The sequence below is a fragment of the Megalops cyprinoides genome, chromosome 23 (assembly GCF_013368585.1).
Source record: "Megalops cyprinoides isolate fMegCyp1 chromosome 23, fMegCyp1.pri, whole genome shotgun sequence".
NCBI classification, from domain to species: Eukaryota; Metazoa; Chordata; class Actinopteri; order Elopiformes; family Megalopidae; genus Megalops; species Megalops cyprinoides.
In genome coordinates this window covers 22,078,171-22,220,316 of record NC_050605.1, presented here as the reverse complement: position 1 = coordinate 22,220,316, position 142,146 = coordinate 22,078,171, and the positions used below count along the sequence as shown (strand labels likewise).

General features: G+C 46.0%; 5 protein-coding genes and 1 long non-coding RNA gene across 9 annotated transcripts; 3 read left to right on the top strand and 3 right to left on the bottom strand.

Moving 5' to 3' along the window:
• Positions 1-573: 573 nt before the first annotated feature.
• Positions 574-8,690, top strand: LOC118770340 (5'-nucleotidase domain-containing protein 3-like). The gene is made up of 14 exons (XM_036517949.1): positions 574-986; positions 2,207-2,391; positions 3,068-3,142; positions 3,297-3,352; positions 3,907-3,997; positions 4,259-4,396; positions 4,744-4,804; positions 5,211-5,313; positions 5,576-5,677; positions 6,070-6,151; positions 6,463-6,549; positions 6,929-7,069; positions 7,403-7,467; positions 7,747-8,690. Exons 1-14 carry the CDS (start codon positions 683-685, stop codon positions 8,012-8,014), a joined length of 1,758 nt encoding a protein of 585 aa, XP_036373842.1. The 5' UTR covers positions 574-682; the 3' UTR covers positions 8,015-8,690.
• A 4,550-nt stretch (positions 8,691-13,240) lies between these two features.
• Positions 13,241-26,667, top strand: LOC118770119 (transportin-3-like). Its single transcript, XM_036517566.1, has 23 exons — positions 13,241-13,510; positions 14,977-15,177; positions 15,618-15,691; positions 16,222-16,378; positions 16,755-16,898; positions 17,163-17,338; positions 17,928-18,066; positions 18,267-18,413; positions 18,746-18,853; positions 19,701-19,792; positions 20,563-20,702; positions 21,200-21,391; positions 21,470-21,561; positions 21,657-21,724; positions 21,894-21,954; positions 22,311-22,451; positions 22,727-22,843; positions 23,408-23,502; positions 23,964-24,120; positions 24,427-24,594; positions 25,361-25,473; positions 26,031-26,121; positions 26,595-26,667. The coding sequence occupies exons 1-22, from the start codon at positions 13,391-13,393 to the stop codon at positions 26,089-26,091; spliced, it is 2,763 nt and encodes a 920-aa protein (XP_036373459.1). The 5' UTR covers positions 13,241-13,390; the 3' UTR covers positions 26,092-26,121; positions 26,595-26,667.
• A 486-nt stretch (positions 26,668-27,153) lies between these two features.
• On the bottom strand, positions 27,154-36,344 carry LOC118770117 (interferon regulatory factor 5-like). 4 transcript variants are annotated; one of them, XM_036517565.1, is made up of 9 exons: positions 36,072-36,344; positions 33,356-33,543; positions 31,941-32,127; positions 31,528-31,553; positions 31,304-31,331; positions 30,697-31,107; positions 29,956-30,345; positions 28,853-28,971; positions 27,154-28,337 (listed from the first exon to the last, which is right to left on the bottom strand). In XM_036517565.1, exons 2-9 carry the CDS (start codon positions 33,527-33,529, stop codon positions 28,140-28,142), a joined length of 1,533 nt encoding a protein of 510 aa, XP_036373458.1. In that variant the 5' UTR covers positions 33,530-33,543; positions 36,072-36,344; the 3' UTR covers positions 27,154-28,139. The 4 variants fall into 4 exon arrangements, with proteins under 4 accessions (XP_036373458.1, XP_036373455.1, XP_036373457.1 ...); XM_036517562.1 differs by having other exon boundaries at positions 27,155-28,337; positions 33,356-33,601; XM_036517564.1 differs by having other exon boundaries at positions 27,155-28,337; positions 33,356-33,594.
• A 6,904-nt stretch (positions 36,345-43,248) lies between these two features.
• Positions 43,249-51,442, bottom strand: LOC118770743 (cadherin-10-like). The gene is made up of 11 exons (XM_036518508.1): positions 51,365-51,442; positions 51,151-51,237; positions 50,753-50,863; positions 50,434-50,604; positions 49,560-49,650; positions 48,947-49,053; positions 48,333-48,533; positions 47,043-47,174; positions 46,553-46,631; positions 45,809-46,002; positions 43,249-44,094 (listed from the first exon to the last, which is right to left on the bottom strand). Exons 1-11 carry the CDS (start codon positions 51,440-51,442, stop codon positions 43,249-43,251), a joined length of 2,097 nt encoding a protein of 698 aa, XP_036374401.1.
• Positions 51,443-52,650: 1,208 nt separating this feature from the next.
• LOC118770712 lies at positions 52,651-53,784 on the bottom strand. Its single transcript, XR_005004565.1, has 3 exons — positions 53,724-53,784; positions 53,188-53,313; positions 52,651-52,722 (listed from the first exon to the last, which is right to left on the bottom strand). It is a non-coding gene; the product is annotated as an uncharacterized LOC118770712 (long non-coding RNA).
• Positions 53,785-64,363: 10,579 nt separating this feature from the next.
• LOC118770307 (kielin cysteine rich BMP regulator) lies at positions 64,364-141,240 on the top strand. The gene is made up of 52 exons (XM_036517904.1): positions 64,364-64,936; positions 72,522-73,078; positions 74,597-74,669; positions 79,447-79,685; positions 80,149-80,314; positions 93,568-93,644; positions 94,342-94,438; positions 94,923-95,005; positions 95,353-95,446; positions 95,690-95,763; positions 96,530-96,709; positions 98,242-98,335; positions 98,989-99,071; positions 99,630-99,723; positions 100,140-100,219; positions 100,578-100,663; positions 100,815-100,905; positions 102,139-102,238; positions 103,491-103,576; positions 104,059-104,152; positions 105,205-105,357; positions 105,439-105,545; positions 106,453-106,546; positions 112,684-112,857; positions 113,275-113,357; positions 113,961-114,054; positions 115,780-115,962; positions 116,436-116,606; positions 117,097-117,273; positions 117,805-117,887; positions 118,056-118,146; positions 118,566-118,648; positions 121,429-121,602; positions 122,404-122,583; positions 123,098-123,362; positions 124,291-124,373; positions 124,953-125,120; positions 125,565-125,658; positions 127,417-127,590; positions 129,757-129,839; positions 130,738-130,858; positions 131,951-132,033; positions 132,569-132,668; positions 133,389-133,483; positions 134,173-134,275; positions 134,610-134,752; positions 136,905-137,077; positions 137,977-138,088; positions 138,180-138,281; positions 138,708-138,872; positions 140,058-140,358; positions 140,999-141,240. The coding sequence occupies exons 1-52, from the start codon at positions 64,813-64,815 to the stop codon at positions 141,214-141,216; spliced, it is 7,002 nt and encodes a 2,333-aa protein (XP_036373797.1). The 5' UTR covers positions 64,364-64,812; the 3' UTR covers positions 141,217-141,240.
• The last annotated feature ends 906 nt before the right edge of the window (positions 141,241-142,146 follow it).

Here is a 142,146-nt window from a genome sequence, read left to right as displayed (position 1 = left end):
GGCCTAGAATTCTGCTCATTCAGAGTCCTTTGCGCACGTGTCAGCACAGCTCAATGCTGTCCAGTACTTACTGTCTCTTTGTATTGCATGAACATGGTCAGAAAAACAAACAAAACGTGCACTTGCATAATTACAGTTTAGCAAAGTTTTGTAGTATGAATGACAGCCACGGAAACCTTGCAGTTCACTATTAAAAGTAGCTTCGCAACGTGGGTATATTGAACCCACTTTTGCGCCATTGTTTGTTATTGTGATTCAAGTAATTATTTTTTAATTGTATCTTATTCCACAAATCCCGGTTAATGGTTGTTGCATATTTTTTAAGTGTGGCTAGTTAGTTTCATGTTTTGTTAACCTGCATTTTTCGCCACAAAACACAGATCAGTCAAATAGATTAATAGATACGAATAAAAAAGTTAAAAAAGTAAAAAGGATGAAAGTATGACTAGCAATTCTGAAAGAAATTCATTATGGAAAGTTGGCGCTAATACGGCAAATCGACAGCTTTTGACAGGCAGCGCTAAATCGAGGAAGTGACGTTTGCGATGCCGAGCCAAGTGGCCGAGTCCTGCCGACAGGCAGTATTTACGCAGGAGCGAGTCGGTGCAGGGCGCATGTGGTGCGTTGTCACGGTAAAACCTTGGAACCGGGGGGTAAGCGAAGTCCTAAATGACAGTAAGTCATGGCGCCCTTGTCTCTGTCAAGATTATTCAGAAGTAAAGGACATTTCCAGAGATTGATTGTCAGCTGCAACGCGTTGCACACTCACGGCGGGTCGTGGACTTGCTGCGACCGGACTCCGAGCACTCCCCAGCATGGACAGAGGTTCGGCGCGGTCAGTGGGATAGGTGGAACCGTGCAGGGTCTGGTAAACCACAGCGGTACCCTGATCGCTGCGGCACCGCTGTGTACCAGCGCAGACAGCGGCGTGGACAGGACAAGCTGGCTCTGGTCTATTTATAATGAAACTAAAAAGCAGACCGAAGGTAAGCCAGTGGTGTTTGAGATCATGCGTGGAATAAAACAATACCGCGAACAAGGTTTACTTACCAGCTACCAAGACCTAGTTATAACTAAGTTAGCTAGCTAATTTCTGCCCGAAACTACAGGAGTTCAAGCAATGCAGTGATGGTTAGCCCACTAACATGTTGTTAAAATGCAAGCTAACTGGTTAGCTGTGTCACTTGTTTCGTTTTATTGACAGCTCCAAAGACATGGTTCAGATAATACGCTTGTCATGAACTTACACTTATCAGAACTCATTTGCTGTGAACAAAAGCAAACTATGTTCTCTGCAAAACTGTTTTGCTGCTTTTTGACGGTGCAGATATGATTGACATGACCTTTTGCATTAGACTGACAGTCGTCTGCGGACAGCCGGCCGCTGTATGCTGTAACAGCACAGTCCTCAAATACAGCTGGTAAAACTACTGTCCTCCGGACTGTTTTAAAATGAAAAGGAATTATCTAAATTTAAAATGGTTTAAAAGATTCATAAATTCATTTCCAAGGGGTGTAAGTAACCCACATCAGCCCGTAGTTCGGTGTAACACTCGAACTCCTGGTTTACTCCTGGTTTATATCCTGGAGGCTTAGACGACGGTTTGGCACGAGAGATGCATTAAAACGCTGCCATTCATAACCATTACATCATCAGTGCTATACTCAGACTCCCGGGGAGAGCATAGGGATTAATATGCATTCCGGAAATGAAACACACTCACAGCACTTATTAATGTTCTCATTGCGCAAATAGGTAAGTAATTAAAGAAATCCCAAAAACATGTAAATCATCATGTTGTCTCTAGTTGGTTTAACTAAAAATCATGCACCCGTTTACTCGTTCTCAGATCCATGAATTCATGACATTCTTTAGACATGTAGGAGCAAACTCACAGCTTTCTGTATGAACAGGTGGTACCGTGCCACATGTTGGGACAGGTCATTTGCTAATCCTTACACATGGTGTAACACGGTTGTGGCTGTACACATGGTCATCAGGACTGAAACATGAGTTCTCAATGTTTCAATTACATTAAATGTACAGTGTGGTGCAGTGGCATGTTTTTGTATTCCTACACTAAGGTCATTATGGTTATGGAGAGAAGTTTTGCTCATAATCCACTGAATAGTCATAAGGCATTCTCAACTTCATCAAATGCCAAAAATGATTTAATAGAACTATGATAACCTTCCTTTTTTACAGAATTAATACCAGTTATATCAAGCAACTCTGTGAACCCTGACACTATCTTTGCCAACAATGAGATAAGCCTCCAGGACATCGAGATCTATGGCTTTGACTACGACTACACTCTGGCATTCTACTCCAGCCACTTACACACGCTGATATTCAACATCGCCCGGGACATTCTCGTTGAAGAACACAGGGTGAGCTCCTCCTCTTTGCTGTCTTTCCTCCGAATGAATGACATTCCTCTATCGTTACCGTAGTCCGAGTCATAAAGATTATCTGACGGAGGTAATGAAACTGAAATTATCACCACATGCTGGCATGTTTTTCTTACCCATGCTTTGGGTGTTACAGTTATCCATTGCAGAAACTGTTTCCTAACAGTAGAGAACTGTGTCAGAGCCAAAACCTGTATTTGTAAATGGTCTACTGAAAAACAACAAGCAGTTGTGAAGGTGAACTCTGCCTGAAGGGCAGCTGAAGTTCTTTACTCATCCTGTCTTTATTATCGATACTCAAAGTGTTCAAAAAATTTAAAATCCCGGTTGGTAGATGGAAAAGATGTGGTCTGAAATGAGGTGAGTTCAGTTCAGCAAATATGTATTAGCTGATTACATTCAGTAAACATACTACACAGTACAGCTCAGGAGAAGAATTGTAGTTACAGCAGCAATGGAGTTGCTGTTAGGCATAAGGAAGCTGGCTTTTGTAAATGTGGTGGGCTGTAATTAGTGACCTCAGACCCTGTTATCATTCTGAGCTTTTTCCAGAGACCAGGGGCTTCTGGGAACACATGCCCAAGGTGGGCAAGCAGTCTGTGTCCAACTTTAAGGTGACCTCCTCTAACGTGTGCTTTTTTTCTTTTTGTTGAAGTACCCTGAGGGGCTACGGGAGTATGAATACATCCCCGATTTTGTCATCAGGGGCCTGCACTATGACGTCCAGAAGGTAAGTGTGACGTTTATATCTCAAGTTCTGCAATATGTCCATTTCCCCCTGTTTCTGTTCATGAAGTCAGCTACACTCAGCAGTATGTCAATATATGGTCTGCTAAAAAGCCAGTATTTTATGTTTTTCTCTTTTCTTTAATGTGTTGTCACAGGCGTTACTGATGAAGATTGATGCCTTTCACTATATTCAGTTAGGAACAGTGTACAGGTATGTAGGTAAAAGTGTATATTGAATTTTTACTAGCACAATGGAGAGAAACTGCATTAGTACTTTTCACTTCATTAATTACGGAATACTGGAGTCAGAAGTATTAGAGCAGTGCTTAATGTGGGAACCACTACTTCAGCCAGGAAATGGAGAACATTACTGATGCCTCATTGCCATGGGAAAGAGTTTTTTCTGTGATCTCCTGAACAGTGTCATTCAGCCTTAATGGGAAATGATGGACAGTAAATGACATTAAACACTTTCTCCCCATGTCTGTTCAAAACAGACTTTTATACAGCTGGATATTTGCTGCAGTAGTTCATTTACATTTACATTTATTCATTTGGCAGACGCTTTTATCCAAAGCGACTTACATAGGTTACAGTTGTTTTACAATGTTATCCATTTATACAGCTGGATATTTACTGAGGCAACTGTGGGTTAAGTACCTTGCCCAAGGGTACCACAGCGGTACACCAATGGGGAATCGATCCGGCAACCTTCAGGTTATGAGCACTGCTCCTGGTCATGGCTGTGTGTCTGTGTCCTGTCAGGGGTCTTCACCCAGTGCCAGATAAGGAGGTCATCGCTATGTACGAAGGGTCCCACGTGCCCCTGGAGATCATGAGTGACTTCTACGGCAAGGTAAGGATGTTTCTGACATGATCACTCCACCCCTGACAGTCCACAGCAGGGGTGTGAGCGGAGCAGGGAGGAATGGGTTAGTGAGCTCATAAATCAACACCAGATGAGCAGATACACTCAACTACATGTATCCGCCATAATTACGGGCTTACGTGAGGGGAAAGACATGCCTTACAGTCCAGGTACAGTATATATCATGTGACTGAGCTACAGTGAATCCCCTGGTCATGTGACTGATCCACAGTAACCCCACCTCCGCAGAGCTCCCACGGTCACACCATGAAACAGTTCATGGACATCTTCTCCTTACCTGAGATGACTCTCCTCTCCTGCGTCAACGACTACTTCATGAAGCACAACATCGACTACGAGCCTGTCCACCTGTACAAGGACGTGAAGGTGAGGCCTGTCAGGTGGTGCTGCAGAGAGACCAGGTTTTCCCTGCGGAGAGTCTCTGCTCAGTTTCACAGTCAGATGCAGCTCTGTTTGCCTTCTCTCAGCCTGATGGTTGGATGACGCTTTGCTCACTTTGACTTTGAGAGCAGTGATTCTCTCCATTCCATCCTCTCCATTGTCAAAAAGAGCTGGGTTTGTTTGGTTTTTCTGCCGGCTCCACAGCCATGCTGTTGGTGTATCGGGCTTCAGAGAGCTGCCAAGCTGGGCAGGATAAATATCTGAGCTGCTATTTTCACATCCTGTTCCCTTTTGGATATGAAGGTAACTCTCTGCCTCTCTCCCGTCTGCAGGAGGCGATAGGCGATGTGCACGTGAAGGGAATTATGTATCGAGCTGTGGACGCCGATATCGGTAATGTTACTGAGCTCTCTGTCTCCATGGAGATGGGGCGGGGCGGGGTGGGGAAGTGGGGTCTGGGTGCAGCCCTGAAGTTGCATTTTGGGACTACAGTCAAGTGTAGCAGTTGGAGGGAAGGGTTCTATAGAGAAAGGTAATGCACTTGGAGACATCCGATTATTAGACTGCAGAATCCACGTCTGTAAATGATTTATATTCTACTCTCTCTTCACTACATTTATACATAGTATGATGGTGGTATATTTCTCTTACCTGCCACCACCCTCTCAGAAATGTGTGCATTCTCACGGTGTTGATACGTGGATCTGTGGTGGACCTATGAAACACACGGTTGGTTTTTGGCACAGAGGGGCACTACATAGCTCTGTGTGCCTATGGTTCTGTATGTTTCTCTCTGTAGAGAAGTATATCTGCTATGGTGAGCAGACACACGCTGTACTCAGGAAGCTGTCGGAGAATGGGAAGAAGATGTTCCTCATCACCAACAGCCCCTTTGACTTTGTGTGAGTGGAGCTGCTGTGTCTTTGTGCGTGTAACCACTGTGTTTGAGTGTGTGTAACTGCTGTGTGTGTGCGTGTGTATGTGAATGTGAGTTTGTATGTATCCATTGTCTTACGTTGTGGTTACATTGGTTATACTGGTTACCCTGTATTACGTGTTCCCATGTGAAATTTTGTCATGGCTGCACTCGTATTTACGCTTTCATTCAGCCTTGCCATGATGAAGACTCTGCTCATAATTTTAGTTTACTGCGTGTCTCTTCAGAGATCGGGGGATGAACTACATTGTTGGGAAAGACTGGAGGGACCTGTTTGATGTGGTCATCGTGCAGGCCGACAAGCCTGGCTTCTTCAACGACAGGAGAAAGTGAGTGTGGGCTGCAACAAAAATAGTTTCAGTTTAATTCAAGCCAGCCTTATGACAGTCCTTTTTAGTTATGCAATCCTTCAGTGAACATGTAACACCATTTTACACTGGAAAGGGAAAACTGGATTTATTACATTTGTTTGCATTTCTCTTTCACTTTTGTGGTTTGCTGTTGAACAAAGAGCTTTTAGGATGATTTCTTGGTTGGATTTAGTTATTGTGATTCCTGAAGGTGGACACTTTTACTGACTGTGGTTGATGTGTAACTTTGACCATCTGTCTGTGAGTTGGGGTCCAACATGTCTGTCCCAGGCAGCTGGCTTTCCCTGAATAACTCTGTGTGTTTGCATGTGTGTGTGTGTGTGTGTGTGTGTGTGTGTGTGTGTCTGCAGGCCCTTCAGACGGCTGACTGATAAAGGGGTATTGCTGTGGGACCGGATTCACCACCTGGAGAAGGGACAGATCTACAAGCAGGTACAAACACAGTCTGTGCAGAGGCAGTCTCTAGCCTCTGCACAAACATGAGAAAGCACAGACCCTTCAGCCTTCATAGAACCACTTAAAGTGTAATCTTGGAAAGCGTGCTGTTTAATATCCTTTTAATTCCCTAGTGAAGAGAATCCAGTGTCAGTCCTATCCCGAAATTCAACCATCCACGTCTTTTGCTCTCTGACAAAGAGCCTGGTCATGTCAGCTGTGTCACAACTCTGCCTGGTCACAACACTGTGTACACATAACAGACTCTCACACATTTTCATATTATCAGCGGTATCTTTCTGTTTTAGGGCAACTTGTATGAGTTCCTGCGTCTCACTGGCTGGAGGGGGTCTAAGGTGCTGTACTTCGGGGATCACATCTACAGCGACCTGGCTGTGAGTGCCAACATACTTTATTTATTTATTTATTTATTGTGCACAGTTTTTAAGAGCAATAAAAGTCCTGCATGTTCAGATCTGTGTCTGTGTTTGGTTTGAGTCCTGTTCACTCAGGTGTGTGTCTGTGTTGTAGTTTGAATTCTATACTCTCAGCTGTGGGTCTGTATTGTGGTTTGAGTCCTGTACACTCAGGTGTGTGTCTGTATTTCAGTTTGAATCCTGTACACTCAGGTGCTCAGGTATGTGTCTGTATTTCAGTTCAGGTGTGTGTCTGTATTTCAGTTTGAGTCCTGTACGCTCAGGTGTGTGTCTGTATTTCAGTTTGAGTCCTATACGCTCAGGTGCTCAGGTGTGTGTCTGGCCCTCTCTGATGCAGGACCTGACGCTGAAGCATGGCTGGAGGACGGGGGCCATCATTCCCGAGCTGAGGAAGGAAATAAAGATCATGAACGCGGAGGAGTACGTCCACACCATGACCTGGCTGCAGAGCCTCACCAGCCTGGTGGAGCATATGCAGGTCAGAGGGAGCAGGGCATCATGGGAAAATGAGACCAGACAGATTAGGGCAGAGGGGAGAGGTGGGATAGGACTGCAAAGGAGTGCTGGAGTGGAGGCAGAGATTTTAGGTCATGTATGATGTTTTTCTATTGTTTTATTTATTGCTTCATTATTTTTTACTTCAACACTGACATCAACATCAAACATTTTCAGGGGATAACAACATCCAGTACACTAGACATTGCAGGACACACCTGGTGTATTGTGTGTGTGTGTGAGTGCCAAGAGAGGCTGTGTCCCTAAAATCCAGATATCAGCAATGTTTTGTCGCTTTCTGTTCTCTTTTGGGCAGGTGCACAGAGACCCTGCCTCTCAGGCAGTTGTCCAGGAGTGGATCAGGGAAAGGGAGAGCTTGAGGTATTGCAGTGCATGCTGGGACAGTTTGTCTGTGTATATTCCCCCCTGGGGCACTGCTGTTGTACCCTTGGGCAAGAGACTTAACCCACAATTGCCTCAGTAAATATCCAGCTGTATAAATGGATAACATTGTAGCCTATTTATGTTGCTCTAGATAAGAACGCCTTCCTAAATGACAATAATGCAATGTAAAATCCATTTTTTTTTTTCCGCCATGAATCATGTACATATGAATGAATGAAACAGATAGACTCCCTCCCTCCCTCCTCTCCCCTCCAGGTCTCAGACGAAGGACATCTTCAACGCGCAGTTCGGCAGCCTCTTCCGCACCTACCACAACCCCACCTACTTCTCGCGCCGGCTCTCCCGATTCGCCGACATCTACATGGCGTCGCTCAGCTGCCTGCTACGCTACGACCTGCGGCACACCTTCTTCCCCCGCCGCACCCCGCTGCAGCACGAGGCCCCCTTCTGGCCGGAGCAGACCACTGCAGGCGCCATGAAGTTCCCCCTCCCTGCAGAGAGGGCGCAGGGTGTGTCTGAGTAGGGCTGCTCACGTGGACGTGCCCGGGACAGTGGTGTCAGTGTCCAGGTCCGTGGGGATCTCCGAACTTGCATGCGCTCATTGTATGAAGAGTGTAGGTTTTTTTTAATGCTGTTTTTCCCTTTTATGCAACCCTATTTTGGAATCGCCAGTTGAATATCAGGCTTGTGTCGCCACGACTACCTCTCCACTTGCAGAGCCAACAGACGTTTTTTGCACTGCAAGTCACACAGCATATTACAGTGCCCTGGGCGCTCATTGGAGGATAGGTGCTAATCTTCTGATGTCATCCGAGCAACTCGCCTGGCCCTTATGAATTGCAGAGTGTGGCAAGACCTACCTACCCCTATCCCAGTTAGTTCTGCCGCTGTGGTCTCCCGCTCATAGCACGCTGATGACATGGCTGGGTTGGAACCTCGGCTTTAGAGCTCAGCTTGCGCTCAAAGTGAGTGCATTAACCACTGAGCTGCTCAGGAGAGTGTAGGTTTACCAACGGTAAGGCCTTTCTGATTAGTTTGTGCCAGTTTGTCCAACCAGACACTTTACGTGGATGTCGCTTTCAAATGTTTTCTTTTTACTTCAGCCGGTTTTCTTGAAATATATTTCAAGAACCACATCATCTACTTAGTCTCTGAAACATTATCCTTATTGCTATAATTTAACTTGGTGTTATAATAATCACAGGCAAGTATTTAGTATAGTAATTTTTTTTGTCAATCAAGAAATCAGTGCTTCACCACACTTCTTTTTAAACATATGCAATATAAATACCTTCAAAAAATAATTGAAATGCATAATTGCTGTGGGAGTAAATTAGGAATTGGAAAACTGAACTCAGGACGTGTGTTTGGTAGCATGTGTTGAAAGTTCCATGAAGTACTCATACAAGACTTTGGGCGTGGCAGCATGTGACTCGTTTCCAAACAAATAACCATCTGTCTCCCTGAAGATCAGTTGCACGTTGATACCAATAATAGTATAATAGTTTTTAATCATGATACAGTCAAATGCAGTCAGGTGTTTTCAGCAGGTGCTTTCAGGGGTGCCCCTTGCTGTATTTTAGCAGCGTAGAGGTACCCAGTCCTCTCAGGGAGCCCTATGAGTGTTGTGGTCCTCCTTCTCAGGATTTGCTCACTGTGTCTGAGGATGGACCAATCAGCAGTGGTGTGAGAAAGGGGCAGGCAAATAAGTCAGAGTTTTTGAAAAGAACAAATTAAGAACTGGACTTTCTTTTCTGTGTTTTTGCCTTATGTCGGTCTTGGCTGAAACCGTGCGTGTTGTAGGTGATGCTGATAAAACACTGCCCCCTGCTGACAATGTAGCCCCTTTGCAGTTCACAGATTATCAGTTCTCCATTGCAGGCAGTCATAATCTCAATTTCTGTGCACCCCCCCAGAACTGTAACTCTGTGTTGTAATCATGAATCACAGCATTTGTGTATTTTAAGGTGGAACGTTATTATTGGGAGTAGTCGCATATGACCAGGCAACGAAGATATAACTAAATGCTCTGTTATCCTTCTCTTTGCATGGATATGGATGTTACAATTTTGAGATGCAAAGATAAATTACTCTATTTTTCTAGAGAACATGTTTATTGTTCTACCATAGATCTTATTTAATTATTGTAATTTAGCCTATATTTTGCTTTAGTCTCAAATAATACATATTTGCTACCAAGTATTCTGTTTTTGAACATACAGCATAAAATTGTATGGCCCAGTGTTTTATTCTTTGAAACAGACTTTATACTTAATGGGTTTTTTTTTGCAAATATGAAGGAATTGAACCAGAAAAATAGTTGTGCCTCATTATAAGACTGCCTTATTATACCACACCTATTGTAAAACCCAGAGAGTTAGTCTCCTGAAGATATTATGTGGAGTCGGGGTTTATTTCTGCTTAAATCTAAAAGGGAATAGCTAATGTCCTGGAACTGATTTCTCTGGAAGAGCCTGAGCCCAGACTGAGCTGTCGGTTGTCAGAGCTCTGTGTATCATGTTTGCGAAAGGGGATGTCACCCTGTGCATTGTTTACAGTTCTCTGGTTTACCTGTACTTTGTTTTACCTTTTGAATGTATGCCATAACTATTTAATAAACACTGACTGGCTCTTCGTGGTCACATTGGCTCTGTCGTTCACAGTTTGTGTGCATTTCGTCATATTTTGTCATATTAGTTCACCTGACCCTCTCAAACCCTCAGGGGTTTACATACAACAGCCATACATACATACTTACATACATACTGACAGCCAACTGCAAATGTGAACCTCAGTGAGCATCAAAATGAACTACACTGCCAAAACACAAGAACAGAACACCACAGACAGATACATATTACTAGAGCAGCATATTACAGTAACATGCACATAAACTTTAACATTGACTTCAATATGACTTGAATTTATTGGAATAAATAACCTTGGATGAAATTGTATGAAAATAATCCATTGTGTCACTTCCACACTATAACCTCGATCGTGTCTTTATTTATTATGACACAGCTGATGGCATGTGCATTTGTAGCCTGCTCGAAAAAATGTCCACGGTCACGAAGACTTCTGAGTTCCTCTTTCACAAGTCCACAGCACCGGAGCCTTAAACACGAAAGGACATTGGTGTAATCTGGAAACGAGATTACTTGGCTGATCTCTTAAAACCTCACAAACGCAAGGATGTTACAGAGGGATTAGGTACAAACTGCAGGTATTATCCTGTTAACGTCTGTGGTTTTTGGGGTCAGGGTTGCTAATCTCAAGATGGATAAAGGGTTAGACTCGATCTTCTCAGCCATCTTCAGCCTGCTTCTGCTGCCTTCACTCTCCTTCCCCATCAGCCCTTTCTTCACTCCTCCAACAACCCACCCTTCTCCTTTTCTCCCTCTCCATCTGCACTCTCTCTCCTTCCTTTTTATAGTCTCATTTTGATGACTTCCTTTTTTTGTTTCCGATATTTGATGTTGGGCACACTCCTGCTTATCCCCGACTGCTTATTTATTCTGGCAAAGCTTCACCAACTGAAAATTCAGGACGGCCATCTTCATCTATTACTGCAGGTATTTTGTGTTGCGTCTGCCAAACTGCAGATCTCTGCTGTTTAGTTTAGTGGAAAGTTGTGAATATTTAAGCATGTATTAATTCCTGAATTTACACAGAATATTGTTTAAACATGTACATATTCTAGTATATTGAAGGTTTAATAAATTATGTTATTTGTTTAAGTTGCACTTCAGGTAGTAAGCAGCTAATGCTCCAGTAGTTTTGCCATTTTCTTTATGACTTATAAAAGCTTATATTATTATATTGAAATATTGTGTAGTTTTTTCAGCATAGTTTCTGTTCAATTCATCCACATATATTGTACAGGTATTACAATTATGGCATACCAGAACACAATAATGCTTTTCCATAACACATTTGTTAAGAGCAAACAAACTTCTTCTGCCCACAGATCTCCTCAGACACGTGTCACAGACATTTATAATGCGGTAATGCCAAGTCCACTGCATTGCAAATAATTTGGATTCCATGAAAATCAAAAGTGGAACCTTCTCAGATGAAGTGGAAGCTTCAGATAAGTGTTATTCGTTTACTTTTTAAACATTTGACCATTTCCATGGCATTTCATTTTTTTAAACATGATTTTTCTTTACCATAAGGTATTGCAATTAGTTATGTTAGTTACAAATGATCTACTCTTATCATTTCACATTAACACCAACAAGGTATTTGTATCCCTAGCTTCTTTAGTCTGATCTGGTGAATAACCTACACTACAAAAGCTCGTATTAGAAAGGATTTAATATTTCATAACTTCTGGGTAGCACTCATCAGGGGTGCTGGTGCAGCATACTGAAGGACATATGCAGTAAAATTTGATTTTGTGAAATGCTTTCAAATTGTTTAGTCAGTTGTTTATGTACTCACTATGACATTGCGATAGTCACATGTAAACTTAAAACTCATGTCTAAAAATGCATTATTTCTTCTCAGATCACAGATGCACTTTTATGCGGAGGATGTTTTGCCCTGGCCCAGGGTTGTATTGTAACCAAGCTGTGTGTTCATAATGCATGGGTATGATACAATCTGGTCTAGGGGAAGCATTAGGTCACTCAAGACAAAGCAACACAACACGCTCCACACAGAAGACCATTGATGGGAGGATGATTTAGATGCAATAATATATGCATGTCCAAAATACATCTGCTTTCATTTGTTTTATTTATATCATGTCTCTCATTATCACTGAATAAAGTTACACAGTATGTCAAGTCAAGGTTGGCTCATCACTTCAATGATGTCACATTTAGAACGAAACTATCAACATTAAAGATCACTTATGGTAACTGGAAGCCTGCTTTCTTTGAAATGAACCTTACGCTCACTGAATTGTATTGCATTCATGTTGGAATCATGTTTTTTGCATTAGAAATGGAAACTTTCAATAAACTATGTGTAGTGTATATTTATTTTAAAAAGTAAGTACCAACATTATGTGATTTCTAATAAATGCTCTCTCACTTAGGTTTCAAGGAAAACTGCCTTTAGTGAAAGTAATTTTTTCTCTTTTTTGTCTTCATCTGGAACAAGTGATCCTTGGGTGTTGATTAATGAATTCATTAGAATATTTGAATTTTCAACAGTGGTGAGCTGAATTAAATTTCCCAGTAGTGGTTAAAATAACATGACTGTACAGAAACTGTGATTCACTGAACCAGTGATCTGGTAAACTGTAATAATCTACACCTGCTCGTTATTATTTTGCTTGTTAAGTAGAACTGAACTGCGTAAATATGCTAAGATTTCCAGGATATAGTGCTTTTCCGCCACCCAGTGGATGTTGGTTGAACATGCTGTCCTGACGGATATCAAGTTAAAAGTTGTCCCGTTGCATGGGATCGTTTTGCTTAAAACTCAGTCTAAAGAATCCTAATGTAGTGCATAATATATTTCCTTATATCCATTTGGAACTGCTTTAAAAATAAGTAAAAACATTTAAAATAATGTATTTTTTCAATTACTTCTACTATATATTTGGAATAATTTTATGTGTACACTGTGCACCACGATTCTCAAGTTATTGGATTGTAAGGTATTTTTTCGGTAAATCCATATGGAGAGGACAGACGAATTCAGCCAATTTATTTTACGTTCCCCAAAAGGAGACTGTCAGTAGCGTCAGCTAAGCTACTGCTAAGCTAAGTTCCTGTCTGCTGAAGGTCGGCGTTTAGCGGGCACGCGCACGGAGTCAACCTGAGTGTTTGAAATGGCGGCCCGGGAAAATAAAAGACCCAGCTGAATAGCGGTCCGAGATAGCAACCAAGCAATCCTTCACTTTTCCGGAAGATAATACACGTCCATTTAAAGCGTAACCGCCATGGAAGGAGGTAAACCGTCGCTTGCGCTGGTCCACCAGGCTGTGCAGGCGCTTTACCACGACCCCGACCCCGCCGGCAAAGAGCGAGCTTCCGCGTGGCTCGGGGAGCTGCAAAGATCGGTAAGCCAACAGGGTCTAAAAGGAAGATACTCCTTCCAATTCAGTTAGCTAGCTAGCTAGCTAGCATGCTACGTACACCCCGTGATTTAGCTAATGATTGCTAAGATGTTCATCTTGCTAGACTACTCCTAAAGCAGCACGATTTCACCGTAGAGGAAATGGGTCGAGGCTGCCAGTAAAAATGTTACCAGCTATCTGCCGAACATTGATTTTGTGGCATATTGCTGGCGATATCGCTACCGGTACCGTTTATATACACCGTGCAATGAAAACGCTAATTGGCTGGTGTGACTGACAAATCGAAAACAACAAAGGTGGGTCGGGGTATTGTAGTGGGTGGGGAAGAAATCCAGGAATAGCTAACAGGCTAACTACCTATCGCAGGGAACTTTACATTAATGAGCAATCACATAGTCAAATTAAATCTGTAGTCATTTCTGGAAGTATAACAAAATTTTATATCAGGATATCTTACTGTGTGAATGTGATGACCGGATTTACAAGCAATGTTACGAGTCAATCACAGAAACACGTGTTTCACATTCAAAAGTATGCCCTATTTCCATGCAGATATTCCCATGCAGGTTACTGGAGTATCCTTTTGTGCAGAGTTGCAGATTGTATTCCTGTAGATACCGTCCCCTCAGCAGTGATCTGTGGCAGTTTGGCCAGTCAGCAATTATGTGCCCTCAGCTGTGCAGCTAATTTGGGAAGGCTGATTATCCAGCGGAATGATTCTGTGGGGTCAGAGGTCAGAGGTCACGGTGTGGGAGTGAGGGAGGCATACAGGTGCTCAGGATTGGATCCTGTATGCCTCACTTTGCCTAACCTGTATGACTCATCTTTCATGCTGTGAGTCATTTCTCTGTGATTCCTGCGCGAGGCATGGTGTGATCACTGTGCCTCAGCTGCGCTGATGAACTCTAGTTCAACATATGTTTCGTACGCCTTCCCTTCTAGTGTTTGGTGGTCGAGTGATTTCAGACCAGCGAATAAACATTGTTTGCATTTTGGTTTTCCATTATGTTTGCTGTCTGTCTTCCTGTGTTGACCTCATAGACTCTACCATGCATAAAGAAACTGCTTTCTAAAAATAAATGATGTATACACACAACCCCAAAGAGATACTCTGGACAGGTTCTGGACATTGATGCCTTCACCTGACAACAATGTCTGTAGGTAAAAAACATTTACAACAGAATTTTTGAACTGCTTGAACTGTGCAGAGCGGCTTCAGCAGTGATGTCACTCCCTGAGACTTAAGTTAGCTAAGCTTTGTTGCTAATGGAGCTAGGAGCAAATTGCATTCAGCTCAACTGGTAACAACATGTGCCACTAGAATTTAGCTGTGTGATGTGAACAGGGGTTTGGGTCTCACTCGTGGTGCCAACCTCTTTCACGTTTGTTACGCTGGTGCTACCACGCTTCACTTCCTCACCCGGGTGATTTCCTCTCTCCTGCTGCAGCTGTACGCCTGGGAGATCGCAGACCAGCTCCTGCAGCTGAAGCAGGATGTGGAGTCCTGCTACTTCGCAGCCCAGACCATGAAGATGAAGATCCAGACCTCATTCCACGAGCTTCCGGCCGACACCCACACGGCCCTACGTGACTCGCTGCTGTCACATATAGAGAACCTGAAAGACCTCTCCCCCGTCATCGTCACCCAGGTAACACACCTGTCGCACTGACTAGTGACCTTGGTTTACTGAGGTACGAAAGCATGTCCTCACCACAGAGATATTTAAACCTGGTGCTCAGTTACCCACTTTAAGTATATGTATGCCGTCGTAGTGTCTCCCACTTTATATTTCATCTTAATAGGTCTCACATATTCGTGCTAAACTGGCTATGCCAGTGATAATTTTAAAAGTGTTATTGGTTCAGGGAAAATGAAGGCACATTGACCTGCTCTTGACAGCTCATCCTTATTTTGGGAGGTCCCCATAATTAATTTTAATCGGTTCCCCAATGCGTGGCTTTCTGCTTCAAGGCATGCAAAACTGGAATTTACAGATAAACTTTTATGGAATTAAGTGATCAGAATGCAGTTAGTCATTTATATGGGCTGAGTGGGTGTGGTCAGTGGTGTTCCCGCCCTCTCTTCCAGCTGGCCCTGGCAATAGCAGACCTCGCCCTGCAGATGGCGTCCTGGAAAGGCTGTGTTCACACTCTCATTGAAAAGTAAGTGCTTTTTTTATTTGTTTGTCCCCTCTGTTTCAGTCAGCTCTTACCGCCGCTACCTGGTTGATCTGTTAGTAATAAAAGAACAGACACTGATGTTTGTATCGGTTGGAGGGAAGCACTGAAAAAAATGGCCCTGAAATGTAATTTTGGTCATTAAAGCGTCATAGCTTCGGGTTCATTGCAGACCATGTTCAACGTTCCACTGTGTAGCGGTGAGATATTGTTGCGGAAACAGGAGCCTCAAGCCCACCATATTGTAGAATAAGTTTACTGAAGGTCGCCTTACAAATTGAAGTTGTGTATTTGAAACACTGGCACCATGAATAACTGTACAGAAGAGTCCCTAATTTTGTCATTGAAGGACCACAGCCAGACAGTAGGCTAAGCCAGACTGTGCAAATATTAAGTTGCTTAACAGTGCTTAAACTTAAACAGTGTTGGTTACAGGCAGCTGAAGCTGCAGATTTACACAGACTCCATGTTTCCCTCAGGATGTAAAGCTCAGTGGACCTTATTTTGCCCTGCAGGTACAGCAGTGAGGTCTCCTCCATGCTGGTCCTGGTGGAGATCCTGACCGTTCTGCCAGAGGAGGTGCACAGTCGCTCCCTACGGATTGGAGCCAATCGCCGTGCAGAGATCATCCAGGACCTAGCCTGTTACTCCAACATGGTGGTCTCTCTGCTGGTGAGGGGCACACACACACACACACACATACACACACACACAGACTCACAAAGACACAGACATAGACACACACACATACACACACACACACCCACACACACACACACACAATCACATCATCGGACAGATGTTGTAACTGCTTCCTCCTGAAAAATATATTTAAAAAATGAGTGACATTAATGTCACAACTGAGTCTGGAGAGTGACACAAATGACTGGGGCTGAATCTGCAGAGTGATATGAAGACCCCCCAGAAAGTGAAGCTGATGGGGAGAAGTCAGAAACCCTTGGAATTGAAAGTGAAATACCATGGACACTGGTATGGGTGTGGTTTGCGCATGGCACAGGTGTGGCTCTGACTGTCGTACCTCCTCCAGGTGTCCTGTGTGGAGAAGGTGGGTGGCAGTGAGGGGATGCTGATCAAAGTGGTCCGCTGTCTGGGCAGCTGGTTTAACCTGGGCGTTCTGGACAGCTCCTTACTGGCCGACAACCAGCTCCTCCTCATCCTATTCCAAGTGCTGGTAAGACTGTGCTGTTACACCTGTTCATTTTATTCACATGGTATTTTTGCACTGAATACAAGCATAGGGCATTAAATGATTTTTCTGTATCAAGAAAGCATTAATATACAGGAAAACGAGATGGTTTCAGTTGAAGATGTAAGTCTGTGAGTCTTGACTGTGTGTCTGTGATCCTCTCTGGCAGACGTGTGTCAGATGGGAATGGTAGTGAATGGAGGCAGCAGGTGAGGTGACACCTGACCCCTCTTGATTTCCGTGTCACAGCAGCGGGACGAGACCTCCACCAACCTGCATGAGGCGGCCACGGACTGCGTGTGCTCGGCGCTGTGTGTCGTAGAGAACGCGGACGCCAGCGTGCCGCTAGCCGCGCGGCTGTTCCAGGGTGTGCTGACGCTGGAGACGGCCTACCACATGGCTGTGGCACGCGAGGACCTGGACAAGTAAGGCCCGCAGTGCTGGGGTACCCGCCGGCACTGTTTCCGCTGGGCGAGACACACCGCCTCAGTGAGGCCCTTCCACACCGTGTGCCAGTGAGGTCTGTGAGAGACCACTGTCTCACCAGTTCCAGTTCATTTCCATTAAAACTGATTTATTGGCATGACAGGTTTGTTCTTGTATTGCCAAACATAAAACATAAAAAACATAAACACACAAAAAAGACATTGTACAAGTTCAACAAAAGAACAAAAGATTAGAATAAAATAACACGAATGAATGTGAATGTGTGTGTATGAGTGTGTATGGGGCATTGTGTGTGTGTGTGTGTGTGTGTGTACAAGTGTGTATGTATATGGGGCATTGTGTGTGTGTGGGTTAGTATACTGTCACATTCAATCCCGGTGTTTTTCTCTCTCTCGCTGTGATTGGAAACCTGTTAGTTTGTTTAATGTGGGAAATCAGTTCTCTTCTCTGTTGAGCTGAGTGGGTGATGGTTTGAGTAGGTGGTAGGAAATCTGTCCTTTGAATTTTATGGAAGTTAAATGCAAGTATAGGGGGCAAAGTGACCCTGATGGCGCCCCTCTCTGGCAGGGTGCTGAATTACTGCCGGATTTTCACCGAGCTGTGTGAGACGTTCCTGGACGCGATGGTGCGGAGCCCGGGGCAGGGCGTGGGAGACCTGCATACGCTGGAGCTGCTGCTCATCTGTGCAGGACACCCCCAGTATGAGGTCATAATGCCCTTCCTCTGCATCCAATCACAGAGCAGTATGAGGTCACACATGCCCTTCCTCTGCAGCCAATCACAGAGCAGCACACAGGGTGTCTCTGTCCCCGGCAGCCAATCGGAGCAGCATGCAGTGTGTTTTTACTGATCTGAGGTCAGGGTTGCGGTGCAGTCACGTTGTCCCTTGCTGGTTTCTGATCGTAGGTGGTGGACATCACCTTTAACTTCTGGTACCGGCTGGGGGAGCATCTGTACAACACCAACAATGCAGTTCTTAATGGCATCTTCAGACCCTACGTACAGAGACTGCTATATGCACTGGCCCGGCACTGCCAGCTCGACCCCGATCATGTGAGACCCTCCACATGTTCACATGCTAACTCTTCTGTTACCCGTGGAACGTCTGATTGACATGTCAGTCCAGATTTATTCAATTCACATTGCACTCCTTAGTTTTCTACTACTTGAACAACATTATATGTTTGATTAAATAACTTAAAGTACTTTGTAAAAAACTTAATGATATATTATTTCTTATTTGAAGTTTTTTGATCAAGGGCCATAATTCTTTCCATTGAAATGTTTGCATTAGTGCTAAGTCTTGAATAGAGCTGGGGGCATTAGTTGCTAAGACCTGCCATTGTTTGGTGTCACACATCTGGTTTCTTCTCCTCTGGGTAAAGGAAGGAATACCTGAAGACATGGATGATTTTGGAGAGTTTCGCATGAGAGTTTCAGATCTTGTGAAGGACATCATTTTCCTGGTGGGCTCCACGGAATGCTTCTCGCAGGTATTGTGAAGAATGATGTGAGGTCGCCAACTTTTCTGCAGGTGACATCCCATCAGAAAAGCTGAAGACTTCAGTTAAATTCTGAACTGAAGTACCACATGTATTCATTAGACTGTAGCCTGTGTTAGCCTGTTTATGATTCCAATGACTCGTAGCTGTTCTTTAAATGGGCCAAGTGGTGTCAGACTGAGGGAGTACAATTTGAGTGCAGTTTAAGTGAGAGGTTTTTAAATATTTACATGTGAGGTGATGTGGGTATAACTGCATGCAGACTGTGCTCTGCGTCCTGGTACCATTAAATCATCCATTCTAAAGCAGCCATTCTCAGTACCCTCAGAGCCAAATGTACAGATCAGAGAGAATGCTGTGTTTCTCTGTGGTAAGGACAGGATGAATGTTGTGTTTCTTTATACTGATGACAGGGTGAATGGTGTGTTTCTCTATACTGATGACAGTGTGAATGCTGTGTTTCTCTGTGGTAATGACAGGGTGAATGCTGTGTTTCTCTATCCTGATGACCGGGTGAATGGTGCGTTTCTCTGTGGTAATGACAGTGTGAATGCTGTGTTTCTCTATCCTGATGACCGGGTGAATGGTGTGTTTCTCTGTGGTAATGACAGGGTGAATGTTGTGTTTCTCTATACTGATGACAGTGTGAATGCTGTGTTTCTCTGTGGTAATGACAGGGTGAATGCTGTGTTTCTCTATCCTGATGACCGGGTGAATGGTGTGTTTCTCTGTGGTAATGACAGGGTGAATGCTGTGTTTCTCTATCCTGATGACCGGGTGAATGGTGTGTTTCTCTGTGGTAATGACAGGGTGAATGCTCTGGTTCTCTTCCTTGTAGCTGTACTCCACTCTGAAGGAGGGAAGCCCACCCTGGGAGGTGACTGAAGCAGTGCTCTTCATCATGGCCACCATCGCTAAGACTGTAGATCCGTGAGTAGAAACACACGGTTACCATCGCTAAGACTGTAGATCCGTGAGTAGAAACACACGGTTACCATCACTAAGACCAGAGATCGTGAGTAGAAACACATGGTTACCATCACTAAGACCAGAGATCGTGAGTAGAAACACATGGTTACCATCACTAAGACCAGAGATCGTGAGTAGAGACACATGGTTACCATCACTAAGACCAGAGATCGTGAGTAGAAACACATGGTTACCATAACTAAGACCATAGATCCGTGAGTAGAAACACATGGTTACCATCACTAAGACCAGAGATCGTGAGTAGAAACACATGGTTACCATAACTAAGACCAGAGATCCGTGAGTAGAGACACATGGTTACCATCACTAAGACCATAGATCCATGACCAGAGACACATGGTTACCATCACTAAGACCATAGATCCGTGACCAGAGACACATGGTTACCATCACTAAGACCAGAGATCCGTGAGTAGAGACGCATGGTTACATCGCTAAGGCCGTTGTTGTGTGCTTTCTGCACCAGAGCAGTTACCCTCAATAACCTTAGAGAATTAGCTCTCCTTTCCTGTAAACACTTTCCTGTAGATCACCATTTAGCAAATGAGTGCTAGCTTTATACAATATTAATTATTATTCTTTTGGCCCATCTCCATGCCCTTTTGGGTTTAGTAATTATGGCCTCTTGTTCTGGTTTCCTGAGTGCCCTTGTCTCTACTTCCCGTTGGTTGACGTGTGTGACGTGTAAATGTGTCCCTCCCCCTTTGCAGTGAGAGTAACCCCATGCTGCCGGAGGTGCTGGAGCAGCTGGTGCTGCTGCCTCAGACAGTGCACCCAGCTGTACGCTACACCAGCATGGAGCTGGTGGGGGAGATGAGCAAGGTGGTGAACCACCACCCACGCTGCCTGGGTGGGTGTCTGTCATGCACATGAATCCACCCGGGTGTCAGTGTGAAAGCTGTTATTTTATATAGAGGTGACCTGTGATTGATAGGAGAATAGGTTCTGATAATATCAGTTAAGGTTTGGTTTGTTTCCAGCAAGGACTTACGGAAAATATGAAAAAGCACTTGAGTGAATTATGAGTGATTGTAATCAGTTCCCATTTTTAATGAAGTGACTGTCTACCCCTCTCATTAGTGCACTGATAAGGAATCAGTAACCATTGATCACTGGTTGTTAAATGGTTAAATCTGTGTGTGTATCTGTCTGTCTTTGTGTGTATGCGCATGGGTGTTGTGTGTGTGTTGTGTGTGTGTGTGTGCATGGGTGTTGTGTGTGTGTGTGTGTGTGTGTGTACATGGGTGTTGTGTGTGTGTGTGTGTGTGTGTGTGCATGGGTGTTGTGTGTGTGTGTGCATGGGTGCTGTGTGTGTGTTGTGTGTGTGTCCATGCTTGTTTGTTCCAGACCCTGTGCTCAGGTACCTGATGGAAGGTTTAAAGGAGAAGGCTCTGGCCTCAGTGGCAGCAAAGGGCATCCACAACATCTGCTCCATGTGCCGAGATCACATGACCCAGCACTTTCAGACCCTCCTGGATATCGCCCGCGCCCTGGACACCTTCGCCCTGTCCCCCAATGCTGCTGTCGAGCTCCTCAAAGGTACGTCAATATTGTGGTCAATAGTGTGTGTGTGTGTGTGTGTGTGTGTATTAATTTTCCCCCCCGTGTTTTCTGCAGGTACTGTGTTAGTCCTGTCTCGTCTCCCGTCGGAGAAAGTAGCTGAGTGTTTGAGTGACCTCTGTGCCGTGCAGGTCACAGCACTTCAGAAGGTCAGTACTGATTGGACATTTCCATTTGGGTGAATATTTTTGTGCGTGTGTGTGTATTTCCTGTGTGTATGAGCCTTTCCTGTGTCTCTCTCCAGCTGCTGTCTCAGGAAGGTAAACCCGCTGACCCCACCGTTTGGCTGGACAGATTGGCAGCCATTTTTAGGTACGTCTCTGCACTTGTAAGGTTCTTGAGCAGTACGGGCTGTCTGGGGTACTGTGTTCATGCAGAGTGGTGTATTAAAGGATGCAGGCCTTGCTGGTGGAGTAGGGCAGGGCCGCCCTTCAGGGGAGTGGGAGTTGCCTTACTGTTTTCCGTTTACTCCGTTTCACAGGCACACAAACCCTGTTGTGGAGAACGGGCAGACGCATCCCTGTCAGAAGGTCATTCAGGAAGTAAGCTGGCCCGGTCCTCTACCTCTCTGTCTCGCACTGTGATAGACAGTATGGCGGTGTGAAAGTGTGGCAGGAAATGTGATAGACAGTGTATGTGTGATGGGCTCAGATGGGCAGTGTGTGTGTGACAGGCTCTGACAGGCAGTGTGTTGGTGTGTAGTGTAAGCGGACAGTGTGTCAGTGTGTAGTGTAAGTGGACAGTGTGTCAGTGTGTAGTGTAAGCGGACAGTGTGTCGGTGTGTAGTGTAAGCGGACAGTGTGTCAGTGTATAGTGTAAGCGGACAGTGTGTCAGTGTATAGTGTAAGCAGACAGTGTGTTGGTGTATAGTGTAAGCGGGTGTGTCTCCCCTCCGCAGGTCTGGCCTGTGCTGTCTCAGACGCTGCACAGACACCAGGCTGATAACAGGATTGTTGAGCGATGCTGCCGCTGCTTGCGATTCGCCGTGCGCTGTGTGGGCAAAGGCTCCGCCCCCCTGCTGCAGCCACTGGTCACACAGGTGTGTCTGCATATGTGTGTGTGTGTGTGTCTGCATATGTGTGAGTGTGTGTGTGTGTGTCTGCATATGTGTGTGTGTGTGTGTGTGTGTTGGTGGGGGAGCTGTTGTGTGGTTTACACTGTGTGGTTTGCTATGTGACATGTGCCTGGGTGTGGATGGTGAGTGGTGTGTGATATGTGTGTATCTCTGTGTGGTGTGATATGTGTATACCTGTGTGCAGACAGTGAGCACTGTGTGATGTGCAGTGTGTAAGGTGTGCTGCTTACCTGTGCTAGATGGTGAGTGTGTATCAGGTGCACCCCCACTCCTGCTTCCTGTACCTGGGCAGCATCCTGGTGGACGAGCACGGCTCAGAGGACAGCTGCCTGCAGGGGCTGCTGGACATGTTACAGGTAAGTAACGTTTCCACAACGTTCTCACAACGCTTGTGGCTAGTTGTAGGTGATGGAGGGAGATTGTGGGTAATTATGAGAATGGATGTGGATAGTTGAGGTGGTTTGGGATAATTCTGGCAAGAGTTGTGCGTAATTACAGGTGATTGCAGTGGTTGTGGGTGATTGCAGTGGTTGTGGGTGATTGTGGGTGATTGCAGTGGTTGTGGGTGATTGTGGGTGATTGCAGTGGTTGTGGGTGATTGTGGGTGATTGTGGGTGATTGCAGTGGTTGTGGGTGATTGTGGGTGATTGCAGTGGTTGTGGGTGATTGTGGGTGATTGCAGTGCTTGTGGGTGCTTGTGGGTGACTGCAGTGATTGTAGCTGGTTGTGGGTGATTGCAGTGGTTGTGGGTGATTGCAGTGATTGTGGGTGATTGTGGGTGCTTGTGGGTGACTGCAGTGATTGTGGCTGGTTGTGGGTGATTCTGGGTAGTGATGGTTATTGTGTTTGATTATGGTGAGGTGAGGTGATAGATGGCCGTGTTGCACTGATAGCTAGCTCGGGGTTCCCCCCTCCTGCAGGCCCTCTGTGTGCCCACCTTCCAGCTGCTGGAGCAGCCCAACGGCCTGCGGAATCACCCCGACACTGTGGACGACCTCTTCAGGCTGGCAACACGGTACCGCGGTTCGCTGTGTTGGGGGCGGGTCTTCACACATTGAGTTGGCAGAGGCCAAGAGTATGTTGTATGCTGTGTTCAGTGTTGCCTGTGCCCTGTACCTTAGGTCCTATGCCCTATAGCCTGTGCCCTATAGCCTGCACCCTACGCCGTACACCCTACACCCTATGTCATACTTTTTGCATCCTGCACACTACACCCTTTGCCCTAATCCTGTGCCCTACATTTCGCACCCTACACCCTTCGCTCTGGTCCCAGAACCCTGCTCCTTGCGAAGGATGGACTCCTTGCAGCTAATTGCCTATGGAGCACAAGTGTCCCATTTACACTGCACTTTGACGTGGGCATGGACATTATGACTCAGTTCTGATGTCACTGACCAGTCCCTCCAGCTCTCATCAAAGTGACAGAAGTAGGTTGCCATGTTGTGTCCCTGACCCCTCAGTCTCGTTCTGCTGCAGGTTTGTACAGCGGAGCCCTGTCACCCTGCTGAGCAGCCAGATCATTGTACGCATCATCCAGTGTGCCATCGCTGCCACTGCCCTGGACCACCGCGAGGCCAGCTGCAGCATCATGAAGTTCGTCAGAGACCTCATCCACACGGGCGTTGGCAGCAAGGTGAGACCAGCTCTCCCCCGAGATCAGCTACCGCAGGTCTCTTCACACACACAGCACCACGTTTAATCACTCAGATCCTCCCTGTGACACTAATTTGCCTGTACTCTTCTTTCGTTAATATTGCGTATTAATTAAATCGGGTTTAGTGTGTATTGTATGTAGTATATTGTATTTTAATTTACACTGTTATATCACTTTCACGTGTGCGCGTGTGTGTGCGCGTGCGCGTGTGTGTGTGTGTGCGCGTGTGTGTGTGTGTGCGCGTGTGTGTGCGTGTGCGTGTGCGTGTGTGCGTGTGTCTAGCAGCATGCGGATGACTTCGAGGTACGGAAGCAGCTGATTGGTCAGGTCCTGCAGCAGCAGGGGCAGCAGCTGGTGACACAGCTGATTCACTCCTCCTGCTTCTGCCTGTCGCCCTACACCCTCCCCGACGTGGCCGAGGTCGTCTGGGAGATCCTGCGCTTCGACCGCTCGGTCAGTCGGCGCTCGCATCACTGTCGACATTACATCACAGCTGAAACTACAGCGGCTGACAAATGACATCACACTTCACAATTTGACAGATCGAAATTCTATCAACATTGAAATGGCATGGCGTTTTTATTAGATGAAATTGTGACAACTGATATCAGGACAGCCGAAATAAGGCCAAGACTTGAAGTAGCAAAACTGAAATGGCATCATATGGAAATCTGTCAGATCACATTAGAAGATGCTTTAGACCATCACACAAACACTTATTTCAGAGCATTATTCTGCATGTTTATCTCTTCATACTGAAACTTGAAACTTGAAACTTGTATTGAGACCATCTTGCCTCATTTTGACTGATGTGATTTATACAATATATAGGAGCTATTATCAGACAATGTTGTGGACAGAGAAACGTGTGTTCTCCTGAGAGCATGTGCATATCAAGTTTCACTTACATGTCAAGCTCAAAAAACGTTCAACTGTTTATCCAAAGGCAAGATGTTTTTTCATTATTATATTGTTGTATTGTGAGAGGGCACTAATAGAAGTATAGTGGGGTTAACGTGGTTTTGAAGCTTTCATTTGCATTTTCCTCTCCAGTGATTGGTCGTTATTTAGGAGCATTAGCAGGAAGCAGCTGGTGGTGGTGGAGGGAGTTCCCCATTGGACTGATAATGGCTCCGCTCTCTCAGATGTGACTGGAGTTTGCTGCACTCGCTTGACTGACCTTCACCATCTCTGATAAGCGTTGCTCTGGTGTTTCCAGATGTTCAGCCACTGGCTGGAAAACACTCTTCAGGGGATCCCCAAACAGACGTCTGGCGGGGCGGTGACCGTCACCCACCAACAGCTGACAGACTTCCACAAGCAGGTGACCAGGTGAGCAGAGGGGGCGTAACACACTGATCTGGGAACAGCCAGCCCAAACCCAGGCTCTTCATTAGGTAGGCATGATGGCAGCAGGAGACAGTGTAGAGCGGGTGCATGATTTGGCAGGGGCTTTCCCTCAGAGCCAGAGGTGTACCCACAAGGCATTGGGGCAGTGAGGAAGGGGGGTGGTGAGTTAAGTTTTCTCCTAACTGTCACAGGAGAAGCTGTTTGTTTGCCACATTTAGAAAGCAGAAGTTCCCTGAGGGCAAGCTCAGGCCGGTCGTCAAGACGACAGCCAACCTGCACAAAACAGTAAGCTGCATTCCTCTGCAGGTCTGAACGAGAATGAGATAACCCTGCCCTTTGCAAAAACAACCCGTCTGTCCAAAAACAACCCGCCTTTCCAAAAACAACCTGTCCTTTCCAAAAGCACACTGCTAATGCAATCCTTAGCAAACCGTTGAATACATGAATCAGCCTTGTTGGAACCACACCATGTCAGATCAGCTGTAGGCACGGTTTTGCCAGTTAAGGTGTCTGTGAAATGATGTCATTTCTCTCCACAGTGCTGAAGATTGCAAGCAGGTGTGCGGGGCCATACGAGACTTCACCAGGCTGTTCCGATAGCCTAGGCTGCAAGGTCTACCTGAAGACCAGGTAAGAGGATTGGACTGGGACTAGAGGCAGGGAAATGCCTCTCGTTGATTGACATAAATTAAATGTACAAATAAAATTCAGTAACGAACTCCAAATATGCAACGGTGGGAAAGCATCTTTCCACTTTCTATATACATTACATTGCAGTATTTATGAGGGAAGTATTGAAAACTGCTAAAAATGTGCATTTTATCTTGTTCAGTTATAAAGGTTTGCAATTCCAGAAAATGTGAGTCTTGGACAATTTACAACTCTTGTGCTTGCTGTGATTTCTGCTCATTCTTTGTTCTGTGCCTATGCATCCAAAGCTAGGAGTAGAATAAATAAAATATATATGTACATTAATACCATAACACAATAAGACTGTTATACATCAGACATTGGATGTCTCTACTGCCACGTATGAGAAACGGAATCCAATGCATTGCTGGGTCTAACCACTACGTCTTAGCACTATCTTTTGCGTTTAACAGAAGGAGCGTTACAGAAGGAGGTGACGGTGTTACAGAAGGAAGAGACTGCATTACAGAAGGAGGTGACAACGTTACAGAAGGAGAAAATGTTACGAAAGGTGGTGAAAGTGTTACAGAAGGAGGTGACTGTTACGGAAGGGGATGACATTACAGAAAGAGCTGACAACATTACAGAAGGAAGAGACAGCGTTACAGAAGGAGAAAACATTACGAAAGGTGGTGATAACATTACAGAAGGAGGAGCCAGTGTTATGGAGGAGACAGCGTTATGGAGGCAACAGGGGAGAAAAAGATGTGGCAAAGGGCACATGTTCCTCTGGATAGCCAGTCACAGCACAGCACCTGGTGTACAAGGCTATGCATGGAGGAAGAGGTCCCCTTGGCCCTGGGTTACCATGGCTACAGCTGGATTAAACCACATGGCATAGCCAACTCTCTGGGGGGGCTGCTGTAGGACTTCTTGTCCATCATAAGAGGCAGTAATTTCAAGCATATGTCCTGACAAAAACACAAAACACAAGGATGTGCCTGGTATAAAACATACATTTTTGTAGGATTTTTAAAAAATTTTATTTCTTAAGAACCACCAATCACAATTAGTCATCTGTGCCATAGAAAAAAAATGAAATCCAAATCTCAATGTTAAGATCAATCGTGTCGGGGTGGCAGAGGAGGATGCTGGGAATTCCAACCTAAACCTTTAACCTCTAACCTTTAACACTGGCTTCCAAATGGAGGTAAAGCTGGATTTATCTTCTGCCCTATCTAGTGTTGTAACCACATCTCACAAAGTTAAAGAAAAGACTATGTCTTTGGTCAGAATCATGTTTGAGTCTCTGCCCAAACAACGCTGTGTTCTCTCCGTCTCCATAAAACCTAGTACACTGCTGCTGTAGACTTTTTCCACACAGACATGGCCACCTTCCCGCAGATACACTAGATCCGCTTCAACCCACCAGGTGTGATCCTGTGTGCATTATAGGTTCCACTGGTTCAAAGTCATCTTAAAGGATCAAGCTAGTGGACAGATCCATGCCACAGAGGGACACAGGTCTTCTGAGCCAACGGTGTTCTCTGCCAGGAGGTGGCGCTGTGGCATTAAGTTTGTGATAACATTATTGATAACTTTGTCCTCCATATTTCATGACAGCCTAACTGCCAAACAGCTGACCTTCCTGTTCTCACTGCATTTGGCAGCCGAAGCGAAAGTCATTCAGTGTTTGACGTGATGATAAAAACCTATGATTAAAAAAATGAGACTTTCTGTCATACTGTTACGGTATTTATTGAAATACAAAATGAACACAAATGATCACAATGTGAAAATCCCACACTCTTAAAAACAGACAGTTTCTGAAATGTACAGTAGAATGAATGTTTAAGTAGCTCGTTGCTTGTCGTAGCTCGATGACACAGTCCCTGCACAGCTCAGACGAACGTGTCACATGAGACAAGACGTAAGGAGACCCAGAGGCTGAGTGAGGAACATCTGTGAGCTGGCAGGCTGTGGACCGGTATGGCTTTGGTTCCAGTCCCAGTGCTGGTTTAAAGCCCATGTGGGGGAGCGTGGCCCCAGTGGGCCTGAGCCTGCTGGCTCTGGAAGAGTCTGTGAAGCTCCTTGAACTGCTCGACCGTCTGGTCCTTGAGGTCCGGGTTCGAGATCTGCAGCCGGATGCTGTCCGTCGACCAGGACAGCTCCCCCGAAAACATCTCGGTCAGGATCCTGGCCACCACCGGAACCACCTGGACAACACGGAGCAGATGGCACTGTTCACTCTGCATACTGATGAGCGACACTGCATTGGAGTAGGGTTCATAAAGCTGGCATTAAGCTGCCTTATAACACCTGCATAATGAAGACTTAGGCCAAACGGGGCCAGAACAACATGTCTATCCAAGCATATGCTGCACGATAACACATTTTTAAAAACATTGTCGTGGAATTCTGGTTTAACATCAGATGGTTCCTGAGACGTCTATACACCTGACTGTGAATTAAAGTGTTAAACCGCCAAATGTGTCAGTGCAACGTGGTGTACATGCAGTATATTATAGTGTAGTGTGTGTGCAGTACATTATACTGTGATCTATATGTAATATACTATAGTGTGTGTAGAGTATTATAGTGTGGTGTATGTGTAGTATATTATAGTACAGAACGGCGCGGCGTAGCGGTGTAGCGGGACACAGCGCAGAATGTCACAGTGTGACATCACTCTGCAGTGATTCCGCCCTGTTTGTGGAGGGCCGGCGAGCACCTGCACGATGATCAGCTTCTTCTCTTTGGGCTTCCTGTCGGGCCAGTCTTCGCCGAAACAGAAGTACAGTTCGAAGGGGGGAGGAGCCTCAGCTTCACCTTTCTGATACAGGATCAGTTCTGCCGTGCGAGAGAAGCGGCTTCAGTAATGCAGCCTTAATGGCAGGCCATTCTTTCAACAACAATTGCAATCGCAGAAAAACCTATTATGCTGAAACCCCAGATAATACTGTCCCAGATACTGGCAGAAGTCACACACAAAAGAGGAATTTGTGTTTTTTTGTGGTTAGTAAAGCTAGGGCAGTTCGTGGTTTTTTCTTTGGAAACCTCAGGTCAAGTTGGGTACCTTAAAAAGGGACCTTTTTTAACAGCAGTGAAAGCCTTTCAGGATCAAATGAGTGGTGGTGTGTAAACTGCAACACTCAGAGATTACAGCATCCAGTCATGCTTATTACGCCTTAATGTGAAAAAAGTTCAACATGTGTAAAAGGCTTAACATGCAGAGTTGAGCATTCTTAAGTCCTGTAAGCATATAGCTCCTCTCTCTTGCAGTCAGATATTCAGGCCACCACCAGCCCGAGCTGAAAGGACACCAGCAAGCACATTCTCCAATCCTGCTTGAGGAGGAACCTAGGATGCCAGAGAAGGAGTCCACTTCCATTCATGACATTTATACTCTGTTGCTTAGCAGACGCTCTCATTGGGACCCACTCATAACACCCACCGAAGTCATAAGAACAGCATTACACCGACATGGCAGACCGCTTGCGAGCACGAGTCAGTCCAACATGCGGTAACAACTAGTGAACCAGTGAACACTGCGAGTATAGAAGTGCTACAATAAACTAATTCAATTTCACTGGCAACAACACACAAGAGAGAAGCCTGAGGGGGTGGGTCTGTCAGCCTAGTTTCTAAATGATTTGCAAAAACCACACGCTGCCATGCTCAGAAGCAGTTTTTCATCCCCGTGGAGGGGAACCCCCCCACTCACCATGGAGGAAGCTGTTGAGGCTGAACACCCTGATCCTTCCCCACCCCCCCCCACCATGGAGAAAGCTGTTAAGGCTGAACACCCTGATACCCCCCCCCCCACTCGCTCACCATGCAGGAAGCTGTTGAGGCTAAACACCCTGATCCTCTTCTCTCTCTCCATGGGATTGGGCGGGGCCTGCTCGGGCACGCCCGGCCCGGACCAGAACACCTTGCACTGGCAGAGTCGCAGAGCGTAGATGTCCTGGCCCTCGATCTCCAGGATGAGGCCGCGGTCCATCACGTCCAGCAGCTGGTTGGTGTAGAAGCGCTGCTTCTCGTTGGGGATGCCAGATGCCTCCGGGAACAGGACCTGCTGCAGGCTGACCGGGCCGAACAGCTCCACCTGGTCCGGCGTGGGTGCCAGGTTGCCGTAGTACAGCCGGCAGCCCTGCGGGTTGCTGACGGTCATGGAGCCGGCCACGTGGCCGCGGTACTGGAACTTAATGTCCAGGTCCGTCACTGGAGAGACACACAGACAAACACATCCGTCAGACAGGTGCGGGATGTTAAACAGAACCTGCATTGGCTTCACCCTGCTCACACTGCAGTTTTAACTGTTACACTGTACATGACAGCTGATCAAGCCGATGCAGATGGCAGCAATAAGTATTGAGAACCATTTTACATACTAACTTTATACAATATACACCTTTTCATGTTCATTAAAAAAGTCGGCACTCTGCAAACTCTACACAGATTATATACACAAAACACACTTACTTACTGAAGCAGTAACGTGTGCATAAGAAGGAAGCATGTTTGGAAGGGGACGTGGCGTGTGGTGTGTTTTTGGGAAGAGGGCGTACTTACAGGGCAGCATGTGGGGGTTGCTAAGTAGATCATAAATCCCGGGCTGCACAGGCCCCGCCTCCGGAGGCGGTGCCTCAGACATCAGGCTGTCCTGAATGGCCGCAGGGACAGGGGGCGTGGCCATCTCCGTGTGCGTGCTCGGAGCACCACCGCCGTGGGCGAAGCTGCCCCGCCCCACGTCGCCCCCCAGCGGGATGGGGCTCTGGAACTCGGGCAAGGTCAAGCCGGCCAGGGGCGCGTCCACCATGGCCACACCCCCTCTAGGATCCAGAGAAACTCCACCCTGTGGGAGGCCCATCTGTGTGAGGTGGGCGGGGCTGTAGCCATCAGTCATGGGAGAGCTGATGAAGGGTACCTCCCCTCTGACCCCAGGATAGGCTGTGTAACTGGGCGTGTCTCCCATTCGGGGGTCTGGCATCAGAGATCAAACACAGGGTCAAACAGAGAGTTAAACACAGAATCACTTCTAATAACTATATATAACAATCTCTGTATTTTCAACCCACATGAGAAGCCAGTTCTTGTGTCAACCAAACAGAAATACTGAACACATTGTGGCATTGGTACTGCTCATTTAAAACCTTAACAGGACAAAGAATCACCATACCAATCGAAAGGCCCACGATGTTGGGTAGCTGAAAATAAAGATGAGAGATAAAATGACAACATTGGTTTGGGTACACACCGCTATATTCTATAAACACAAAAACACTTTCACATATGGTATACTGTCTGACCATAAAGACATCCACAAATAAACACGATCCTGTTTATTTAAAGCAGTAAAAATGTACAACACCATTGCTGGCTGTAGGGCCTGTTTCACCTCACCTCATCATCGTCTTCATCACCTGCATCTGAAACGCAAAGTAAATGCAATCATTACCACACAACCTCACCGGGGGGGGGGGGGTTGCGCATTACATTACATTATGTTCTTTCATTTAGCAGATGCTCTTATCCAGAGCGACTTTCAACACAAAAGAACAGAAGTGTATCCATTCAAGCAGAATGAGCGACACTGTCAGGCCAGGCTAACAACACTCCCAGACCAGAGAGATAGCAGTGGGGTAGCACAAAGGAGGAACACCACACACCATCACACATTACATTACACAGTACACTGCGTTTTGCCTAATGTGCTTTCACACAGAGTACAGGGGTCTAGCAGTGGCTGGGTCAAGCGGTCTCGATACTGATCTACCATCTCTTGGTGACTGAACCGGTTCCCGTGCGGTCGTTACCTCCGTTGTACGGTTGGTCGCACACCTCGTAAATCTTGTAGGGCTGGACGGGCGTCTCCTTGGTGCCGTCGTACTTGAGCCGGAACTCGCGGCTCTTGTTGAGGGCGCACCGCAGGTTGGCTTTCCACTTGGCCGGGTCAGGCTCATCCACACCCTCCTGGTACTTCCCCGTCTCCAGGGCCCAGGCCTGGGGAAGGTGGCACAGGAAGCTCAGACACACGGGGGGGCCCATCACAGACACACGCCTTCTGTTAGACCACTGCCACAGGGTGACCAAGCCTCCCAGTGTTTCAGCCGTTTAGTGACTGACTGCCCAGGTGTTCTTACACAGGTATATGGTGACAGCAAACTCTCCACAGGGAAAGTTCTATCCGTTTCAACTAATATGCCCCTCAGTTCAGGTTCTCTACAGAGTGCAATGCAACTACAACACAAAATTTGTGAAATTACAAAGCGCGTTACGTTATCGTCATTAAGCAGATGTTCTTATCCAGACTGACTTACATAGTTTACAATCTTAACAATTTATACAGCTAGATATTTACTGAGGAAATTCTGGTCTAAGCACCTTGCCCAAGGGAACAACAGCAGTGCCCCAATGGAGACTCAAACCAGCAACCTTTCAGCCCCAGCGGGAAATCGAACCAGCAGCCATGTGGTTACTATCCCTGCTTCTTGCCACCAGACCTCTCCCCAAACAAGCAGGAAACTGCTTAAAAATAATTTTTAAGAAGTAATGATAATCAGCAGGCATCAGCACAGTGTAACACACAATGCCATCCTTTTGGAAAGCAGAGATGGCTCTACATTTACAGAAGGGTACAGGTCATAAACCATGGGACAACCACAGATCATGGGACAACCACAATGCCACTGCGGCCAGGAAACTCCAGGGTTACTCTGGTGTTACTCCAGGAGTAGAGAGAAATGAAACTCTGGCTCTTCCTGTTTGTATGCAGAAGTGTGAGAGTGGCTAGCAGCCTCACTGTGTGACTACATGGCTCTCATGTCCCTGTGATCACAGACCACTTCCTGTCACATGATTGCGACATGCGACATGATTACAGCATCACTGCATTGCCCGAGCACCATTCCTGAGCACTGATTCACGTATCACCCATACCTGCCCATCATTACATTATTGGCATTTACAGATGCTCTCATCCAAAGCGACTTACACAGGTTACAATGTTTTACACAGGAACCCATTTGTACAACTGGATATTTACTGAGGTGATTGTGGATTAAGTGCCTTGCACAAGCATACAAAAGCAGTGCCCCAGTGGGGAATCAAACTGGCAACCTTTTGATTATGTACTCATATGTTCAGTACGTAAGCATACATACTCACAGTGAACGACACACCCTCCACCTCCGCCTCACACACGCAATGCTCCCTCTGTATGGAGCCTCACCTTGAAGATGGTGTTCTCGTCCTCCAGAGTGGGCAGGTGGCGGGTGGCGTGGCGCCAGGGGATCTGGAATAGCTTCTGCTCGGAGCTCAGCCACTGCAGACCGGGGTACTTCCCACTGTTCACCTGGGCCACCAGCCAGGGCTTCAGCCGGATCCTCCGAGACTGCAGGCTCATGGCGGGGGAACCTCCTGTCTCCGGCAGGGGGGGAGAGAAACCTCTCACTGGGGCTGAGAGAGAAACTGGCCACTTCCAGGAAAGAGAGCAAGGAGAAGGAGAAGGAGAAGGAGAAGGAGAGAGAGAGAGAGGGCAAGAGAGAAGTATCTACAATCATACAGGTTCATCAGGGCTCCATATGGATGATTCTGAGAGCAGCTCATACACACCCAGAACTGAGTACTTGGGTTCTGTGAATATAGGCTTGGCAGTCCTGTTCTTGCCTATGAAAATCATACGGAGATCACACTCCTCAAGGCAAGGACCCACCTCCACACATGTTCACGAAAACAGCTTCAAAGGGGAGCTGAGGTGCAACTGCCGTAAACGCAGCACCAATCCTGTTTCTTTTGGAGGTTTTGAATGAATGCCATGCAGCGGAGAGGCAGTGAAGTGCGAGAGGGTGCGGTGTGAAGCGGATGTCACACAGTGGCTGGGGCTGTTCGCGCCGGCGTGCTAGCACCGCCGACCGTGCCATTTCATTTATAGGTGTTCATTCAGAACTGCGTGACTGAGCGACGGTACCAGCGGCCACCGGAGCCTCTGAAGTGTGAAACCACATCCTCCCGTGTAAAGCCACTACACGCTTATCAGCCCTACAACCCAAATCCACAATCCACACTCTCAACGCCCCAAGTCTTGTTTTAGTTTTCAGATAACGATTCAGAATGAAACCCCGACAGGAAGAGCTGAGAGCTACAGAGTGAGGCTATAGAAGCTACTGAGAAGCACTTACTGTATTGTATTATATCATCTGTGCAATAATGCTTGTATTGTCTTGTACTGTATTGTATGCTAGTATTGTCTCTGATCTACGTGGCGTGAGCTACTGGACACTTGAATTTCCCCAAGGGGATGAATAAAATATCTATCGTAGCCTGACTGTCTCATCGTCAATGATTGGACAGGGAGGAGGAATACAGAAGAGGTGTAGTGGATCTATACATAGGCGCAGGAGAGGGAAGTATACATTGTGCAATAAAGACAGACCTCCGTCGTTCCTTGGTGTCGCTTGAACAGATATGTCTGGTTTATGACAGACAGTATGGTGTCTGCTGTTCCCTTTACTAGAGGATGTAATTTTGTAAAGTAAGCAAACACTGACATCCGTTTATTTGAAATCAGCCATCACTTTCAAATGCTCAGCCAGTCACTGGAGAAGATGAAAGAGTATGTTTTCCCCCTGCAGTCTGGATCCCTTGTGTGCTCCCACAATGCACTTCTGTTATAATAACAGTGACAGATTTTTTTCAGCTTTATGATTTCACCTGATATTCCTCCATTTTTTTCCTCCTGCAGTTCTGAATTTAAAATGTACTCCATACAGACTAATCTGATCAAAAGCCTACAGGATACAAGTTTTGTTGTTGTTATTGGTGTGTAACCGAACATTCGGTGAAATCCGTACTCTAATTTACATGCACAATTCTACAATGCTGAAAGAAACAGCGGCTAATGTTACATGGACAAAATTTTAGGGAAGGTCCTGCACTTATTCTCCAAAAACACTCGTAATTGTAAAAGAAACCAAAAGAAAACAAATAAATCAGACACACTACATGCCTTTGCCTGAGGGATATTATAGTAAGAAGCATGTCGTGTATGGATTCTACTGTTCACGGCTATTGTTTAAATAATTTTTGTACTTTCTACGTAGCCCATGGTTTACAATCATTGTATCATTATCGGTCAGCTGAAGGAGCTGAAGGACTCTGACTGGAATGTCCACGCAGCTCAGACAGTTCACGTCCACATTCCAAAACACTGGTTTGTGTGACAGCTTCACATTCAGGATTTCAACACACCTCATATTATGGCCTCAGTCGGGCCAGGAATTCCCAAAGTATTTCAATGAGTAACGATCCTGTTGACAACAAATTTACGCTAAAATGTGAGTGGCTCCAGAATATACGATAATGAACAGAACCTAAACGTTGTAAGTGATGGCGTTGCACATCTGAATGCGACGTTCACCCTTCCAGATTTTTATAATCTTTACAATTACAAAGAAAACGGTCAAAATAAATATTTTATTTTGGCTAAAGGGATAACATTGCCATCTTTACCCAGTTGTGGCAAAATATTTGCTCTTCTTCCGAAAGCAGCTGGGAGTTGCAAAATGCATAGGCCCAATCCATTCTGATTTGTACATTAACCAAAATCAGTTGCTTAAGACAAGAGCTAGAAACATAAAAATGACGACGTTACATATTTCCAAAGTCAACTTCAAATGTTAACTTTTCAACAAAGTTTAACGTACATTTGTATGCCCACATTCTGTGCAAAGCCCGGAGCTTCTCTTCCACAGCCACACAAAATAGGTGACAGGACAGAGTTAAAAGTCGCTGACAAATCAATACTAGCCTGTTGGTTACAGCAGAAACAAAGTAATATCAAAGGCAACCTTTCTCATTTCTTCAGTGTAATCGTGGAATCTGATCAGTGGTTCTTTAGAGTATCGGTCTGCTGCTATGTTTCTCGGTGCGCGAATTCAGACACTCACCTTGCCGACGCTTGTAATTGACGCGCTTTCGTATCTGAGAGGCAGTTCCTGCTGGAGTTGACGGGCACCGGAGAGACCAGAGTGGTGCAAGATGTCTAACGAAGGCGGTTTTGATACCTTGAGAGTTCGACCATTTCAAACAAACCCTTTCCCAATATCATGCACCCAATACACTCTTAATCGTATTCCTCTTAAAAAAACCGCCAGATCTGTTCAATGAGCGGCTAACAATGAACTCATCTAACCTCCCCGTTTTTACGGCACTACAACCATCTGGACGTGAAACGAAACAAGTGACGCAAAATGTGCAGAACTTGTTCACAGTACCACCCTTCCGGGAGTCAGGAGTAGCGTACAAGTAGACGGAAGCAGAAGGGCCGCCTAGCCACCGAAATACTGTATCTCACACCGTCCACCAGGGCGGGTTTATCAGTGTGAGTGTACACGCTATGAATTTCAGGATGCGATAAAAGAGCATTAGGGCCACACATACGCTTATTTTCATGGTCTATAAACCTTAGGAAAGCTGGCGTCCTATGTTTGAGCTCTGAGCCACCCTCTCGACTTAAGTTTGTGTGTAATATGAGTCAGAAACACCCACGTCGCAGTGCTGTTATGTCGCTCTAATTGCAGTAAGTTTAGCGCTCCTTTAACCGCGGTCGATTTCATCCTGTGAAACATTCGCTTCGGTCCAGGCTGTTTATACCGAACATAAATCAAACCCATGCTTAAACGCCTGTTGGCATTTACAGACGATGGTAGCTGTATGCGCACATTCACTGAATCCAGATGGACAGGTTGAAAGGGACAGGGAGAAGCGCATGAGCCAATCTGTGCACCATTACATTTTAAAACAAAATTAGCCTCTTAGCAGTGGACTACAGTCTAGGTGCATCACTTCACCACAAAGAACATTTTCATGGTTAAAATATGGCACGCTTATGTGCCGTGGCATGCTCAACGTTTAAAACAGAGGCATAAAAATGGTTTCACATTTTGTTGGACTGATCGAAGTATCCTCTGACCCAATCAGTTACAACTTGTAAAAGTACTATTAGTCAGTCAGTAGTCTACTTCACACGAGAGTTTTTCTGGGTTCTCATTTTCCAACAACTTTGGGGATCATCTGCAAAGTTATTGGAATTTATAGTACTGTATACTACTGTATATTTAAGGCGAGTTAAGTGCATTTCAGTAACGCTATCAATTGGACTTCCGCTACATGGCAGTATACGCTGAATTAAATTATTGATTTAATCATGCATAGGAGAAAGTGGGTTGGCACCTGCAGATTTCTGGCCGGTTTCACAATCACACAAACTAAAATTGTAACAGTGTTAAGCATATTGTGAATACGAAAATGTAAATGATTAAAACAACAACATCTCCGGGATAACAGATTTGTGCACGTTACAGTGACGTTATCGTAATTTGTAGTAGTTTTAGTTTTGCGTAAAGTTTTAATTCTACTTTACTTTTTTCCTATGACAAACAATAGAAACGCGTTTCTCATTACCTTACATTCTCAACAAATAAGACAGATTTTATTGACTCGAACTCTATCTCTAAGTCCAGGAGGAACATACACCGAGACATCACCATACCCTTTCTACAGCATCTCTGATTACGCAAGTTCTACATAGAGATATGTAGTTAAAGCGGGTCTTATATGGGTTCCTAGTACCTCCTCCACAAGGTCAAGTCATCAACTGTAGAGGACGATCACGCGCTCACTCACTTAGGATGTGTAACTCTCTGTCTAGCTGGTGACATATGAAATACCAAACAAGAAATCCTGCAGGATAAACGTGAATCTGTCGCTTAGAGGCACAGACACTGAACCCCAGAGTAATTCTGAGGTAACACAAAACTGTGTTCAACCTATTTCAGCAGCACCTTTAGGATGAAGCACACAGAACAACCGGTATGTTTGTGATAATGGGCCATTTTAATGCATAAGCACACACCTGTAGGCAGACTAAATTACAATGCATAAAGATATTGTGAATGAGCGTGCTGTCTGCCTTCCCTCTCTCTGGGGGACCTCCCCCGAGGGGGGCCCCCGCTGCTGTTCCTCTATAGAAGCACTTCTGCATTTTCCCCTGCGGGGAGGTCAGCCTCCGTCCAACAGTGCACCATCCCCGCGTTTCTTTTCCTGCTTCACAGAGCGACAGTGTAGAGCGGCAGCAGCGTTGAGCTTCTCACGACAACATAAGAAACAGTCATGTATGCATACTAATGTACCTGATCAATATTATGCAAATGATACATCTTAGTTTTCACAGCTGATGGACTTAAAGGTTTACAAACGCTGCAGAGATATTAGTGTGACACAATTGATCTGAAAAGGTTACATGTTTAAAAAGAGCGTTAATATGTACACTTTTAGACTGGGAATGTGTGAAAAGTATTTCCTCATTATATACAAATAACAGAAACCTTGTATTCTGTGTGTTGTTTGAGGGGTAGGTTTTGGCTTGAGGTTGCTTTGGTATCAGGGCTGTCATTTTACATCAGGGGGTGGCCCACTATTTACATTTTATATAAATTTCCTCCAAAATTTTTCTAAAAAAAAAACAAACTATAAGAAACTGATATTGAAGCTGAAGACAAGAACAACAGAAGACTAGAGCAGAAATGAGAATGACCGCATGAACAGGGAACTGGGCTGTTCTTTGAGGAGAGGGCGTGGGACTGATCTCAGAACACATTAATCTGTGAGGTTCAGGGAAGGTAGGGACATCCTGTAGCCATGAACCACACACATTAAGACATTTGTGGGATGATGTGTCAGCTCACATCTGTCTTAATGTTGGAGAAAATGTCACATATGTCAGCCTACACAGAACACAGGATGGCAGAACAAATCAGAGGACGGTTAAACGCTTGGGACTGATTTTCAGAAATTTCTCTGATAACGAATTTGCTCTCTTGTCTGGACAGGAAGCTGTCATTCTCAGTTTTAGAGTGTGCATGCGTATTTTTGCGTTTGTTTATATTTAAGTATGTGTAAGTGCAATATGTGTGCCAGTGACATCACCTAAAAGTTGAACTTAACTTGAACTAGATGAAGACAATGTAAAATAAGACGAAATGCGAAAACAGACTGAACCAAGCAAACATGTATAAAAGTCTTTCTTCTGAAACAGCAAAACAAAAAAATCATTAATGGATTAATCAGTAGGGTTAACTGGGATTCCTGTTTACAACATGGAATGGAAAGGGTGTAATTTTTTTTAATCCTTCTGAATCTGCAGATATGTGACGTAATCTCCTGTCTTTGCAGCCACATGAAGGACAGATCAGTCATGATGCAAGAGAAGAGTGATGTAGGACCGCTGGGGCAGTGATGTAAAGTCTGTCCCACCTTCCTCCTCCATGGATGCCTGACCTGGCTCTCTGCTTCACAGCCTCAGGTGAGTGCGGAGGACGGCAGAGTCACACCTGCACCAGAAGAAGAAGTTCAAACGCACAAGGTGAAAACGCATGCAAATACAGGTTACAGGCATGACAGATAAGAACCCCTATACGGAGCGCCGCTAGTTTAAAAGGCACCTTGGGAGAATATATTAGAAAATACAACCCAAGAGTAGTGTTTGGTTGGACTTGCCTAACTTTTGTAAAGCGGCCCTTTGGGGACTGTTGAATTTGGTACATGCTTAGAGTATGTCCAATGGAACACATTCCTTGGGAATAAATTTAAAAATAAATTTAAAATATCGGTTGCATCAATATTACTTTTTTTCCCAGAAAATGCACAGTAAATCATTTCAAGCTCTTATTAGATTTACAGGTTAGATGACAGATGATGGTGAACTAAATGACCTGATGTTTGTTTCAGAGGAAGGCCCAGGGCTAAGCCGTCCTCAGAAGAGCCTGCGTAAAATGTGTGGTGCTGGAGTTAATAACAACATGCATCTTTGGCAGCACGTACGCCCTGAGACTACTGATTCCAAAGAGCAGGTAAGGGAATGACATTTTGCCTTTGAAGGGGGATTACCATAAATATCAGGCAACCATCCCTCAGTTTCTTCGTCTTCTGGTCAGTCAGTAGAGTATGCAATTAATAAAGCCTACAAGTGTGCGAGAGTAAAACGTGTTAACACACTTATATTTGATCAAACACACATTTTTGCTCTGAAAGGAACATTTCTTGGTGTGTGTTTGACATGTCCAGCTCAACATTTGCCTTTCGTGTCATTCGCAAACATCTTGTGATCTGTGTACAGGGACCTTCGAATACTTTCTAATAAAATATGTTCCAACAAAGTTTCGGGAATTGTTGATGAACCACTGATAACTGATCATAATTTCAGTGTACGCCAAAAGTAAAATTTAACTCACTGCTGGTTTATGATTGATTCTCACCGTGTAGTTTCCTATTTGGGAATCATTTGAAAGCTTCAGTTAAGCTGAAGACACACTGTGATACCCTCAATACCTGAACCTCGACTCAGTTACGATTATTCACTGCTGTTGCCAGAAGGCAAACAGATAAATTTAAAACTAAATTTCCCCTTTGCCTTGTTAAGTATTCTTGACGGTGTTAGGGAGCTTCTCCATCAACGAATTCATGGCTTGACAGTTACATGTGAAGACATTGCCCATATTTTCTTTAGAGCCTAAATAATGTATCAATCCTTATTCGATACCCCTCACTGTGTTTTTGTATCTATCAAGAGTCAGAAAAACAGTTCAAGCAAGTTTTACTATGTCTAATATATATAATATGGGATATAAAAATGGAGCTTGAAATAAATGATCAGTTCTCCAGAAAATATGTGTTTGGTTGGATGCACTAAGCACATGTCAGATAAACATGATTTTTTTTTTTTTTTTTGTGAATTTGTAATACCCAGTGCTGTCACCCCAATTTTCTCCCTAATTTAGAATGTACTACATACGATTCCCACTGTCAACCCGCCACTACCGGGACAGACCAGCAGAGGTCACTGTTTAACTGTGAAACGAGACCCACGCCGACCTCCCCTCCCCCGTATCCCCGGTGGAACTAGCCAGTTTGTTACACCGCTCTGGGCTCCCAGTCATCGTTGGCTGATGACACAGCTGGGATCCACACAGCTGGGATCGAACTGCGCTCTTTTACCGGTTGAGCGAGTCAAGAGCCCTTGATAAACGGCTTTTATAAGACTAATTCCTACCCGAGTGATATGTGCAAAAACCCCTTCTAGGTGATTCTGTTTGCCCTTTCTCATGATTTCTTACATCAGTGGTCACTTCTTAGAAACAGGGATGTGGTTAGCTGTGTTCCTGGTTGTTCCTATGGCCATATACAGTATGTGGTAGGATAAATTACAGTGATATCAGATCATGCGATCAGGCTCCTCCTGGCTTCACTGTGTAACCTGCCCCTCTCTCCCAGCACTTCTGCTGTTTATGTGGACCATCGTTGGCACACTGATCCATACGGCGTGCTAAACCAACCACATGACCCACCTGGGGATGTCTGTCCCATCCGATTGGGTGTGGTATGCAGAGCTGTCCGATTGGGTGGACTTTTCTCAATTCTGATGACTATTTTAATTCTCAGTAGGTATGAAAAATACCTTGCTGCTGCTTTTCACCAGATCAGATTAGCCAGGTTTCCTTTTTCAAAGGGAAACACTGACTTAAACAATGAAAACTCCTATAATGAATAGTCTGTGCAAAAATGGATGCCTGTCCTCGTTACAAACAGACATGATTTTCATTGCATTCACTAAGATCATCCATAATCAAAATTTATATTGATAATTTCAACCAATTTACTGAGCCAACAGGATGGCCCAACACAGTCAGTTGAGTGCCAAGTTCATTGGATGGGGTCTGGTTTGTCGAGCTTTTGATTGGTTTGGCACTCCCTGGCTCCGCCCCTTTTGGTGACAGATGCTGGTGCCACTTGTTCCTGTTCTCAGAACAGTGGCTAAAGTGCTCAGCAGGAAGAGGTATTAATCTTACTCTGTCATCCTGTGCCTTCCTGGTGTCTGTTTTCAGTGCAACCTGGTTTTGTTTTATGGTGTTTTCTTCCTCACTGGAGAAAGACATAATGGTCCAAGGACAGAATGCAGCATTCATTGTAAATGGACATATTTTAATATGTACTCTCTGTACAACAATGTGTAACCCCCTTATAGGTGAAGCAAAGCAACTATAAATAAACAGTAGTATAAAAAACACATCTTATACCACTCTCACACATCTCTCTCACTCTTACACACACACACTGTCTCTTCCTATCTCTCTTGAACACACACTTTCTTTCTCTCACACTCACACACACTCTCACTCACCCTCTCTCACGCTCACACACACACACACACTTTCTCTAGATTCTAGGCAGTTATACACTGGTGGACTCAGTCACAGGTGAGCAGGACATTTGAAAGACTGTTTGTTGGTGAGCCTGGTGACATGACACTATAAACAAACTAAAACAACACAACGTGTGAATATCTAAAATATTGGTTATTACCCCCATTTTATCATAAACAACAAGCAGAACATTTGAGACATGTTACTATAAAGGCTTCTATGTGGCAGTGTTCCCAGTCCTGATCCCAGAGACACATTGTGTAGGCTGCTGCTCCCACCAGCTGACCTCTGCGCTAATTGGATTTGACATCACTTACTGACAGTGTGGGGTGCAAGTTCTCCATTGCAGATACAGACTGTCGGCAGTGGCGTTTGTTCCAATGGATGGATATAAAGAAGTAAATGTCCTTCCTAAGTATTTCTTTTCATTCGAGCTCCTTAAATTTTTCAGACCTGTTTCATCTTTATTAAGAGTAATAGCTCGTTCAGTTGAGCTCCGAACAATTAATTACTGGGATGCAAAAACAGCACACCTCATGTGCACCCAAGACCACTGTTAGGACACACTGAAGTATAGCTCTGTATTTCTAACATTTCAAACTGTTCTTATTTCATTATCGGATTAAGGCTGATAAAAAAAAAATCTCTGCAAGTTTCTTCCACAATGTGCAGTTTTGTTTTCACTTTTCTTTTGATTGTTCAAAATTCCCCCAAATTATGGAACCGTCTGAGCATCAGCTATACATCTTGCTTGAATTTGATTGGTTATTGAAATGGCAAAAAATTTTTAAATGTTTTTTTTTTGTCGTATACAGAGTACTTTTGGCTTCATCCCTGCAGTCCACTGTACAGCAGGTTTAGATTTCTATTGACCCGTCTGGGAAGAAGAGAAACTCCAACGCGAGGCGGTCCTCTGTGGGTGGGAGTCGTTTGTGCTGGGGTGGATCTCGTTGATCTTTGACGGTGCCTGCTTGCTCGGAAACGATGTGTCCTCTGTCGCTCTGCCTGCTCCGCCGCGCTCCCCCTCCTGCTCATACCTCTCGTGACTCGGACTGTTTGCGTGGTCTTCCTCTTCATCGTCTGCCTGCTCGTCATCGTCTGACAGGCAGATCACAGAGTGCATGTACTTGTAGGGGTTCTGTTCTGCATCCTCATCTTCATCGTAGCCATCATCATCGTCATCCTCTTCACCGCTACTGTTGCGGTGCTCCTGCTCTTTTGAACTCTTCGGGGGCGTGTCCGCGCCACGCTGCTTGGACCCATCAGAGCTGTCCTCCGTGTCTCTCTGTCCCGTCTCACCTGGGTCACCTGTGTAGGGCACCTGCAGGCAGGGAGTCTCAGAGTGCACCTGGAGCAGCACCTGTTCGGCCTCCAGCTGTACCTCCTCCCCCCATGAGAGCGGCGGGTCCTCGGCGGGCGCCCCTCTCTCCCTCAGCTCCACCTCGTCTTGGAACGACACGGTTTTGCAGACAGCTCTGTTCGGCAGTCTCCCGTTGGCCACGGCTGATTGCAGCTCGCCGATCGGCGCGGGTGCTGGTATCGTGAACACGGTTATGTCGTGGTTGTCCCAGCTGATTGACCTCACGGTGGGCGCCTCGCTTTTTTTGGTGTAAATTCCACGCCTGAATGAGCCTGTCGTCTCGTTGTCAGTGAATGCTTTGTTGAGATAGGAGACTTCCTCTATTAGAGGCATAGGTCTCCCATGGTCAACCTGTTGATCACGGAAAAGGTATTTAGATCACCCCAGGTGCCTCTCGTGAACTTGCTGCAATGCTGCCATTTTCTGCTCCAGAGGACTATGCCTTTACATCATTACATTATTGTTAATATTATTATTACTACATATTTCCATTGACAGCATTGACAAGTTCATTGTGCAGGAGAGGGTAACAGTTAAGCATGATTTCCAGAGCAATTCACACGAGTACATTGTGTACCACAACAGCATACTGAACCACAGCCACTTTCTGCCTCTAAAATTGCAATGAGAACAAAAGACAGCAAGCAGTACTTCCAAGAACATGTTGTTTCATGTCTGTACCGCCAAAGATTGTGTCACGATTGCAACTTGCAAATAACAGCTTTTTGCTGTAAGCGAAAGGCTTTACAAGCTGTCTGCCAAGTGTTCACATTGTCACAAGGAGCACATCTGCTACATTTTCCACAGTTACAATGCAACATATCAAAGTCACAATGTGGAAATGGAAAACTATACACACCAGCTTTTATTTTTTCCCACTCTTGCTTTGCTGTTATTGATGAATATGTCTCAAAGATATCCAGATCAGCTGACAACAAATTAGAGGGAACTGAAATACACCACATTTGCACAGAACAGGCGTGCTGTTGTTCTGCATAATTAAAAAAAAAATCTGATCAGTAATTCTGGTCATGAGTGTTAAACACATTACACCAGAGCTGGGGTCAACTCCATTTTAAAGCCTGTCAATTCAGTTCATGAATGGAAAATTGCCCATCATTTTCTACAAAGATTTTTTTACTTAATGAATTGAATTTGAATTCATTTCCTGAACTGATTACATTGAAATGGTACTGACCCCACCTCGGTATCACTCACAGTCTGTTGGTATTGCTTTACTCAGCAAACTTTGGGTGCCTCGTTTAAGCTGGTTAGTATATTACATAACTAAAACCATGGCTAAGGGTGTTATTTTATTTCCAGGAAATAAAAGGAAATGTATTCTAAAGAACTGAAGCAATGATTAAAAATTCCTGTAAGTACAATGACACTAATTTCAACACATTTCTTGAGTAATTATAACAGCTGTCCAATTCTCAACAGTAAAACTACTGTCACAGCACCATAGCAGCTAGCTAATACACAGACTCACCTGACGGAACCACTTTAAAGTCTACATAAGTAGCATTACCACGGAAACCAGCAGGGGTGGAAAGGGGGGGGGGTGGATTATTGGAAACGTGTACTTTTAAAATCTTTCTTCAGCACCCAGACTGTCTCTGGGATTAAACACTATTGTACGTGATCATCTTAAAAGGACTGGCACAGAATGACATCTCCAATTTTGCTCTGTGGAAATATTTAATTGTGCGCTGATATCACACTTTGTTTTCCTGCCTGTGGCGTGGAAAACTAGTTTTGACACTTTCACATAAGAACACCAGGGGTTTAATGACAGGAACGGACCCTTCAGCCGCACCGGACTCGTCTTTCTGAATTCCCAGAGTGCCTACCACCGTGAGAAGCCTGGCTGTTAACACACTCTGTCTCCGCCATGAATCCTAGCTATTTCATGCACTAATAATTCTGAGTGAAAGACTACATCTAAATGTCAGAGTGAAATGTACCTCTGAGAAACATGAGAGAGTATTTTTTTTACACGCATTATGTCACTTGTGAAGCAGATCCCTGTCATAGCTGCAGAGAGAGAGGCGGGGTTTCTTACCACGTTGGGGTGTTTCCCCTGCGCGACCGACGCCCGTTCCGCCAGGTCCTGCTGCCGCCTCCGCCTCTTGGCCAGGTGCACGAACAGGAAGACCAAAACCACCAGGAAGAGGAAGACCACGACGGCCACGCCCCCGGCCATACCCACGTCCATCCTGTCCTGCAGCCACTCAGGCCCGAACGGAGCGCGGGGCGCTGAAACGGAGAGACGCCGTTACTCTGACGGACAGAAACGTGCCCCCTTTCTCCTCTCCCTCCCTCCCCCTCACACCAACCCACTCGCAGCACCCAGCCCTGTCCTCGGAGAGCTCTGTGCTGGGCACAGACTGGAGAATGACTTGCCCTATGTGGAGCGCGTATGCTACCTATGCAACATCATTCGGCTGGAGAGCGTGGTGTTTCTTAGGTGGCTTCTCTCTCTCCCATTGTGTGGGGTCCTTTGCATGCAGGCGAAGATCATGAAGCTAATCCAATTTCTTAGGCAGGTTTTTAGCCCTATAGGGGCTGGCCACTAATTACAAACAGATACAACAAAGCAAATTGCTTGAGACATCATTTGCATGTGTTCTGCGGGCCTGTGGCACAAACGTGTATGGCCGAGCTATTCCCCTTCACATCCCTGAGAGGAAAATAAAAGGATCAGGGCGGGGGGGGTCTATTTTGGCAGATTGGACACCTAATCTGGTGCGCTGGTGGCACAGCAGGCGGGCCTCGTCACGGTGGGGTGCGATCGGAATGACCTTACCTGCTTGACCTTTAGGGAGAACCTCAATGTCAACGGAGGCTTTGACCACCTCTCCTGTCTCCCCATCAGTGGCAAGCACCTGTCAAAGATTGAGATCGCTCACTCATTACACTGGTCTCTATAATGGACTGAAAAAAATGCAATGATTTCTTCATTGATGAAACAATGTGACTCACCAAGGGTTATTTCAGATCTCAAATTGTTACAAAGCTATTGTCTTAAGCATTCCCTTTCTTTTTTAGCACACTTAAAGCATATTAATAATTTCACATTATATGCTTTACATAGAGAGAATTCTTTCTTAATTCTTCCATAAAGAGAAATTGAGTTTGCCTTCATTGAACCATCCCCTGCAGTGCTGAATTAAGTTGTACCTTCATCAGCAGTAGATCACAGTAAGAGTATATAACACGTGATATGATGGAACAGTATTTGTGATAAGAGTATACAATTTCATCTGATGATGTCATAATTAGGTATATTTCCTCACCTCCAGGAAGTGTTTCTCAGATGCCTGCAGCTGATCAGTCCTGGCGATCAGAAGCCCTTCCTGTGTGATGTGGTAGAGCCTGGTGTTGTTGGACTTTGGCCTCAAGGAGTATTGAATTTTGGGATTATATCCCTACAATGGGGAGATAGAACAGTGAACACAAGACATGCATGAACACATAAGAATATGTGAGTATTTTCTATAAAAATGACAGTTATCATAAAATATAAACAGATATGATTTCCTTTGGTAATGTCATTTGCTTCATAACCGGCACTGTGTTAAGTTTTTACTTTTTATTTCATTCTGTTGCTCTTTCTCTCACTAATGTGTAATGTGCATTTGGGGATCAGCAGAATGTTTAAAGGATCTAAATTCACCTTTGGGGTGCGTTACCTTCCTCACCAAATGACACACTCCCTGACCTTTTGGCTTACACCATGACAGGACGTATAGACGCTAAAATGATAAAACACTCATGCCGTGCACTGATGGTTCTGCTTTTCCAGGAAGCCCACAGGCGGGATGGGAAGAAACAGTCACACGGTAAAGCACGATGTCAGGAGATGTGTGACACGGGACCATTCCTAGCTGTCATATAAGCCACCCACCACCTACACTCTGCTGCAGAGACCACAGAAGAAGAACGTGCAGTTCTAACAGGTGATTGGAGGAGGAGTACTATGGGATGGCAGGTGAGCGGGCCGCAGTGTGAGATGGGTGCAGACAGTGGGCCTGGAAGCGGTACGGCTCTGTGTGGGAGGAATTAAGTTTTAATCTCCCTTCATCTGCTGTGGCTCAGCTTCACAAATAGAACATGAGCCGCTGCTTAACCCACCATTGTACTTAAATCCCAATTGTACTTAAGTCTGCATTGTACTTAAGTTGCTATCGTGCTAGACTCATCATTGTACTTAATTCATTATTGAACTAAAGTCATTATCTATACTTAATTCACTATTACAGTAAATTCGCCATTGTACTTAGCTTATTATTAAACTAAACTCATTATTGTACTTAATTCACTATTGTACTAAACCCGCCATTCTACTTAATTCATCATTACACTAAATGCATTATTATACTTAATTCACTGTCGCACTAAACTCATCAGTGAACTTAACTCACCTTACTGCACTCATCGCACCATTTTTGAGTTAAACTTAATTTTTAACTTAAACTTTAGTTTTACTCTGTGAGTTACTCGGTGTGTAAACCGTGTGAGAGGTGTTGGGCTGAGTTCTTAGGGATTGAGGTGGATCGGGGAAAGATGGCGTTTCCATGTCTTACATCTCTGAAGTCTGGGTCAGAGGCCTGGATCACCAGCACGGCGTCACCATAGGTGTTGACCAGTGCGGCGGGACCACTGTTCTCTGTGATGAAGCCCCGGTAGGTGGTTCTGTTGAACTGGGGAGGGTACCGGTTCTGGGCCAGAACTCGGACCAAAGCTGTTGCCACTGTGTACTTTTTCGGGTCGTCCCTCTGAGAGGCCTGCAGCAGATGATAGACATTAGACACACACACACGCACACACACACACACACACACACACACACACACACACACACACACCTGTTATACATGTACAAACACGTTAACCTGCCTATCGAACAAGCCTCTACCTACTCTCTGATATCAGCTTTTTTCATGTCCAATTTCGTGTATGTGTTGGATTTTTTTACAGTACTTTGAAAATGGTCTTTAAAGTGCAGATTTGATTTTAATGCATTTGACATCACAGTTGTCAGGGTTTATTCTGTAGAACAGGGAAGGCCTCCCAATCTCATACTGATAGGTGCATGTATCTAATTTCTGCTCCTAGATCAGTATTAGGTTCTAACAAAAAAACGGTTGTGGTTTGGATGTGGGACACAGAAGCTGAACCTGGATCAGCAGTCTCTCACCATGATCCTCAGTCTGTGAATCGGGGTCCGCAGTCTGTTCTCCACTGGTCTGGTCAGCAGCACCTCCCCAGTCTCATTGTCAATGAGGAACCTGCCATTGTCACCACCTGTTGCACGGAGGATTCATTACAATGATGCACAATGCATCCTTTGAATCATTTTCAAATAAATATGTTTTCAACTTTATTACGTGACATCTGAATACTACAAATTAACACACATCAGTCCCTGAGGCGCTCTGGCACATAATATGTCAAGATCACACATTGAAGATCCACAAAAAACAGACAAATTAAAAATATTTGAACACCATATCCAATATTAAGCAGGTTACCTCACTAAATAATGTACTGTATATGGTTTGAGATAACACAGATGCTATCTTCCCTGGAACTTCCCTCAGTTCATTATTCTGTAGTTGCTTTCTGCATCATAGTCTTTTCTCAACAGAAACGTTTGTCAGATATGATACCGACCAAAACTCTGCACTTGCACAACTGACCAAAAACGCTGCCAAGGCGCCACTGTCACAAAGCTAAGCCAACAGATGTCACTCTCAGTTTGACCGTGCCTTTGATTAAATGGCAGGGCCGTTTGCGCGAACTGGTCCCACCTGACAGAATCGTGTAGAGCAGCGGCGTCCTCAGGCCTCGGTCTCCATCCTCAGCATGAATCGGCCCGGGAGAGAACTGTAAGATGGTGTCCTACAAAACAGACCAACCAGTGAAAGCGGCAGTGTATGGTTGACAGTTCCATTCCATAATGGAGCGCTGTTCGTCGACAGCAGTGTAGCATAGAGGTAAGGAGCAGGGCTTGTAACAGAAAGGTTGCCGGTGCTTAAAGTGCTTAACCCAGAACTTCCTCAGTAAATATTCAGCTGTATGAATGGATAACATTTAAAAATCGTAACCTATATAAGTTGCTCTGGATAAGAGCATCTGTGAAATGACAATAATGTAGTGTAAATGTAACATTGTTGTACTGTTGGGCAAGGTGCTTATACCAAATTGCCTCAGCAAAACAGCTAGCTGTATAAATGGATACTGTGAAAATTGTAAGCTATGTAAGTTGCTCTGGATAGGAATGTCTGCTACTCAAAATATGTAACGTAATGTAATGTAACAGAGGGACCTATAACACACTGAAATCAAAAAGAATACATCCTCTGTGTCTTGGATGGGATCAGGTGTGATGTCAGGGACCTGAGTTCTCATGAGCTCTGTGCTGAACTGTAACATAACTATATAATTTCCAATAAAACACAGCCACATTTCAGTATAAAAACCATCTGAAGAAGAAGCAAGTGATTCCCATGTAAATGTATGCCTTAATACTATATATGTCATAAATGTAAGAATGTGCAGATCAACACAGTGTTCTGTGTCCCTGGAACAGGGTAAAGCAATGAGTACTGCCTGGTACAAATATTCAAAGTCATAAATCCAGGGGTGGGAAGGGTCTGCTGTGTGTTAATTGCGGCTCCTTACCCGTTCCTTCTCCGTGATGTTGGCCATGTAGATGGGGTTGGTGCAGACGGGGTTTGCGTGGTCCTGAGAGAGAGGGTTGCAGGGCTGAAACTGGGGGTACTGGTCATCTCCGTCCAGAACGTGGACCGTTATGGTCGCCGTGGTGTTGTACCTCTCCTCGGTGTTCATCTCCTGGGTCGGATCAAAAACCCGAACGAACCCAAGCGGGTCAGAAACAGGACAGGGGTGTGGCAGTGGACTGTTACTGAAATATCACTGCATCCATTCTGGATTCAGTGCGTAGTGACATCTTTATGACACAGCTGCAGAGGGTACGCACCACAGCGTAAATGACAAACTCCAGCAGGGCTTTGGTCTCGTAGTCCAGGGGTTTGGCCAGGACGACCTTACCGCTGTTGGGGAGGTCTATCCTGAAGTAGCTGGCGTCAGGCTGTGAGAATATAAGGAGGGTTTAGAACTGTGTAACAGCAACGTTGCTCGCCAAGGACCTGAATCAACTGTAGTAAAATCTAGTCTGAATATCATTACATTATTTTACATTCATTTAGCAGATGCTCTTATCCAGAGAGACCTCCAGCACAAGAGAACAGAAGTGTATCCGTTCAAGCTGAATGAGCAACAGTGCCAGACTAGGCTACCACATTCCCAGACCATTGAGTGTGAGCGTAACACTGTTCAGGCCAATATCTGCGGTGTAAAGCGTTCAGTGATACATACCGAGGATTTGTCGATAATATACATGATGATGTCCTCGTCTGCATCGCTGGCCTGGACGGTGAATACGACCGTGTTGACCGCAGTCAGCTGGAGAGGGAATATACATTACACAGCTGCATGGGCGCAACACATTTTGATGTAAATGTTCCTCGTGCAAGTCTCCCTCCCTGTCTTAATGTGTGCGAGGCCACTCAGCACATACGAACACTTTTACCTCACTGATGTAGAAGGGTTGAATGGAGTGTTCCAGGAACGACGGACGGTTGTCATTCTCGTTCAGAATCTCCACCATGATTCTGTATTCACTCTGAGAAAGGACATTTTCCACATGTTTAACTGATGCTGTCACCGTTAGATACATCGTTAAAATAATTTTATTACCTTATTATTATTAGTTTGAAGGCTTCTGTGAGAAACTTTGTGGTCAGATATTAAGGCGAAAAATTTGGATTCAAATCACAAGGTTACATCAAGGTTCTTTAGCAGCTGTTATCCTGGTACTTTCATACAAACAGTAAAAAGTATTTTGAAAGAGTATATGTTATTGTTTAACGTACTGTATAACCACTGCAGTAATGTCACAACACAGAATAAATATTTACATATTAGTACACAGAGCCCAGGAATGACAGTCCCTCTGTCTTTGCTAGAGAGTACTGATTTCCACTGTGCCAAGCAGGGAAGATCGGCCTCAATTTTGCAGTTGAAGATGTACCTGTATTGTGTCGCCTTCATAGCAAGTCAAAGCTGCCATCAGAACAGACCCCTGGATCTGTAAGAGAGAGAATCATAATGAAGTCATGCATACCATTGCACAAAAAGCTGAAAAATCACAACAAATAAGAAACTTACAGACTGAAATCTCAGACTACTTGATGTAAGCAACCTGTGATGTGGTGTGGTTGATACTGAGTGTAAAAGAGTCTGGTGTAGTGTTGATGCTGAGTGTAAAACTGTGTGGTGTAGTGTTGATAGAGTGTAAAACTGTGTGGTGTAGTGTTGATGCTGAGTGTAAAACTGTGTGGTGTAGTGTTGACAGAGTGTAAAACAGTGTGGTGTAGTGTTGATAGAGTGTAAAACAATTTGGTGTAGTGTTGATAGAGTGTAAAGCTGTGTGGTGTAGTGTTGATGCTGAGTGTAAAACAGTGTGGTGTAGTGTTGATAGAGTGTAAAACTGTGTGGTGTAGTGTTGATAGAGTGTAAAACAATTTGGTGTAGTGTTGATAGAGTGTAAAACTGTGTGGTGTAGTGTTGATGCTGAGTGTAAAACTGTGTGGTGTAGTGTTGATAGAGTGTAAAACTGTGTGGTGTAGTCTTGATACTGAGTGTAAAACTGTGCGGTGTGGTGTTGACCTCCACTTACCTCTCGATCCAGCGCCCTAGAGTAAGATGTGTTCAGCCTGATGGTTTTCCCCTCTAAAAAGAACCAATCAGCATTGACTCCAGTGAGGCACAAGCGGATGCTATTGGCCCCTGGTTCCCCAATAATACTGAGGTTTGCGATGAACTCTCCAGGGGGGCTGTTTTCTCTGACGGTCGCTAAGATGTCCTGTCCTCCAAGGCATTGGTTGGCTGCCAATGAAATGAATGCCGTCAATATTGTCTTCATATATATTCATATATATTGATTTTCATGTTTACTGATATTGATATATTTCATGTGTGTCTTATATTAAAAAAACATTTCTTTTTATAAATAAAAACATTTATTTATAAAGAATACAAAATTATTTATATATATGTATAAAGATTATAATAGAAGAAGATAGAAGAATTATAATGGAAGGAGTAATGAATGCCACAATAATGGCTACTGTAAAATTATACATACAATATTATATGTGAATAATATATGTGAATATTCTATGAACCATAAATTAATATAGTGAATCAATGTGTAACAAGAACATGACATTCATTTAAACAAAACATGTTCAATGATTTGTTTGTAATCTTGCAGACTTTTTAATAATCTTGTAGGATTGTAGTTCCTCTTAAACGCATGTACGCATCCAGCAGTAGAAAGCGGAGAATCACCTCTGATGGTGTGGTAGGTCAGATTTACTGCCACCTGGCAGAACAGTATGGTCCAGAGTTTCCACATAACTGTTCCCTCTCCAGGACCCCACCCTAAACTACGAACAGGTCCAGGTTATCAGCTGCCTTTGGAAAAAAAAGAAGGAAAATAACACAGGTGAGTTAGCAGTACAGGTAAAGGTGCAGGTAAATGAGCCGTAGCCTCAGCAGCCGGTCCCCACAGCAGACTCCTGTGTTTACTCCGTATGTTCGCCGTCTGCACTCCGTAATCGTAAACCCATTACTCCATCTTTGTACACTGTTAATAGCTTTCAGTCGGCGGCCAAGCTGCTCCTTCAGCTTTCAGTTGGGGGAAAAAGTCAGAGTGCCCCGACCCGACCACCCTAAAAGGCTTTTTATGGACTCTCATCTCGCGTAATCCCCCAAAATCCTTTCTGATTTTTCCCTTAGTTTTACCTCTTAGACGACAACCCACCCTCGGCCGCCCATATAAGAAAGACAATAATTGCTGTAAATCGGTTTGTCTGCTCCGGTACCAGCGGCGTGGTCCATATCGTCCGCCGAGGAACGGTGTGATTAGCGGAGCATTGCTGTCTGCGCAGTGGAAATTAATTTATTGGCTGACAGTTTATGTTTTTGACCACTAGATGGCAGCCTTTATCCCTGTCAAATCAAAACATCGTCAAGCATAAACGCCAAGCGCTCACTCAAGCGTTACGCTATTCGGCCATGAGTAGTACGCTACTATTAACAAACTTTAACTGAAAAAAGCAATATATAAAACATGCCCCATGTGATCTATATCAAGTCTTCGATTCACAAAATTTGAATATTATTCATCTGTTTACTCCTAAGATCTAAACAACATTGTGTTTTTGACAACTGTATAATGTTCACAGGATGTTAGTGGATGAAACATGCTTTGAATGCCGTCGATTTCAGAGATAAAGTACAGAAAAAGCATGAAACTTTGGGAGGAAATTAGGTTCATGGCTCTCATAATTAATCCATTCTGTGTTATGGACATTACTGAGTAAAGTTGTATTTTTGTATGTGTAAATATGTATGTATGTATAATTGTATTCACCCGGCAGACACTCTTATATAGAGCGACTTAAAAGGAGACACTGAATCATTACTCATCTTTGAAATGTAGTAACATTATGGGAAACATTGCCACAAGTGGAGATAGTGCTGTCACAGGGCACATTGCACAAGATATACTGAAAATTTCCAGACACAAGGGTGAATCACCATAAGATTGTTTACCACCACAACATGTTTACCACCATGTTTACCAAGGGTTAAATCACCATCACTTTTACAACTACTGTATTTCCCCTGTATATGCTGGAAAATGGACAGTGTTCCCACTATCCTGGCAGGGGTGGGGGACATCATTCCACAACCTGGGGGTAAAAGTAGAGGGGGGACGTGAAATGTTTACAGATCATGCAGGTAGATCCACCTGAGTACCAGGGTGAAAGCCAACTTAAGTGCCAGTGAAAGTGGAAGGTCTGGCAGCTGGTGTGTGTGTGTGTGTCTGTGTGTATGTGTGTGTGTGTGTGTGTGTGTGTGTGTGTGTGTGTGTGTGTGTGTGTGTGTGTGTGAGAGAGAGAGAGAGAGAGAGAAAGAGAGAATGTGTGTGTGAATGTTGAGATTAGTGTTGGCTGACTATTATCTGATGAATACCATGCCTAAAAAATTCTATTATTTGGTCCTGTGAAAAATGTAAAATGATATGACAGCACAGACAAACACAAGAGCACTCTTGAGCAAGGAAAGATCTAGTTGTCCTTGTCATCATACCAGAAGCAGAAAACCAGTGGGACTCTACATCGGTAATGTAGAGATTTCACCCCCAAACACATGGATGATGAAATTAAATGACAGTTGTCAAAATAAACGAATTGGGTATTTGAGTTTACCAGTATTACTATACTTGAGTTTTATAATGGTTCTACAACAATGATGCTGGGAGGTGACCCCTGGGTGGGACTGTCATGCACGCTGCTTCCTGAAAGTGTATCAGGATGACTGGAACTCAATGCGCAGCCATTATACACTGTGCCTTTGTTTGGGCCAGGCTGGCCACACACACCCTCGTTTCACAGCATCTGACAACTGCTAGCTGCCAAAACAGCTCTGCCTGCCTGCCTGCCTGTCTGTTCCATTAAAAGCAACAGGAGGAAACAGAAGAAGCAGAAAGGAAAATGCATCAGATGAATGCCTCCCTGTTTCTCTTTGCTGGAATTATTTATGAATCCCTACAGTTCAGATCCTGACGCCCTGCTTTTACACTGAGGTCACAGGGCAAACCTTTAAGAACACGTTAAACACGTTGCTAAACACATGCTAAAATTCCACCTGCTTCATTTGACAGTTCTTCCGCTGCAATAAATAAAAATGCTAACATTAGATTATTTAGCTTAGTAGACGCTTGTATCTTAGAGGATGTAGGTGGCAGTGTACCATAGTGGTAAGGAGCAGGGCTTGTAACTGAAAGGTTGTTGGTTTGAAAAACTGTAACCTATGAAAGTCACTCCGGAAAAGAGCATCTGCTAAAGGACAGTAATGACATGTAATGTACACGGCTTACTTTGCACGCCATAATCACCAATTGTATATTTGACTCTCCTCACCACAGCAACCTCTGTTATCATGCAGGAGCAGCATGAGATAAATACAAAGCTCCAATCCACTTGCACACATCAAATAACTGTATTTCTCACTACAATTCCCACAGTGTACCACAACGAAATGGGTTCCAGTTGGAGGATAAGATTACACTGTGTATCACAATAATAACATAAATGGATATTAACTCTATTCGGGGAGTAGGCATGACGTATGCGTTTACAGTAAGTGAACTCTATGTTTACACAGGCCAACATAATTGAAATAAATACTCTCCGTCTGGAAGTGTCAGGTGTGACCCGGGGAAACCGCTGGCTAACTGTCAGCCTGATAACTACAGGAGTTTATCCAACACAGTTCCAGTCTATATCATGACATGACAGAACATGTTTTACTAGGATGCCCTTGGCAAACGTACAAAGAAAATCCCGGATAGAAGATTGCATGGCAGTGATGTGGCTCCAGGGGTTTCCTGCGCATTAAGATGTCCAGTGACAGTTTGGGCACCAGCAGTACAGTTATGCTCTGTGTCACGTATAGTACAAACGCTGAAAAACCATGCAACCAGACAGAGCAGGGTTAATTATGAGACTTTAGAATCATCAGAAAGTGCATTATTATCTTTTAGAAGCTCTTCAGTTTAAGCGGAGCTGAAGTGACAGAGATCTGTGGGTGAGAGATAGCATCCAATGGATAACTTACAATATGCTGTGGGTACAGTGTGCTGTACTTTGTCTGGCCAACTACTGAAACTTGGTCATGCAGCGCTTCTAATATTGTTGACTCCTTATATGGCTATTTGCTTGTAGGTCGCTTTGCAGAAAAAACATCTGCCAAATGAATAAATGTAAATGTAAATATAAGCGGCAGTCTGCTTTGTGGGGGTTTGGAGGAGACTCGTAAGGCCTGCTCTGGAGGGGCTGGTTTTAGACAGGCTCATTTCTGTCAGGAATGACATGAAGACATCTGTTGCACACAGCCGATTGTGCAGATTAGAGATTTAATTAGTCTGCCACAGGAAGAAGGCCTCTGCCAATGCCACAGATTATAGGATTATGACAGAATATGGATCAATCTCTCCTCCCAACACACTCATATCATTGCCATCTTGAATCTCCGTGCATGTGTGTGCACACGTGTGCGTGTGTACCCCGCGTGAGTGTGGGTGTGTGTGTTTTCATGCATGTGTGCCTGTGAATATACTGACTTCCTAAAGACCACACCTGATTGTCTTCGATTTTAATGCTCCTAGTGTATAAATGTACATAGTTTCTTTACGGAAACAAATATAGAAAGGCGGGGGGGTATGTGCACCTACATACGCACAATGCATATGTGTGTGTGTGTGTGTGTGTTTGTTTTTGAAGATGCCCATGTGTAAGTGAAAGTGTGTGTATGTATATGTGTGTGTGTAAGTGAAAGTCTGTGTGTGTATATGTGTGTGAGTAAGTGAAAGTGTGTGTATGTATATGTGTGTGTGTAAGTGAAAGTGTGTGTATGTATATGTGTGTGTAAGTGAAAGTCTGTGTGTGTATATGTGTGTGTGTAAGTGAAAGTCTGTGTGTGTATATGTGTGTGAGTAAGTGCGAGTGTGTGCCCTCTAGTATTGTTTTTAAAAAAGTCCCTTTTGCAAGGCTTTACAGTGGAATGTCTTCATTCCTCCCGGTGCTGTCTGGGTGTTTTGACTCCATGCACAATCAACGTCTGCATTTTTACCACAGTAATCACAGCCTGCATTCAGCGGGATCTCTGGCAGACAGGACACATTGTGCACGCACCCCAACCCCGGCCCCACCCCCTCAGCCCGGCTCACATACCTTTCAGCACAAAGGACCAAACTCATTAACAAAGCTTTGGGGGAAGGACAGAAAAAATGAGGGTCAATTATTATGCATCGTTTGCCTGTCCTGTTGCTGTTGCCTCCGTAAACAAACTCGGATCCTGTCACAATGCACTACATGATTATGATAAATGCCATCATCAATCAAAGCCGTACAATATTCCTCATAAAACAAAACAAAACATGACATGATGGATGGGGATTATTAAAACACACACTTGAAATAGCCCATGGATTTGTTCCTTTAAATATTCCCACTGAAAAATAAAAAAGAGACAGCAGGCTGAGAAAAGGCAAACGCTTCTTTTCAAATACTTTAAGTTTGCTGCTCATTGTCTTTTTGCATAAAATTTATTTAAAACATGCATCTTAAGAAACCACTGTCAAGGTGGAAACTTTGGCATCTTTGTCATCAATATTGCTGTTTGAAGCGACTCCGTGGGCTTAACCTCCATGTCGCTTAACCTCTAAGCTCTTCAGAACTAAAGCTCTGTCTCTCTTTCACCTTCTTACTCTCTCTGTCTCTCACTCTCACACCACTCTTTCTCAGCAGTCTCTCTCACTCTCTATCTCACCTTCCCACTTTCTCTCTCCTTTCTCTCTCTCTCTCTCTCTGCCTCCCCTTCTTTCTCACTCTCTCTTGCTCTCTCTCCTCATCTCTTTTTTCACTCTCTCTCTTGCTTTCCCTGTCTCCCTTCTGGCTCTCTCTCCCTCTTGGCAGCTTAGGTCACCTGCGATCTTAATCCACCTTCTACATCAACAGGTGTCTCCTCCCCCACCCTGCAGTCCTGTCACCATAGCAACATTAAAATCACACACAGCCCAAATTGGCCAACCCCTGACAAACTCCGCAACTCTAACATTTCCAGCGTAGTTCTACAAAGTTTTCAAAAGCAAAACAATTCTGAGAAATTGATCTTATACATACTCTTCCCTCCAGCCCAAAACGCATGGACATGAGTCAAACGACAAATGCCATGCAGAGGATGCTGAATTTGATCTGAAATTCCAAATGATTTTCTAATCCAGACTGTAAAACAATTGCACAATATAGATAAAAGATAAACGTTTCTGGGAGATACAAACAATTAATTATTGTCTTTTACTGCGTTTAACTCATCTTAGCAAGCGGTCTCAATTTATTTCATTTCTCCTCCGGAAACCATTCACCGTCAACAACAGACAGCCATATTGACCCCGTGCGCAAAGAAATCAAAACCGTTATCATCCGCGAATCATCATCAACCTTTCCCTTTCATGCGCACAAGCACACGCACACGCAGTCTGCGGCTCTTACGGTGCTCTCACGACCAGCGTCCTGGGTGGAAAGCTTCAGATCGTGTCCAGAATACGGCGTGCGCTCGGTGCATGCCTGCAGCGCGCTACCAGGGACATGCCTGCCGGTTTAAGCACCGTGCGCGCAGACAGTTTAGCAGTGCGCTTTCAGAGCATTAAGACCGCGCACTGCAGACGGGGCTTAGGGGGCATTGCCACCAGCAGATAACTCGCAGCTGAGAGCGAAGTTAACCTGACAAGGCCGGCTAAGCATTAACCGGCAGCGGGCTGGTGGAGCCGGTCGTGCCAGCGAGGCTGCTCGGTACAGTAAAACCATGCACAGCAATCTGTCGGGAACAACCACCTGTTGTGATAACTATATTTCCTAACTGTTTTTCCGAATATTTTAACTTAGCTGCTAGTAACTTTCTTACACTAATTTACATATTCATACATATTTAGCATACTGTACAAACTGTATTAACATTAGCAATTATTTAATGTCCTTAAATATTTAATTGTGGCAATCGCAGCACCAGTCTGTATCCGGACATGCACGATCTTAATGATTCTTAGCAATGGGCGTAAATTTTTAAAACGCTAAACTCACGTTTTTTTGCACTTGGTTTTCAGGAGGGTTTTAGAAGCCCTGAACAACGAAAAGACATACCCAAACTCCGTCTTTGGCCCAGTGGCGCCGAAGTCAGTGCATGCTGTGAGTATATAGCGAGTAAGCGGTGCGTATACGGTGAGTAGACTATACGGTGAGTGTACTATGAATAGCTTTCTAGTTGTGTCTGTGAGGCTCTGACTACATCATCTTGTAAAGGCCTTAGCGAAACACACACACAGCTGCCCAGTAATTCTCGCTGAGAAGGGATTACAAGCCCGCCACGAAATTCCCTCCCATAGCCCTGGGTACGTGACTCAAAAATGAATGCACACCTTGATTAAACATTCATTAAAAATAAATACATCAATGTAATCATAATGGATAAAACAAGTCACTGCTTCTCCTAAAATGAGCTGCATAGTGACTGAAGGCTCAAAAGCCATGTTACATCTGCGATGTGTTTATTTATTTTATTTTATCGCAATGAATATCTGCCCTATGTTTGCGCAGGTTTGACAAATCTGGCGTTTATCTAACAAGCTGCCATGACCAAAACAAATCACCAGAGGGCAGCATACAGCTTTCTCATCGTCACCTGATATCCAGGCATACTGATATTGTCATTTTTTTCTACAGTGATCTCATAATTCACGTGAGGGAAGGTTGGAGGGCTACACTCTTAAACTCTAACGCTGTGGATCACTCAGCAGGTCACCTCACTTCACTCCTTATCTCGTTTGAATTGAATTCTCTCAGACTTAGGTCAACCTTTGTTCCTGTTTCAGTGTTTGGTGACAGACGCCCACCTCCCCCCTCTGTGTCGAGCCCTGTGGCATGCTGGGAAGCAGAGGTTAGGGAGAGATCCAGAGCTGGTCTCCACAAGTTTAGAGCTGCGTTTCACCCTGGGCCCAATGGAAAACAGAACACAGATTATAAGTTCTGGTGCCCAGGTCTGTGAACCACAGAAACAGATCACATTACCATGCGCACCTGAGCCAGTGTATGTGCTGAGTTTTCTGTCAATCACCAAGGGGGTAAGCTATTGGCAGCTAAGGAAAGACACCCCCCCCACACACACTGTAATTATTATTATTATTAGTAGTACGACTACTACTACTAATATGCATGTGCCCAGAAGAGTGAAACCAGGCCATAAGCTAACAGAAATCTCTGATTATGTATCTTCATTAGTGGCTCACACAGTTCAGTGCTATCTGACAGCATGTCCTGGCTCAGTTCCCAATCAGGTTCTTTCAGTCTGGCCATCTAATAATCCCCAGTTTAACAGGCTAAATAATTCCCTTCCTGTCTACCTCAGAGGATGTGCGTTGAGGGTTCTGCCATAGGTTGGTACTGAGATGAGACCCACCCCCCTTCCCTCCCCCGCCTTCACTGTGAAGCACTTTGAGATCCTTGATAGGTGGTACATAAATGCAATAATCACCAACATTATCATAATCATAATCATCCTCTCCTGTCTCTCATCCCACATCCCGGACCTAACATCTGCATCCACAGGAACAATGGGTTGTTAAAAGCTGACGTGTGACATAACCATAGATACAGTGCCGTTGGTGAACTGAAGGTACGGCACCTTGTGAGGAATAAATAAATAAATGTGGGATTTGAATGACGTGTGTTTGCCCAATGGCAGAACTACCTGCAGCTGTTCAGGAGCTGTAAGGACATTGTCAAAATGGATCTTTGGGCCAAACAGTGTTTTACAGACTCCGCACACTGAGAAGTACCATTTTCATGCCCTTCGTCTCAACAGCGACAGAGTATTAGAGATAGAAGACAAAACATGTGAATGGTTAAATGAAGGTGAGATGAACAGAGGTATCTGATCACGGCATACCGCGCTCAGAGATGTGCCTGTACACCTTATCTTACTGCTGCTGTGGATTGTTTACTTTATTCATCTAAGGAAAGAGGGCGTTGTACGATTCTGTATGAAATACGCAGTCCTGATGTAGGTTTACATTCCATACAAACACACACACACACACACTCAGGCACACACACTCAGGCACACACACTCAGGCACACACACACACACACACACACACACACACACACACACACACACACACACACACACACACTTAAATTCAGATGCTGAATTTTCCTCAGTTTCTCCGTGTGGACGGTCGATTTTGCCTCTCTGAATTTCCTGTGATTAAGAGCTGACTGTTTAGAAGGTCTAAAGCAAAAATGGGGATTAACAGTACATGTTATCACAGCAAAGCTGTGATACTAATATAATAAATATCTCAAATCCCATATAAGTGAACAAAAGGAATTAGCATCTTAAGTACAGTAGCTTACAGAGCTCTGCAAAGTGGCTAGATTTCTCTGTAATCCTTAGGTAAAGGCAAACTGTAAATTGTATTGTAATGGCATGCTTATCCCATCTACAGCAGTACTGCAGTACTGGTATGGTGTGACACAGCATGCATATATCATACATTCACAGCAGACACATCAATGGATCACACATAATAGGTTATTTACATTTACATTTATTTATTTAGCAGACGCTTTTATCCAAAGCGACTTACAAAAGTGCATACAGCAAGTATAGCGACAGTACGGGGACAGGATGTGTACAGTTCCACAATGAGAGTTCTCAGCTGAGAGCAAGGTCTGTTTGAGGACACAGTACTATTAGATTTGTACAATTACAGCCTATAGGGCAACTAATATGATACACTATTCTGCGATATAGTTTATTTTTAATATTATTTTACAACATCTGCCTTGCGCATCTTCATCCTAACACTAAAACCAGTCAGTCTGTGATCAGTTCAGTTCTCTTTTTTCTCCTCTGTTTGATATTGACGACTAACCCTGTGACATACAATGCTTTTGTTTTCTCCTCTACAGCTGGTCTTTAGTTTATGGCTGGCTGGGAAAACGATTTCTCCCTCATCTTACTGCAAGTCAATCTGTTTGGCCTGTTGGTCAATTTACCACATCACTGTTCTCCTTTCACGGTAATTGACATTCAGTATTTTTCCCCCAATCAGATGAATCTCCTCATTCTTAAAGTATCTGATGCCGTTAGCTGATTAAGAGCTAAGGAAAGTGAACCTAACACGTGTCGATTGCCCGTTTAAATTTTATGGCAGGGCTGTTCTGTGGGGAAGGGTCGTCTTGACTGCAGTTTAAAGGTTTTTACGACGTGTTCATCGCGTCGCACCGCTGAGGTGTGGATCCGCTGCGTTAGAGCGGGAGTGTTGCTGGTCCCTTCAGAGGGGAACCCTGGAGAGAGTCCACGTGCTGGAGCTGAAAGGGCCGTGTGCCCTCTCTCGCCCCTGCTGCCCGTACGTGAAGCGGTGTCAGTTTGCGCAGAGTGTTTGCACCCTCCCAGCCAGCCTCATCCTCAGACATTGTCACCCTGAGTCTGAACACTGAATCAGCCTGACTGTGTCAACTGCAGCACATACTCCGGCCTACAGACACACAGAACACAAAAGCGGCCAGAGCGGGAATCATCACGGAAACTGAGACACCCATCTCCGTGATTCTCTTAGTTATGGATTGTGCTGTTTTTCTTTGGCATGAGCACCTTAAAACACTTTTCAGGATTTTAAGGGAGATCCCTGCTTTCAGTACATGTGCCGTATGAGTGAGGAGCCATCAAAGCATGGAGGAAAAAAGACACTAGGCGTTGTTAACCATTGTTGTGTCTTCCCCCCCAGGCCTGTTTTAAAAGCAAATACCTTCTTCTGGTCGCCAGAGGAGTCTTCTGTGAAGGAGATCGGGCAGATCTCGGAAATATGAGAGTAGAAGAGAGCATTTTTTTTTTTCACCTGGACCTTCCCTTTGATTTTATCATAAAAATGGAAAGCACAGCTATAGCTGGAAAATGTAAACACTTGTATCTTGATGTCAACAATAGTGAAACAATACTAAACAGGACAGCTCACCTGAGACACTTCCGGGTCTCTTTCATGCATTTAGTTTTGAAAGATTTGGGTTTTGATAATATTACTAGGGGTTTATGCTGTCGTATCTAGTTTTGCTATCAGACAGGCCCTTTTGAGCATTCCGTGGGTCTCCACCGCATCCACTAATGCCATGGACTCTTAAAACTATACACGTATTTATGATGGTTACATAATATTTGTGGCATTCAAAGATAAAAAAGCTAAATTAAATAAAAAAAAACTGGAAAAATTCTGTCGTGCTGTTCTGACTTACTGTCCTCCTGTTTTCTTGTCACACGAGCTAGGCGTGTAGAAGGCATTCTATTTAATTATCCAATGCAGCGCTCTACAAGTTCAAAAGGACTGTCACAGTTAGATTGGGACACCGTGTTCTGTCTCGCCTGCGTTTACACGGTGAAACCACCAGCTAAAGCGGGAACACCAGGAGCACGGCACGTTGGGGATCTCATCACATTCGCATATTCTCCTGAGAATTTCTGCTGCATGTAAGTGCCAAGCAAACCCAGCGCGGCTGAGAAGTCGTAGTGCGAAACCAATAGAATTCTGGTCCGTCTACAGCCCCAAGCGGACACAACAAAGAAACTTTGTCTCCAAATGATTCACGCTTGATTTTTCTTGGTCTGAAAGGAAGCGCAGCTAAATTGAGAAAAACTCGAGTTCGAATGAACTCAAATCAGTAGCAACTGTGGTGTGAAAATGTCCAGAGTCACAAAAGCCGATGTTGGCCCCATTCCAGTCCAGAACTCCAACCCGGGTTTTATTACAGATAATTGAGAGGTGGATCCCGAGGAATCCGTAACACTCTTATAAGGGAGGGGGTAGACGTGCCCCAATAGAAAAAAAAAGTTTGTACAAGTTGAAGAAGTGGGTTAGTCGTACAGTCACCGGGACAGGATGGAAGTATCACTGATGACCCGGGAGGGGGACTGAGCGGACTCAGTACAAAAAGCGGACCCCGCGCCCTTGAGTTCGTAACCTCGCGACTGCATTGTGCAAACCACAAAATGTTCTCTCTTTCTTTGCGCAGAAGACTCGCCAGATGTTTCGCGTTTCACTGATGCACAAATCTTAAAAGGAAAGAGGAAAGTCGTCAAAACTCGCTTGCAATGCGCCAGAGCTATGCGCAACGCTTTATTATTTTTTCTTATTTTTTAGAGGAAAGCAATGTACTTTAATTCAGCTGCCTACCTGGCAGAGAAGCGGTGACACTTCCACTGGAGTAAATATTCCGTTAAAGTGAATTTGAAGCGTTTGTCGAGCAATCTGCAGTAATTTGCCTGGCCCTGGGAGCAGCGGAGGGACGGAGAATGGGGAACTCCTGGATCAGAGCAGCTTTCTGCCTGCAGCTCTCTATCTTTGCGCTTTGGAACTTTCGCCTGTCAGCGCGAGCGCAACAAGATGGACCTCTTCATTATTACGACGACGAAAACGGTACATTTTTTAAAAAATCAATGAATACCCATCAAATGAAATTATACGACGCATTACATTTTTTTCCTTAACAACTTGAAAGTTGCTTCGTTACTATAGCTGTGTACTTCGCAACCACAGTTTCAGTTTGAGGTTTGTGCATTAGTTATGTGTAGATACTGTTTTAGGGTGTGTTTGTGATAAAATTCATAGCACGTTTTTCAGAAGAAACAATATTATACATAACATGCTAAATCGAAGGCTTCTATGCCATATTTGAATAAATGAAAGATCGAAAAAAACAGTGGATCTTAAAATCTACAATCGTAACATTTCAGTCTTGGCTTTGATAAGTTGTTTGATAAAGATCTGACAAGCTTTACAATTTCCTTTGTTTCCTATTCCAATGTTTAGAAACTTGGCACTTTGCCAGTCCTCACCACGCTGAAACTTCTCAGCGGCTGTATGACAATTTAACCAGTATGTATTCGTGCTTAACCACATACATTTGCGCGCACGGCGTTCGAGTAAGGCACGTTGCGTAGCGTGTCCCTTCATAAAGGAGGAATTAACTGTTTTGTAACTGTTAAGTCACTGGGTGCCCTATTAATACAACGCAGCCTAAGCTATGATACACAGTGAGATTTCGCTGTTGACACGGGTGGGAATGGTACTGATTACCGCATCAGAAATGTGCTGAGCTCTATCTCCTTGTAAACAGAGATGAGGCAGTTTGGGAAAAGTTACATTACGGTGTGTCTTAGGACAATACTAATGTTCTTAGACAGTTAACCCATTTGTGCGTGTGTATACGGGCCATGTTTGTGTATATGTGTGTGAGTGTGTGTGTTTGTGTCGATGTATGTGTTCGTGTGTGTGGCCTCTGTGTGCTGGGACATTCCTCTGGTTTCGTGGGGTTTGTGACCTATGTGGAGGTTGTTTCCTCAGAATGCTGCTTCTTCACTGGAGTTAAATGAAAGACAAACATTCCTTTGCCTTTTAATAAAGTTTTGTTCAGTGTTATTGTCTGTTGGGGTCATCTTAGAGCCCCTAACTCTTCTTTTCCTTCTTGGAGGTGGAGGTGGAGCTGGAGCTGGATGGCAATAGGACAAGTAACTGAGCTCTCCCGTTAAAGCACAAAAATAAATAAACTATTTGGCCTCCTTTTCTTTCGAACTGTATGACAAGATAATATCTACTGTTATTCCGTGATGTAAAAAAAGAGAGAAACTTCCGTCTTGTCTCCAGAGGCCTTGGTGGAGCCTACAGCTGTTCTCTGTTTCGGCTTTAACTTCTTGGCTTGTGAAAGTGAGTCATGGGTGATGGCTAGAGTTGAGCAGAGCTGGTGTCTCCTTTTCTCCTGGCTGGTGTGCGGGTCTCAGAGCCTCAGCTGCTCCCAGGAGGTTCTTCCTGCCTGCTGCAGGGTTGCCTGTGGGCCACCACTTCCTGTCCGGCTGATGGGTTCCGCGTGTGGCGTTCCCGTGGAGAAGGGGTCTCTAGCGAGCGGGGCGTGCGTTCGAGAGACGGAACGGCACGCTGACCCTCTGCCCACCAGGGAAAGACCTCCAACCGGAGGCGTTCCTTTATAGCCCGGGAGGGAATCGTTTTCTGTTAAGCGAGGGGAGGAAAAAAAAACATACCGCTCAGAAACACGTGCCTGGCGGTGGATGTGTGGAGTGTGTGTGGAGATTATTGTAAGAATCAGTACGAGATCCAAGCGCGTATCTCCACGCAAAAAACACAGCGCCTGGGATCTTGCGCATTCATTGTTCCTTAGATGATGTCATCTTCGCAGGAGCACAAAGCACAAAGCACAGCTGCGCTAACATGATACGAGTCTGTAAAAAAGAAGGTTCCAGGCGGTAATTACAGCGCAGATTCAGATTGAAGCTGGGAAAGGGGCTGCGTGTTATGATGGAGGCGGAACATCTGGTGTGGAGGAAGGTGAATGACACAGTGAAACGTAGGATGTGTTTTGCGTTAGAGGCCGAGACCAGTTTCCTCTCACTCCCCCTGTTTCAGCTTCACTCCACTTGAGTGGCGGTCATAAACATGTTTCAGAACAAATTCAACTCATTGATTGTCTTCCTTTGGAAGGGATTCTGATTTGCTTCTGTTGGTGAGGAGAACTGAGGAATCTTCTAACTCTCCTACAGCTCCCCTGAAGTTTGTCAACATGTTTAGAGGTTTAATTTTTCTTAACAGACAATAATGCAAATATTAGTGCATATTGATAGAGCATAATATTAATGCTAGACTACAGATCTATAGCTCTGTCATGATCCTAAGTGTTACTGGTTATTATTAAGACTGATTCTGTTCCGACTATTAAGACTGATTTCCCACATGTGTGTACTGGGTTCATTGGGTGATTATAATCAATATCATTCCTTCCTTCTGAGTTCTACAATGTCCAAGTCTGGTTCAGGTTCCTGCAGATTTTTTTATTATGGTAGCATTGATTTCATACTTGACCTCAGTTTGAAAACATCTGCAGATGTTGGTTTGGCTCACCCAAACCCTGGTTGGCCTGCAGCTATTTGTGTGTAATAAATGTAATTTTTGCATTATATTTGCCCCAGAATCACATAAAGCAGGTGACTTTTGGAAGAGGTTTGTGGGCTGCTCCCTGAGGCTATGAATGTGTTTTTTTTTTTTTACCTTAGTAGGGAAGGAATTGCCAGGCAATGCAACAGAATCAGCTTGAGCTCGGCGTTTGTGTAGCAGGGGGAAAAGTTGTGTGGTGACAGTGAGACTTATGTGAAAACCACCATGAACTTAAATGGAATGCAGCTGTTTTTAAGCTTTTTCTCCTTTATGCCGCTCTGATTTGAAGCAGCAGTTGTAAAGTAGGCTTGTCTTGCTGCATCTACGACCTCTGTCATCGACCAGGGAGACTAATGCGATCCTCTGAGTGGGTGAAAATTGGAGGAGAGATGCTACTCCGCTGATGTTGTCTGAGCAATTCACAGGTGCTTGAGAAATTGCAGGGGTGCCTGGGGGGGGGGCGTCATTTACAAATGAATGTAAATGTAAATGATGACAGGACTGGACGAAAACCTGTGCTATAGGCCTCAGAAAAGGCTCAACATGAGCACCTTGCTGACCGAGAAATTTTTTTCCATACAGCAACAGTTGCTCATTAATTTGGAAGCTTTGTTGGATTGTTAAGGCTAGGTACATACAGTACAGTTTAATTCTGATGGCCGGTACCTCACAAATTTTTAAAGATTGTTGTTAAAATGCGCCAAGTGCATGTGGAAATCTTACATCAGCTAAACACCTTAGCTTATGTAATGAGTGAGGTGCTTATGAGCAATTTTAATTTCTTGTTTGAACTTTTGGCAGGCTGTAGATGTTTGTGTAATCTTGTTCAGTGTCATGTATCGTGAACCCAAGGGACTTCCAACAGCCAATTAAAAGTAAACATTCAATATAATGTGCTGAGAAGAAACAGCTGTTTCCTGTAAGATGTTTCCTGTAGAACTACAATAAAGTAGCGAGAGCTGAGGAATAAGAAGGTTTAGGCTTGTAACCAAAAGGTTGCTGGTTTGATTCCTTGCTGGGGGCACTGCTGCTGTACCCTTGGGCAAGATAATTAACCCAGAATTGCCTCAGTAAATATCCAAGCCGTATAAATGGGTAACATGTAAAATGTACAATTGTCACCTATGTAAGTCACTCTGGATAAGAGCATCTGCTAAATGGCAATAATGTAATGTGATAGCCAAAACAAATGTATATACTAGACAGATGCAGAAGATGAGGACTTTACTGTGCTGTGGTGAGAACATGCAGGGTTTATTTAATCCATTTGCAGATGCCTTCCATGACAAACAATGGAAGCATGATAATTGGGAAGGCATATCTGGGCAACTATATAAATAGTTTGGTGGCTTTGTGTCATGTAGTTATGATCAGTGCGTCATGGCCTTATAGGGTGGCGGCACCGCGTGACTCCAAAACTGTGAGGTGGTGACACAATATGAATTCTAGTGCAGTGTGTCACTCCTGACCCCTCTGATTCTTCTGCAGCCCCTGCTTTAAGTGTGTTATTCATGGTAGACTCACCCACAGTTTTCAAGGATCAGATTGGGCGTGCTAGCCTGAGTAGAAATGTATGTGTGTGTGTGTGTGTGTGTGCGTGCATAACTGGGTGTGTTCTCTGATACTCTGTCAGGTTATCAGGGTGGGAATCTGCCCCACTGTGTGATATCGCATTTGCCCTCATGTTGGGTCCTCTGTGATACCAGGGCCTCTGATCTTCTGAATCTTGCTCATGAATGCAGACTTAGGGAGAATGTTCCTTTTTAATACATGATGGTACACCATAAAATGGGGCTTTGATCAGGCTCGGATCTCTGTCAGACCCTGCATTTGAGAGCCATTCTGACCATGTTTGCTGTGCTGATTGCCACTTGTAAGTGATGAAATGCACTCAGTTCTGGAACATTTCTTTAGAGAGGGAAACCCTCATGTTGAGCATGTCGGTCTGTCTGTGTCACTCGGTTGTTCTGTGATTGAAGTAGGCCTCTGTGGAATACCTGTGGTTTTATACTGTTTTCTGTAACAGACTTGGAAGTTGAACTGTTTAAAATGTCCCAGGCTAATTATGCACACAGTAAAAATGCTCTTAACTAAACCTTCTTGAGGTTTTATGGTTGGAACCAGATTGTTAATGATGTGGTTTAGTCAGTTTGGGAAAATTCAGCTGCATGCTTTTTTCCTTCTGGTAAATCATGTCAGGTTGTTTTCAGTCAGATGAACACTGGGGTTTTGAAGAATGCTTTGGAGAACCAATTGTAGAAGCAATTAAGAGAGCTGTGAGAAGATGCTCAGATGTACAGGATGTAAAGATGATCTGTTACAGGGAAAACACTGGAAGGAGCTAGAGAACATTGGGGGTGTTAGTCTCCACTATAGGGAAGCTATCAGTGATGTGTGCTTTCTTCCTGACTGAATTGTGTTTGATTTATAAACAAACTGTGTTTGTACAGCACATGCCAACTCCTCCAAGGATCTGAAAACACTTTAGTGTGAAGGAAGTGGGGTGGGACTCAACTACCACCAGAGTGTCACATCAGCCTGGGTTCGATACGCTTCGTGCAAGAACAGTGCTTTGGGTGGGCCGGAACAGATTTATTTACTTGTTTACTTATTTTTGGTCAATTAAAGTGTAGCACAATCAGAAGACACATGGGAGACCCCTGCTTTTTGAGATAAGTGTGGTAATATGGGGCGTGTATGCAGGAGCTGTGGGGTGTGAGTTTGCACAGATATCTTCACAGAGATGCATTTAGATTCCAGCAGGACCATGTCTGAACTGCGCAGACCCCTGAGGTATTAGCAGTGAAAGCTGGAACACGCCTCCCACGTGTTCATTTCCGGCTGTGGTGTTCAGGCACACTAACAGCATAAAGAGTGGTTATTAGTGGTTTGTTCTACTTATGTTGTGTGATAGCATCAGGACATCTTGCGGTCACTCTAATGGCACAAAAATGAGACGATGGGCAAAGATCACCTTCTTAATAATTTCTTTTGGGCGTTTCGGCTTATTATTGCTGCGTAAGAGCAATGGATTCAAAGTATAAATGTGTTGACTAAAAGGAGCACAGATATATCCTGTGCCATTTGAAGAGATAATCTTTGTTCTGCTGTGAATGTGCGGTCAATGACAGCATGGGAACCCAGCAAGGGTGACTTTATAGGCAGTCTATGGCAGCCCAAAGTGGCCACATTTCTGACTACAGAACCTTGTCTCAGTATCACTGATCATAGAGCAGCGCTGGAGTTCACTCTCCAGGAGCTGGTTTTGTTTAATGCATGTTAAGCATCTCTGGTGTCTGGGGAGGATTATCTTGAGAATCACTGGCTGTAGTTTACCGTAGTTGCCTCCCAGCAATTGTTTTTGGCTGTGTAAATTGGCTGTCCTTATCTACATCTCAGACCAGGCAGACAGATATCTCGAGTATCAGTCAGAAATAAAAATACCCCTTGCCTTACCAGAAATTTTCACTGATGGCAATAACTTTGTAGGTAAAGAATTTAAACACATGCTCCATAAGGAAGTAAACAAGTCTCTTTTTTTTCTCAAGTAGGTGTCCATCAGGTCCCTGAATTTGTACCCTTGGGACAGTGAAAAATGACTGCAGAACAAGTGGTGACTTGGAAAAACAATCAGGTCTTAATACTCAATACATTTTACTGATCCGACGAGGGACGTAAATTTTGCAAAGCTTGGTTTTGGCAGCAGAGAGTTTTTGCCTCATTCAGATGTGTGCACGGTTAGGCATGCCAAAGACCTTTTCACTTTATTCAGGGTTGGCTTCAGTTCAGGGCCACGGAGAAGCTTTGCAGCGCAGAAATTCATTACTGCCGTTTTTCCAAGCTCCGTAAACTTCGCATTATTTAATTAATATAATCATGTTAAGCGTTTCGAGGAAAGCCAGATGTTGATCCTGCACCTATGTCTGGTTTAAGCATCATATCTTTTTCCCTCGGGCCTCTGTTATCAAATAAGGTCTAGATAAGCATTTAGATAATCACTTCCTTCCTTTGATTTTGCCCGCGTGCAGTCCTGAAACCACAGAAAGGTCTTTGTATTGAATTGAGCTGCCTTGAGGACCGTCTGTGGCCTCTCTCAGGTGTAATGCAAGTATTCCTGCCCGCGCAGCTGTCCGGGTTCAAGGGAAAACGTGCCCCGGGCCCTACCACACTGTTTTCTTCATTTTAATGCTATTTGCAGATGGGCGGTGTCGCTGCGTTTCACAGATTTCTGGATAAAGATGTGTTTTTCTTTAGCCGGTTCTGCTAAATGTGGGAAAAGGTCATGCGTGATGTGGCCGTCGTTAGCTCGTGACTTGGGGCCAGCCACATGCTGTGACCCCCCCATAAAAGATAAACCGCAACACCCCTAAATCAGCCAAGGCACAAAACCCTTAATCCCAGCTCGGTGTGTTATCAGTTATGGTGGGCTTGCTGGGACTACTCCTCCAGTGTTTGCATGACATATTCCTATGAAATGCTTGAAATGTTTTACGGATCACAAAACTATCCACAACAGTCGGTGTTGGAACCATTAAATCTACTAGCTGCAGGTTAAAAGTTATCTACCAGCTCTAGGTTTGTTTGCCTTCACATAAAACGTAGTTCAGAAAAGGGTAAAAGGTTAATCGAACTATCTGTCCTTTGTTATTGCTATCGCCTGTTCACAATAATCCAGTTCGTTATGATTATAAATTCACAGAAAAACTGCACCCCTGTGATTGAAGGCTGTGGCTGTTGCTGTTGTCCTGAGAGGATCACTTGTACTGTAACTGAAACATGCCTAAGGAAACCCTGTGAGAACTGAAATTGTAAAAGCAGCAGTTGTTACTGCTTTCATGGTCCTGTTGATTCTTGTATTCAGACGTTTTCAAAACCAGCATCCTAACTTGATCGGCTTCAGCTTAGATAACTGAGATCCATGCCGGTCAGATGTAGGTCCATCTTATTTATATGTAGATCTTAACCATTTAGGTGTACATCCAGGCCATTGATTTTGGTGTGACAACCTGTTGGCTTACATGCAGTTTAAATGAGATGACTGGCGTAATTGTGTTTTCAGTGATCGATCTGCTAGAAGCCCTGAATATCACCAGATCCATCAAGGGAGTGACCAAAGCCAAGGGCCTGGAGCCGGGCGTCCCGGCCTGGAAGTTCCGCCAGCGGGTTCCCCACCTCACCCTGCCCCGGGACTTCTCCATCTACTTCCTCAGCACCATGCAGGGCTCCATCGGCTTCCACTTCGTGGCCCAGCAGGCAAAGAGCTCCGACGGCACCCTCATCTCCTTCATCTCACCCGCTGCCCTGAAGAAGGACGGCCGGCCCCTGCTGCAGCTGGTCTCCAGCACCCGCTCCAACCAGCTACGGCTGGACTACCGGGCGGTGCACAGCATGGAGCCCGCCAGCATCCTGTTCCCCGGGGGCACGCCCTTCTCCAGCGGACGCTGGGCCCGCGTCGCCCTCAACCTGGAGGCCCACAAGATCTCGCTCTTCATCGACTGCGAGGAGGCCATCGTCTTCGAGAAGAGCGGGGGTGAGGACGTGCTCAGCCTCATCCTGCCCATTGACCTGGAGATCACCTTCGCCAGCGTGCCCGGGGACAAGGCCAGCAAGTTCCTGGTGAGTGACGCCCGGGCCCACGCCCTCTGACTCAGCCTGTTTGAGATCTTCATCCGCTCTAGCGATGAGTTAACGAATTGTTTCCTACCCTGAACTGGTTCCACATCTCTTATCTTTTCTCCTGACTCTTGGGAGATGAGTGGAGATTATGCTGCCTCAGCAGATCTTCTTATTCATGTCATTGTTCACTGGGTTGGTTTTTTTATTCGCTTTGTACTTTTAGGGAACTTTGTGGAAATGGTGTGGTTTCTCTCAGTAAAATAAAGCACCAAAAGAGCAGGGAGGAAATGGAGCAAATGAGAGCGTTCTGGTCAGTGGCTGCAAATGTTCCCTGCGCTGCCCCTCGGGGAACTGGAATTGAGCTGGTAGCTGGGAACCGGAGTTGAGCTGGTAGCTGGGAACCGGAGTTGAGCTGGTAGCTGGGAAGGTAGCTGGGAACCGGAGTTGAGCTGGTAGCTGGGAACCGGAGTTGAGCTGGTAGCTGGGAACCGGAGTTGAGTTGGTAGCTGGGAACTGAGGTTTAGCAGAGAGATGGAGTTTAGGAGGGAGCTGTAGTCCGTAGGCAGAAGGAGTTGAACAGGAAGCTGGTGTTAGGCAGTGAGCTGGAGTATGCGGGCAACTGGTGTTGAACTAGGAGCTGATGTTGAGCAAGGAGCTGGTGTTGAGTAGAGTGCTGGTATTGAGCAGGGCTGTTAGTTTATTTTTTCTTATCGGTTTGAGAAGACCAGGAGAACTTTAGGGGATGGGTGCGTGTGTAAAGGGGGGGGGGGGTGTGGTACAGCAGGAAACTTCACAGGGGATTTACACAGGGCCCGCAACGCCCACTTGCGTTGTGGAAGATTGACTCTCACAGCTCAGAGCTCATTACATCAGGAATGTAGAGATAAGCCAACCTCAGGAAACACCACAAGACAAACCTCCATTCAGATGACCTCACAGCGAAACGTTTACTTTACGCCTTAAGCTGCCGAGTGCAAATATTCACTGTGTGCTGGGTCTTTAGCGGCTTACTGTGCTGTCTGTGGTTGTGGTTTAATACTGTAGTAGCTAAATGAGGAAAACAGTTAGCGGGCTTCAAGATTAAAGATAGATCCCTCAGTAACGTCTACTTTACACTTCATGTATTTTATTTGGTATATGTAATTTATGTTTTGCTATCTGCTTGTATTAAGAAAATATTTTGCTCTAAATACCTGTATATAGCAAACTAATGAGGAGAGAGAGATCAATGTTCTGTTACATAACCATCGCTTTGATTTACGCTGCAATAATACTCAGGTCAAGCAGGAATGCTTAGCTCAGAAAGGTGAGATTTATTGTTATTGTTGAAAATCACTTAAAAATGAAATGTGCATTCAATCACGGTAACATTTTATGTCCAATGTGTATTTATGCGTATAGTTTGAAGTCACTTGTGGCTTTTGGTTTGGTTTGTAGGATAAACTTGTCTTGGGGTTTGCTATGTGGAAAGAATTTAGTCAAAGAGAGGCTAAAGTATGTGGACTCTTCTGATTTCAGGGTTACTGGCAGACCGCAGAAGTCTCCACCAGTGGATACATCAGAAGACCGTGGCACTGTGAAAATCTCTCAGGTACTGTTTCTGCAGTTTGTTGATTTAATTGATTATTTGATTAATTTATTGTAGGAAAGCCTTGCCAACCAATCTCTACAGGCAAGGATTAGTGTAGAGAAAATCAGGTCTGGTTATAAATGACAAATGTAAGGCAAAAACCATGAGCACTCTTTTATCAAAAAAGAGTTAACTCTGCAAAAGAGTGACGGTCTGTTGTGTTATTAGTTTGTAAATGCTCAGTCCTCAGAATGCCCGTGATCAGTTTCCCTTCGTCTTTTAATATCATTATTTACAAATGTTATGTGGAAGAGGCCAGGCGAAAAAAAAAATAAACAGACAGTAGTTATGGAAGCGAATAAAAATGACAGTTTGCCGTGCTTGTCAGTAAAAGTTAGAAAGTGCTGAACACTCTCCCCTGCTGAGGGAACCTAACTGACAGCAGGACGATGAAGAGGGGGATTGGCTGTCTGTGTCCTGTGGGGTTTGGAGAGGGGGATTATGGGTAACCCGATGCTCTGGGCTCTCCTCTGAAGTTATGGGTCAGCCTGTGCAGAGAGAGATCATCTGGTGCTAAATCAGACTCTACTGATTTAGTCTCTGCTGGTGAGGAGAAAACACCTGCATATTCACAAATTGTGCTAAAATACGCCGGTTTATTGCACCAGGCTAAGCACCTGGTGGACCCCAACAGGGTCTTCATCGGGCTGAAGTAGCACCTCCGTGGGGGTGTTCTGGGCACTGCTTTACCGATTTGATCATCTGCTCTCCGTGGAGAGAGGTGTCTCTGCTCACAACCCAGTCACCTGAAGAACACGGTTAAGAATTCTCTGTGGTGTAAGAGAAGGGAGACGCGTGAACCACGCCCCAAACCACGCCCCTATGCTGCACGCTTCTGTTTTAGCACTTTCTTCATTGCCAGGGCTGCTGGCGTGACCTCACAGCTCAAATCGCACCTCACAGGTGCGCCGAGGACCGGAGCAGGACATTTTTCGCCCCGCAATGACTTCTTATTCACACTTTACATCATTCTTGAGCGGCTTATTCCTTGGGGCTGAAAGGCCTGACACTGGAAGAATGAGGAGCTAACAGAGTAGGCGAACAGTGTCCCCAGCAGACACTCAGACTCGCACAGGCGCGACCGAGACAATCGAGTTTTCCACTTTGCTCCTAAATGCATCACGCTGTTTGACTGAGGATTTGACCTTTGCACTTTTACCCTGCGTCCGCTCCTGCTTCCCCTTTGAAGTGACCGCTCCTGCCGAGTGGCCGACGGTAATTTCCACCATGTGGACAGTCTCTGTGGGAGGTTGGGGGTGTGGTCCAACACGACCCCTCCTCTCAGCCCCAATGCATCATCTCCTGCTGCTGCTAGTGTCTTTGGAGACAGAAGCTGTTTTCAGTCTGATTTTTGGCCGCTGATTTATTCTGGAGTACTTTGTTTTGAATGGTTTTTCAGACTCACAGATAGTACTGATGCGGGCTGAAACACAGCTGGGACAGTGCGAACACACAGGAAGATCTGGAAAGTTTCAAATAAATACGCGTGTTCGCGAGAGGACCTCTTTTTTTTGCTCAGGCATGAGAGGGTCAGCCGTATTTCATATGATTTAATAAGCTTGCTCATATTGTGCCTGCATCGGCTTGTTATGAGTTATGGTAAATAATGTAATCAGATGCAATGAGTAATGCCCTGTGTGTAATGGGATACTTTCAGCTGCAGGGAGAACACACTGAAAACCACACTTCTGTCTCTGTGCCAGACACTAATTTAAAGCCGATCACCTCAGTAATCATGCTGTCCGCGGCTTATGCCAGCTCATCTTGTGCAAATGAAACCTTCATCACAACGTCTCAGGTCACAAGGTTGCTCTTTGTGTTAAGTGTATGAAGGACATTTACGGTTAATTTTATTACTCTTAGTTATATATACATTTATTTATAAGGGAATACAAATTCTGACTGTACAGTTGGTAGGCTTGTAAATTGAGTGGAAATAATATAGGTATATAAATCCAGAAATTTTGTATTTTTTTATGCTTGAGAGTATATCATATTTCCAATTTATTTATTATCTCTTCCTCTCAAATTGCTTTCTAATGTTCATTTATTTATTAAAAATATCCAACTTCCTGTCTGGTTTTAATTGATGATTTATAAATCTCTCGACAATCCCTGTTGCTATTTTTTGGTTAAAGAGACTGTATTTTTTTTTTTCTTCTCTGCCTGCAATCCCAGTACTGTTAGTGGCATGGCTTCCTCTGTGCAAGTATAATTATCATATATCATTATCATACCATAATTATCATTAGGACCCTTGTAAGACCCTCATGAAGTAGAACTCATGCCAGTGTTTCTTACCTGAGACATTTTCTGATGTGCATGTATTTGTTTGTCAGTGTGTGTACTTGTTTGTGTGTTTCTCTGTGAGTAGGCCTGTGTGTGCTTATTTGGCTGTGTGTGTGTGTGCGCTTGTGTTGTAAAAGGTCAGATTTGAGCTGTCTCTGTACAGCGCAGTTAATCCTGTTCAATTCAGTAGAGTTTTTTTTGGGGGGGGTCACATGACGGGGGACAGCTCTGTCCCTCTGGAATGTGTGACTGCTTACTGACAGTAACATTTTTGTCCCACTTTTATGTTTTTTTTTTTTTTTTACACTTTTGAAACTGTCTGGTGATTTGACTTCTCTGACTTTGGTGGCAGGGCAGTAAGAGGATTTCCCATGGTTTAGCAGGAAATGCTTGATTTAAAGACTGTGGGAGGCACAGCAGCTTTGAAGAAAACCCGTTACCCAAACAGGGTCTCTGTGAAAAGGAGCTAAAAGCAAGTGCCATTCTCGCATGAACATACGCAGCAGTCCAGCATGAGAAAACTGCCGAGGCGGCTCTTGGAGGCAGGCGGCAGACAGTAGGCCTGGGACATGGTGACATTGCTTGTCATCGGAGCCATGTTTTGGAGAGGAAAAAGCTTGGAGAGCCATGGGTGAACGCGTGGACGTGCTTCGCCTGGAATCTGTCTCCCAAGTCTCTGCCCTTCTCCCCCAGAAGCCCTCCTTCGCGGAGAGATCCCAGCACTTGGAATGTGTCCGACCCATAGCACAGAGCGGGCTCTGGAATAAACAGGAAATGAAAATGCTCGCCTTGCAGGCGTGTGGGGTCGCACCCATAATTCCCCTGGAGGACACTGCTGTGTCTGCCGCAGAAAGAAGATACGACCTTTGCTATAAAGAGTCCAGGTCATGATTTTACTTCCTGACCAGGAAATAATCTCCACGCTCACACTGTCTCTGACCCCATTTACTTATGAGAGAGGGGGAGAGAGGGGGAGAGAGAGGGAGAGAGAGGGAGAGAGAGGGAGAGAGAGGGAGAGAGAGGGAGAGAGAGGGAGAGAGAGGGAGAGAGAGGGAGAGAGAGAGGGAGAGAGAGGTGCTGCTTATTCACTTCTTACAAAGCAGAAACAGATGTTTACTACAGGCTGAGATACAGGCTCAGTGGCTGGGGCAAACAGCCAATGATAACGGCCATTAAAGGTGAAGTTTGCCTGGCACCTTCATGGTTATGAGAGTTAGCAGGAGTTATCCACCGAGGCTTCTTACAGGGGTTAGATAAAGACTAGATTACTGAGGTGCCATAGAGCAGTTGGTTAGCGGGAGCTGACGACCGAGGCGGGTCCTTCCACTGAGACTTTGCAAGAGGAGCAGAATGAACAGTGTAGGACAGCAGAATTGATGTTTATCATATGGTTTATTAATGGTTGTTTCCTTTGATTTTTTTTATTAGACAAAAACAGATGTTCAGTCACTCCTTTGCCCTAAGCGCTTTAGATTTATTCATTTTATCCAGGGGGACTTACAAATTAGGTAACATTCAATGCATATTGTAACAATAACATTAAAACTGTTAGAGTAAGCAAGTGACATTATTCAAAGATTTTAAAGTAAATTTACAGTGCAGCTATGAAGAATCCTTAGACTGTCCAAATGTGACCTAGGGCTGCTTTACAGGTGCAGAATGGAGAAAAGGGAGGAGCTTGGGAGGTCAAGCACCATGTTGAATTTGGTGCGATGAATTTGAAGTGGAGGGCTTAGAGGGGTAGAGTCACATGAGGGAATATCAGCTGGTTGTAGGACCATTCTGGCAGCAGCGTTCTGGATCAGTTGAGGGGGTTCGGTGGGCCGTGAGGGCAGACTGGTTACGAAGGAGCGGAGTGCAGTAGTGGAGGCTTGAGAGCACAAGGGCCTGAAACCGGGATCTGGGTTGAGTTGGGGGTAAGAAATAAGTGGATTCTTTGGATGTTGTAGAGGAAGAATCTGCAGGACTGAATTGTTGTCTGGGATATTCTCAGTTTAAGGCTAGCTTGTTGTGCAGCGTTGCTATGAGGGTCTCAGTGTTCCGAGAGGTTAGGATCATGGAGCCATTCTGAGTGATAGAGAGGGTGGGGAGAGATGAACGAAGTGGGGATGGTGGAGGAGGAGCTCATGTGGGTTAGCAGAGGAGGCGTAGATGGTGGAATCGTGATAAAAAGTCTTGGCTGTTTAGATCACAGGTGAGAAGGCAAGATGGAGAGCCTGGTAGGAGGGCAGATCAGCCAGGCTAATGGACTTCTTCCCAGCACCTTTCAGCCGCTGGCATTTAAGATCTCTTCATGTGGAGGGTGTTTGTTAACTGTGGGCTGGAAGGGCATTGGCCTTAAGAATTCTGCTGCATTAAGCCTTCGGTGCTATGTGTTCTAACTCATTGTGACATCATTGACATCACGTGTTTTCTCTGACTCCTCTCTCCTCTCTCTGCTGTGTCTCAGACCCCATGCCCTATTCGTTCCCCAGCGCCGACATGGAGGAGGCCTACCGGGAGGATCCCAGCATGCACCTGCAGCCGCAGTCCGACTCCGCCCTGGAGCAGCCTCTGCGCAGCCAGCTGGGGCCTCCGGGCCTGCAGCGCGAGGTGAAGCCTCCACCCTCCAGCCAGGAGGAGAGGATCCAGAGGCTGGAGGAGCTGGTGGAGGGGCTCAGCACCATGCTGGACATGGTGAAGGCGCAGGTGAGAATTGCATCCTGGGTATTCACAGCTGGTAACACTCTCCTGCAGCGTTGGGGTTGGTCTGCTGCGGGTTTGGAACTGTGGTCCTCACTGTCCGCCAGGCAAAGCAAGAGTTTGGATTAGACTTAAGTTAAAGACTAATGTCTCCTGCTGAGAGAAGTAATCACACTCTAGGGAGTGAGCCCCCATTATGCAGTGGAGACCCACTTGCTCTTTCATGCTTCTGTACTCAGGCAAGATGGAGGGATTGGACCTGAGACTTGTTTCTTGATAAACTTTGTTTTTCAGTCTCCATCAGTTTAATTAAGTTTAATACATCACATCTCTCAGATGACACATTCAGGCTTATTTTGGGTGACCATTTTTCCCGTTTTTGTGTCTTCCTTGTAATATGTGTTATTAATCACTGTGAATACCAGCTCTGTCTGTAACCCGCCCCGCCCCCCGCTGTGTCTCTCCGCAGAACGCCGACCTGCAGCTCCGGGTTCGATACCTGGAGTCGTGCGAGTGCCGCCGGCTCACCTGCACGTGGGAGGGCCGCGAGGTGGAGGAGGGGTCTCGCTGGGAGACGGACCAGGGCTCCGCCTGCGAGTGCGTGGCCGGGAAGGTGCAGTGTGCCGTGACCGACGGTGAGTGACGCGCTTCCCCCCGAAGCCCCGCCCCTGGCTGGCGGCGGAAGCCTGTCGGCACGCGCGGGGTGTAGTTTCAGCACGGCGGGCAAAGCTGGCCACAGATCTGCCCGATCCTCAGTTATCATTTCCTCAGGCTGCCGGATTCACGGGAGGCTCTTTATCAGAATTCATCTAAATTTTCCTCAGTAAACGTTCCACAGGTTTGGCGAGGGTGTAGAAGTTTTCTGGTGGGGGGGGGGGGGGGGGGGGGGGGGGGGGCAGACTGGGGGGAACAGAGGGTGTGTTTGCTCTGGCCAGAGTCCCATTCATTTCAGGGGACTGAAGAGCATTGTCCAACAGCGCTGTTTAGCTGGCAGGAGCGTGGGATGAGGAACATGTGCTTGGGAGAGGTTACTGAAATTTGAAGAATTCGGAAAAGCCAGGAATTCTGAGCAGGGTCTTAAAACGCAGATCCTCCAAAAAGAGCAGAATGAGTGTGTGCTGCTCTCTGTGACCTGTGCAGCGTGTCTGCTCACAGCTGAGTGCAATTTCATTGGCAGAAGACTGCAGTCGTGGAAAGGCAGCTATTAATTATAACAGTAAAGATGCGTGTGCGCAGTTTGTCAGATTAGATTTGTCAGATTAGATTCCTCGTCTGTAAACTGGTCACTCTCTTTCTGACATTAAAACTGGGATCAAACACCATAAGTCACCTCATCCCAGCAATCACAGCTGCAATTTCCCAGCAATTTCAAAAACTACACGTGCTGTAGTTTCATACCTGTGTGTGTGTGTTGATTACCAAAATCATAAATTTAATTTTTGCCACAGTGTGGTGATACTGTGGGGTCTGTCTTGGCAGGTTTTCGTAAAGGTTTCAGAGAGAGTAACCTGTGTTTAATGATTTATTTTTTTAATAATTATTTTCTTCCATGACAAACGTCTGCAACCAGAGTGATTAGCCGAGCCCTAGAGAATCTGCCTTCGATTCATTCATGTCTTCCCTCGTCTGTCTGTTCATTACTAATTCATCCATCAGTTCCCCCGGTTGTTGTGAGGCGCTCTCTTTGAACAGCCTGGTCTCCTTGCAGATCCCTGTCTCTCCAGTCCTTGCCTAAATGGGGGTGTGTGCCAGGTATTGACCTCTGACCTTGGGCAGCAACCCTCAGGATTTAGGTGTTCTTGCCCGCCTTCTGCAGTAGGGCTCTTCTGTGAGAGACCGGTGACCCAGGTACAGCTGTGACCAGCCCTTCCTCTGTGTTATAGACTAGCTGCTTGTAGTGGTCTAAACTGACCCAGGTACAGCTGTGACCAGCCCTTCCTCTGTGTTATAGACTAGCTGCTTGTAGTTATCTAAACTGACCCAGGTACAGCTGTGACCAACCCTTCCTCTGTGTTGTAGTCTAGTAGTTATCTAAACTGACCAAGGTACAGCTGTGACCAACCCTTCCTCTGTGTTGTAGACTAGTGGTTATCTAAACTGACCTAGGAACAGCTATAACCTACCCTCTGTGTGTGTTGTACACTAGCCATTTGTAGTCTAAATTGACCCTGGTACAACTGTGACCAAACATCTCTGGTGTAGACCAGCTGCTTCAAGTGGTCTAAACTGACCCAGGTAGAGCTCTGACAAACCCTTCCTCTGTGTTGTAGACTAGTAACTTGTAGTGGTTGTAACTGACCCAGGAACAGCCGTGACCAATCATTTCTGTGTGTTGTAGAGTAATTACTTGTAGATGTCCTAAATGAGCTGTAGATTAATTATCTGTCTGTTGTAGCCTGGAGTACAGTGTTGGAATCATTTATTCTGTTGGAACATAACTGTTTATAAATCTTACTCACATTTGGTATAATAAAAAGGACACAAGAACTTAGATCCTAAATTTTTATCACCACATGAATTTGCATGATAGGTTTACAGTTTGGTTAATGGCTAAGAAGAGAAAATTACAAATGACTAATAACAAATGAATTATAACAAACTCTTCACTCTTCAAGTCTCTCTTAGTATAGCAAATGTCTGCATTTTTACTTTTAAAGTCTGTGATTTATATGTGAAGGTTTGCTTCGAGGCCATAATTAGCATTTGGTCCCAGGTCATTAGCCGATGTGGGAAAGTGTTTAGTGGTTGTGTTTATTGTGATGTTTCAGATCTGATTTATGGAAGGATGTCTCAGAGCAAACACAGTTTGTGTTGTATTTGGCACAGCAATGGTGTCCTATGGTGAATTTATGAAAGAGTTGGGTCCTACTGAATAGGGCTTTTAAAAGAATGCTTTGTAGTTGCATTACGGTTTTAAGCTTGAATGAGTTGACGACAACTTCTCTCTGAAGCAGACTGTAGGAGTCTGGCTTGCATGGAAGATTGCATTTAGGCAATGGCATTACTGTGATTATTATTAATTCATTTTTTTACCACATGCGTGTGAACGGGAGAGACAACCTAAAATGATCTCATGGACTTGCATGTCTTAAATACAGTACTAGTGACTCTAGTTTCCTACTTTGAAAAATAACATGAGGTTCCATTTTACAAAAATGTCAAAGTTTATTTTCCTGTATTTTCCATTTGCTATCCATTAAGAAGATTTTACCATGTTTATTGACTTTAATGTATGAAAATAAGTGGTAGCAGGAAACAATTCTATAAATGTGGAAGTGCGTTAATATATTGATGAAAAATCACAGACTTCTGCAGAACTTCATTACAACAGAACATTATTGTGAATCATTGTGTGTCTGGGTAGTCTGCAGAGACTGCACGCTAGCCAGTGGGATCGGTATCATTAATTTAGATAGGTGTCAATTAGTCTGTAGATGCCAAACCCAGTAAGAGGGACTTCCTGGAGGGTACTACATAGCCATGACAGCATTAACCTGTTACATCTGGACTGCAAATGACAGATTCCACCTGAAAAATCTCCAGCACTGAATTCTGCTCTCAGAGGCTCTGTACCTCCCAGGAGACCTGAAATAGTCTGCTCTCTTCGTGTGTATTCCTGTGGAGTAGTCTGCTTTCTTTGTGTGTGTTTTTGTGGAGTAGCCTGCTTTCTTTGTGTGTGTTTTTGTGGAGTAGCCTGCTTTCTTTGTGTGTGTTTTTGTGGAGTAGTCTGCTCTCTTTGCATGTGTTGCTGTGGAATAGTTTGCCTTCTTAGATAAGATGGGTAGCTCTTTATAAAATTTAATTAAACTTAATATGCATTCATGTAATTGCTTTAATACCTACAATCTCATTATGAATTCATGCTTGAGACGTCAATTTAACAGTCATTTATTTACAGTAAGAATGAATCAGAATTCCTAACAGGTGTGACAGGATTAGTAACATGTGTTCAGAAACATTGCCCACACTAGCACAGTAGTGTAGGAGGTTACCCCCTGTGAGTGAAACAAGTGAGGGGTGATTTCCTCTGGGGGTTGTTGGGGGGGATGGGGTGGGGAGGAGGCCCTCCGTCCATCCTATGCGCCCCCCCCCACAGGCCTGCTCCATGCCAAAGATGGAGGGCCACTGCAGGCGGAAAGTAGACCCCCAGCAGCGCTGGTTCTACAATTCGGCCGTGGTGAAATGCGAGGAGTTCCTCTACAACGGCTGCGGGGGCAACGCCAACAACTTCGAGAGCCTTGGCGCGTGTGAGCAGCAGTGCATGCTGGGAGCCTGCTGCTACCGCCAGCCCAAGCTCCCGGGCCTTCTGGTGGGCTACGACCAGGACGGCTACGACCGGCGTGGGTTCAACGTCTCCGACCTGGACAGGCAGGGGCGGAGGAGGAAAGCCAACACCCCGGAGCGGATGGGGCCGGCTCCGTTCGGCAGCAGCGGGGGGGACGCCTTCAGCAGGCTCGGGGATGGGCGGACGTTCGACCGCTACGGCGGCGATCGCCACGGTTACGACAGGGCAGGGTTCCACAGGGACACAGGCTTCAACCTGATGGGCTACAACCGTAAGGGGGAGTACGACGGACGCTCCAAGTTCGGCCGCGACGGCTACGACCAGGAGGGCTTCAACCGGGCCGGGTTCGACTGCAGCGGCCTGGACGCCCGTGGCTTCAACTACCTGGGCCTGAACGCGGGCTTCACCTACACCTGCGAGCACCTGTCCCTGGAGCAGTGTCAGCAGCGCAGACGGGGCGGCCTGGGCAGGGACGTGCTCAGCTTCTCTCCTGGCCGCACCTGTGCCGATGTGGCCTGCGGGGAGCGCTGTGGCTGCGTCTTCATGGGGCGCTCCTACCGATTCGGGGAGTCCTTCCAGCACGGCTGCGAGACCTGTGTGTGCACCTACGCCGGCGCCGTGGAGTGCACCTGTCAGAACCTGAGCCAGCGCAAGGAGGTGCGCGACATGACCCAGGAGGAGAGGGAGGCCTACCAGCAGGCCGTTGCCAAACTTAACACCAAGCCAGGTACCTCCATTACACCGCCATCTCCCTGCCAGAAAGTGACCCTTCTCAGCACAAGGCCCTCTGTCTCAGCTCTTTTGAATAGTCTCTGGTGGCATATCTGTCATGGTTATAGTAATAGATGTCATAGATGAACCACTTTGTACAGATCGGTGGCTATCATTGATGTACCTTTCAGTTCTGTCTCCAGTTCTATCTTTAGCCAAACCACTGTCCTGGAAATGCTTAATGCTTAATGTTTTAATGTTTGGCAGAAACTGGTAGCTAAATTCAGAGACAGGCTCTTTGGAACCTGGAATACACACCTGCCAGGCCTGTTGTGTTGTGCTGCGTCTCCATTGCTAGATTTTGGTACAAATTGATGTTCTTGCACCTGAGCAGAGGATAATCACAGTCTTCCTGCTTTCTCCCTCCCCTTTTCCTTGATCTGATGTCATCAGGAATTTGGCAAGACTTCGCCAGGATAAGAGCGGATTTCGCGCCTCAGGCCAATGGGCAGTTCTTCCTCCCCTGGCACCGGTACTTCCTGCGGCTGGTAGAGCGGGAGCTGCAGAAGGTGTCGTCCTGCGACGTCTCCATCCCGTACCTGGAGTGGACAGTGGACGCCGGCTCTCTGGAGACTTCCGCTGTCTGGCAGGCCAACTTCTTCGGGGGCGACGGGGATCCCACGACGGGCTGTGTCCCGTACCACCCCTTCCAGGGGAAGACCCGCTGGTCGCCGTGCCTTCGGCGGCGGTTCAACTCCTCTGTCTCGCTCCCGGACGCCGTCAACCTGCAGCTGGTGCTGGCAGAGGAGGACTTCGGCCTGTTCTCTGCCCAGATGCGGGCGGTCTCGGCGCTCTTCCACCTGTGGGTGGGCGGCCACATGGCGTCCGAGCTCAGCCCGTACGACCCGGTCTTCCTGTCCCACTACGCCTTTGTGGACCGGCTGTGGGCGCTCTGGCAGGAGCGGGGGGGTGACGTGCTCCTCCGTTTCCCCGCCGAGCTCCGCTACGTGCGGATGAAGCCGTTTGACGCGCCCCCCGACGGCGTGCTGAGGTCGCAGCAGCAGCTCTGCGCGGTCTATGCCCCCATCACCCTCGGTGCCCCCTGCAACATCACGTCACTGCGGAAACCACCGAGCTCCGACAAGGACAGCCTGAAGAAGCAAGGCCCGGACTTCGAGAGCAGCAACCAGTACAGCTCCAGTGTGGATGATCCTGTGCAGAAGCCGAATGGCAACCGGCAGGGTCAGTATGACAAGAAGGGTTACAACAGCCAGGGCTACGACCGCAGTGGCTTCGACCAGATGGGGTGGGACAAGGACGGCTTCAGCAGGGCCAGCTTCAACCGCGACCACATCGACATGGACGGCTACGACATTTTCGGGTACAACCGCTACGGGTTCAACCGCTCCAATGTGACGTCTTTCGGCATGAAGAGGGACGGGACCTTCATCTCGACCGCCAGCGAGGAGGTTGTGGACAAGCTCTTTCAGGACGGGTACAACAGGTACGGCTTGGACCCCTTTGGAATGGACAGGAATGGCTTTGATGCCTTTGGCTTCCGCACCGACGGCTACGACAAGGACCGCTGTAACTACTACTTCCACGGCCCCCACTACCTGAGGTTCTACTTTTTTGCCCAGCTCCAGCTCGGCATGGCCGGGCCCGGCGCTTTGTCCCGCATCAAGCGGATCTGTCCCCGCATCACCCCCTTGCCGGAGGCCTGGGTCACGCAGAACTGGATAGCTCCCACAGAGGAGAGCCTGGCTGCCATTCGCCGGATGGAGCAGCAGTGGGCGTCGCTGCACCCGTTTGACAGAGACTACATTCCCAACATCTCCTCCGTGAAGGAAAGCGGCCTCTGGGTGCCCATCACACCTGACCTCAGGTAAAGCTTCAGTAGGAAACAGGTGTGGAGGAAAGAGATGTTGCGGTCAGACAGTAGCAGTAGTATTCACTTTGTAACCATACATTTTATTGGTAGTGATAGTTATTTGCTGCAGTTGGAGTTTTTAATATTTGCGTAGATTCTGGAGTTACATAGACAAGTAATCAGCACTAATAAACATTCAATACTTTACAATGGAGATGAATGGCAGAGAGGAGTGTGGATGAGTCATGCACTTCCACAGCTAGGTATTTACTGAAGCAGTTCAGGTGGAGCATTTAGCGAGATACAACAGCAGTGCCTCACTTGGACTTCACACCTGCAACACAGAGGTGTGCGTCGAGTGTGTGTTTAACTGCTGTGCTCTGTCACTCTGGGGGCTGCAGTATGGCCGTTTCTGATTGGCTGCTCTCTCCTCCTCAGGTTTTGCTTTGAGTTGCACTGGTTCTCGGGCTGCCCAGTGGGCTCCGCCCCCGTGACCTGCCCTGACCTCTGCGCCAGCACCCAGTGCGTGGGGTATCCAGACGCCGAGTGCCGCGTCCAGAACTGCGGGTCGTGCTTCACAGAGTGGTACGACAGAGCCACGGGCGGACAGGTCATGTGCCAGGGCTGGTGACCAGGGGGCGCTGTCGAGCTATGGAGGCCACAGGATGAGGCTTACTCTCGAACACCTTCTGGACAGGGGTCACACGGGGTCATGGAGACTGTCACTGTCACGGAGACGCTGTCGCTTCCATGGCAACCTTGCTGCCACGGCAACTGCTTCAATAACTGGGATTATGGTCTTTGACCAGTGAAACGCTACAAGGCTAACACTGTTATGGAGTTCAAAAATCCAGGATTATTGAGTTAAGTTATTATAGTTTGGTAAACTTTTGTACAAATTTTCTTTTGTAAACAAACCTAATTGGACCTTTATGTCACAGAGTGGAAATGTTAACAGCCTCAGGGTGAACTAACAAACAAGGTGCCTAAAGTTTCAAAAACATTCAAAAAGGTTCACTAACAGATTAATGTATTCTTTGTCCTCACTAGAATATCAAAAACATACCAGTATATCATGAAAAACCAGTGTCTATGTTCTAAGAGATCATGAATTATGCATAGGATTCAGGAGGTGGTGCTATATAATGACTCAACTAAACCAGGTATATTTATCATATTTATGATTTCTTTTTTCACTCCATAGTCTGTTATTAGCTCCAATACATTATACTTAGCACTGGCTAGCTGGACGGTGTTGTATGTATGATATATTAGGCATGTTTATCTTTGCCTGCCAAAACTTTTATGGTATCATAGCTGCAGAAGTCATAGAACTGTCTTTATTTTGGTATCAAACCTCTTGAATGGACCCTTCAGAGAGACTGGATGGCACTTGAAAGCATGAATTCTGTCCTAGATTTTCGGAATGGGGATCATATTGTTGGAATGTACACAACTAACACCCCCCTCTGCACCCCCCCACCCCCACCCCACCCCCCCCGAATCCCACTAATTGTTTCTGCATGTTTGGTGCTCAGCTCTGCGACTCTCTCTCTCTCTCTTTGCACTGTACCCTTTGTGGCATGCACCCCTCTCTCTTTCCTATTGTGTCGAATAAAGGAAAATGGTTGCATGGTCTCCTCGTTGTTTTCAGTGCTGCTGTCGCTGTCAGGGGTGTGGAAGTGTCTGCGGTCTCTGCTGTGTGTGTGTGTGCGCGTCTGACTCCTGCTGCTTCACCTGCGGCCCGGTTCACAGCGGAGAGCCACACTTTGACTTACAGGGCTGCCGGGGTGTAGGGGAAGACAAAGCGGTGGCGGAGAGCGTGAACGTAACACTTGTTTTGCGCTTTGCGCTTCTGCGGTGCGAGGAGATATTTACTGAGGATTCTTGGTGGATCTGGTGTTGAAGAGTGAATGTTGAAAAGTGAGTGAGGAGAACATGAGTTAAAAAAAAAAAACAACAACAACAACGCAAATGTAACTAGTGCCCAAAGGCTCAGTGAAATCGACACATCTTATGTGATTTAAAGTGCTTTGTGTTTTCAGTGTGGAATTCGCTGTTAAGTCGCACACAGGTTGAAAGTGTTTTTCTGTGCGTCGGTGGAGATGAGGCTGTCTCCGCTGGGGCAGAGACGTGCTGTGATGATCACAAAAACAGCTGCTAAATGCCACCACGCTGACCTTGAGCTGAGCCTGGCTGGAATTTGCAGAGCGATGCTGGTTGTTGTCTTCAGCCCCAGAGCAACACTGTTAAGGAACCTCATCAGGAATTATTCATGAAACCCTTCTCTCTGACACCGACAGAAAAGCAATGTCCAAACAGGCAATACATAAGAAGCGCAGGACGGTTCTTTGGTATGTATCCAAATGTATATCCATTATCTCTGTCTGCCTCTTATGTGACAGTGCTGCAGTTTTTTGCAGCCCTGTTTAATTTTTTGGACTCCAAACACTGCCTACGGCCAAGCTGTTTGGAAAGATTCTTTCAGTAACTGATGAGCTGTGCTTTGATAGCCTGTTTGTGTTTAAGCAGACTGTGTAATGACCAGTGAGTGCTGATGGACAGGCATTTCTGTTTATGGTTGTGGTGTGGAAAGGTCGTACCCTGTGCAAGCAAGGTCCTTTATGGGAGCAGCAGGCTTATGACAGCCTACAACAGTCTATGATAGCCTACAACCGGCCTATGACAATGTGTGACAGCCTATGACAGCCTACAATAGCGTACAACAGGCCTATGACAGTCTACGATAGCCTATGACAGGCCTGTGACAGGCACATTACAGCTCATGACAGGCCTATGACAGCATATGACTTATGACACAGACTTATGATAGGCATATGAAATGCCTTTGGGAACATGTGTTCCCATCGTTGCTGGTAGGAGATTCAGGCCTGTGGAGCCAGAAGGCCCGGGGAGGAAATGCTGAAATGCTTCTGATGCCCAGGCCAGGAGAGGAGAGTGGGCCAACCAAACCCCTGTCCCCTCAGGACCTGCTGGCATAACCGCTCCCCTCCCTTCCCCCAAATTCTGAACAGGGAAACATAAGCAGCCCCTCTCCCTCCAATGGCTTAACATGGAGAGCAACATGTTGATTATCCACTTTCTGAGGAAGAGCACTGTTTTATTCTGATTAGGATTCTGTAGTTGCTGCCTGGTGTGGGTCAGATTCAGGCTGAGTTTATACGAATCACAGAAGCCAGCTCTATTTTGGATAGAACCTGGCAGCTCCTTACTGGGCATATTTCTGTTGTGCTGAATTATATGTGTATGAATGTGAATGTGATACCATTTACCAGCAGCTGTTTATGCTGTGAGTCAGCTCTAAGCGATTAGCCAGTCCTCTTTTGTCATATTCTGCTTTTTGTGGCTTTTTCTTATATTGTTCCCCTGAATGTCTGTGTTTCTGAAATCAAGGATCCTGTGAATCATAATTCCTGTAGCCTGTACTTCACACATTATTTTTGGGCTATGCACTAAACCAAGCTGTGAATTAATACAAGGGGAAATCTTTCATCTCCAAACTGCTTGCTTTTCTTGTAAGGTAAGCGTGGAGAAACACGTACCATACAGCCAAGTAGGCTCTTTTCATTGGTCTTGTCTGGACTGAAATTATATTTACATTTACATTTATTCATTTAGCAGACGCTTTTATCCAAAGCGACTTACATAGGTTACAGTTCTTTACAATGCTATCCATTTATACAGCTGGATATTTTACTGAGACAATTGTGGGTTAAGTACCTTGCCCAAGGGTACAGCAGCAGCGTCCCAGCGGGGATCGAACCGGCAACCTTTCGGGTACAAGTCCTGCTCCTTAACCACTATGCTACACTGCTTTTCAATATCTCCCCCATATAATATCACCCATCTTCCATTTGTGTTACACAAAATAGCAAACGGTCTTAATTTTGATTTTGGAAGTTGTTATGATAAAGGAATCCTCAAATCTTCATTGGCAAAGCTTAAATTCGCAGTTCTTTCTGTGACAGATAATGGTTGTTGTAAGAGCATTCCCTTGTGCACCATTGTGATTGATGGACTGCCATGAGTGAAAACCGCCAGGTCACAGCTGCCCCGAGGCGGAAGGGCTTCTCCCAGGGGATAAAGCTGAGAGTGGGGTATTAAGGAGATAGTTATACAAAACGGGGAGACCAGATTCAAACCCTGGAGACCTGCATACTCTCACTGCATCACTTCAATGGAACACCTGTCTCTCCCTCTGGTCAAAATCTGACTGGCCCTACATGATTTTGTGAACACTTGTAGAGGATCTCTTTGCTCGTCAGATGCTGTAGGTGATCTAGAGCACTTTCACTTTTAATCTGGCATTTGAATTCTGTCCTGTGGTTTTCTAATGTCACTTGTTTGGTTTCACCTTGGTTAAAGTAGATTAGGAAAAGATTCTAGAAATTTCCAACAAATTTTCCCCACATATTTTAGCATTTTAAGAGTATCGCATTGCTATTGTTGGAAAAGGGAACCGTGACCTTAGGATACGTATTTTTATTTCTGATGTATTTATTGAAGGATGTGAAATGTAACTCACTACCTTCCATGAGTCCATGAGCAGGGTGAACTACAGCAGGCGAGCCCTGCTGAATTCATTTGCTGTTGCAGCTCTCAGGGAGAACAGCATACTCTAAGATCTTCTGATTCTCTCAGGTTTGACTGTAGTCCCTGTATTTGCATTCTAAATGCAAACGGAGGTGCATTTATGAAATGCTAAAGGTTATGTGAAAGCACTCCTGTTTATTTAATGAACACCACTTGACACAACTGCTTGTACAGTGATACATAAAAGCATTTCATAGGGAATTTCTGGTAAATGAGATGAGCAGGAAGGCTCTGTATGCGAGTGGGTGGATTGAGTTTCCTTCCTGAGTCTTTTGAGATCCCAAAATCTTCACGTTTCTTTTGTAATTTTGAAATTGAACATTTTAGATTAAGTGTACTAGATAATGTTACTGCATTTATATTTTAATAATACGTCATAAATGACTCATTTTTATATTGTCAAAGCAATTGAAATCACTGCTTAGGGAGTACAATTGTATGTTGTTACGGTGAAGTTGCCACTGTATATGAGGTGTTTCTCAGCTTACCTTTGCAACTTCAGAGCCCCTGATCTAAGCCACACACAGGGATATGATAACTGGCGGAGTGTATGGTGGGGTTGTAGATCAGGGCTAATCAGTGAAGTTGCAGGCCCTTTGTGGCATGCTAGCATAGAAGAGCTGCTTACCAGTTACAGGTTATCATTTGCCAGAATAAGAAAAACTCAAAACTCAAGAGCAGTTTGCTGCAGAGCTACACAGATGCAGGTGCCGACCACACCGCTAACTAAGCCAGCCAGGAAATGTCCCTTTGAGATGGATGAATGTGACAAGCGTAGCGGAAATGGACATCTGTTTGGAATTAACCCCTTAGTCCAGGTTCACAGCCAGCCACTGACAGCGGGGAGTTCTTAACCCCTCAGACCGTCTCTCTCTCTCTTTCTCTCTGTCTATCTCTCTCTCTCAATTTAAAGTTTAGCGCGGAATAAAACATGGTACAACAAAACATTAACAAGACATTACAACATCCAGCCAGTAATAAAATACATGTAAAATGTAGAAAATGTACACATATATAAATATCATGACACTGATCCATGCTCTAACAGAGTGAGGGTCTGCTGAAGCCCCTTTATTCTGTGGCTTACAGCAGGACCAGGTCTTCATAGAGCTGGAATTTGACTTCACTGCTGTGCAGGGTGAGTGATAAATTAATGGCCAATTCATCGATGTGGACATTGACGAGTTTTGGACTCAGGCTGCAGCCCTGAGTCTCGGTTCACGTCCTTGAGTGAGGAAATCCGTTCTTTTATTCTCAATTTTTACGCCACTTCTTTTTCTCAGAATACTTTGATTTTATAATGTCATACACTTTTCCTCCCTACACCACAAGACATTTTCTCTCTCGTTCATTCTCTTTCTCTCTTCCTCTCTGTTGCTCACACTCCTCTTTCTCTCTCTCTGTCTCTCTCCCTCTTTCCCTCTTCCTCCCTTCCCCCATTCCCTCTCTCCTCTCCCTCTCTCCATCCTCATTTGACCTCAGTTAAAAGCCCCAAGACCGTGTCACACCCCACCAACACCCAGATGAAGATAATTCCTGACAAATGTTCCCTAAAAGGAATTGGTCCTTTTGTGCGTTAGTTTCCCTCCAATCAGCAGTGGTTCTGGCAGGGCCTGGCGCCCGGGGTCAGGTGGCCAGGGCGATTCTCATGCTGGGGGTCACAGAGGGTGGGGTAAAAATGAGGCAGATGAGGACAGATTTCAGGGGATCCCCATGGTGATAAAGCCCTCCTGTGGACCGCAGTGAAAGTTTCCTGGTAGGTATCCAAATGTTTGGCTTCAGCAAGCCCCGCACTTGTTGCAGGCTGAGAAAGTATGTTTCTTCATGTGTTTGTGTTTTTTTCTTCATGTTATCCTAATAATGCACAACGTTCTTTTGTAGTGAATATTTTGGACTGGATCAAATCATTCAGTTTAGATCAAAAATTACTTGCCAAAATTACTTATTAATACATAGCAAAATTACTTATTACTAAGAGTAATTTAAACCAGTAATCTAATATTGGAGGATTGTGTTATATGCTTAAAAAGATGGCAATATTAGCCAGTGGGATTTCAGAGTGCTGTATTTTAACTTTATTCAGTGTGAACTACAGGGGAAGAGAAAGAACTCAGTTTAGCCACAGTTAAAATAACTGAGGGTCATTAATGTAACGAGAAGCCTGATATTGAGAGCAGAAGTGCTTTTGTGCCCAAGGCCCGGATCGAGCCGGTTTGTCCTCCCGCTGCGTACTCAAAAATGCAGCCCTGTTCCTCCTTGCTGAGTTTAGAATTTCATTTCACTTTTAACTTTGCAAGAAAGGATGTAAGTGAGAACGCTACTCGGTTAAGACCAAAGAGTGGTTAGATCTCGGATTCCTGGCCCCTGATGTCTGCCGGTCTAACGTGGGTGTGTTGCATCGCTTGAAGGTTGTGTCTTTGAAGGCAAGAGGTACAGCAACGGAGATGGCTTCAGTCCCGACCGCTGCGTATCCTGTGTGTGTGAGGTGGGTGCGTCTCTATACGCCGTTAGAAGTAACCACAGCCCTCTTCAAGATACTCGTCCTGTGGCTGTAATTAGCGTCACTGCTTTGCTCTTTCCAAGCTGTTTTTCGACAAGCTCTTTGCCTGCCTTAGAGACATGATTTAAATCATAATGAGAACTAAAAGGAAATATGCTGTGCAATACTTAAGCCCCTGAGACACTCCCTTTCTGTTCAGACTGCAGAAGCAGATCCTAGGACATACGTGTCTGCATCAACAAGGGTTGTGTGGTGGATCCATATTTCGTAGAGATTCGTTTTTTGGGAAAACACCAATGTTGCTTTTACCTGAGAAGCTGTTGGGGATATTCTTCCAAATGTTAGCAGGCCGAGCACATGGTCTTGTGTGACATTACTGTGCACCTTCTCACCGTAGGAACTAAATTAGAATGTTGTTTTTTTTTTTTTTTTGAAACGACACCATGAATATCATTACTCCATATGAATCAAGGCAAATGTGTGTCTGAAATGCATTCTCATTTGCTTTTTCCAGCAATATTTTAGTGAGCATTTTTGATGTTTTAGCAGCACCTTTTCTGTCACTTGCATCTTGTTGCATCTTTACCATCACTGTATGATTGATAATGAATTTGGGGGATTGTGGAAGGTAGTGAATTTAAGCGTGCTGCTGTATTTAAACCGGTGAGGTATGCCTCTTCAGAATGGCCATGTCCGGTGTCAGAAGCCAAGCTGCCCCCCGAAGACCTGTCTGAACCAGTACATCCCACCTGGGGAGTGCTGTCCCACCTGCCGCCCAGGTAAAGACCACACCCCCCCTATTCTGTATTGCAGATACTGCCTTAAGATGCATGGCATTCCTAGCACTGCAGGAGATGAGTCATTACGTTATGGTTTGGAGGTATGGTTGAGTTGCAGGGGTCCTGTCCGGGACAGCTTATGGCAGTACAGGCTCAGGGGAGAGCAGGATAAATTTACAGCTGTTTTTCCTCAGTTAAGAGCTCAGATGCACAAAGACGAGAACCGTCTCTGCCACTCCAGTACCGCAGATGACTTCCACTGCTTTACTGTGTTACAGCCTCGGTGCTGCATTAAGAGGTGATGCTATGCTTTAGCCCTCTGCTGCTTAGGGCATGCTGAGCTGTTTGCAGAAAAGTGTCTCTCCCGCCGTTTGGTCTTGGCTCTGCCAGTCCTTCTGCAGTTCGCAAAGTGACACAATATTCTAACTCTGATTCATAAAACTCACTGATATTTGTGTTTCTTTGTTCATCCTGTCTTTCTTAGGTTGTGAGTATGAAGAGGAAGTCTATGAGAATGGAGACGTCTTTGTGTCCAAAACCAACCCCTGTCTGAACTGCTCCTGCACCGTAAGTCTGTCAAACTGGGTTTAAAAAATAAGAGACCTCACAACAAACTAAAACATAGCTCCTGATGGGTAAAATGTTTTTTTTTTTGCCTTTTCTGTCTTTATTTTTACATTCTCTGGATCTCTTTCTCACTGTTTTCTGACCTCCTGGCCTGTCTTTTATCATAAATTTGGATGTTGCCTCATGAAGTAAAACGTTTTTATGAAAGCTGGTAGCACAGAATGCCTTAAACAGCATGGTCGCATTGCAGGGACTGTCCACATTATGAGTAATTATAACGGTAATGACTAGCATGAGCTCAGACAGCCCCTGTGTGTCAGAGGTGAGAGGTGTGCCTGCCGTTTCAGAACAGTTTGGTGAAGTGTACCCCGATGAAGTGCAAGCCGACACACTGCCCCAACCCCGTGCAGAGGCCCGGCGGGTGCTGCCCCACCTGCTCAGGTACAATGAGGGCCCCGCCCTGACTCCGCCTCCCACTGGTGTCAAACTCGTAGCTGCGGGTATCATATCATCTCATAATCTGGATAGATAGCAGTTTAAAATGATTGCTGTTCATCTTGCTGTGTAACTCAGTACTTCTGATCTGTTGATTTCCGCCACTGGGAGCTGACAGATAAAGTTTTGCAGGTCCTGGTGTGTTGTGTCTCTGACCGTGTGGCTAATCGCACTGCGCTGCTCTTTCAGCCTGTGATGTGGAAGGCAGACCTTACAACGGCTCCTTCAACACCCTCGACGGCTGCCAGATATGCACCTGCTCGGTAGGTGTGGTCGCCACGCTCACCTGCAGCAGACTGGGTGCTCCTCTGCTCCTCCCTCCTTACGCAGAGACTCTGAGGAATCACTGCCTGATCAGTGAGATCGGCGATTGATTGCTCTTCCCTGACCACGCCAGTGAAACACTGTCGGCCTTTTCTGCTGCAGTGCGTTTGTACGGCACTACTCTGTCAAATGCACCATTTGCATGAAGACAATTCCCAGACACTTCCTGTGCAGCTGTCTCAGAGACGTGTGACATCACTCCCTGTGTGGGCTGCCTTCCTGTACAGACATCTCCTAGCACTGACCTGTGAAATCACTCTAATCTTTGGGCATGATTGGGCTAACTGCTTAAAGATGTCCTGATGTTTTCAATAGGAATTGGAATGTTGAATAAGAATAGTGTCACATGCAGCTGGTTTTGTGGTATCATGTTTGTGAATAAGTGTGGAATATGTCTCTCATTATGTGTGAGTGTGTAGGTATGGTAGTGTACTTGGCTTCCCTTGTCTAGTCAGTTTGCACAAATTAACTTATGGTAGGGCTTGAATATTATGTTCACACTGGTCTGGGAGTGTTGTTAGCCTGGTCTGACACTGTTGCTCATTCAACTTGAATGGATGCACATCTGTTCTCTTGTGATGGAAGTTGCTCTGGATAAGAGTCTCTGGTAAATGAATGTCATATAACGTAATGTAACTGAGTGTGTGTTTCAGTCTGTGTGTCAGCGAGCGTGTTGATCTCTGAGCGTGTCGTGTTTTCCTTCAGAATGGGCACCTGTCCTGCGTGGATATGCACACCTGTCCCCGCACCTGCAGCCACGGAGTGAGGCCTCCTTATGCACCGTGCTGCCCAGACTGCTCCCGCTGTGACTTCCACGGCCAGGTTGTCCCCAACGGGGTGTCCCTCTCCGACAGCCAGGACCCCTGCAAGCGCTGCGTGTGCACGGTGAGAGAGGGCGCCCCCTAAACCATCCGGGCCTCACTGTGCCCCCCCTCGCCTTGGAGCAGGCTCAGCGCCAGGAGGAAATATAGAGGGGTGCAGCTGCAATCCAGGGGGGGGGGGGGCACAAAAAGTCATAAATGCTATGCAGACATCGGGATATAAGGAGACAACTGGGGGTGCACTGACGTCCGTCTGGGGGGGTGCAATGCACCCCTAAGCACGCCCATAGCACTGGGCCTCCCTTAGAGTAATGTTTCAATAGGGCAACAGTGTAGCATAATGGGGCGGCAGTGTAGGATAGTGGTTAAGGAGCAGGGCTTGTGGCGGAAATGTTTCTGTTTCTGTTCCCCGCTGGGGCACTGCTTCCGTACCCTTGGGCGAGGTACTTAACCCAGAATTGCCTCAGTAAATACCCAGCTGTATAAATGGATAATATGTAAAAATTGCAACCTCTGTGCGCCGCTCTGGATCAGAGCGTCTGCTAAATGACAGTGATGTAACGTAAAGCAATGTAATGGCAGGAGGCGGTTTTCTCCATTACCAAGCGGCCAGATTCACTTTGAAAGCTCCTGCAACGGTTTGATGTGGGTCCTCGTTAGAGGGTTGCTAGGGAACGGCGGTGTGTGTGAGGGTTGTAATTACAGTGCCTTCCCCGGCTTCTGCCCTGTAAAAGACTTCCTGCGACTCGGAATGCCAGCCCGTAGTCTGGGTCTGATGGGTAGCTTAGGGGGCTTCCCTGATGTGCGGGTGCGAGCGGGAGAGTGGAAGTGGGGTCGAGTTTGGCGGCTTCAGGCACACAGCTGCTAATTGTCCACCGTGGTGGCGGGGGCAGCGGCAGTGGGGGGGGGGGTGTATTGGGGGAGGGGAACCAGCAGGGACGCGGGTTCATTAGTTGCTACGTTGGGTTTTGCACGCGATGTGCCGGAACCCGAGCACCGTGCGGGCCACTGCAGCGCTGATCAGCATTCAGCCGCTTCTCTCTCAGAATAACAGAGAGGTCGCTGGGGTTGGTGTTTGGTGTCCCCTGGGTGCGTGTGTCCAGACTGGAAAACCGGCCTGGTGTTTTCTGGAAGGGGTGGGGTTGGGGGCAGGCGGGAATGGAGTCTGGTTCCGGCAGAGCAGCCATGCATGAGGAGAGGGCCTAACGGACGTTTTAAGCGGGGCGGGGACCTCTGATGAGCTGGGAGGCTGCCCTCTCCATTTAGGTGGGAGCTTTCTGCTTGATCTGTGTTAGAGCCACGCTGGCTGCCCCTCTGCCAGCACATTGCACAAACACAAAGCTTGGCGTGCAAGGGCTCGACCACCCAGCAACCTTCCCACAACCTTCCCACAACCATGCTGCGACCTCCCCACAACCTCCCCACATCTGCCCAATAACCACTCAACAGCTGCCCAACAGCCACCTCTGGCCTGGGCAGAGAAACTCGGCTGAGGCAGGAGTCTGGTTGCTGAGTAGTTGTAGGAAGGTTGGGGGTGGGGTAACTAACTGCTCCCCCTCTTCTTCCTTTGTTTTTTGGGGGGTGTTTTGGGGGCAGGATGGAAACATAGTGTGTTCGGCAGTTTCCTGCTCCCCTCTGGACTGCGTCGCTGTGGAGACCATCGGAGGAGAGTGCTGTCCCAGGTGCAGAGGTGAGTTGACAGTTTGGCCATACTACCGTCACAAACGCTGATCCAGGATCAGTTTACTCAACCCTAAAGCCTAACCACTACCACGCAGGCAGAATAACCTGAACCTGATCCAGTGTCAGTTTCTGGAAGGCAGTTTTCATCTCCATCTGACAGGACTCTCATTTCACTCCTCCTCTGATAGGGATGACCTGAAGCTGCAGGCAAACTCTTCGATTCCAAAAGGAGTGGAGAGATAATGATCCTGCTTTTAATTTTCTCCCTTTGTAGCCTTGCCCTGTTTTACTCAGCCTTGAACCCAGTATCGAGTAGGATTTATAATAATGCTGTGTGCCGTGTCAGTCCATACTGAAACCTGGGCCACCAGGCTGCTCACAGTGTTTATATCATGGAGACAGCTCTGGGTCATTAGTGTCTGGTTTAATCACTTTTCTCAAAGGAATGTGGGACTCATCTTCAGCCAGGCATTTTTGGGAGGTTAGGGGCCTTGACCTCGAACACACTTAAATCCTCCCTCAGGACTCATCTTGGCTGTCCCTCTCGGGGTGTTTTTTAAAAAGCCCTGTCCTGTCAGGGGCAGGTTTGTTTGGCTTGCTGGGAATTTGCCATGAGTAGAAGTGAGTAAAAATTTCTTTTTTTTTTTTTCTACATTGAAGGCTGTGTTCACAACGGCGTTGGGCATGAACACGGGTCAGAGTGGCACTCACCGGACAGTCCCTGCACGGTGTGCACGTGTGTGGTGAGTGTGTGACTGCCGTCGTCGAGCGGTCGCGGTGCTCATGATGGCTTTGTGTCCGCTCGCTCTTATTGGTCCAGTGTCGGGTCATGTGACACTCCTTACCAGAGCAGGAAGCGCTCCTGCTGCTAGCGCCTCTGAGAGAGTATCTCAGAGGGATGTTCGGTCTGCACTGCCTCTCTCTAGAGAGCAAGATCATGAAAATTCACTCTGCACACACACAGCGTTTTACTGTGCCGTAAATCTGCGCGCACGTCTAACGGCGCTCTGTGTGCTTCCAACGATTGATGTCAAACCGCAGCATTTAAAAGGGCTCTTTGCACATACAGTGCATACGTAACTCGGGCATGCTGTGATTTGATGTATTTACTGGTCTCTGATCCTTTGAAGATGAAGAGAGACAAAGATTCTGACTGGCTGTATTAACTTGACAGATGTTATCCAGTGTTACCAAAGCATTTAGAGCATGAACATACTCAATCAAGCCTGTTCTCTCTCTCTCTTTCTCTCTCCCTCTCTTTCTCTCTCTCCCTCTCTCTCTCTCTCCCTCTCTCTGGACAGGAGGGGAGGGTACAGTGTCAAACACAGAGGTGTAACCCCCGCTGTAAAAACCCCTCTAGCCCCCCACCGGGCTCCTGCTGTCCCGTCTGTGAAGGTGAGTGAGGGGTACCCCAAAATCTCACCACCACCTCCCTGTGCAAACCCCAGTCTCACCAGCAGATGGCCGCCCTGTTCATAGCAGTTCTTTCTGTTCGAACTGTATGATCTCGGTCAGACAGTCTCAGCAGTGTCATGTCAGATCTGCACATTGTAGTTAATTAAATGACATTATGATGCACATTTGTCTGTCCAGGAATAACTTAAGTGCTTTTCAAATAAAGTGCTACAAATGGTGCTGTCTGAAATTTTAAAAGGAAATAAGTTTTAAAATAATAATAAACTTTAAAATGAGCAGTTATAAAGCAAGGGAGATTAAGAAAATGTACAAAGGATTAAAATGACAGTTAAAAAGGTTTGTCTGTTTGTGGTTTGCTTTCTCCTGTGTCTGAGGAATGCTGGCTTGTGTTGCAGGATGCGGGATGAATGGTCAGGACTACCTCAATGGGCAGCAGGTGCCAGGTGTAGACCGCTGCCAGCAGTGTGTCTGCACGGTGGGCTTTCAGTCGCCGCCTATAACCCAATGCAAAAAACTGTTCTACTGATGTTAGGCTAATCAGTTCACAGTTCTCATAGCTTTTTCACAGTAATACCCGAGATCTCCGTTCATTTGACTGAATTGTTAACTACTGTATCACGTGAAATCATCTGGTAAATATCATGTCATCAAGACAGGGATGGAGAGATGGAGAGGTAGATGGGAAAGGGGAAGAAAAGTGGGAAGAGAGAGACAGAGAGGAAGAGAGATGGAGAGAAAGAGACACACACACAGAGAGGGAGACAGAGAGAGAGATAGAAGAAAGGAGGTTAGAGACAGAGAGAAGTATGAAGTTTCCTCTGTTTTCCCCTCAGAATGGAGACCTTCACTGTAGCCCCGCCCCCTGCCCCCCTACTCCCTGCAGAAACCCAGTCAGAAGGCCTGGAGACTGCTGCCCACGGTACGAGTGCACACACCTGCTCACACCACCCAGCATGCACTGCTCACATTACCCAGCATGCACTGCCCCTCGGTGTGTGAGAGCTGGGTGTAAGGGGGCTTCACCGTGTGATGCACTGATGCATGCTCTGACTGTGTTGCTGGTGCTGCAGGTGTGAACAGTGTGAACACGAGTCCCAGATCTATTTGGACGGACAGATCTTCGTCTCCCACCATGACCCCTGCCTGAGCTGTCATTGTTCGGTGAGTGCTCAACAGCTATTGACAATCTATCCCAAATATCCTGCTGAAATACCCCTTTCCCACTGTAGAGCTGGAACCAGGCTGGCTCATTTTACCCCTTTCCCACTGTAGAGCTGGAACCAGGCTGGCTCATTTTACCCCTTTCCCACTGTAGAGCTGGAGGCAGACTGGCTCATTGTAGCCTTTCTCACTGTAGAGCTGGAGGCAGGCTTTGTGGCTTAGTTCAGACGCAGCAGGGTGGTTTTTCATTATTTGTTCTTCATCTGTTTCTGATCAGCTGACAAACCAGCTGAAGGCAAAGGATGCAAGTTGGGTACATGCCTTCCTTCTGTCAGCACTGAAAATTTGAACCAGGAAAGCACTGATTGCGCTGTGCCTTTCTGTTTCAGTCCGAATGAGTGCAAGCCCTGTCTGTCATTGTTGCATATGTACGACCTCCTTCCGCCTGACAGTACCGGCCACCATGACATACGGCTTTCTTGTGATGTCATGAGTGATGACACAATGCCAGTTTGGTCACCCTCGACTCTGGCTCATGCCAGTGTGCTACAATGGAAAAAGGGCATACGAGTTTCACCAGAGTAGAGGATTTTACACGCAATCCTCTGTGCTGTAACCACATGTTTTGCAATCGTGTGTAATCATGAGTTTTGTATAATCATGAAAGCGAAGCATTTGCTTTAATTACTCTTTGATTCTTTTTAGTGTCATTATTTATTCATCTCGCACTGTTGAGACTTGCCCGAGGCAGCACTCTCAATACAAAGTGTGGATGGAATGATGTCGTCTGAAGAATACTGTAGCAACTGCTCGTCATATCACATAATATCAATCTGAAGTGCAATAACTAACTCATTTCATATCTTCATACCAAAGTGATCACCTGATCATCTGAAACACTACCACCTAAAGCTTAACTTAAAACTTCTTTTTCCTTTACTAAAAAAAAAAAATCCAATCTAATGGTTAAATGCACTTGTACCTCTAGGAGTTAGTTGTACCTTGTCTGGCCAACTATTGAAACTGGATCATGCAGCACTTCTAATATTGTTAATTTTGTTATATGGCTTTTTAGTTGTATTTTACTCTGCCTCACTTGTAAGTTGCTTTAGATAAAAGCATCTGCCAAATTAATAAACGTAAATGTAAATGGATAACATGTCAAAACTTTAACCTATATAGGTTGCTCTGGATAAGAGTATCTGCTAAATGCCATGTAATGTAATTTCACAGGGTGGGGGGGTCACCTGTGAGCGCATAGATCAAAAGTGTCCCCCCCTGCGATGCAGCCACCCTGCCAAGACAAAAGGACAGTGCTGCCCCACCTGTGACAGTGAGTATGAGGGGTGGGGGGGGGGGGGGGGGCACTGGCAAAAGTCCTTTCACTTGTTCTGTGTCAGATCTTTATACATGTAAGACATTAGATGGGGCCTTAAGTCTGTCACGGTTTTAGGGTCAGATTGTGAAGTAGCTGGCTGGTGTTGTGCTGTTTCTGCCTAGGACACAGAATTGGTTGCAAGACCGATACGTTTTTTTTTTTTCAGATCAAGAAAAATGTCTTCTTTCCACAGCCTCTGGGATGTTGAACCACATTAGTGGAGTTTGAGGTTCCTCCAACATAACCATTACTGGCTTTAAATCACTTCCTGTCTGAGCACTTTTCTGCTGCGTTGAACTGGGCTGTCGTGTGTTTATAGATCACAGAGTAGCATGGTTCTGTAATTACGGGCTCGGTTCTGTGACCAGGACAAGGCCACGATGGAAATGAGGTCACAGTTTTTCCCAGGCCCATCCTCAGCCCCGTTACTGATCCAGGATCAGAGTTTATTGGTTTGAGTCTGGAGGTCTCTTTTGGTATAAAGGGACAGGGAAGGGAAATGGAAAGACTTTGTGTGATTGGCTGTTTTGAAGGGCCTCAATCCCCTGGGGGTTTGGCAGGCTGAGTCCTGTTAATATGAGGGGTTCTGTGGTTTACTGAGGAATGACCGGAGAGAAGGGGGGGGGGGGGGGGGGGTTATCCCCCAATAGTCATATTATTATGATTATTGTTGTGATGATATGCCTCCCTGTGTGTATGCTGTATACAACTGAATCCGTTCAGATCAAAATCAATCTAAATCTAGTTTTATGAATTGTATTGAATATTAGGAGTGTTTTATTTGTCTCTGCTTGCTTACTGACAAAAAGCGCCCAGAGCGTTCTTTCAGAACATATGGTAAAACCCAGGGAATGTGTTTGGCTGGACGTGCAAAGCTTTTGGAAAACAGCCTTGCTAGGGCAATGTACTTGGTGTGGGGTCAGTACGCCTAACCCAAAACCTTCCCTGGGGTTCACATTTCGCAATTTTAACTGGCAGGTAAACACTGCTTAATGCCACTGGAGCCCCTCGTGTGCAGTAAAATATAACAGACTTCAAATTTAACAGGCCATACGCTTGTGCTAACCTGTTCATGTCCAAAGTATTGAAATTGTAAAAATCACTTCATTTAGGCTGTCAGTTCTGTCAGTTGTCTCAGTGCTTGTCTTTGTGTGTGTGTGTGTGTGTGTGTGTGTGTGTGTGTGTGTGTCCGTGTCTGTGTCTCTAGTGTGTGAGTATGAGCGTGCAGTCTATGTAGATGGGAAAGTGTTCAACCCTCCAGGGAACGGACCCTGCCTCCGGTGTACCTGCAAGGTAAGACTCACACACACATACTCAATAACTCACACACATACACACACACACAAACTAACTCTCACACACACACAGACACACAGACACACACACACACGTACTCACTAACTCACACACAAACACACACAGACACACACACACACACACACACACACACACACTCACTAACTCACACACATTCATACATACACACACACACACACACAAACTAACTCTCACACACACACAGACACACAGACACACACACACACATACTCACTAACTCACACACACACACACACACACACACACACACACACACACACACACACAAACTAACTCTCACACACACAGACACACAGACACACACACACACACACACACACTCACTAACTCACACATTCATACATACTGTACACAAACGCCCTCACACACCCTCGCATACACACTTGTGCAGGATGTACAGCACTGTTAGTGAGTTGAGGGGTGTGTCTGTGCCGTAGGGGGGGAATGTTCGATGTCATCAGCAGAAGTGCCCGCCCCCTCGCTGCTCTAATCCAATCATGGACCCACACCACTGCTGCCCAATCTGCAAAGGTACCGCCCACGTCCCTGCTCCTGATCTTCATCTCACAACACTGCACTCAAAATGAAACACCTCCAGCGCATCCATTACATTACATTATTGGCATTTACCAGACGCTCTTATCCAGAATGACTTAATGTCAGTTATTTTTTTTAAAAATAATATTATCAATTTATACAGCTGGATATTCACTGAGGCAATTGTGGGTTAAGTCCCTTTCAGCAGAGGGTACAGCAGCAGTGCCCCATTGGGGAATTGAATCGGTAACGTTTCAGTTACGAGTCCTGCTCCTTAACCACTATGCTACACATGTGCCAGGTTCTCTATAAACTCACGCACAGATCTGGATAAGCTGTGGCTGCTTGTTGTGTAATTTTGCTTGGTTTTGGCCATTAATTTATGGAATATGAACATATGGAAGTATGTTTTTCCTCAGCTCTAGATGCTCCTTTGAGAAACTGAAGTCTTGCGTGTTGAACATGTCAGATTGATGAATGCATGCTGTACACGTGCTAAACGTGTCAGATTTGTATCAGATTTATGAGTGAACGCTGTACACTGTCACATTTTGATGGATGTGACCCACCTTTGCCTGGAGAATCTGAGGAGACAATCTCCCATAATGCACCTGGCTGCCGAGGCTAAACCTGAAGTGCAGCGTGCTGCCGTTTTCTGAACCACACATTCTGTCGCTCTCACTCATGTTAAAAGCAGGGGAGAGGGTCATGAAATGCACTGCCTAAGTTGCTCTAAAAATCCCACCCCAGCGATGGTGTTATTTTTATATGAATCCTCTCACTGGAGTTTAACCCATAACTTCTGGGATTGCTGCTTTGGAGTGATTCTCCTCCGGATGGCACTCTAAGCTGTTATTTGGACCCCATAAACAGTCTCTCATCATCTACCCTTTTTCTTTCTTCGGCCATTGCTCTCCCCCTCTGTCTATTTGACCCCACCTCTCTCTCCTCTTCCCTCTATCCGCCTTTATTTCTCTGTCCCTCTCTCCCGCCATTTCTCTCTCTGCCCCTCCCTCGTTCTCTCTCTCTCTCTCTCTCTCTCTCAGTGTGCGTGTTGGAGGGGGTGGAGTTTGAGGAGGGTGTGGAGTGGGTGCCGGACGGCCACCCCTGCAGCAGCTGCAGGTGTGTCGGGGGGGAGCCCGTGTGTCAGGTGACCCAGTGCCCCGCCGTGTCCTGCCTGCACCCCAGCAAGATGGAGGGTGAGTGTGTGTCAGGCCAGCTGCTCCGCTACCCGAGGCCCTCGTCACCACCTCACTGACCTCTGACCTCACTCCACACAGGAGAGTGCTGCGCCACCTGCCACCGCTGCACCTACAACCAGCGTATCTATAGCAACGGCCAGGTCTTCGTTGACCCTGATGACCCCTGTCAGCAGTGCAGGTGTCAGGTGAGTGGGGCCAAAGGGCACCCCGCAAACAGACCTGCAATGCTGGCAGAAGCCCCCACTCTGTTACTGTGTGGTAGTAATGCTTACAGACGATTCCACACTGTTACTCTGTGGTACTAATGCTTACACTCTGTTACTCTAAAGTAGTAATGCTGGCAGATGCTTCCACACTGTTACTCTGTGGTAGTAATGCTTACGCTCTGTTACTCTAAAGTAGTAATGCTGGCAGATGCTTCCACTCTGTTACTCTGTGGTAGTAATGCTTACTCTCTATTACTCTAAAGTAGTAATGCTGGCAGATTCTCTTACGCCGTTACTCTGCAGTTACGCTCCCCTGCCGCTCCTCCAGCAGGGTATAAGTGAGAGGAGACTCGCGGCCCTGCTTCCTCTCACATTCAACATTCTTTTAATGTCTTATTCAAGAAGAGAGCTCAGCTCTGGATTCATGGGGATATTTTGACAGCACCTCTGAGAATAAGATGCGTAAATCACCGCCCTTTTCTCTCTCCAGTCATCCCTTGATGTCTTCTCTGTGTTAGACAACATTGCTCCCCCTTTTGGTCGGAAATGGTAGTTCCCTGAACATGTGTCGGCATAGATTTTAGTGGTGCTCAGTGGCAAGTTTAGAAATGTAATATTGCTTGTAATGTTAGTACGTGCAGTACGTGCTTTTGCTTTGTCTTTGTCTATTGTTGAAAAGGTTTTATTTCACTTAAATAGCATGTATGTGAAGGCAGTTGGGAACAACTTGTCTATCAGCAGTCTGCAGGAACTCTAACACGCTGTACCATCAGCTGTAGCTAAGCAAATGAACTTCCTCCATAAGCCAGAGACTGAGAAATGCCTGCCATTTAGATCTGGAAGTCTGTGCAGTCAGTATTCTCTTTCTCTCTGTCGTCCCCCGCAGGACGGCTCGGTGCAGTGCACAGGGATTCAGTGCCCCCCCCTCACCTGCTCCAGCCCAAAGACCCCCCCGGGACAATGCTGCCCCCAGTGCCCGGGTGAGTTTTGTCACTGTCATTCTTATGCTGGTCACTCTGGCACAGTGGACGCCAGCACACCGATCCTTTTCACTTACAGACGCCGCGGAAGAGGGAATCAAATCATACCCAATCCAGTAATAACATAACTGCTGTCACAATTATAAATTTCCATCAATTACCGGATGTGAATTATTATTTTACATTAAGGAGAAAATCATTTTCTGTGATGCACAATCTTTATGAATACAGTACACAAAGACATAGAGTGAGCTTTGCAGGAGTGCTGGGTGGTGTTGATGCTGCTCCTTTGGGTCTCCTGTCTCCCTTTCCCCAATAGGGGGTGCTGTAGGGCAGCATTGGGGATTTATCCATTGAGTTTATTTTTTAAATTTTATTTATTTAATTTTTTGGCACTGTTGAATGCTAAACTCCGGGTTGGAAAGCCTGCAATTATGTTTCTCAGAACATGTAAATAGCTGGGCTAATGAAGCGGTTTCCTGTGAAGAAGGGTCCCCGGTGACAGGGTGAGGTGGCAGTCCTCGGCCCAGCCTCTCCTAAACACGGCGTACAGGCACGGGGATGCCAGCAACTTTAACTGCGCTGATAGCACAGTGCGGAGACGCTGCCGCGGCGACGCCCACACGCAGGCGTTGGGAACAAGCTGACACGCAGAACGAGCCCTTTCTCTCAGGGCTCCTATCGGTTCTTCATTCACAGGAAGATGGAGACAAACGCCTGTGGGGGTGCTTTTCTCCTCTGTGGCACAGTGGGGTCTGGACTGTCCCGCTGTCCACCTGAGGCGGGGAGGTTGTGTTCCGAAGGGCGGGGCGCTGTAATCACAGTGCCGCAGGTGTGCTGGTCGAAGCATGCGCACAGGGAGATTACAGCTGCACTGTTCCCTGTCAGCTCCTCCTCCTCCTCTTCCCGCACACCCCCAACTGTTTCCAGCACAGTCCGGTCTGTGTTTGGCCAATACAGAACCCCTTTGCAGAGCCTGTCTCTCAGGCCTCAGATCAGTGGTGGGTAGCTCAGGAGGGGCTGTATGGTCCCCCAAAGTCTTTGGAGAGGCCACATATTTTTTGAAGCACTTATACACGTGTAACATTCTGAGATTAGAGATTATGTGTAAAACCAGCTCCTTTAAATGCCATGTCTGGATTCATCTCTCTTGAGGCCTTCTGCTAGCCTTAATACAGTTGAAAGAGAAGTGACTGATGACTTCAGTAACAGAAGTGAGTATTTTTTTCCCCGTTCTTACAACAGCACATGGACCTTGAAGTGTTGAGGCTTTGAAGTTGTTTTTTTTTTTTCCATCTGTAGTTCTCTCTCTGTTTCTCTCTCACTTCCACTCCCTCTCTAGCTGTCTTGGTTGCTCGCTCTCTCTGCTTCCCCAAATCTCAAAAAAACAGACATTTTCTCAATCCATAACTCATTACTCAAGTGTCATAGATAGAGGCTCTATATCATTCAGGAGATAAGAATCTTTCAGCCGATATGCAGAGAGGCTGGAATCCATTTATGGAATAGCGACTGATGTATTGAAGTCCTGTCAAACACAGTGCCGCAGCGTTCTCAGAAAAAAGGACTGTCTCAGTCTGTAGCTGACGACCAAATGCACGCACACAGATGCTACATGTGCTATCTTTTGACATTTGAATTTTTTTGCAGGAATCTAAGGCTGATTTTAAAGAGGGCAAACAAAGCCTGCCAAAACTTCTCAATGGGAGGACGATGATAAGAACAGAGTACGAATGCAGATGGCAGGGGGCTAAACTGACACTGTTCGTTTATGCCTGACCTGATGCAAAAAGAAGCACCCAAATCCGAACTAAATGAGCCAGCCCGGTTCCAGCTCTGCAGTGGGAAAAGCGTATAATCAGCCAGCCTAATTACAGGTCTACAGTGGGTAAAGGGTATAATGAGCCAGCCTGGTTCCAGCTCTGCAGTGGGAAAAGCGTATAATCAGCCAGCCTAATTACAGGTCTACAGTGGGTAAAGGGTATAATGAGCCAGCCTGGTTCCAGCTCTGCAGTGGGTAAAGGGTATAATCAGCCAGCCTGGTTACAGCTCTGCAGTGGGTAAAGGGGTATAATCAGCCAGCCTGGTTCCAGCTCTACAGTGGGAAAGGGGTAAAATGAGCCAGCCTGGTTCCAGCTCTGCAGTGGGTAAAGGGTATAATCAGCCAGCCTGGTTCCAGCTCTGCAGTGGGTAAAGGGTATAATCAGCCAGCCTGGTTACAGCAGTCCACTGTTTTTGTGTCTTTGGGTGAGTGTGTGTATGTGTGTGTCTTGGGGGAGAGGGGTTAGGGGCTATTGGAGCGTGGTTCTAGGATAACTCTGTTGGAAGTGCATTGTGTCTCTGAACGTCCACTATGCTGCACTTCCTCTTTATGGACTATATATAGTACAGCATGTCCTGAACCCCCCCCCCCCCCCCCCCCACACACACACACACACACACACTGCACTGTGCTTCGTTTATCACTGAGGAGCGGAGAGAGCGCTCAGAGACTTCCTGTGTCTTCCTGAGTCCTGCTGCACATGCGTTACCTAAATGTGTTACCTAACGCAGGGATCGATGTAACCTCACTTCAGATGGGTCCATCAGTCTAAAACCAGCTAATGGCTCATGGTCTGGGTAGATAAAAGGTCAGTGTGTGTGTGTGTACATGCGTGCGCGTGTGTATGTGTGTGTTTGAGTGTATGTGTGTTAATCAGAGTTAATTGTTGCGATGCCCTTTATAAAACATCACTCCACACTGTTTTTTTTTCAGGATATCACAGTTCCACTGATATGTGCAAGTTCTGTCTTGTGGAGTTTCTCTGCTGAGTTTGCCAGGCTGCAGGGCTCCTGCCTCCTCAGACACTGAATGAAAGTTTGGCACACAGGGAAGGTGGGGATGTTAGCGTAACCACACCAGGGGGTGTAACTCCGCCTCTGTGAACTCTCCGCCTGATTGGACCACTGACGCCACGGTGACAGGCTGCAGAAGCTAAAGGAGCAGGCAGGTGTGCTGGAGTCACACCCATGAGCCTGTGGTTCTGGCTCTGCGTAGATAAGCTTCCAAGTGTTATTTTGTCCTTGAAAAAGCGCAAACTTCTGACTCCGGCTGGGGCGACGCTGCAGACAACGTTATGCTTGAGAAGGGGGCCTAACCTGACCTGTTTCAGTAAAAGGCTGGCTGTGTGCTGAGGCCGTAAACCGATGCCCATCTCCATGGGCGGGGGATCACGTTACAGCTGTGTGAATACGAAGCAGCGGGGAGGTCAGCTCAGCGTCTCATTGGCTGCCCTGGGCACCTGTGTTGGTGCTGAGCCAATGAATGGCCTCAAAGGGCACACGGTGGGATGTGTCTGCTGGGCAGAGCGTGGATGTTTTCCTGGCAGCTGATTGTTTTATAGCTCTTAGCACAGTGGGGTTGAATGACCTCTATTAAGAAACACCAGTGTTGTGTTATCGATGCTGGGTCCAGCTGGGTGTACTGTAAGAGGACAGGGTTTATCTCTGGAGGCAACTCAGTGTCCTCTCTGATGGATTATTGAAATGCAGAAAGTTGTGCTGGTATAAACAGATTTGTGGATTCCACCGTGATGTTTAATATTTTATTTGGGGGATGTTGGCTTTGCAGGGTTATTTTGCTGTGCTTATTTGCCCCTCTGAGTCGCTCCTCTGGCCAGGGGAAGTACAGTGTGAATCACTGCAGGTTGTGACAGTGTCTGTGCGGAGAGTTATGTGGCCTCCCTGGTGGGTTCAGATACACATACGCTGACACATTCTATTAGGAATTAATCCCAGATTAGCGTAAGAGACTGAGATTACACCCTGGACTGCACACTGCACTGCACTGTGTTACACTGTAGAGCTGCAGTTTGCAACTTTATCAAGACAATGGCAGTGTTACACTAGTGCTATAGTGTGTGGCTTTATCAACACTGTGGGAGTGTTACAGCAGAGCTGCAGTTTGTGGGTTTATCAACACTGTGGGAGTGTTACAGTAGAGCTGCAGTTTGTGGGTTTATCAACACTCCACGTCTAATTAGTTAACAAAGTGGGGCCACAGAGCACACTGCATATCAGGGACAGGGAACACGAGTAGCTGCAGGGTGCGGTCGACCCGCTCGGCACCCTCGGCGTCCTTCGCTCAGGCGCACGGGTTTGCGCCCTGTTTCTGCTGGTGAACGCCTCTGCGAATGGCAGACTGTAGAGGCAGACTGTAGAGGAGCACCCGGCTCCTGCCGCCGACGGTGCAGGCCTCTCGCGCCGTCCTCTCCCTTCCTGCTCCGTGTGCTGTGTTTACCAAGCAGAGATTTCAGAGGTGTTTATGGGAACCCTGCTGCTTTGGATGACTGAGTTGCTCTGTCTGCTCGAGCTACTATCCAACCTCCCCCACCATCCCCCCCTGCTGTCTCCCTGTCTCTATACAATTTCACAGTTTCACTTTCAAATGTTTTTTTTTTTTTTTTTTTGTGATGGCGTTGCCAGCGCTTTAACTCCAGCTTGTGTTAGCGGTGAGCGTGTGGGGCGTTTCTGTGGCTTTCAGCGACTCTCACCCTAGAGCTGGCAGCTACACTCTCTGGCCCTCCTGAGCTCCATACCTCCGGCCCCCTGCAGGGAGGATAAACCCCTTTTTTAAGTGCCCCAGAGGACTGGAAGCTTTGGATAGATGTGTGCTGTTTATTTCCTCCGCTCTCACAGTATGAGAGAGAGCGCAGCTGTGGCTTGCCTCTTTTTGGCTGCAGTGTCACTCAGCCTGTCATTTTGGGGTGGCCAGGTTTGCCTGTGTCAGCAAGCACAACCCAGTGGTACAGACTGTCTGAGTCTGTACTTTACTGGAACTTACCTTTGCTGCTTATTTTGTCCTTCAGCTTCGACAGTTAATCTGGCAATGTGCATTGTCTTTTTAAGGTGCCACTTAAACTAGGATAGCACTTTGTGCTTTGTGCTTTTGTCTGTAGGTCCACAGGGGTTATGCAGTTTTGGTATTGTGATGTCATTTGGTTGATTGGGTGCCTGATTGGTTGATTGGCTGATCTGGCTGGCTCCTCATTGGCTGTGTAGGGATGGTACTGCCTGGGGCTGCTTTGTTGAAACTATTAAGTAAATATTTCCTTTCACTTCAGCTTGCTTTATTAGCATGACAAAGCTTACATTGTTATTGCCCAAGCGTATCATAAACAACACAAAACAGCCTCTCTCTCTCTCTCTCTCTCTCTCTCTCTCTGCCTCGACCTCCTTGTTTCTCTCTCATACTGTTTCTCCGTCTCTCTCTGTCTCTGTTTCTGCCTCTTTAAAGGGCGATTTCTTCACTTCATGTGAGTCAGTACAGTGACGATTTGCCATTGTTCTCAGATGTTGTCCTGTCTCCTGGTCACCAGCGGCATTTAAACATGGCTCCCACCTTTCAGCTTGCCTTTTCAAAAATACCCAAACCAGCTGATGGTACCATCCAGTCAGGCTCTGCTGGAAGCTGTTCTCACAGAGCTACACCTGCAAAAACACAAACTGTTAATAACTTCTGCAGTGTGTAAAAATAGCTTGGTGTTTGAGTGATTGTGCTCACGTGCACCAGAGTGCAGTGGTTGAGAGTGAAGTTAAAGTATGCCTTTCTCATGCACACTGACATGCTGTTCCATTGATTGTATTTATTTCTATCAAAAAACCTTATTCTGGCTCATTTGTGTCTTTAATCTACACCAAAGAGTAATTATATTTTTAATAAGGCTTGTTGATTGTTACTAAATCTTTGCTTGACTTATCTTATTTTATGCAAAATTTGATATCAGTATTCATGAAGTACTGGTGTTCACCGAAATTGCTCAGATTCACAGTCTAACATCTGTTTGTGTCTGTGTGTGTGTGTGTGTGTGTGTGTGTGTGTGTGTGTGTGTGTGTGTGTGTGTGTGTGTGTGTCTGTGTGTGTGTGTGTGTGTGTGTGTGTGTGTCTGTGTGTGTGTGTGTGTGTGTGTGTGTGTGTGTCTGTGTGTGTCTGTGTGTCTGTGTGTGTCTGTGTGTGTCTGTGTGTGTCTGTGTGTGTGTGTGTGTGTGTGTGTGTGTGTGTGTGTCTGTGTGTGTCTCTGTGTGTATGTGTGTGTGTGTGTGTGTGTGTGTGTGTGTGTGTGTGTGTCTGTGTGTGTGTGTGTCCTGTCTCCTTCCAGACTGTGGCTTTGAAAACCGTGTGTTTGTTGATGGAGAGCAGTTCCCCAGCCCAGTCAATCCCTGTCAGCAGTGTGTTTGCTTGGGGGGGAATATTAACTGCCAGGAGCAGGAATGCCCCCGGCCCAACTGCAACCACCCGCTGCCTGGCTCCTGCTGCCAAAACAACTGCAATGGTAACCAGGCCCACCCCAACACGCTTATTCAACACACCGCATATACAGGGACATGTCCCGGTACACTTCTTCAACATGTCTAATATGTACAAAATGCTCCCACACACTCCCACACACATTCCTTCGTCAGGTCTCTTGTAACATAAAACCGAATAAATGTCAAAGCCAATCTATAAATTAACTTAGTTGAACCTACTGGATTTATACCACATCAGATGAGACATTTTTTACTGTGAGAGCTGCAGTATTTACAAGGTATTCCAGAATCAGAAAGTAACACTGGGAAAAGTGTGTTTTAGCGCTTGTAATGTACTGGGTGAAGAGGCTGAAGAATATTCTGTAACAAACAGCTTTTTGTGTAGCATTGGCTGTGCTGTGGCGTTTTCACACATGAATACCGGTGTCTGTGTGCGACAGGATGCAACTACGCTGGGAAGGAGTATCCCAACGGAATGGAGTTTCCTCATCCTACAGACGGCTGCAGGACGTGTCATTGTATTGTGAGTTTCCCTCAGTTTTACCGACCAAAACTGGTCTCGCTGGCTGCCTTCACCACATCTCAGAAGTTCTTTGCGTTCTGTTGCGCCAGGAAAGTTGATTCATTAAAACAACCTTCTTTGACTTTTACCCTTTTTTTTTGCTATTTAAAAACCACAGCTGCTGTACCCCTGGTCTGATTAGCACCTCACATTCCATGCAGATTGGTTGTGAATGTGGTTGGTGTGAGTCTGGTCCATGCACAGTGTTCCTGATGAATAAAGCAGCTGAACCTGTGGGGGGGGGGGGGGGGCAGAACTGTGCACTGATTTAGTGCCTAGACTTCCAGTCATTACAATTTCAGCCACAAATGTAAGCAAAGTGTCAGGATGAGGCAGGCCGCTGGAATGTGTCTGTAAAAAGAAAAAAAAAAAAGTGACATCTGCTTACGTTTTTAATTCAAAGTTTAGGGTGAAGCTCGCTGCAGTTATATTGACCTGTCAGTGAAAAGATGTAGCCCCCTCCCCCACGGCAAAGTTCGATGTCTTTCTGACTGTCGCTCAGCTGACAGCACCTCGGTTATCCTCGGCAGAAGCTAATGACGCTCTGACTTCCTTCATCCTCAGAATGGAAATGTCCAGTGCCTGATGAAGAGGTGCCCTGCAATGCCATGCAGCAATCCCTACATGGTGCCTGGAGAGTGCTGCCCCCAGTGTCCAGGTGGGGAATTGCAGTCTGCAATTGCACATGGTTTTCCTGCATCCAAAAGACTACATTTTGAAGTATCACTGATGATAATGATTGTATCAGTACCACTGCTTCTACTACTACTACTACTAATAATAATAAGTTTTACATATAAAATGCTTTTCTGTGGCTCAAGTTCCTGGTGCAGTTGTTGTTAAAATAAATACGATAGCATTGCAAAAACAACAGTAACAGGTAATTAGCAGGTGTGCACGCACACAAGCAATTTAGAGTGACATTCGTGTGTGGAGAATTCACCCCCTTTAAAGGTCAGGCTGCATTCAGCCTGCATTTCAGCTCAGAGGAAGCAGTTTACTCTCACTCTGTTCTGCCTCTCGTTTCTTCGCTCCCTTTTTTATTTCTTTTCCCCCTTCCCTCCTTTTGATGTGTGTTGTCTTACCAGCAGCTGTTTTTTAATTTCAAAATCTACAATTCATTCTAATCGCAAAAAAATAAAAAATAAAATCAACAACAAAAATCATTCTAATCAGAGCATTATTAAGTAATGTCCAATGCAGTCCCAGGATTACGGTAGAATGTTCATTCTGATCACAGCATTATTATCATGAAAGTGAGTACTTCAGATGTTTGAAGGAATGAACATAATCAGTGATCTGCGAGTGCAGGGACTGTTGATTTAAGATTGTAGACAAGGGCCCACAGATGTTTGTTTCTGATTGGTCACCGCGACCTGAAGCCCCAGGAGACAGTGATGGTTCCTGTAAGTGAGGACCTTCGAGTCCCTCTGATGACACAAATCGCCAGCGCACGTGTGCGGGGTGCCTCCTTGGCCCCCTGGCGCATCTCCTGCCTTAGTGAGCCACGTACTTATTAATTCAGCTCCCTGTCTCTGAGGAGCGGAAACATCTCACCCAGGCAATCTGCATCCTGAATTACTCTGTCTCTCTAATGCACAGCCCGGTGTATCGCTACTCCGTGTGCGTGGACACAGACTGGAAATTGTGCGATTGTTGCCTGGATGGCAGCCAGCATCAAAAATGGTTCATTAATCTTGCGAATATATAAGGCTCCAGTGTGGGGTTGAGGTTAGAGCTGAAGGTTTGAATACTACTTGGGATGGCAGTGTCGCATAGTGGTAAGGAGCAGGGCTTGTAACCAAAAACTTGCTGGTTTGATTCCCCGCTGGGGTACTGCTGCTGCACCCTTGGGCAAGGTACCTGGCCCATAGTTGTCTCAGTAAATATCCAGCTGTTTAAATGGATAATGTAAAATTATACCCCACGTAAGTCATTCTGGATAAGAGAGTCTGCTAAATGACAATAATGTAATGTTATATCGCTGCTGTGACGGCACTATGCTTGGTCTAGTTGTGAAATATATGAGCCTGTTCTATGTGGTGGACATTTCCGCTGAGGAACACCTCCGTTGGGCTCTTAAAAGTACAACTGTATGACATTAAACACAGAGTAAGAAGTGCCCTGTGTTTGCCAACTCTAACCCAACTCTAACCGTAACCAAGCAGGTTACTCTAGATACACCCTCTGTGATCTGTAATGCCAATGGTACTATAAGAAATGGTGATAATGATACCCTACAATCACACCTCAACAAGTTGAAAGTAAGCAGACATGTTAAACAAGCAATTAACCCTTTAGCACCGGGAAAATTAAGATTCCCAAAACTGTGGCTGAGGTGTTGCGCTAGCTGTTGCTCTGGCTTGTGTGTTATGTCCTACAGCACCCCCTGCAGACTGTCAGTATGTGGGCCATAGCTACAGACACACGGAGCAGTTCTACGACCCCGTGGATAAGTGCCGCACCTGCGTCTGCACCAATGGGAGCATCAGCTGCCAGCGCAGGCCCTGTGGACACGCCCACTGCACCCACCCCATCCTGCAGGACTGCTGCCGCACCTGCGACGGTGAGAGGGGGCGGGGCCTGCCGCTGGGTGCTGGACTGTGATTGGACAGGATTCACTCTTGAGCTCCTGGACCCTCCGTTGCTTTACCTTAATTGAGTTTTTGGTATTTTATGATAAACAGCATTGCTTATTATTTATTTAAAGAATCTTAAGAGATTGTTCTTTGAAGGCTTTAAGGAATGAAGTCCTCTTGATGTAAAATGTATGAAGTAATGCATTAATTTAAAATGATAGTGAAGCCTTCCACTCGTGTGAGAGTAAGTACCACTGTAATAATTTGCCAGTGATAATAACTGACACACACAAAGAGCAGAGTCTGTGTTCTGACTCCCCTGGAAGGGCTGCAGGGACGCCCTCGGGTGAGGTGCTCCTGGAGGGACCCAGCTCAGCAGATGAGTGTGGGAAACACAGGGGGATGCTGGGTAACAGGAACAGGAAGGATGATCTCGCCCCACTCTCTGTGTGCCCGACAGGCTGTCTGTATGACGGGAAGGAGCACGCCAATGGGGAGATGTTCCCGGATGCCTCGGACCCCTGCGGGGTGTGCGTGTGCCGGCAGGGCTCGGTCACCTGTGAGAGGAAGCGCTGTCCCGCCCTCACCTGTCCCTTCCCTGTGCAGGAGCGGTGCTGCCAGGTCTGCGACGGTGAGACACGCCGCCCCCTAGGGGCCACCTGTGGCCCTGCGTGTGCGACCGGCTAACAGGGGGAGTTTTCATTTGCTGCATGTTTGAGGATAACCGTGATAAGATGAATGTGACTGCAATATGGAGAAGTGGTAAGGAGCAGCAGTGTGGTGTAGAGGTAAGGAGCAGCAGTGTGGTGTAGCGGTAAGGAGCAGCAGTGTGGTGTAGTGGGAAGGAGCAGCAATATGGAGAAGTGGTAAGGAGCAGCAGTGTAGTGTAGTGGTACGGAGCAGCAGTGTGGTGTAGCGGTACAGAGCAGGGCAGCAGTGTGGTATAGTGGTAAGGAGCAGCAGTGTGGTATAGTGGTAAGGAGCAGCAATATGGAGAAGTGGTAAGGAGCAGCAGTATAGTGTAGTGGTAATGAGCAAAACCCATGATGTTGAATTAACACATTCCAGTGCCCAGGTGGGTGTCTAAAGTGTCCTGCCCCCCCCCCCCCCCCCACACACAGGGTGCAGCTATGTCGGGGAGGAGTACCTGAACGGACAGGAGTTCAGTGACCCCCGTAACCAGTGCAACCGCTGCACCTGCGCAAGTGGTCATGTGACCTGTAGCCCCAAGCCCTGCTACTCATCTGGCTGTACCCACCCCGTCACCCTGCCAGGTAGCTGCTGTCCTGTCTGTGAAGGTAAGCACCAACAGAGAGCCCGGCTCTGTAACAGAGAGCCTGGTGCTGTAACAGAGAGCCCGGCTCTGTAATGGAGCACTAAGCTTTGTAATGGAGAGCCCAACACTGTAACAGAGCACCTGGTACTGTAGCGGAGCACTCGGCTCTGTAACAGATCGCCTAGTGCTGTAGGGAGAGTGCCTAGCACTGTAATGGAGAACACAGCATTGTAATGGATTGTCTGGTGCTGTAACAGAACTCCCAACTCTATAATGGAACACCCAGGTCTGTAACAGAGTGACTAGCATTGTAATGGAGCTCTTCGGATTGAAACGGAGAGATTGTGATTAGAACACAGAAGACCCCTGCCACGTTCACATTTCAGAGACAGGACTAACCAGTTCACTCCACAGCTGCAACTGCAAGTTTTTTATAGCTGATACCGTGAAAAATGAAATATGTGTTCAAAGGCTGTTGTAAGTCCTAATGCCAGTCAGTGAAGGCAGCAAGGAAACTGGAGCGTTGGACCAAATCTGCTCTGTCTCCCGTCAGGATGTTTCTACAACAGTGTGACCGTCACCAACGGGCAGTCGTTTCCCGACCCTCTGGATGCGTGTGTGGAGTGCACCTGCAGGGTAAATCTCCTCACTTCCATTTTGCATGTATGTTACCTTATTTTAGGCAAGTGTAACACCACGGATGTGAACCGGCTCCTGTGTGTAACAGCCTTTCTGTTTGTGTGCAGTGCTGTGTAATGAGCGTGCTCAGTGGGATAGTCAGGTGTGCTAATTTCTCCCCTGCAGGCAGGTACGGTGCAGTGTGTGCAGAGAATGTGCCCCCCCGCGCCCTGCTCGCACCCCGCCCCGGGCACCTGTGACTGTCCCGTCTGCGGAGGTACAGTGAGACAGGACACGCCCACAATTCCCGTGCCTGCTGGGACCCTGTGGGCTTAGGAGAGAGAAGGCGGATGTGAGCTGTCTGTCAGCTCACCAGAATAGATCAGATTAGATCAGATTAGATTACTTTATTGTCCTTGCCTGTGCGGCAAGGTGGTGAAATCATGTGACCCAGCAGGACATTCAGTAGTATGGCATTAGGGAACAGCCATGTTCAGAAAGCAAATCCCATTTATTCAGACTGTCTGTGGCAAGGACAATATACCTCTTAAACGCCATTAGGTGTATATCGCCAGGCGGTCAGTGAGCTGGTTATCAGCCTGTCCTGACTCAGGAAGCACAGTCTCAGCAAAAAGGGACTGGTGAGGCTTGTGTGGTTTGCTTTAGCGGCTTCTGACTGTGGCTGTGTCTCTGCAGGTTGTGTGTTCCAGGGAAGGTCCTACATTGATGGGGAGAGCTTCCCTGGGCCCAAAAGCGCCTGTGAGGAGTGCACATGCACGGTAAGCCCCTATGCCCCACCCCTTCTCCTCCCAGCAGACCCTTCTTTGTTTGTGCACATCATAAAATGTGTCATATCTCTGAGCTGCCAGTCCTCCGGGTCTCAAGGTGGCGCTCTGGAGCTACAGAGAAGTTCCCTGTCACTCCCACTCCTGGTGGGGGTAGACTAACACTAATACTGGAGCATGGAGTTCTCTCTGTGCTGGTACACCGTGGAACCTATGCTGTGCTGGGACTACTGTGGAACCAGGCCTGGTGCTATGGGGGTGCTTAGGGGTGCATTGCACCCCCAGACGGACCCCAGTGCAACCTCAGTTGTCCCCTTATATCCCGATGTCTACATAGTATTTACGACTTTTTGTGCACCCCCGTGGATTGTAATTGTACCCCTCTGTATTTCCTCTTGGCGTCGAGCCTGTGTGGAGCCCTTTACTAAATGTTTTTGTGTATGATAAATCTTTGATTTGTTGTTGTGTTTGCATTAATGTAAAACCAGCTGTTCAAATAACCTTAGTTTCTTAGTGTATAAATAAAATCCCACCAATAATCCTAAAAATTTAAAAATAAAGAGTTTTCATTTTTTTATTATGTTATTTTATATATATATATATATATATATATATATATATATATATATATATATATATATATATATATATACACATATATACATATATACATATATATTATATATATGTTATTATATTATGTTATTCAGAAAAAACAAATTAATAAATTAAGTAATGGTAATGGAGAGGGGGATTTTCTCTGTATCAAAGAAAAATTTATGAAAGAGCAGGACTTTCCAGGCTGATTAATCTAAAGGTTCTTACACTGTTTCCAAATCCATAATCAAGGCTACTCATAGCCAGATGGGTCTGCCACACTCTTCCTGACTTTTCCCCAAGGGGAAAAGCAGAATTCATTTGAAACCATTCAACGGGTTATCATTAGGGTTTATTTGAGGCCAGAATAACATTATTCACAACTGTGGGCCAATTGATCTTTTTAATGAGTCGAGTGAGACCGCTTTCCATTTGGCTACAAACCCATGTGGACTGCATGCGGCTTTGCATAATTTTTTACACGGACTTGAAGTGAATGCTTTTGTCTGTGCTGTAGTTTTGAATAATTCTATTAGTGGGTGCTTTAGTAGTTCTGTGCCCCATGGCACTCCATTGGCCTGTATAACTGCAAAAAAGTTTAGACATAAAAGAAGACCAATATCCTGGAATTTAATAGAATAGATATGGCATTGAAGTGATTGATGGCTGTTATTCTCAATAGCTTATGCATATACAGTACATCAGTGCCAGTTTAGTATAAATGGACACCCTCCTGAGTGTAGTGAAGAATCATAAAATTGTGGGGGATCACATATATTATGACTGCTCTGAATGCCAAATCTGCATTGATTTGAACTCCTTCAGGGTGAACCATTGATCTCCTGCAAACAAGCGTAGCTTCCAACTGACGCTACGGGACCAATGGAGTCTCCAGTCTGTAAGGGAAGGGGTTTGTTTAAAAGTTCTCCGTGGATGAAAATTAGCACATTCAACTTGATCACTGAAACTGAAAAGTAAAGGAAACTACAACCTAATTACAAATATGTTGTTTTTTCCCTCTTAAACAACAGGACCCCGTGAGTTTTCACTTAGCAATGACAGGTTGAAGAATGTGACTTATTTAGGTGTGTGTGTGTGTGTAGTGAGGCAGTATTTTTTTCTCCTGGTCACACTATGAGAGGGACATCAGGATTAAGCATCCCGTTAGAAAGGATGAAATGCTGGTTGCGGGAGAGTTAAATTCTTTAATGGTGGGTCATGCCAGGACACTCGCAGAGATGGGAGTTTGATCTGAGTACCCCACTGCTTCCCGGTGAGTTTGAGGTGAGGCTTTGGGGCTTTGTTAGGAGAGATAAGAGGAGTCCTCACCTGTTAAAAGGTGGATGCTGCATGTGGTTATCTTTACAGCAGAAGTGCCTCCTGCCCCAACTGCCCCCCATCTGATGGAATCCATTTCAGAGTTTCTCTGATCTCTTCTGAAGACTGAGGTCATAGCGCTGTGATGTAGCATATACATCCACTCCCAGATATTTAATAATTGGGGATTTTTGGAAATTCTAATGCTATGCAGCTTTTTTTCATGAAGGATTGGGCAAAATTGCACGGTTAAGGGGAATTTGCAAAGAAAATTTTGGAGTAATGAAAACCCACGACCCATAGGGACAGACAAGTCCAGCATCTTATGAAAATCATTTGTAAACGTTGATTATCGTTACAACCAATGCCTATGTAACTCATGAATAATCATGATGCTTTTGATTATGTACATTTATTCAGTTAATATAACTACACTGTATATACACCTGAATAAGATATGTCTGAATAATTGTAATCATTCATCTAAATAATTGTGAAAATCTCTTCATCTTTACACAGCTGAGCAAAGGACTGAATGGTAAAATGTAGCTTTATATTAAATATTTAGGTTGAAGAGGTATTAAATTCACCCGCTCAAAGCATAATCAGATCTCTGTGAGTTTAACCTCATGCACAAATTTATGGAGCGTCGGATGCTCTCTTCGCTTTAAATCTGGGCTCCCCTTCCCATAAATGGTTGAGTTGTTTCTCCTGTTTCGCTTGCCTGTTGGGAGGTGTTTATTTTAGGCGTGTTCGCGCTCGCGTGGCAGAGAACCTGGCTTTGGTGAGTCACGCATCGATCGGTTTGTTTAAGGGCGGCTCTTTGTTCATGCTCTGCTTTGCTTTGTTTGTTTGTGCAGAAAGGTGAGGTGACCTGCGGCTCAAAGCCGTGCCCCAAGGTGACCTGCCCTCACCCTGCCGTCGACCTGTGCACCTGCCCCGTGTGCGAGGGGTGCCACTTCAACGGCAGAGACTGCGACAACGGGGAGCGCTTCCCCGACCCCAAAAGCAAGTGCCAGCGCTGCACCTGCCTGGTACGTCCCCGTGGGAACACTCTGGGCAAAAGTGTTTCCGTCGAGGAGCGAGGACGTGGTGGAGGACAGGCTTCGAAGGGCTCCACCAGCAGGGACAAAACTATAGGGGAGAACCACGGAAATAGCAGTCATTATTTTTCTGACCAATGGAAGGGTTTGCTACAGGCCTGTTGAGCCTGTTTTTTGTATTTTTAAGATGAGCATTTGAATGGAAAAATACATACTCTTTAATTAAGAAATGGCGAGCTTAGTTGGGCCGAATGGCCTGTTTTTGTCATAATATGTTCTTATGTTCTTATGAAAGGAATACAAAGAAAAAACGTTAAAAAGTGAGCCATTCAGAATAAGAACAGGTTCCTTCACCCAGGGCTTGTGTGGGGTTATAAGTAGCTATCCCAGGGACCATTTCATCACTCCTCAAAATCATTCTGCCCCACAATCTACCCCACAATCTGCTTTAATATGCATCTACTGTTTCTCAAAAGGTAACATTACGTGTGTAATGAAACTGACTGTAATGGAAGTTTATTGACAGAGAACAGCTTTCACCTGCACAATGTAAGAAATGTGTAGCACAGCACAGCAAGTGGAGTCCAAACTATTAGCATGTTTAGAAAGGTGCTGTTCAGACCAAATTAAGTAGTGTTAGACTACATGTGCATGTTTTCCTTTTTCAGTTAGGAGGGCTGGGGTATTCTGTAAGGGTGTTTTGGGGCTCTCTTGTGCTTTGGTCAATATCCTGCCCTCTCAGCATTTTTGGCTAATCTAGCGTTCTGGTGAGGTTTTTTTTTATGTTTTCAGAATGGGGGTGTCACCTGTGTTGCTGTCACCTGTCCCCCAGCCCCCTGTCGGAACCCTGTCACCCCGCCTGGAGAGTGCTGTCCCGTCTGCACAGGAGCGTGTGATCACCTGGGGCAGGTGTACGAGAGCGGGAGCTCCTTCACCTTGCCGTCAGACCGCTGCTCCACCTGCACCTGCCTGGTGAGTGTGTGATGCCGCTGTACCAGAATCCCCTTCAGTAAACACAAACACACTATCCACACCTTCTTTCTCAGAAACCATCACTGTGTCTGAAAGAGCTAACAAAGAGCAGCACTGAGCTGAAAGAAGCACTTTGCTTGGAAGGTAATTTGGGAAGTTTGCATTTAAAATCATTTTTGAATTTAGCATTTACAGATGCACTCAGATGAGTTCAGATTTTGTCTTTATCTTTTTATTCTGCTTGTAATTTAAGGAACAGCAGCTCAGCGTTTACCTCAGACGTGGTTGCAGTGTAGGGTGAGCTTTTGCTTGTACATCTGGAGTAATGAATTCACGCACTCTCTCCCTCCCTCCTTCTCTCTCTCCCTTTCTTTTTCTTTACCTCTCTCTCCATCTCCATCTCTTGCTCTCTCTCTCTCTCTCTCTCTGGCTCTCTCTCTCTCTCTCTCTCTCTCTCTCTCCATCTCTCTCTCTCCTCTCTCTCTCTCCCTCTTCCTCCCTCTCTCTCTCTCAGAATGAGGTGGTGACGTGCCGCAGGAAGCCCTGCTCTCAGCAGTGCTCTCACCCGGTGCCGTCGCGGAGGTGCTGCCCGGTATGTGACGGCTGTCTGTACGAGGGGGTGGAGTACACCTCCTCTCAGACCTTCACCCCCCCGTCCAGCCCCTGCCAGCGCTGCAGCTGCCTACGGGGCAACATCGCCTGCACCCCCACGGTCTGCCCCCCGACCCCCTGCCCCAACCCCGTCACTCCGCCCAACCAGTGCTGTCCCCAGTGCCAAGGTAAAAACTCAGGTCTCCGCTCAGAGCTTCCCCTGAAAACGACAGAACACAGCAGAGCTTTTTTTCGTGGATGTGGAAGTAATTTTACACAGAACAGAGCATTTTCATTTTGTAATCTAAGGGGTTGTTTGGCTTCAGTTGTTGTTGTGTTCAGACCGGATTCAATCAAGATCTGTTCTTAACTTTGATTCGCACTTAAGTGTTACTTTCAATCTTCACAAACGCAGATTGGGGAGTCCGGCAATTACGATAAATAAATAAATTGTGTTTTTTACAGAAAAGGTAATTGAGTAGCCTTAGGGATTAATGTTTGAGGCCAGTTGAGCTGCAGCAGGAACGCAGTTTCCCTGTGAAGCCTGCTCCACTCTTTGGCTGTGCATGGAGCCACGTTAGCACCATTACTGCGGAGCGGTGTGGGAGGAGTGCTCTTTAAAAGACACTACGCCTCTGTGGTGAAGAGTTCAGCTCACCTGGTGATCCATGTTAAGGGGTTTTACTCGTCAACGGGTAGAAATCTCTGCTAAATGAGAGCTGTTCCACCATGGCCTTTGCACGTCTATGGCCCTCACTTACACGCATTTTCCCTTGGCGAAGACCCGTCGCCTCGGCAACACTGACACCCCATTGATTCCCTTTTATCAGTGCATTAGCGAAAGGACTTGAGGTCGGCCTGAACCCTGCTGTGGCGTGCCCCCCCCCCAGTCATACTGCTGAGAGCCCCACCTCTCAGTGCTAGTGCAGCAGTGGCATGGGGATGATACCCAATGTGTGTGTCCAGACTGTTAGCTCTTTAGTGACAGGTGTGTGTGTATGTCCATACTGTTAGCTCTTTAGTGACAGGTTTATGATTGTGTGTGTGTGTGTGCGCACACGCTTGCTCATGCATAGTGTTATTGCAGCAGTGACATTTGCACCCCCTCTCCCATAGTCTGTGTCCACCAGGGTCAGGAGTATGCAGATGGTGTGCACTGGGTATCCCCCACAGACAACTGTCAGGAGTGTACCTGTGTGGTGAGCATTTACCTGCCTCTCTTTCTCCCTCTCCCTCCCTCAGCCTCTTCCTCTCCCTCGCCCTCTCTCTCTCTCTCTCTCCCTCCCTCACTCTCTTCCTCTCCCTCGCCCTCTCTCTCTCTCTCCCTCTCCCTCCCTCACCCTCTTCCTCTCCCTCTCCTTCTCTCTCCCTCTCCCTTTCTCTTTCTTCCTAAGCACTGTCTGTGTGTGTTTGATTCTGTGTTAAGCAGTCTCTGTGTGTTTGACTCTGTGTTAAGCACTGTCTCTATGTGTTTGATTCTGTGTTAAGCAGTCTCTGTGTGTTTGACTCTGTGTTAAGCACTGTCTCTGTGTGTTTGACTCTGTGTTAAGCACTGTCTCTGTGTGTTTGACTCTGTGTTAAGCACTGTCTCTGTGTGTTTGACTCTGTGTTAAGCACACCGTTGTTGTGTTTGACTCTGTTTCACTCTGTAAAACACACAGACCCAGTGCGTCACAGTCGAACACAGACCCACCGTGTTCGGTGCTGTGTGCGTGTGTGTGTATTTGACTCTGTACTGTATGTCTGTGTGTGTGTGTGTGTGTGACTCCACACTCCAGAGAGGTGAGGTGCGGTGCTCGGGGGTGGTGTGTAAGCCAGCCTGTAAGAACCCCTCCCCAGTGCTGGGCCAGTGCTGTCCTCAGTGCCAGGACTGCTTCCTGGATGGTGTGCTGTACAGCGACGGCGACGACTTCAGTCTGGACGGCTGCCGGCAGTGTTCCTGCAGGGTAAGCCCCGCCCACAACTGCCCCGCCCACACCTGTCCTCCTGTCCCCCTTTAGCCCCGCCCCTCAGAGCTGATGGACACAAACATGTGTCTGTTTTTCATACATATTGTACACATTTGTTCATGCATACATACACATTCATACATACAAGCGTGTACATTTGTTTACCTAGTCATACATACTGTGCATACTCATTCATCCATACAGTTCATATTCAGTCATTCATACACACTCTAAAAGCTCATTTAGTCAAGAGGGAGTACAGAGGGCTTGCTTTCGCCTCTCTTTCAGTCAGGCCCTGTTAGCTGGGCTGTGATCCATGATAGCAGAGAGGAGGAGTGGAATAAGCCCACTGCTGCCTGTGCTGTGTGTGAGGGTGTTAGAGCACTGTGTGTGAGGGTGTTAGAGTGTTGTGTTTATGAAGGTGTGCTTTTTGTGTTGTAGAGGGGTGATATCCACTGTACCAGTATCCAGTGTCCCAAGCTGATATGCATGCACCAGGTGACGGAGCCAGGGTCCTGCTGCCCAAGATGCAGAGGTACAGTACTAATCACACCTCAGAAACCCCATGACCTCACACAGCCAGGGTCAGAGGTAGAGTACTAATCACACCTCAGAAACCCCCTAACCTCACTCAGCCAGGGTCAGAGGTACAGTACTAATCACACCTCAGAAACCCCATGACCTCACACAACCAGGGTCAGAGGTAGAGTACTAATCACACCTCAGAAACCCCCTAACCTCACTCAGCCAGGGTCAGAAGTACAGTACTAATCACACCCCAGAAACCCCCTAACCTCACTCAGCCAGGGTCAGAGGTACAGAATTAATCACACCTCAGAAACCCCTTAACCTCTCTCAGCCAGGTTGAGAGGTACAGTACTAATCACTCACACCAATCCCACTCAGCCCCTATAGACAGGGGCAGCGGTACAGGGCAGACAGGGGCAGCAGGGGGATGGGTTTTGACAGTTTTACTGGCAGCAGAAGAAAAACTGAGGCCTCTCTGAGGAAAGAGACTGATGGCAGAATAGGTGGCACTGATGTCAGGCCTTCATACCATAGTCACTGTCAGTCATGTGGAGACATCGGAGGTGAACACAACACCTTCAATGAAAAAAGTGAAAATAACAGTGCCACCTTGCATAGATACTATTGATTCTATCACATATTTTGGAACTTAATATTCACGTGCAATCAAATTGTATACTGCGGATACTTTGTAGTTTTAATAGAGGTAATTATAATTTGCAAGGTTTATTTAAAATTTGTCAGACCAATAACTCAGAATGATCTGAGTTTTGTTTTGTATTTAAATTATTTATTGTACTTTATTTTACCCACTTTTTATCCTTATTTTCCTGTACTTCATTCTAAATGTTTTGTACCTAAATGTGTTTTGTACTGTTGTTATTGTAATTAATATTCATGCAATGTAACTGGCTGTGGTTAAAGTTTGGTAAATTATAATAGATATAATTATCATAATGATAGCCTTAATTTTTTCTTAGTCTTAATTATCTTTCTCTCACACAATTTAATGGAGTTTTAAAAAATACACGAATCTTTCCACAGAATGTTATTTGTCAGTTTTAGTGACAGAAATGTTTAGAAGAGATTTCAGCATATTCCTAAGTCTCAGAATCTTGATCACTGTAATTGCAGTAATTTTCAGACAGAGATATTGAACATTTTTCACATAACAGGAAATCAGTGCAAATGCTCATTCAGATTTCATGCAATTGCAATTATTATTATACCAGGAAAAAACAATACCTCTTCAGACTGTTATCATGCATTTTGTGCAGGACAGTACATTACAGGCCGACAATAATCCTGATCATAAGGGCCCATTTACAGCAAGCTCATCAGGACCTGTCTGGTTAATGTGTGTAGGTGGTTATGTGTGAGTGGGAGATGGGAGAGGTTATGAAACCAGTCTTGACCAGATTCCCACACAGGTCCTCAAACACAGCTCTGAGGACCCAGCTCTTAAACACACACACACACAGGCACACACACACACACACACACACACACACACACACACACACACACACACACACACACACACACACAGTTCTTCAGACGCAGCTGTCTGTGTGGCTCAGTGCCGGTTCAGAGGGTGTTGTGATGGTGTGTGTTGCGTGTCTGCCGCAGGGTGTGTGTATAACGGCCAGGAGCCGGCGGAGGGTGTTGTGACGGTGTGTGTTGCGTGTCTGCCGCAGGGTGTGTGTATAACGGCCAGGAGCAGGCGGAGGGTGTTGTGACGGTGTGTGTTGCGTGTCTGCCGCAGGGTGTGTGTATAACGGCCGGGAGCAGGCGGAGGGCAGCACCTGGTTCGCCTCCAGCACACCCTGCATGTCTTGCATGTGTGTGGATGGCGTGACCACCTGCTCAGAGGTGCGCTGCGTGTCCCCCTGCCTCAACCAGATCCACGTCCCGGGGGAGTGCTGTGCTGTCTGCGCAGGTGTGTCCTCCTACGTCCCGACCCCAGCCCTCTCTACCGCCCCTCTGTATCCATACTCCACCTCTCTACCGCCCCTCTGTATCCATACTCCACCCCTCTCTACCGCCCCTCTGTAACCATACTCCACCTCTCTACTGCCCCTCTGTAACCATACTCCACCTCTCTCTACTGCCCCTCTGTATCCATACTCCACCTCTCTCTACTGCCCCTCTGTATCCATACTCCACCTCTCTACTGCCCCTCTGTATCCATACTCCACCTCTCTCTACTGCCCCTCTGTATCCATACTCCACCTCTCTCTACTGCCCCTCTGTATCCATACTCCACCTCTCTCTACTGCCCCTCTGTATCCATACTCCACCTCTCTCTACTGCCCCTCTGTAACCATACTCCACCTCTCTACTGTCCTCCTGTAACCATACTCCACCTCTCTACTGTCCTCCTGTATCCATACTCCACCCCTCTCTACTGCCCCTCTGTATCCATACTCCACCACTCTCTACTGTCCTCCTGTATCCATATTCACCTCTCTCTGTTTCAGTCTCACTGCAACCATATTCCTCACTTCTCTCAGATAGAAGAGCAGTTTCTGATTGATGGAATGGCAAGAACTCATGGCTCATGTACCTAGATTGATTTTGGGAAATCCTAGGATCTGTGAAGTTGGCTGAAATCAAACCCCAGTTTCTGAAATTCCAGAGAGGACACGTCAGTTAGTCTTAAATTTTTTTGACAAACAGTGTGGTTCTCGGACAAAATGAGACAGGATAGAGTGTTTGGTTGGACAAAACTGAGCATTCATGAGTGATCTAAGGAACATACAAGTCATACAAGGGCTAGTATATCCTACTGCACACTTTCCAAGAGGATTATTTTTCAATACTTACTGACTTTTCCTGGGAAAAAGTTGTGTTTATATGAAATGTACCTGTGAGGTGAACCTAGAGGTGCCCTAGTACAAATCTCTAGTTGACTGACTGTTTACAGTAGTTTAATCCTGATTTTGCTGTATAACGAGAAAGGGTACTCTGCATAGCCTTGACTGCTACAGCTTCTATTTATTTTAATTGACTTTATAAATATTCATGGCTTGCAGAGGACTTAAATGGAGACAGTAATTATGCTCATCCACAAACAACTAAATGTCATCTGTTATTATTGTAGTAAATGCATTTAGAAAGGATTGGAAAAAATAATAATTTTAAGGCCAGTTGTAACAGATGTTTAGAGATAATTCTTTGTTGGGGTGGGGTGGAGGGTTTGAATTGACTGCCTGCTTTGGCAGGAATGTGCACACAGTTGCCTGGGGTGAGTGCTGGCAGCGGTTTGATTAAACTGTCAGGATCTCAGTTTACTTTAATGCAAAGTGAACAGCGAAATGCATAGAATACGACAATTGTTGCCAAGTTGAATGGGGATTCCACAGGAAATAAAAAAAGAGTTTTATCTGATGGCTCTTACCTACCAGCTGGTGTCTCAGGTATCAACAGTAAAACGACAAACTTCTTTGTAATGCAATCGATCCTTCTTCACTGTCTTCAGCCTTGTGCAGGGATTAAGTTTAGTGTACGATTCATGACACTCGATGCCAATTAGCGAGTGCATTCCCTGGAGCAGAAACACAACAAAAGCATCGCAATAATGAAGATGTGAAGTTAATACATTTCGATTTATCCAAATATATTTGTTACTCCAACATTTTTCCTTACTGATTAACTCAATATTACAGTAATGGGGACCTTCTCTCCTTCCCTTTGCTTGCATGCTGTGGTGGGTTTCTTATTGTGGAGGTTTATGTGGGGCTGGAGGACATTTTCACAAACTGGCCGTACAAGTCTTTTGTTGTTTCAGGAGTTAGTTTTGGGTGAATAGGAATGAGTTCTGAATCACTGATGGTTTCTTCATTGTGTGTGTGTGTGTGTGTGTGTGTGTGTGTGTGTGCGTATGTGTGTGTGTGTGTGTGTGTGTGTGTGTGTGTGTGTGTGTGTGTGTGTGTGTGTTGGTGTGTGCACATGTGTGTGTGTGTGTGTGTGTGTGTGTGTTGGTGTGTGCACGTGTGTGTGTGTGTGTGTGTGTGTGTGTGTGTGTGTGTGTGTGTGTGTGTGTGTGTGCGTATGTGTGTGTGTGTGTGTGTGTGCGTATGTGTGTGCACATGTGTGTGCGCAGACTGCATCTACAATAACCGGGTGTACAGCCCAGGAGAAAGTTTCCACCCCTCGGATGACCCCTGCCAGATCTGCACCTGTGAGGTAGGAAGACAAACAGCCTTTAATCGCTGCTCTTCCAGACAGAACCTCACACGCGTTGAGTTTCACCGCGGATAAACGTTTTGACGTTAATAAAACATACAAATTCATGTCTGCTAATGCAGAGCTCTGTGCTTGTTAAATTTATGCCAATTACATGGCACTTTGAAAGCCATTCTCAGTCTTCCATTTAATAATCCTGCCACAAAAAAGCAAGCTGTGGGAGACCTTTTAACTGATGGAAGTATTTTCTACCAGGCATTGATTTTGTCAAATGTTTAATCCTTTTTGATTGTCCTGGCATTGATCTGACTGTAATCTACTTTTCAGTTTTAAGGCTGGCACTGACAGAAGCTTTCTCCCTCGCGTAAATGAAGACACTGTTAGAAATGTTTCATTTGTAATTTGCTGTTAGCACGTGGGTCACTGTTTCAATTAGACCCTAATTACATTTCATCCACTGTTAGCTCTGCGGTGTGCTACATGACAATCTGTATTTTTGATCTGTTTCAAGTCAGACTTAATGTGATTTCACAGCTCCTAACTAAGGACCTGTCCAAGCCAGAAGTGAGTTGTGCACTTTCAGGACACTGGCTATGTGGATAAAGACTCCTAGCGCATGTCAGCCAATGAGAGCAAATGCTTTCTGTTCAGTGTAACTTGGTTAACATCCCAGCATCGCAGTTTATTGGTATCCAGGCATCACTAGTGGAGCTTGTAACTCTTATGTGAGGTTAAAATGGCAGGCCTTATGTGTTTGTGTGCACTTGTGCGTGCATATGTGCTTGTGCGTGTATGTGTATGTGTGTGTATGTGTGCGTGTGTGTGTGTGTATGTGTGTGTATGTGTGCGTGCGTGTGTGTATGTGTGTGTATGTGTATGTGTGCGTGTGCGTTTGTAGGTGATGCCAGACGGAGAGCAGCATCTGCGATGTTACAGGAAGCAGTGCCCCAGCCTGCTGGACTGTCCCAAGAACCACATCCTGTTCTCAGGACCCGACTCCTGCTGCCCAGTGTGTGCCCGTCAGTACCCACTTCCTGTCCTACACTCATATCACTTACATAGAGTAATCAGGAGTGTAGGGGTATTGGGGCGGCAGTGCAGCATGGTGGTATGGAGCAGGGCTCATAACTGAAAGGTTGCTGGTTTGATTCTCTGCTGGGGCAGGTAACACAGAATTGCCTCATTGAATATAGCTGTATAAATGGATAACCTGTAAAGATTGTAACCTGTGTAAGGTGTTCTGGGTAAGAGCGCCATGGCAGTAATGTAATGTAATATAATCACCATGCAGCCATATCACTCATTCAGAATAATCACCATATATTCATATCGCACAGAATAATTATCACGTATAATACAGATATTTTGTCACGCTGTCGGCCGATTCTTGTCTTAATTGACTGTTCTACGCTGAATTACATCACATACAGAGAGAGAGGCAAGGAAAAAAAAACCCAGAGATCAGACTGAGAACCTGTCATGAATCATTCACCTGAGTCACACCTTGGTCACAGGGCCTCAGTGCATTTGTGTTGACGTCTGATGTTTGAGGAGGACAGTCAGATATTGAAGCAGTAGGTGGGGGATGGGGGGCGTAGAGGAGGTCATGCTGATGATTGTGAAGACCCCCCCCCCCGTCTGGCACTCTGGTTAAAGCACCCTTTGTTAATATAACTAGCCTGAATGGAGAGTGAAGGGGAGCCCTGTGATAGCCTGGCCTCCCACACCCGTCCACCCACTGAGAATTAAAAGTGTAGCATGTGAAGGTTTAACTGCCGTATGGATCAGGATCGCTGATATTTAACAGCTCTCACGAACAGTGTTCTTTCACAGTTCTCCCAGCGGAGGCTTTACCATGTACCTATCAAAACAAGCTTTAGATAGTACATCTGAAGATATCTGATGAACGAAACACAAGATTTGAAGAATGAAATGTAACAAAACATGAATGTGGGTATTTAATTTCTCCAAAATAATCACAAAAAGATTCTAATTCTAAAGGCTAATTCACGAGTAACCGCTTTATAAACATAAATGATACAGTCTCTATATGATATTGTAGAGTGCTCAGGTGGGGCTATAACCAGCGTTTATTATCTCGTCTGTTTCAGAGCCTCTGAGCAACTGCACAAACACTCTGATTGGCAACGAGATCCACGCCACTGACGACCCCTGTTTCACCTGTCAGTGCAAGGTACCCCCCCCCCCCCCCCCCAAAATCGCATACTTCACGCTTTCCTCAGGGAGGGACTGCCTGTCGTGTAGGGAAAAGCCACAGATGCGATGAGCATCTGCTCATAAATGATTAACTGAACACAGCTGCAGAAAATGGGTATGTAGTTACAGATATTGATATGAGTTGTTTGGGGAGGGATATGGTCATATGGGTCTTTGTTTGGTGAGGGATATGGTTAAATGGATGTTTGTTTGGTAAGGAATATGGGTATATGAATATTTGTTTTGTAATTGATATATATGGTTGTATGGGTAGTTGGTAAGGGATATGGGTATGTGGCTGTTTGTTTGATGCGGGATATAGGTATATGGCAGTTTGTTTGGTAAGGGAGATTGGCATATGGCAGTTTGGTTGGTAAGGGAGATTGGTATATGGGTTTTTTTTTTCGTGAGGGGAATGGATATTTGGCTGTTTGTTTGGTGAGGGATATGGGTATGTGGCTGTTTGTTTGGTGAGGGATATGGGCATATGGTTGTTGGTTGTTTTTGAGCAGGACCTCACCTGGACGTGTGTGCACCAAGGATGTCTCCCGCTCAGCTGCCCTGTATCAGAGCAGTTCACCCCCGAAGACTCCTGCTGTCCCATCTGCGAGGGTAAATATGCCAGGACCCCACCCTGGGGGGACTACAGCCGTGGGTCCTGCATGTGTGCGTGTGTGTGTGCACGCGTGTGTGTGTGTGCGTGCGCATGCGTGCGCGCGTGTGCGCGCGTGTGTGTGTGTGTGCGCGTGCGTGTGTGTGTGCGCGCGTGCGCGCGTGCGCGCGTGTGTGTGTGTGTGTGTGTGTGTGTGTGTGTGCACGTGTGCGCGCGTGTGTGTGTGTCACATCCTGTATGGCTGGCAGTCACAGTTCCCATTCCTAAAACACAGGCACAGAAAGAGTATTGTCTCATTGGCCCTTAATCGTGTTTAAACATGAAATGGAGAACTCTAAACAAGCCTCCTTCATTAGCTCAGCAGGACGTTTTTAGCTTTTCCTTTGAGAATATCAGAAGTGTCTGCTTATTAAACGTAAGGTTAATTGGATTTACAGTTCACAAGAAGTCATTAAGTGTTAGTGTGTTTATCTGTAGGGTTTAAACATAGCATATGCAGTTGCCTCTTATGTTGCCACCAGGTGGCCAATAAGTGCCACGATAGGTCTATGACCATCTAGAGTTGTCTTTTGACAGCCTGTCATTTACATGTAATTTGGGTCACAGAAACTAACTACACATGGTGGTGTGAAGAAGATTATTTTGTAAAAAATATTTTTGAATGTATTAGTTTTAATATGAGCAATGTTAAGATCCAGTTTTGTTTGAATATCTGGCAGAGTGTGTGATAGAGGGTGAGAATGAAAACCAGCGAGTGCCGAATGGGGAGAGCTGGACAGACAGCATGGATGAGTGCATCACCTGTACCTGTAATGTGAGTCCCTCGACACGCCCACACACCTGCAACACCTGTACCTGTAATGTGAGTCCCTCGACACGCCCACACACCTGCAACACCTGTACCTGTAATGTAAGCAACGTCTTCGCACAGATAACACCTGTACCCTTCACATGAGACTCTTGCCACACCTGTAACCCATGTACCTGTAACACGAGTCCCCTGACACAGGCACACACCTGTAACATCTTGAGGGACGGGCATATATTCCCCAGATGCAGGTGACTGAGTTGAAAAAGATTAATGTGACGTGGCTCAAAGATAGATCCAGGTGTCTCAGACGCCGACTTCTCTGCCAGCGTGGGTGGCTGTATTAGTCATCAGGTGCTGAGGTGAATGGCAGTGTTGCCCAGGTGGTTTGTGGAGGAGGGATGCAGGGATATGTGGGCGGCAGTGTAGCATAGTGGTTAAGGAGCAGGACTCGTAACCGAAAGGTTGCCGGTTCGATCCCCACTGGGACACTGCTGCTGTACCCTTGGGCAAGGTACTTAACCCACAATTGCCTCAGTAAAAATATCCAGCTGTATAAATGGATAACATTGTAAAGAACTGTAACCTATGTAAGTCGCTTTGGATAAAAGCGTCTGCTAAATGAATAAATGTAAATGTAAATGTAAATATGTGGCCTCTGGGCTGGCTGAGCAGTGTCTGGTGGGTGGTTGCAGCTGGGGTACATCGAGTGTAACATCCAGGAGTGCGGGGCGCTGGTGTGTCAGGACGGCCTGTTGAAGGTGAAGCCTCCAGGGAAATGCTGCCACGAATGCCAAGGTACCCCCGGCGCATTCCCACAATGCACCTCTGCATGGAAACATCTCACTGACTACACAGCAACCGTAAGCCTGTAAAGGAGGAGTTCTGAAGCACACCATCTGCGTTCGGACTTGTATAATCAAGAAGTCGACTTCCAAAACAACACACACAATCAACCACACACAGACACACACACACACTCAAACATACACCCCACCAAACCTAGAGGCACACACACTCACTTTAATGAAATGTGGTGTGTGTGAATATGAAACTTATGAAATTAAAGTAATATTTTATGTGCAATGCTCATGTGCGTGTGCGCGTGTGTGTGTGTGTGTGTGTGTTTCAGACCCCAGCGTATCATGTGTGTACCAGGGGACAGTCTACCTGTCTAACGAGCACTGGGAGGTGGACGAGTGCACTTCCTGCACCTGCGTGTCAGGAGAGGTTCACTGTCAGACGGAGCGCTGCCCGCAGGTCACCTGCGCCTCGGTGAGTTCCAGCACGTCACTCGAATGTCACTCAAACGTGACTCAAACGTCACTTCAGCGTCACATTCACCTCACATTCATGTCACTTTAACGTCGCACTCACAGCACTTTAACGTTGTGTTCGCATCACTCTGCGTCCTCCTGGGCTTTGAGAATCTGTGTCTCGCTCGTCACCTTTTGACCCCTGACCTCTGACACTTTGCAGCTCGGTGAACTCAGCACTTCAGCGCAAATGACGCCAGCTCCTGTTCCCCTGCCACTCAACACAGGCATGACTCAGACTCTGGTCAGAGTGCTGGTTATTGACTTCCCCAGTTTTTTTTTTTTTTTTTACCAACCTTTCATGTATGAAAGAGCAGTCCGCCTGAATTTCTGGTTTGTTTGCCAATCTGACGTGCCAGATTGTTGCTGCTTAAAAGTAAAGCAATGTTCAGGCTCGATTGTTGGTATTGGATTCTAGGAAGAGCCCAAGGGAACCAATCAGAGTTTAAAATCAATGCCTGGACATGTCTGGCAGACAGAGGGAGAGACAGAGATGGAGGGAAAGAGATGGAGAGAGGGTGAGAGAGAGATAAAGAGAGAGAGGGTTGGATGGGAGGGAATCATGGTGTACGGGCAATCAGAAGCCCAACAGAGCAGAGCATGGTCATATTTCTATGGAAGATTACTGATCACTGCATCATTCACTGCTGGGGGGTTAAAGAGTCTTAGATTGCCAAATACACCGACACACACCTGCATATAGACATATACTCCACACATACACACACACACACACACACACACACACACACACACACACACACACACACACACATATATATACTCTCCCCCCATCACACACACATGCATACACACTCACAGATACGTGCTCTTCACTTAATATTGATTTGATCTAATGGCAGGATGAGTCCCCTTCCTCATTTTGCATCAGTGACACAGGGAAGGAAGGTTTTACAGCCAGTAAATGATCATTTTTAATGGAGAGCAAAGCATTTCGGATCACACCACTCAGCTGGGCTTTTCAGCACAGAGGCCGTTCTGTGACTGTGCATTAGGCTGAGGAATGATTGCTTATCACTGTTATTTATTCCTGTCACAAACACCCTTATCAGAGCTGTTTACCCTGCATCTGCCTGACATCCTGCTCAAACCTGCTCTCAGCCAGGGCATTACAGGGGCAGTGATGCCATTACAGGATGTTACATGTTACCACAGCTGTGATGATCTGTCACACACTGTAGCGTGGTCTGGTTCGGGAGGGATCAGGCGGAGGGTCGAAATCAAAAAGTTTTCCGGTCTGTGGACCGGCGTCTATTGAGGACGTAATTAGAGGTGAGAAATACACAAAATAAATTTCATTGGGTTCACCGCCGTGAGTTCACCAGCAGAAAACAGCCGGCTAAATTAACAATGGCAAAATGAACAACTCCCCTTTTCGGGGTATCACACACTGCAGCTTGTTTCCTGCGGTTCCCCCCTCTCTTTCCCTGTCTGTCTTTCTCCCTCCCTCTCCTCTCTATCTTTCTCTCTCCCCCTCCTCTCTCTCTTTATCTCTCCTTCTCTCTCTCCCTCTCCCTCTCTCTCTCCACCTCTCTCGCTCGCTCTGATCCTCTCCTTATCATCCAGCTCCTCGCTGCAGGTAAAAAAGGTGTTTCGCAGCCAATACCCTTGACGGTTCACCTTGTCTGGGTGCGCCGGCTCCCTCTGTGGTTCGTGTCCTTTTGCCCCTCCCTGCAGACAGGCGCATTACACAAAATCATTACAGAAATGATGATTGCACATTACATACCCTACATAATGATTCCTGCCCCAGGCCCTAGCTCCACTCCTGTGTCCCCTCACTGACATACAGTTTAACAGGATTGCAGCAGGTTTCAGTGTGGCTGATACTTTACATTACATTTTTGTCATTTAGCAGACACTCTTATCCAGAGTGACTTACAATTCTTACACAGCTGTATACTTCCTGAGGGAATTGCGGGTTAAGTATGTAGCCCAAGGGACTACAGCAGTGCCCCAGTGGGGAATTGAACCTGCAACCTTTCAGTTACAAGCTCTGCTCCTTACCCTCTATGCCAAGCTGCTGCCCTGTTATCACATGTCAAACCTGGACAGGTGTTTCTGACAGAGCGTGTGGTGTGTTTTTTCAGGACGAGACCCCGGCTCTGATTCCGGGGATGTGCTGCCCCCACTGCATCCCGCGGCCGGCCACCTGCGTCGCTTTCGGGGACCCCCACTACCGCACCTTCGACGGCAAGATGATCAACTTCCAGGGGGCCTGCACCTACGTGATGGCTGAGGACTGTGAGGGCGGGGACTTCAGGTGAGTCGAGCTGAGCTCATGACCCGCAGTGCAAACGTTTTAATCCGTTGCTCTGGCATCGCCTGGCTGTCCTAAGTGGATGTTGGTGGTCTGATGTGGCTGTTGTTTTCCCCCTGTGAATAACATAACTGTTCAGGAAATGTGTAGAATGTAGACGATGAGTGTTGCTGGCCAGTAGCAGAGAATGCCGCATTTACTAGCATGGGTAGCTTGATTGATTCATTTGTGTGGGGGGTTTGATTCATTAGCATGGGTGGTTTGATTGATTCATTTGTGTGGGGGGGTTTGATTGATTCATTAGCATGGATGGCCATGGATGGATTCATACATTAGCATGGGTGGCTTTGAATCATTCGTTAGCATGGGTTGTTTGATTCATTAGCGTATTTGGTTTGATTGATTCATTAGCGTGGGTGGTTTGATTCACTCATTAGCATAGGCGGCTTTGATTGATTCATTAGTGTGGGTGGTTTAATTCATCTATTAGCGTGGGTGGTTTGAACCATTCATTATTTGTGGGTGGTTTATTTCATACATTAGCATGGGTGGTTTGATTGATTCATTAGTGTGGGTGGTTCATTTCATTCATTAGGATGTGGTTTGTTTCTGATTTTACTGTAACGCCAGTGTAGTGTCCTTCTATCTGTTCACTGTCCACATCCATCACATTTGCAAGGGTGTCTACATCACTGCCCTCATTTGCAAGCAAAGGTCAAACTGCCGCTTGTTCAGAGAGGTGGGATGTGTGGTTACCTTTCTGGTATGTTGATTTTTAAACCACCCCACCAGAGAGTGGCTATGTTGGAACCAGCTTGTGGCTGTAACTGTTGAATTTACTAAACTGTTGCTTACCGCTTCGTTAAAGTGAAAAGGGAAAAATTCACTGTGATGTTCTGCAGCGTTCACGTCACCAATGATGACCGCGGACGCAAAGGCGTGTCCTGGACCAAAGAGGTCACTGTCTTCATTGGCGACGTCGTGGTGCAGCTGCTGCAGGACTGGGTTGTCATGGTAATTAAGTGGTTTCTGATGTTTTTTGTTAATGCACTGATTTAGGAATGATTTTGCAGAGACGCCTCCTTCTCCTCTCTTCTTTCATCAGGTGGATTACCAGACAGTGATTCTGCCTTACCTCAAGGAGCCATATGTCTATGTGGAGCGAAAGACCAACACCATCTTACTGAACACCAACATTGGAGTGAAGGTGCTGTTTCTCCCGCTCATTCTCATTGGTTGTCTGGTGCCATTATAGCAAACCATTCACGAGTGGGCATTGAAGGTTGGACCTATGAGTGGCGGAGAGCTGCTCAGAGTTGCTCAGTGCCATTCAGAGATTCATTCAGAGCAACTCAGTCATTCACAGATTTATTCAGATCCATTCTGAGTCACTTAGTGTTTCATGCAGAGCCACTCACTCACAGATTCATTCAGAGTCATTCAGTGCCACTCACAGGTTCAGTTCAGAGTCACTCAGACACTCACAGATTCATTCAGATCCACTCAGTGCTGCTGAGGTTCAGACCCGTGTCGCTCCCTCTATGCGCTCTGGTCCATTGTGTGTTGAGTGGGCAGAGATACTCTACCAGTCAGGTGTGCCTGCCGTGCCCACCTAACATGTATCTCCCCACAGGTGCTGTGGAACGGGAGGTCCCACCTGGAGGTCAGTGTTCCGGGGACCTACAAAAACCACATGTGCGGCCTCTGCGGAAACTTCAACAACTACCCCCAGGACGACATGAGGATCCCGAGCGGCCAGAGCGTTGTTTCGGAGGCGGCCTTCGGGAACAGCTGGAAGGTGAGCGCTGTAACGCTTCCCCAGGCCTGGGGCCGCCAGCTGCTCTCCTCACAACGCTGTTTCAGGATATGGGGCGCGAGAATATGTTCTGAGGAATATGGATCGGTTTCTAATGAAGTCTCGGTTATGGAGACCTGGGATCGATAGACAGTGGTTATTGGTTTTCCTGCTGCAGAAAACACGGTATTTATCCTCTTCCTCCTTAGAATAGCCCCACTCAACCATGTGGAAGAGATTAGAGAGGGCGAATTTTATGAAGTTTTAAAGTTGTAATGATATTTGAGTATGCATGGAAAATAATAGTGTTAATTTAATGTGATGGATTTAGTTCAATTTAATTTAATTTCATTTCATTTAATGGGCGTAACAACATGCAGTGACTTGAAGCCAAAATATAAGGAAATTCAACAGTTTTTTTAAACATCTGAAATGGACAAACCCCTGGGCCTTCCTGTAGCCACATTCCTCACACATATGTTTCCCCCCCCCAACACACACACACACACACACACACACATGCACGCGCGTGCGCACACACACACGCGTGCACACACACACACACACACACACACACGTGTACCCCCCACACACATTTCTCTCACACTCACACAGACAATGAACTTTCTACAGCGTTAATTAGAAAACGGATCGTTTGTGGGTACCGGCGTCTGAGGTGTCCATCATTAGACTACCTACGGCCGTAATCATATCTTTTTAATTTGAGCAGACGATGTAATTGCTCTAATAAGATAAAATAATTAAAGAAGTCGGAGAACCCAAATGTGAAATTAATGCAGGACTAAATTAAATGGAAAATGAGCCAAAATGAGTGACATTTAGATGGTGATACCTTGGGGTGTTCTCCTTTGAAAATAAGAAATAAAAATTAATTGGCATTAAGACATTAAAAAACATATATTGGAACGTATTATCTTTCACTTGCCTTCATTAACTATTGCGTTTTCCGGGTTGTGAGGAGTGTTTGACGCCCCTCAGGCTTTGGTGTTCCTAGTAGATCTGTGCCTGGTAGATCTGTCAAAAGATTTACACATTGGCATTCAGCTAATGGGAAGTGTGATATATTTTAGGCGGTAGCAAGTACATGTAGAAGTCAAACAGGAATCTAGTGAACCATTTCAAGCAGCGCCAAATGAACACCCCCCTTCCCCCCCTTCCCCCCTGCAGGTGCAGAGAGAGAACGACACCAGCGTTCAGTGCCGGGACGGGGAGGACATCGACCCCTGTAAGGAGGCTGGGTACTCGGCCCGGAAGACTGCCAACGCCCGCTGCACCGTGCTGAAGTCGGAGGCGTTCGAGCGCTGCCACAAGGTGGTGCCGCCGGAGATGTTCTACGCGTCCTGCGTGTATGACCTCTGCGCCTGCGGCTCCAACAGCGACGACTGCCTGTGCGACGCGCTGGAGGCCTACGCCTCCGAGTGCAGGGAGGCGGGCGTGGTGCTGCAGTGGAGGAGCCACGCCCTGTGCGGTACGAGCGGCTGCTGCTGCTTCCGCTTCATCCGCCTTCTCCTTCCTCTTCTTCTTCTTCTCTTGCTTCCTTTTCACTTCCGTCCTATTCTTCTTCCTCTTCAGTTCCCTTCTCTCCTTCATCTTCCTCTTCAGCTTTTCCCCTTCTTCGTCTTCTTCGTCTTCACAGTTCCTATCTCTGTTTCTTGTGCTTCTTCTTCATCTCTCTCTGCTTTTTCCTGAACCTCTCCTTCCTCATCTTCCTCTTCCTGTGCTTCTTCCTCGTCGTCTTGATTCTCCCGCCTCCTCTTCTCTTTATTATTATTATTAGCATTAGCAGTTAGCATTAGCAGTTAGTATGTGGACATGGTCTTGTTTCAGTGAGAGGGATGGTGATAAATAAATGAGGAGCAGGGTGACGTGTGTTTGGGGAGGCTGCAGGTTCAAGTCCCGTGTGGGGCACTGCTGTTGAGAAGGGTTGTGACTGTGGTGAATATGCACTTGTTTAACCAGATAGTATGTTAAACTGAAAGGTTTGCTTTTTGGGTTTCCCCCAGTAATGGGTGCATGAGGGCATCTACTAAGCATACAATAATATTGACGATAAAATAAATACATTAGTTATCAGTTGTTAATGAGCTGTCATTTACTCCCCCCCCCAGCTGTGGGGTGCCCTCTGGACCGAGGCTTCGTATTCGACGAGTGTGGCCCCCCCTGTCCCAAGACGTGCTTCAACAAGGACGTGCCGCTGGGGGTGATCGAGTCACACTGCTTCAAGCCCTGTGTGCCTGGCTGCCAATGCCCAGCCGGCCTGGTGGAGCACGAGTCTCACTGCATCACCCCTGAATCCTGCCCCAAGGTCATCTACGGCAACTCGTGAGGGACATCACGCATGCCCTGCCCCCCCCCCCCCCCCCCCCCCCCCCCGAATGGTGCTATGACATGACATGACTGCCACTGTAGGGTGCTCTGCTCCTCCAAAGCCCTGCTCTGGTCAGGGCAGTGGCGTGATCAGTGTGATTTTGGTAAGTGTAAGGTGCTTAAACTTCACACGCTAAGGAATCGCTGGGCACATTCATATCAACACCACAGGTGACACCAAGCAACCTGCTGGCTGGGACCCTTTCAACTCAGAACGGAAGGGCGGCACATAGCACAACACATATCTGGAGACACCCGTGAACCGGTGCCTTAAGAATGTATGCAGGATTCCCCACTGACACTCTCATACCCAATGCTTTTTATGACTTTTTTTTGCTGAATATATTCATGTTTCTGTGTGCCTGTATTTGATGTTATATGGATGAGTGAATCAAGGTCAGTCCTGAATCATATAGCATAACATATAGCTTTCCAGACTTGGTCACAGCTCTTTGTGTCAATTTGCATTTGGATGTATTGATATTACACTATCATTTTGAAAAACCAGCTTAGATTTTTGTATAATTATGATGAAAATGTAAAAATATTTCAGGCTTACAAAATATTCAAAATTATTTTCTGTTCAGAAATAAACTATAGGGGCTCGCGAGTGGCTCGGTTGGTAAAAGCAGCTGACGTTTCAAGTGGAAGGCTGAGCCTTACAGCTCTGGTTCGATCCCAGCTGTGTCATCAGCCAACAATGATTGGGAGCCTATAGTGGCATAGAAAGTTGGCTTTGTTCTGTCAGGGATATAGGGGTGGGTAGGTTGGCCCATTGCTCATCAGTGACCCCTGCTGTTTAGAACTGGGCAGTCACGTCCTGCTTATATAAAAAGGTGTGCATGAAACGTCCTCCTTCGACTCATATCTGCGCTACCTTAGTACGGAG

What these genes read in the sequence shown, in the direction of transcription:
- LOC118770340 (XM_036517949.1), top strand. Translation starts at nt 683, where the DNA reads ATGGCGCCCTTGTCTCTGTCAAGATTATTCAGAAGTAAAGGACATTTC. An exon ending in TGAGTGACTTCTACGGCAAG is followed by an intron (nt 3,998 to 4,258) that starts GTAAGGATGTTT and finishes CCACCTCCGCAG; the next exon opens with AGCTCCCACGGTCACACCAT. An exon ending in AACAGCCCCTTTGACTTTGT is followed by an intron (nt 5,314 to 5,575) that starts GTGAGTGGAGCT and finishes GTGTCTCTTCAG; the next exon opens with AGATCGGGGGATGAACTACA.
- LOC118770119 (XM_036517566.1), top strand. Translation starts at nt 13,391, where the DNA reads ATGGAAGGAGGTAAACCGTCGCTTGCGCTGGTCCACCAGGCTGTGCAG. An exon ending in AGATTGGCAGCCATTTTTAG is followed by an intron (nt 21,725 to 21,893) that starts GTACGTCTCTGC and finishes TCCGTTTCACAG; the next exon opens with GCACACAAACCCTGTTGTGG. An exon ending in TTCCACAAGCAGGTGACCAG is followed by an intron (nt 25,474 to 26,030) that starts GTGAGCAGAGGG and finishes TTCTCTCCACAG; the next exon opens with TGCTGAAGATTGCAAGCAGG.
- LOC118770117 (XM_036517565.1), bottom strand. Translation starts at nt 33,529, where the DNA reads ATGAGCCTGCAGTCTCGGAGGATCCGGCTGAAGCCCTGGCTGGTGGCC. An exon ending in GTGATGAAGACGATGATGAG is followed by an intron (nt 31,332 to 31,527) that starts GTGAGGTGAAAC and finishes CTTTATTTTCAG; the next exon opens with CTACCCAACATCGTGGGCCT. An exon ending in CCTCAACAGCTTCCTGCATG is followed by an intron (nt 28,972 to 29,955) that starts GTGAGCGAGTGG and finishes CTCGCACGGCAG; the next exon opens with AACTGATCCTGTATCAGAAA.
- LOC118770743 (XM_036518508.1), bottom strand. Translation starts at nt 51,442, where the DNA reads ATGGTGGAGATTCTGAACGAGAATGACAACCGTCCGTCGTTCCTGGAA. An exon ending in AACCCTTCTACATCAGTGAG is followed by an intron (nt 51,238 to 51,364) that starts GTAAAAGTGTTC and finishes TTCCCTCTCCAG; the next exon opens with CTGACTGCGGTCAACACGGT. An exon ending in TCTCCCTAAAGGTCAAGCAG is followed by an intron (nt 46,003 to 46,552) that starts GTAAGGTCATTC and finishes TCTCCGTTTCAG; the next exon opens with CGCCCCGCGCTCCGTTCGGG.
- LOC118770307 (XM_036517904.1), top strand. Translation starts at nt 64,813, where the DNA reads ATGGGGAACTCCTGGATCAGAGCAGCTTTCTGCCTGCAGCTCTCTATC. An exon ending in GTGCTGTCCCAGGTGCAGAG is followed by an intron (nt 98,336 to 98,988) that starts GTGAGTTGACAG and finishes TCTACATTGAAG; the next exon opens with GCTGTGTTCACAACGGCGTT. An exon ending in GTTTCACCTGTCAGTGCAAG is followed by an intron (nt 132,034 to 132,568) that starts GTACCCCCCCCC and finishes GTTTTTGAGCAG; the next exon opens with GACCTCACCTGGACGTGTGT.